The sequence below is a fragment of the Anolis sagrei genome, chromosome X (assembly GCF_037176765.1).
Source record: "Anolis sagrei isolate rAnoSag1 chromosome X, rAnoSag1.mat, whole genome shotgun sequence".
In the NCBI taxonomy this organism is placed as follows: domain Eukaryota; kingdom Metazoa; phylum Chordata; class Lepidosauria; order Squamata; family Dactyloidae; genus Anolis; species Anolis sagrei.
In genome coordinates, this window is record NC_090034.1 from 108,601,349 (window position 1) to 108,716,681 (window position 115,333).

A 115,333-nucleotide genomic window follows, 5' to 3' on the forward strand; every position below is an offset into this window, starting at 1 on the left:
CTCCCTCCCTCCCTCCCTCCCTCCCTCCCTTCCTTCCTTCCTTCTTCCTTGACCTGCCAGGAGTGTGGAGGGCGACCCGCTCTTGGCCCCGAGGAGGACCCCCATCCATCCGGCCTCCACTCCTCTCCCTTCGGGGCTCCTCTCGGGGCTTTTCCGGGGGGTGTCTGGGTGGCCCCTTCCCTCCCTTTCCCCTCCCTTCCCTTCCTTTCCTTTACTTCCCGGAAGAGAGGAGCGGGTCCCCTTGCGCCCGTCGCCGGGCGGGCCTTTGTGAGCTCAGCCCTGGCCTTGCTCTCCTTCCCAACAGGGGGCGCCTCGCCACTGCAGAAGGAAAGCAAACTATGGAACTGCCATCGCCGAATGCTACAGGAGCCTGCCTGGGATTTCTAGTTCGCCCCTTTGGATAGGGGAGACTCTATGCCATGCAAAGCTACAACTCCCACTGAGCCATGGCAGCTGAAGTAGAGTCAAGACCCCTTCATTCTGCATTGCAGCAGATTGTGGTTGTTGTTGTTGTTGTTGTTGTTGTTGCTGTTGTTGTTGTCTCCTGCACTCTGCTTATAATAATATAATATTATATGGAAAATTGCCTCTTGTATTGTATCTTAAAAGAGAAGACCTCTTTTATAATATAATATAATATAATATAATATAATATAATATAATATAATATAATATAATATATAATACAATACTATACTATACTATACTATAATACAATACAATATAATACAATACATTACAATATAATATAATATAATATAATATAATATAATATAATAATACATTACAATATAATATAATATAATACATTATAATATAATATAATACATTACAATATAATATAATACAATACAATACAATACAATACAATACAATATAATATAATATAATATAATATAATATAATTCAAGCGAGATATTGACAAGCTGGAATGTGTCCAGAGGAGGACGACTCAAATTATCAAGGGTCTGAGAACAAGCCCTATGAGGAGCGGCTGAAAGAGCTGGGCATGTTAGCCTGAAGAAGAGAAGGCTGAGAGGAGATATGATGAGGGCCATGTATAAATATGTGAGAGGAAGCCACAGGGAGGAGGGAGCAGATCAAGGGTCTGGAGAACAAGCCCTATGAGGAGCGGCTTAGGGAACTGGGCATGTTTAGCCTGAAGAAGAGAAGGCTGAGAGGAGATATGATAGCCATGTATAAATATGTGAGAGGAAGCCACAGGAGGAAGGAGGGAGCAAGCTTCCTTTCTGCTTCCCTGGAAACTAGGACGCCAAACAATTGCTTCAAACTACAAGAAAGGAGATTCCACCTGAACATGAGGAAGTAACTCCTGACTGTGAGAGCTGTTCAGCAGTGGAACTCTCTGCCCCGGAGAGAGTGTGGTGGAGGCTCCTTCTTTGGAAGCTTTGAAGCAGAGGCTGGATGGCCATCTGTCAGGGGTGCTTTCAATGCAATAGTCCTGCTTCTTGGCAGAATGGGGTTGGACTGGATGATGGCCCAGGAGGTCTCTTCCAACTCTAAGATTCTATGATTCTAGGATTCAGCAGCAGAACTCTCTGCCCCAGAGTGTGGTTGTGCTGGTACAGCTGTACCAGGAGCTCCAATTTTGTTTGCTTTGTATTAAATGTTTTTTTGCAATCCCAGGCTTGGGATTTTGCAGCAGGATGTTTTCCTGTTATAGTTTGCAATCATAGGGCAAGCCATCTGTGAATTATCGTTAGGTTCCCTGGTCCCACCCCTTTTTGAGTTTTGGAGGGAATAGGAGCCTTTTTGAGTCAATCTACACAGAACAGCTTTCGCACAGGACATAATACTGTACAAAGAGCTCCTGTAGAAAGCTTCGTCTTCTACGGCTTAGCCGGGGAGATATACAGCCTACAGCCTGACTGGAGTTATACAGCCTTACGGCTCCTTTCGCTGAGGGACTTCAGCCAGCCTTCACAGAAACCTGAACTCCTTCTTTTCCCCTGGAAGTCTCTGCTTGTAAGGGTCGCTTGCGGAAGCCAGACGCAGTTGGTACCGGGTGCAGGGGCTCCACGCAACAGAGGCAAAGACAGACTGCCCAGATTAGAAGTTAAGGATTTCCCCATTAGTTACAGTTATGAAGATAGTGCCTGTTCCCTGTGGACAAGCTTGAGAGAGAGCCAATAGACTGTTAAGAAAGCCTTAAAGTACCTGTTTGTTTTCATCAATAAAGAACTTTGTTGTATTTACTTTAAGCATTCTAAAGACTCTGTTTGGGGGAATCCAAGGGCCTTTAATCTGAGGCAGCCCTGGCGTCCCGTTGGGCTAACAGAATTTATGTCCTGTCTACAGTCATGTGCATAGGCCCAGCGTGCAACAGCACAGTGGTGGAGGCTCCTTTGGAAGCTTTGAAGCAGAGGCTGGAAGGAGAGCAAGAACAGGAGAAAACTGGGATTTTCACCTTTATTATTCTGCCAAGAGGTTTAGTGTCTTCGTACAATGAAGCACTGAGCGCTGGCTTAAATATCGCATGATTGTTTGAAATGTGGCCCCCGTCACCCTAGAAGCAACTGACTTAAGACTCTTTAATCTATTGACTGTGAGACATGTTCAGCAGTGGAACTCTCTGCCCGGAGTGTGGTGGAGGCTCCTTCTTTGGAAGCTTTGAAGCAGAGGCTGGATGGCCATCTGTCAGGGGTGCTTTGAATGCAATATCCCTGCTTCTTGGCAGAATGGGGTTGGACTGGATGATGGCCCAGGAGGTCTCTTCCAACTCTAGGAAGAACTTCCTGACTGTGAGAGCTGTTCAGCAATGGAACTCTCTGCCCCAGAGTGTAGTGGAGGCTCCTTCTTTGGAAGCTTTGAAGCAGAGGCTGGATGGCCATCTGTCAGGGGTGCTTTCAATGCAATAGTCCTGCTTCTTGGCAGAATGGGGTTGGACTGGATGATGGCCCAGGAGGTCTCTTCCAACTCTAAGATTCTATGATTCTAGGATTCAGCAGCAGAACTCTCTGCCCCAGAGTGTGGTGGAGGCTCCTTCTTTGGAAGCTTTGAAGCAGAGGCTGGATGGCCATCTGTCAGGGGTGCTTTCAATGCAATAGTCCTGCTTCTTGGCAGAATGGGGTTGGACTGGATGATGGCCCAGGAGGTCTCTTCCAACTCTAAGATTCTATGATTCTAGGATTCAGCAGCAGAACTCTCTGCCCCAGAGTGTGGTTGTGCTGGTACAGCTGTACCAGGAGCTCCAATTTTGTTTGCTTTGTATTAAATGTTTTTTTGCAATCCCAGGCTTGGGATTTTGCAGCAGGATGTTTTCCTGTTATAGTTTGCAATCATAGGGCAAGCCATCTGTGAATTATCGTTAGGTTCCCTGGTCCCACCCCTTTTTGAGTTTTGGAGGGAATAGGAGCCTTTTTGAGTCAATCTACACAGAACAGCTTTCGCACAGGACATAATACTGTACAAAGAGCTCCTGTAGAAAGCTTCGTCTTCTACGGCTTAGCCGGGGAGATATACAGCCTACAGCCTGACTGGAGTTATACAGCCTTACGGCTCCTTTCGCTGAGGGACTTCAGCCAGCCTTCACAGAAACCTGAACTCCTTCTTTTCCCCTGGAAGTCTCTGCTTGGTAAGGGTCGCTTGCGGAAGCCAGACGCAGTTGGTACCGGGTGCAGGGGCTCCACGCCAACAGAGGCAAAGACAGACTGCCCAGATTAGAAGTTAAGGATTTCCCCATTAGTTACAGTTATGAAGATAGTGCCTGTTCCCTGTGGACAAGCTTGAGAGAGAGCCAATAGACTGTTAAGAAAGCCTTAAAGTACCTGTTTGTTTTCATCAATAAAGAACTTTGTTGGATTTACTTTAAGCATTCTAAAGACTCTGTTTTGGGGAATCCAAGGGCCTTTAAACTGAGGCAGCCCTGGCGTCCCGTTGGGCTAACAGAATTTATGTCCTGTCTACAGTCATGTGCATAGGCCCAGCGTGCGACAGCACAGTGGTGGAGGCTCCTTTGGAAGCTTTGAAGCAGAGGCTGGCTGGCCATCTGTCAGGGGTGATTTGAATGTAATATTCCTGCTTCTTGGCAGAATGGGGTTGGACTGGATGATGGCCCAGGAAGTCTCTTCCAACTCTAGGAAGAACTTCCTGACTGTGAGAGCTGTTCAGCAGTGGAACTCTCTGCCCCAGAGTGTGGTGGAGGCTCCTTCTTTGGAAGCTTTGAAGCAGAGCCTGGATGTCCATTTGTCAGGGGTGATTTGAATGCAATATTCCTGCTTCTTGGCAGAATGGGGTTGGACTGGAGGATGGCCCAGGAGGTCTCTTCCAACTCTAGGATTCTAGGATTCTATGATTCAGCAGCAGAACTCTCTGCCCCGGAGTGTGGTGGAGGCTCCGTCTGTGGAGGCTTTGAAACAGAGGCTGGATGGCCATCTGTCGGGGGTGCTTTCAATGCAATAGTCCTGCTTCTTGGCAGAATGGGGTTGGACTGGATGATGGCCCAGGAGGTCTCTTCCAACTCTAAGATTCTATGATTCAGCAGCAGAACTCTCTGCCCTGGAGTGTGGTGGAGGCTCCTTCTTTGGAAGCTTTAAAGCAGAGGCTGGATGGCCATCTGTCAGGGGTGCTTTCAATGCAATCGTCCTGCTTCTTGGCAGAATGGGGTTGGACTGGATGGCCCATGGGGTCTCCTCCAACTCTAGGATTCTAGGATTTTATGAAATGCCGAATGCAATGGGGGTCCTACTTCTGGTGGCACTGCAGCCACGCTGTCCGTGGAGCCAGTACTCCTTACAACACCCCCATTTTGATACCAAGGACTAGCCAATGCAGAGAAGTTCCCTGAGACCCATCAAACCTGACCCCAGGAACCAAGACATGCAGATCAAGGAATGGAAAAACGCGGCTCCCCCCATCCCACCCCAATCTCATGGCAGCGAGAAAGGAGAGCAAGAACAGGAGAGCAAGGAAGGCTCAGGTGGTATTTTTCACCTTTATTATTCCGCCAAGAGGTTTAGTGTCTTCGTACAATGAAGCACTGAGCAATGGCTTAAATATAGCATGATTGTTTGAAATGTGGCCCCCAACACCCTAGAAGCAACTGACTTAAGACTCTTTAATCTATTGATTATCAATGCAAGCCCCTTCCCACCCCTTGGGGGAGGATGGCAGCCCTTTCCCTCCTCCCTCTGGGGGACCCTCAGGGCCAGGTCCTCCCCTCCTCAGGACAGAGTCCCCTGGAAGTGGCTCCAAAGTGAAGTGGGGGTCCCAGAGGAGGAGGAGGAGGAGGAGAGGATGGAGCAGAGGGACTCAGGCCCAGAGAGCCCAGAGGGACAGCAGCAGCACAGTCAGCAGGGAGAGGGCCCCACCACTCGAAGTCAAGGAGCCCGGTCCTCGGCTGCACACGTTGTCCTTGACCACCACGTTCCGGCTGGAGGCGAAGAGGGCCACGGCTCCCATGTCGCAAAAGTTCTTGGTGGCGCATCCCATGAAGGTGACCTGCTCATCCTCAAATTCTTCTGCAGGGAAATAGAGGGAAGGGTAGACAAGGGTTACCTGTGTGAAATGGGCCCCTTCCCCACAGGGAGGCTCCATCATGATCCCCCCCCCCATGACACAGCACCTGTGTCTCTTCCCAGGTGAAGGTGGCCTTCCCTTGACCTCACAGAAAGAAAGGAGGGAGAGAGGGAGGATTGGACTCGAATAGGGGTGCGACTATTATGCGAGGAGAAGAAAAAATATTTTGGGACACCCCCACCTTACCTTCCCTTGACCCCTGACCCTGATGCAAGAATAATAACAAGACACATTAATGCCTCCATTTTGTAGTTTTGAACTGCCTTTCCTCACAGAAAGAAAGGAGGGAGGGAGGGAGGATTGGACTCAAATAGGGGTGCGACTATTATGTGAGGAGAAGAAAAAATATTTTGGGACACCCCCACCTTACCTTCCCTTGACCCCTGACCCTGATGCAAGAATAATAACAAGACACATTAATGCCTCCATTTTGTAGTTTTAAACTGCCTTTCCTCACAGAAAGAAAGGAGGGAGGGAGGGAGGATTGGACTCAAATAGGGGTGCAACTATTATGCGAGGAGAAGAAAAAATATTTTGGGACACCCCCACCCCACCTTCCCTTGACCCCTGACCCTGATGCAAGAATAATAACAAGACACATTAATGCCTCCATATTGTAGTTTTAAACTGTCTTTCCTCACGGAAAGAAAGAAGGGAGGGAGGGAGAGAGAATCAGCCACAAATAGGGGTGCGACTATTATGCGAAGAGAAGAAAAACATTTTGGGACACCACGACCCCACTCCATATGTGGGTACAACTATAGTGTGATGCTGGTATTAAGAGGTAAGGACGGCCTTATTTTCCCAGGACTATTATGCGAAGAGAAGAAAAAAACATTTTGGGACACCCCCAACCCACCTTCCCTTGACCCCTGACCCTGATGCAAGAATAATAACAAGCACATTAATGCCTCCATTTTGTAGTTTTAAACTGCCTTTCCTCACAGAAAGAAAGGAGGGAGAGAGGGAGGATTGGACTCAAATAGAGGTGCGACTATTATGCAAGGAGAAGAAAAACATTTTGGGACACTGCCACCCCACCTTCCCTTGACCCTTGACCCTGATGAAAGAATAATAACAAGGCACATTAATGCCTCCATTTTGTAGTTTTAAACTGCCTTTCCTTTCAGAAAGAAAGGAGGGAGAGAGGGAGGATTGGAGTCAAATAGGGGTGCGACTATTATGCGAGGAGAAGAAAAAATATTTTGGTACACCCCCACCCCACCTTCCCTTGACCCCTGACCCTGATGCAAGAATAATAACAAGACACATTAATGCCTCCATTTTGTAGTTTGCCTTTCCTCACAGAAAGAAAGAAGGGAGGGAGATAGAATCAGCCACAAATAGGGGTGCGACTATTATGCGAGGAAAAGAGAAAACATTTTGGGACACCTCCACCCCACTCCATAGGTGGGTACAACTATAGTGTGATGCTGGTATTAAGAGGTAAGGACGACCTTATTTTCCCAGGACTATTATGTGAGGAGAAGAAAAAATATTTTGGGACACCCCCACCCCACCTTCCCTTGACCCATGACCCTGATGCAAGAATAATAACAAGACACATTAATGCCTCCATTTTGTAGTTTTAAACTGCCTTTCCTTACAGAAAAAAGAAGGGAGGGAGGGAGAGAGAATCAGCCACAAATAGAGGTGCGACTATTATGCGAGGAGAAGAAAAACATTTTGGGACACCCCCACCCCACCTTCCCTTGACCCCTGACCCTGATGCAAGAATAATAAGGCACATTAATGCCTCCATTTTTGTAATTTTAAACTTCCTTTCCTCACAGAAAGAAAGGAGGGAGGGAGGGAGGATTGGACTCAAATAGGGGTGCGACTATTATGCAAGGAGAAAAAAAACATTTTGGGACACCCCCACCCCACAAGACACATTAATGTCTCCATTTTGTAGTTTTAAACTGACTTTCCTCACGGAAAGAAAGAAGGGAGGGAGGGAGAGAGATTCAGCCACAAATAGAGGTGCGACTATTATGCGAGGAGAAGAAAAACATTTTGGGACACCCCCACCCCACTGTGGGTACAACTATTGTGCGATGCTGGTATTAAGAGGTAAGGATGGCCTTATTTTCCCAGGACACCCCCACCCCACCTTCCCTTGAACCCCACCCCAAATGTGGGTACAACTATCTTGCAATACTTGTTTTAATATTAAGCCCTATGAGGAACGGCTTAAGGAACTGGGCATGTTTAGCCTGAAGAAGAGAAGGCTGAGAGGGGATATGATAGCCATGTATAAATATGTGAGAGGAAGCCACAGGGAGGAGGAGGGAGCAAGCATGTTTTCTGCTTCCTTGGAGACTAGGACGCGGAACAACGGCTTCAAACTACAAGAGAGGAGATTCCATCTGAACATGAGGAAGAACTTCCTGACTGTGAGAGCCGTTCAGCAGTGGAACTCTCTGCCCCAGAGTGTGGTGGAGGCTCCTTCTTTGGAAGCTTTTAAACAGAGGCTGGATGGTCATCTGTCAGGGGTGATTTGAATGCGATGTTCCTGCTTCTTGGCAGAATGGGGTTGGACTGGATGGCCCATGAGGTCTCTTCCAACTCTTAGATTCTATGATTCTATAAGAGGTAAGGATGGCCTTATTTTCCCCGGGAGCCCCTCTGTCACCTTCCCGCCATCTCCTACCTTTCATTGCAGAGGTGGAGAAGTGGATGCAGTGCGTCAGGAGCCCGGTGCAGGCGACACGTGTCTGGTTTGAGCAGAAGTTCGTGCCCCGAGAAAAACAGGAGCTGCAGCGGACCCCGTTGGGCCTCTGGGACGCTCTTTGCACTGCAAAGAAAGAGAAAGCCAAAGAGGAGAGAATGGCTCTTGCTGCTGCTGCTGCATCTTTTGTGGCAGTGGTTGGGGCAGCCTCCAGGAGTGACCTGAAAATGTACTGCACACGACGGGGTATCTTGCAAGGTCTGGGTTCTTGGAACCAGCAGCTGGCGGGTCTGTCGGGCAGGGAATCCGCCCTGGGCCTGACCACAGATGACTTGCCCAGAGGGCTGATGTGCTCAAAGGCACCTTTAATGTTTGTACTGCAACCCAGAGTGGATGTCCCATGACAGTGTCATGGGACATGACATGAGCACAATTCAAAGTGCTGGCTTTAGCCTATAAATGGTTCCAGCCCTGCTTATCTGTCCGAACGTAGCTCTCCTTATGAACAATCTGTCAGGATTAATTTAGTTATGTATGTGTTTTAAATGTGCTTCTATGTATTTCCAAGATGGATTCCAATGTGTATTAGAAATACTGTGCAGAATGTTCATACCATGAGGCTGTGATTAAGTAACCTTGAGAAGTAAGATAAGGTTCGCTCTTGCTGAGAACAGAAGGGAGTAGCCAGTCTCAGCAAGAGAGAAGATAAGCAGATGTGAAGAGACTTTCGTTTTGACTAGTTCCTGACTTGTAGCTCGCTGTAGTAAGACGTGTCTATTGAATGTGCTTAGTAAACTTGGTTTTCTTTTGTAACTCAAAGCCTGCAGAGTCCTTATTTTGCAACACAGTGTCTGCTGATCTAGCAATCCTTCTGCTGTGCACCGCCAAACTCTGACACAATCCAGGAAATTAAGATCTTCTGGAGAGGCCCTGCTCTCTGTCCCGCCTTCTTCATAGGTTCGGTTGGTGGCGACGAGAGATAGGGCCTTTTCAGTGGTGACCCCTCAGCTATGGAACGCCCTCCCCAGAGTCATTAGATTGGCCCCTACCCTCTTAATATTTCGTAAAAAAGTCAAAAACCTGGCTTTGTGAGCAGGCTTTCTCAAATGCAATGTAGTAAATAATTACTTGACCTCGGAATGGCTGGAAATTAGATACAGAGGTTTTATGTTTTATTGATTTTATTGTTTATGGAATTTTAAGGATGTTTATATGCTTTTAACTGTTTATATTATTGTGGTATCGAATTGTGCCGGTTTTGTAAACCGCCCTGAGTCACCCTAGGGCTGAGAAGGGCAGTATAGAAATAGAGTAATTAATTAATTAATTAATTAATTAATTAATTAATTAATAAGGCACCAAGTGCTTCATTAGAAGGACAACAGCAGAGGGGCATGCGGAGAGCAACAACTCCAAGCTTTGATGTTGCATTGGAGAACGTTTTGCGGCCGGCCCACCCAGAAAACCCGCATCCTCTCAGCTAAGGCCCAAAGGTGGCAGATCCCGGGCCACATCCAGCCTCGAGCATCATGAGGCTCTGCCCAGCCTCCCGGTGAACCCCAGACACCCCTTCCCCATGAGACAATTCTAAGGCCTACCGATGACTTCCTGGGAGTTGCAGCGGTCAAAGCGGCAGCAGCTGGAGTTCCAGCGCATGTGGAAATCACCAGCCTGCAGCCCATAGAACTGGTTGCAGAGGCGGTCATCTGAATTGCACTTCTTCTCATAGGTTGGGTTTTCAAAGTCCTGGTCCCCTGGAAGGAAGGAAGGAAGGAAGGAAGGAAGGAAGGAAGGAAGGAAGGAAGGAAGGCAAGCCATTAGCTCTCCCACTCAAGGATCTCTTTCCGGTGTGGAGCCTGGCTGCAAGGGGCTTGCAGTCCAAAACACCTGGAGGGCTGAGGTTTGCCCAAGCCTGCTCAATAGGCTCCCACCCAAGAAGGCTGTGCTGTGTGGGTGCCCTTGCAAGGCCTTCCCTCCAGCTCCAAAGACAGAAGAAGAACCGCTGCTATCATTTGTGGGGAAGAACATCTCCTAGGGATGGCAGCACAGTGCTCTGCTCAGCGGGACCAGGGGCGGCTCGTCCATTACGCGAAGTAAGCGGTTGCAGAGCACCTTTTTTTTGCCAGGGGTGCAGAGGCGCCTCTGTAAATGCCCCTCAATTGCCACTTGAGGAGCTCCCCCTCAGCTCACAACAGCCTTAGCAGTCCGGGGGGAGCCTCGGCTTTCTTGCCTCGCTGCCGGGCGATCCTCTTCCCAAAGGGGCCGGGCCCTTGAGCCTCGCCTCGCCCCTCTCGTTCCTGCTCCACCCGGCCACCGGAGAGCCAGTGCTCAATCGTTCTCCTCGTTCGATGCCTTCCCCATGACCAGCTCCCTTTCCCGATCCCCTGGCGCTCCACCCGCCTCCTCTCCTCTCCCCAATCCGCGGGTGGGCCAAGGGGCAGAGCCGCCGCGCCTGGCCCGCTTCGGGTCCGGAGGCGTGTCTGAAGACCCCAGCGTGCGCACCAAAAGTCGCCTCTTCTCCTGACTTTCTCTTCAGCCATTGGGACCAAGATTGAGAGAGAGAGAGAGAGAGAGAGAGAGAGAGCCCCTCCGGCTGGAGGTATCTCCCACCTCCGCTCCCTCCTTTGTTTTTGCGCCTACCTTCAGGAAAGGTGGGCATCTCCACCTCTCTCTCTCTCTCTCTCTCTCTCTCTCTTGGTCCCAATGGCTGAGGAGAAAGTCAGGAGAAGAGGTGACCTTTGGTGCACACGCCGGAGTCTTCAGGCACGCCTCCGGACTCAAAGTGGGCCAGGCAAGGGAGCAAGTGCAGCAAGTGTAGTTGCTGGGATGTATAGTTCACCTATAATCAAAGAGCATTCTGAACTCCACCAATGATGGAATTGAACCAAATATGGCATACAGGACTTCCACGACGAACAGAAAATATATATCAATGATTGGTTGGGGGGGGGGGGTGCCAAAGTACTGTTTGCTTACCGTTGAAAATTACCTAGGGCCGCCTCTGAGCGGGACTCCGGCATTCCTTCACAGACTCCAAGTGCAGAGCAAAGGCTAGGTGGCCCTGTCCCTCTGCTGCCCTTCTAGGAAGGAAAGCGCTCGTTCTCACCTGAGTGCTCCATGCGGGCGATGGTGATGCAGCTGTTGACCGAGGAAGGGCAGGTCTGCTGGGTGGTGCTGCAGTTGTAGCCGGTGGGGCTGGTGCAGTTGTAGCACAAGATGGCCTCACCTGCGGAGGAACGGAGGGAGAGAGGAAGGAGGAGGCACACACCTGAGCAGGGCGCACCTGAGCAGCCCCCACCTTCCCTCCCTCCCTCTTTCCAGAGAGTCTGGTGCACAGGAGGGAAGGCAGGGAAAGGGTCTCGGATACATTTCACAGTGCAAATGCGCGGCCTCCCACCCTATGTCCTCAAAATGAGGGATAATGCTTTGGCTGAGCCACCAGTGGGGCTACTTGCCCTCCTTCCTAAATGGTTCCTGTGAAAGAATGCAGAGGCAGGAAGGGCCAGGGCCTCTTAATCAGGCGGTACCACAGGGCTTGAGTTGGTCCTCAGTGTGCTTGGTGGGAGGTCTTCGAAGGCTTCTAAGCAGAAGCTGGAGGGCCATTTATTATGAGTGCTTTGTTTGTCCTTTTTCTTCCAAATCTGGGATTCTTATGATAGATATATCATAGATTATAGTGTATCATATCAACAGCCATCTGTTGGGAGGGGTTAGGGTTGTGTCATAGCATATAGCCTATCTACTGCATCTATGGATGGATAGCCATCTGTTGGGTGGGATCGGATCATAGAATCATAGAATCAAAGAGTTGAAAGAGACCTCATGGGCCATCCAGTCCAACCCCATTCTGCCAAGGAGCAGGAATGTTGCATTCAAATCACCCCTGACAGATGGCCATCCAGCCTCTGCTTAAAAGCTTCCAAAGAAGGAGCCTCCACCACACTCCCTCCGGGGCAGAGAGTTCCACTGCTGAACGGCTCTCACAGTCAGGAAGTTCTTCCTTGTGTTCAGATGGAATCTCCTCTCTTGTAGTTTGAAGCCATTGTTCCATTGCGTCCTAGTCTCCAAGGAAGCAGAAAACAAGCTTGCTCCCTCCTCCCTATGGCTTCCTCTCACATATTTATGCTTGAACCTGTGAATCTCCTCTCTTGTAGTTTGAAGCCATTGTTCCCTTGCGTCCTAGTCTCCAGGGAAGCAGAAAGGAAGCTTGCTCCCTCCTCCCCCCTGTGGCTTCCTCTCACATATTTATACATGGCTATCATGTCTCCTCTCAGCCTTCTCTTCTTCAGGCTAAACATGCCCAGCTCCTTAAGCCGCTCCTCATAGGGCTTGTTCTCCAGACCCCTGATCTGCTCCCTCCTCCCTGTGGCTTCCTCTCACATATTTATACATGGCTATCATGTCTCCTCTCAGCCTTCTCTTCTTCAGGCTAAACATGCCCAGCTCCTTAAGCCGCTCCTCATAGGGCTTGTTCTCCAGACCCCTGATCTGCTCCCTCCTCCCTGTGGCTTCCTCTCACATATTTATACATGGCTATCATGTCTCCTCTCAGCCTTCTCTTCTTCAGGCTAAACATGCCCAGCTCCTTAAGCCGCTCCTCATAGGGCTTGTTCTCCAGACCCTTGATTATTTTAATCGCCCTCCTCTTGACACATTCCAGCTTGTCAATATCTCTCTTGAATTGTGGTGCCCAGAATTGGACACAATATTCCAGGATGGTGTCTTCCCGCCCGGCCAAAGGGTGTTGGACCAGATGGGCCTCTTTGGGGTCTCTTCTCTTCCAAATCTATGGTAATCATAGACTATAGTGTGTCTATTATAGCAATGGCTGGATGATCATCTGTCGGGAGGGTTAGCTTGTGCTTTTCCTGAGGGGCAGGAGGGGGTTGGACTGGATGGCCCTTGGGAGGCCCCAGAGGAGCCAGTGGCACTCTCCGCTCTCCTTCTGCTCTGAGAGCGACTTCCTTTGACTGAAGGAAGGAGAGAAGGCTGTTCTCTCAGTGGAAAAGTCCAGAGCCAGAGGCCTTCTCCTGGCCTGCACAGATAGCCATCTTATCAGCGCAGCCTTGTCCATCCATCACCATCAGAGCCTGGCCGTCCTCAGGGAGAGCTTCCGGGGGAGAGATGGGTTTGCCATCCGCACCTGTGTCCTATTTGTAGGTGAGGCGGAGGCGAGGGCCAAAGCAGACCTGGAAGGGAGCTGCACCCTGTGCTTGGACGCTTGCCTCCCTGGGAGCTCCCCTTGAGCCCAGCTGACCTCACTGTAATTTTCCCCTATAGTCCTCACACACGGTGGCTGCGGTTGCCCAGAGAGCAGCCAAACAACAGACTTCTTTTGGAGGGCCATAGACTCTCCTCCTCTGGAGGCTTTTAAGCAGAGTCTGGAAGGCCACCTGTCATAACAAAATGAAGTTCAACAGTGACAAATGCAAGATACTCCACTTTGGCAGGAAAAACGAAATGCAAAGATACAGAATGGGGGATGCCTGGCTCGAGAGCAGGACGTGTGGAAAAGATCTTGGAGTCCTCGTGGACAACAAGTTAAACATGAGCCAGGAATGTGATGTGGCAGCAAAAAAAGCCAATGGGATTTTGGCCTGCATCAAGAGGAGCCTAGTGTCTAGATCTAAGGACGTCCTGCTCCCCATGCTCTATTCCGCTTTGGTTAGACCACGCCTGGAATATTGTGTCCAATTCTGGGCACCACAATTCAAGAGAGATATTATTGACAAGCTGGAATGTGTCCAGAGGAGGGCAACTAAAATGATCAAGGGTCTGGAGAACAAGCCCTATGAGGAGCGGCTTAGGGAACTGGGCATGTTTAGCCTGAAGAAGAGAAGGCTGAGAGGAGATATGATGAGGGCCATGTATCAATATGTGAGAGGAAGCCACAGGGAGGAGGGAGCAAGCTTGTTTTCTGCTTCCCTGGAGACTAGGACGCAATGGAACAATGGCTTCAAACTACAAGAGAGGAGATTCCACCTGAACATGAGGAAGAACTCCCTGACTGTGAGAGCCGTTCAGCAGTGGAACTCTCTGCCCCGGAGGGAGTGTGGTGGAGGCTCCTTCTTTGGAAGCTTATAAACAGAGGCTGGATGGCCATTTGTCAGGGGTGATTTGAATGCAATATTCCTGCTTCTTGGCAGAATGGGGTTGGACTAGATGATGGCCCAGGAGGTCTCTTCCAACTCTAGGATTCTAGGATTCTATGAGGGTTCGGATGGTGTCTTCTTCCATGGCAGGGCTTGGGCTAGAGGGCCCTTGGGAGTCCCCGATTATTATATATCAGAGAATATGGTATGCCTGTCAATTGGGTCACCATCTGTTGAGAGGGGTGGGATGGGGCCTTCCTTCCTTCCTTCCTTTCTTACAGAAGAGGGTTGGACTGGACAGCCTTGGTGAGGGTCTCTTCCAAAATTAGGATCCGATGATAAATATATCTCCAAATATAGTGCATCTGTCATATATGCCTGGATGGCCATCTGCCAGGAGGGCTTGGATGGTGGGGCTCCTCCTTTTTCTTCTGTTTTGAAGCACAATAACCTCATAGCCGAAGGCTGATCTGGCCGGGGTGGTCCATGCCTTGGTCACCTCTAGATTGGACTACTGTAATGCGCTCTACGTGGGGCTGCCCTTGAAAACGGCTTGGAAATTTCTACTGGTCCAACGGGCAGCGGCCAGGATGTTAATTGGGGCCCACTACAGAGAGAGGTCAACCCTCCTGTTTAAGGAGCCCCACTGGATGCTGTTTATCTTCCGATCCCAATTCAAGGTGCAGGTGCTTACCTACAAAGCCCTGAACGGTTTGGGACCAGCCTACCTGCGTGACCGCATCTCCGTTTATGAACCCACACGTTCACTTCGTTCATCTGGAGAGGACCTGCTCGTGATCCCGCCTGCGTCGCAAGTGCGGTTAGTGGGGACACGAGACAGGGCCTTTTCTGTGGTGGCCCCCCAACTCTGGAACGCCCTCCCCAAAGATCTTAGACAGGCCCCTACATTGGCAGTCTTCAGAAAGAACTTGAAGACCTGGCTGTTCTGATGTGCCTTCCCAGAATAGGAAATCTCCACTACCAAGTCCCAGAATCACTTTAGTAGAACTAAGATTGCCGCACACTGCACTTACCCTATAATCATAGAATCATAGAATCCAAGAGTTGGAAGAGACCTCCTGGGCCATCCAGTCCAACCCCATTCTGCCAAGAAGCAGGAATATTGCATTCCAATCACCCCTGACAGGTGGCCATCCAGCCTCTGCTTAAAAGCTTCCAAAGAAGGAGCCTCCACCACACTCCGGGGCAGAGAGTTCCACTGCTGAACGGCTCTCACAGTCAGGAAGTTCTTCCTCATGTTCAGATGGAATCTCCTCTCTTGTAGTTTGAAGCCATTCTTCCATTGCGTCCTAGTCTCCAAGGAAGCAGAAAACAAGCTTGCTCCCTCCTCCTCCCTGTGGCTTCCTCTCACATATTGATACATGGCTATCATATCTCCTCTCAGCCTTCTCTTCTTCAGGCTAAACATGCCCAGTTCCCTAAGCCGCTCCTCATAGGGCTTGTTCTCCAGACCTTTTATCATTTTAGTCACTTTCCTCTGGACACATTCCAGCTTGTCAACATCTCTCTTGAATTGTGATGCCCAGAATTGGACACAATATTCCAGGTAAAGTGGTCTAACCAAAGCGGAAGAGAGCATGGGGAGCATGACTTCCCTAGATCTAGACACTAGGCTCCTATTGATCTATATTAAATGGGTGTCCTCTTTCCTCCAGAATTGGGGACAGCGTGTGGTGAGGGGAGGGATGGTTTCCAAGAGGTCTCCGCTAGTATCCGGGGTCCCGCAGGGAGCTATTCTCTCCCCTCTGTTATTTAACATCTATATGCGACCACTTGCCCGACTGGCGCGTAGCTTTGGGCTTGAGTGCCACCAGTACGCTGACGACACTCAGCTCATTCTGAGGATGGAGGGCTGGCCGGACTCCGTACCCGAAAATTTCCATCAGTGCCTTGAGGCCGTTACTGGACGGTTGCGTGCCAGCAGGTTGAGGGTGAACCCAGCGAAGATGGAGATCCTTTGGCTGGGCCGTCTGGGTGGGAGGAAGACCCAGCTGCCTACCCTGGATGGTGAGACACTACGTCCGTCACCTTCTGTCAAGAGTCTTGGTGTCTTATTGGATCCTCTGCTGCTCACAATGGAGGCCCAGGTCTCTGCTGTTTTTCCACCTACGTCAGGCTAGGCAACTGGTTCCCTTCCTATCTAGGAACGACCTGGCTACGGTGATCCAGGCGACGGTCATCTCGAGGCTTGACTACTGTAACGCCCTCTACATTGGCCTTCCTTTGTCAGTGATCCGGAAACTGAAGCTGGTGCAAAATGCGGGGGCTCGTCTTCTCGCCGGGGTGCCGGTGAGGTGTTGTATCACCCCAATCCTCCAACAGCTGCACTGGCTTCCGATTGAGTACCGGATTACTTTCAAGGTGCTGGTACTCACCTTTAAGGCCTTACATGGTCTGGGTCTGGCATACCTGAGTGTTGGGGTTCAGCCTGAGTTTGAACTTGAACCTGATTCTCTGTTTGTTCCTCCTGATGCTAATGAAAATATATTTACTGATGCTAATGGAAATGTACCTCTTGATGCCGATGCTCCTGAAATTAGTGAGGAAGAAACTGCTGTAGGTTTGGAAAATGCCAATGTTCCTGAAATTAGTGAGGAAGGAACTTCTGTAGATTTGGGAAATGAAAGTACCAGTGTTCCTGAGAATGTTTCAGAGGGAAGCCTTGACCTTTCCCTCCCTTCTGCACCTGTTAACTGTAATGACAACAGAAGGGGCCAAATTTGGGAAGACAGAAGTAAATCACTCAGTTTGCGTCGATCCTCCCGAATTCAAGAATTAAAAACATTGGCTTCAAAACAGAAGGGCGGTTCACGGAACCGATTCTTGAGTTTTAATTGCCTTACGCCGGGCTGACTTCTCAGTTCAGGCATCGTTTCAGAATTGATGAAGACCTTTGGCAGTTCTCCCGGTTCCCTGGCCATAGTTTGGGAAGATTTCTAGGATATCAAGTACGGTTAGTGGATTGCTAACAGGTTCCAGTATTTCCCAGTGAGGCTTTTGGTTTTGCTTTGTCCATTTAAATTCATGTTTGCGGATTTTGCTGTGGCTTTTGACTTGCATTTTTCCTTTATTTTGTAACCATTTTTCTTCAATAAAAAAGGATTGTTTTTCACAGCCAAGTGTGGTGGATAGTTATCTTAGGGCCTCGTTCCCTGCTCTGGATTGCAACACTGAGGGCCTGCTTATCCCCTTACCAACCCCAGAGATTACTCCGGTCTGAAGACCAAAAATTGCTTGCAGTCCCTAACATCCGGACCGATCATTTGTCCTCTACTAGGCAAACGGCCTTCTCGATTGTGGCCCCTTATTTATGGAATGCCTTGCCAGTTGAAACTCGAACCACCCGAGACCTACTAGCTTTTCGGAAAGCTTGTAAAACTTTTCTTTTCCAACAAGCTTTCGATGGATGTATAACTCGGGACTATGTCTGTTCTTGTTTTTATTGTATTTAAAAGTTAATTGTATTGTTTTAATCTACTGCTGTAAACCGTTCCGAGCTGTCGCTCTGGGCCAGAATGAAGAGAGGGGAGGCCAAGGGACAGTTCCATCTTGTCTCCCCTTGTATAAATATGTGAGAGGAAGCCACAGGGAGGAGGAGAGAGCAAGCTTGTTTTCTGATATTCTGGAGACTAGGACGCAAAGGAACAATGGCTTCAAACTACAAGAGAGGAGATTCCATCTGAAAACGAGGAGGAACTTCCTGACTGTGAGGACCATTCAGCAGTGGAACTCTCTGCCCCAGAGGGAGTGTGGTGAAGGCTCCTTCTTTGGAAGCTTTTAAACAGGGGCTGGATGGCCATCTGTCAGGAGTGCTTTGAATGCAATATTCCTGCTTCTTGGCAGAATGAGGTTGGACTGGATGGTCCAGGAGGTCTCTTCCAACTCTTTGATTCTAGGATTCTATGATTCCTGTGCTACTAAAATAATAAAATATAATATTTATAATATAATGTAATGCATTAGGACGCAATGGAACAATGGCTTCAAACTACAAGAGAGGAGATTCCACCTGAACATGAGGAAGAACTTCCTGACTGTGAGAGCCGGCGTTGTCCATAGACACCTGCAAGGTCATGTGGCCACTGGCATGACTGCATGGAGCGCCATTACCTTCCCACTGGAGCAGTACCTATTGATCTACTCACATTTGCATGTTTTCGAACTGCTAGGTTGGCAGAAATGAGGGCTGACAGCGGAAGCTCATGCCCGGAATTGAACCTGCGAACTTTTGGTCAACCAGCAGCTCAGCGCTTTAACACACTGCACCACTGGGATATGATCGCCATGTATAAATATGTGAGAGGAAGTCATAGGGAGGAGGGAGCAAGCTTCCTTTCTGCTTCCCTGGAGACTAGGACGCAATGGAACAATGGCTTCAAACTACAAGAAAGGAGATTCCACCTGAACATGAGGAATAACTTCCTGACTGTGAGAGCCGTTCAGCAGTGGAACTCTCTGCCCCGGAGTGTGGTGGAGGCTCCTTCTTTGGAGGCTTTGAAACAGAGGCTGGATGGCCATCTGTCAGGGGTGATTTGAATGCAATATTCCTGCTTCTTGGCAGAATGGGGTTGGACTGGATGATGGCCCAGGAGGTCTCTTCCAACTCTTTGATTCTAGGATTCTATGATTCCTGTGCTACTAAAATAATAAAATGTAATATTTATAATATAATGTAATGCATTAGGACGCAATGGAACAATGGCTTCAAACTACAAGAGAGGAGATTCCACCTGAACATGAGGAAGAACTTCCTGACTGTGAGAGCCGGCGTTGTCCATAGACACCTGCAAGGTCATGTGGCCACTGGCATGACTGCATGGAGCGCCATTACCTTCCCACTGGAGCAGTACCTATTGATCTACTCACATTTGCATGTTTTCGAACTGCTAGGTTGGCAGAAGTTAGGGCTGACAGCGGAAGCTCATGCCCGGAATTGAACCTGCGAACTTTCGGTCAACCAGCAGCTCAGCGCTTTAACACACTGCACCACCAGGATATGATCGCCATGTATAAATATGTGAGAGGAAGTCATAGGGAGGAGGGAGCAAGCTTCCTTTCTGCTTCCTTGGAGACTAGGACGCAATGGAACAAGGGCTTCAAACTACAAGAGAGGAGATTCCATCTGAACACGAGGAAGAACTTCCTGACTGTGAGAGCCGTTCAGCAGTGGAACTCTCTGCCCCAGAGTGTGGTGGAGGCTCCTTCTTTGGAAGCTTTTAAACAGAGGCTGGATGGCCATCTGTCAGGGGTGCTTTGAATGCAATATTCCTGCTTCTTGGCAGAAGGGGTTGGACTGGATGGTCCAGGAGGTCTCTTCCAACTCTTTGATTCTATGATTCTATGATTCTATGATTCTATGATTCTATGATTCTATGATTCTATGATTCTATGATTCTATGATTCTATGATTCTATGATTCTATGATTCTATAATTCTATGATTCTATGATATGTGAGAGGAAGTCATAGGGAGTAGGGAGCAAGCTTCCTTTCTGCTTCCTTGGAGACTCGGACGCAATGGAGCAATGGCTTCAAACTACAAGAGAGGAGATTCCATCTGAACATGAGGAAAACTTCCTGACTGTGAGAGCCGTTCAGCAGTGGAACTCTCTGCCCCGGAGTGTGGTGGAGGCTCCTTCTTTGGAAGCTTTTAAACAGAGGCTGGATGGCCATCTGTCAGGGGTGCTTTGAATGCAAAATTCCTGCTTTTTGGCAGAATGGGGTTGGACTGGATGGTCCATGAGGTCTCTTCCAACTCTATGATTCTATGATCTATCATATCTGCCTGGATGGCCATCTGCCAGGAGGGCTTGGATGGTGAGGCTTCCCCTTTTTCCTCTGTTTTGAAGCACAATAAAGTCATAGCAGGGCCCTGCCTCAAAGGCTCCAACCCCAGGTGGAGGAGACCTAGATCTGGCATGAACCAACTTTGGTCCTCCAGGTGTTTTGGACTTCAGCTCCAATCATTCCTAACAACCTACCAACTGTTGAGGTCCAAAACACCTGGAGGGGAAGCTGAAGTTGGCTCATGCCTGGTTGACCGGGTGCCTAGTGACTTTCCTTCAAGGGTAGCCGGACCTTACCTGGATCCAAGAGGAGAGGCACCAGTAGGGCCAAGGCGAGAGCCATCGGGGGCCTCATGGGGGTCAATGGGGAGAACCTTCTCTCTCTCTCTCTCTCTCTCTGGGCAGGTGAAGGGCAAGGCAAGAAAGGGCTTCTGTGGGGCTGGAGTCCTTCTGGGTTTTGGATATAGGGCCAACCCTGCCCGTCCCACTCCCCTCCCATTGGGGCCTGGCACTCCACAAAGGCTGGCCCTCCTCCCCTTTGAGGTGGGTCTCTACAACATTAGAGCATTCCAGGTGTGCATTGATTTCAGGGCGGAGCGGCCCAGCCACCCTTCCAGTGCCAGGGCCAGGGGAATGTGGCCGGACGGGTCTCGCCCTGGGATGAGGCGGCACTGGAGGCTACCAGAATCAAGGCACAGGGCTTGCTCTTTTGACCTCCTCCTTGGCCGCAGGGGCCACAGAGACCGCCGTGCCTTTGCCTCCTGTGCTGGCCACCTTCTTGTGGCTTGAAGAGACATGGCAGCCAGTGGCAATGGCTCACAAGGCTCACAATGTATGCATGGACATCCCAAAGAGAACTGGGAAAGGAAGGGCTTACCGCCAGAGCAAAAGGGAAAGGGAAACACTGAACCAAGACAAGCTTCATAGGATAATAGAATCAAAGAGTGGGAAGAGACCTCCAGGACCATCCAGTCCAACCCCATTCTGCCAAGAAGCAGGAATATTGCATTCAAAGCACTCCTGACAGATGGCCATCCAGTCTCTGTTTCAAAGCTTCCAAAGAAGGAGCCTCCACCACAATCCGGGGCAGAGAGTTCCACGGCTGAACGGCTCTCACAGTCAGGAAGTTCTCCTCTCTTGTAGTTTGAAGCCATGGCTCAACAGAGGTACTCCTGGTCAGTCGCAAGGCCGAACAGGGCATAGGGTTACAGCCTGTGCTGTATGGGGTCGCACTCCCCTTGAAGGCGCAGGTTTGCAGCTTGGGTGTGATCCTGGATTCATCGTTGAGCCTGGATCCCCAGGTTTCAGCGGTGACCAGGGGAGCATTTGCACAGCTCAGGCTCGTGCGCCAGCTGCGCCCGTACCTCGGGAAGTCTGACTTGGCCACTGTGGTACACGCTCTGGTCACATCCCGCCTTGACTACCTCAACGCTCTCTACGTGGGGCTGCCCTTGAAGACGGCCCGGAAGCTTCAGCTAGTCCAGCGCGCGGCAGCCATGTTACTAACTGGAGCGGGACGCAGGGAGCATACAACGCCCTTGTTGTTCCAGCTCCACTGGCTGCCGATCTGCTACCGGGCCCAATTTAAGGTGCTGGTGTTATCCTACAAAGCCCTAAACGGTTCCGGCCCAAAATACCTTTCGGACCGCATCTCGGCCTATGAGCCCACGAGGGCCTTGAGATCGTCCGGGGAGGCCCTTCTCTCGATCCCGCCTGCTTCACAGGCACGTCTGGCGGGGACGAGAGAGAGGGCCTTCTCGGTGGTGGCCCCCCGGCTGTGGAACGCCCTCCCTATTGACATCAGACAGGCGCCCTCCCTCATGTCCTTCCGTAAGAGCCTGAAGACATGGCTATTTGAGAAGGCATTTAACTGAGTGCTACATTAACTGGCAATGACAACTGGAACGGAATAATGGATTACGAAATTGGTTACGATTCTATAATAAGACGGAGCGGATTATTATTAGTGTAATTATATTATTGTGTACTAGTGATATCTTGATTTTTCGTTATTGCTTTATTGTAAATTGTCTTTTATATGTTGTACACCGCCGGGAGTCGCCCTAGGGCTGAGAGCGGCGGTCAACAAATGCAGCAAATAAATAAATAAATAAATAAATTGCATCCTAGTCTCCAAGGAAGCAGAAAACAAGCTTGCTCCCTCCTCCTCCCTGTGGCTTCCTCTCAAATATTTATACATGACTATCATGCCTAGAGAAGACAATGATGCTGGGGAAAGTGGAAGGCAAAAGGAAGAGGGGCCGACCAAGGGCAAGGTGGATGGATGGCATCCTTGAAGTGACTGGACTGACCTTGAGGGAGCTGGGGGTGGTAACGGCCGACAGGGAGCTCTGGCGTGGGCTGGTCCATGAGGTCACGAAGAGTCGGAGACGACTGAACGAATGAATAACAACAATCATATCTTGTCAGGTTTTACAATGTACTGTAATATAGCTGAGTCATGCACTGCTAATAGGCTTCTATTGGAAATGCTGAGTCATGCATTAAGTGTATATAGGATATCAATTGGGGAATGTGTTCTGGCCTGGTCCAAATGAGTGTTAATGATGTAATCCTGGGTTTCAGTTAAATCAATGAGTTGGGAACCAATCAGAGATTGCTATGTGTAAATGTACAGAATTGTATATAAGGAAGTCATGTATAGTGTATTCTCTCTCTCTCCTTGTGTTGTGATGCTGTTTGCCGAAGGCTCTGTGTATCTGATTAAAAGAACCTGTCTGCTAAGACAAGAACTGGGAAAGGAAGGGCTTATCACCAGAGCAAAAGGGAAAGGAACACACTGAACCAAGGCAAGCTTCATAGAATCCTAGAGTTGGAAGAGACCTCCTGGGCCATCATCCAGTCCAACCCCATTCAGCCAAGAAGCAGGAATATTGCATTCAAAGCACCCCTGACGGATGGCCATCCAGCCTCTGTTTCAAAGCTTCCAAGGAAGGAGCCTCCACCACACTCCAGGGCAGAGAGTTCCACTGCTGAACGGCTCTCACAGTCAGGAAGTTCTTCCTCATGTTCAGATGGAATCTCCTCTCTTGTAGTTTGAAGCCATTGTTCCAATGTGTCCTAGTCTCCAAGGAAGCAGAAAGGAAGCTTGCTCCCTCCTCCTCCCTGTGGCTTCCTCTCACATATTTATACATGGCTATCATATCTCCTCTCAGCCTTCTCTTCTTCAGGCTAAACATGCCCAGTTCCCTGAGCCGCTCCTCATAGGGCTTGTTCTCTAGATCCTTGATCATTTTAGTCGCCCTTCTCTGGACACATTCCAGCTTGTCAATCTCTCTCAGGTGGAATCTCCTCTCTTGTAGTTTGAAGCCATGGTTCCACTGCATCCTAGTCTCCAAGGAAGCAGAAAGGAAGCCTGCTCTCTCCTCCCTATGACTTCCTCTCACATATTTATACATGGCCATCATATCCTTTAAAAAGAGTCTCAAAACCTGGCTCTGCCGTGACCGCATCGCCATATACGAACTCACACGATCTCTCCGATTATCTGGAGAGGCCCTGCTCATGATCCCACCTGCGTCGCAAGCGCATTTGGTGGGGACGAGGGACAGGACCTTCTCTGTGGTGGCCCCCCGTCTCTGGAACTCTCTCCCCAAGGACATCAGGCAAGCCCCAACGTTGGCAGTCATTAGGAAGAGCTTGAAGGCGTGGCTGTTCCAGTGTGCCTTCCCAGAATAGGAAACTCCCAGCATCAGGTCCCAAACGCGCTTTATTAGAGATTTAAGATTGTCTGCACACTGCACCTATCTCCAAAAACCTATCATCTCACCTGTCATGTCCAGCATTTTAAAAAAAATTAAAAAATTTATTTATTACATTTATTTATTTATTTATTTGGTTTACTTTTACCCCGCCCTTCTCACCCCGAAGGGGACTCAAGGCACAATTCGATGCCCATAACATACAACAGTAATAAAACAAAAGCATAAATTAGCAATCAACAATAATACATTACATCTATAACCGATAAAACCAATAAACCCAATAAAAATTTCATACAAACCAATTCAAACCAATTACTCCTTATTGCCGGTCCATGTTTGCTATCTCATAGTTCAAAGTTTCCATTCCGCATTTATCAGTCCTGTCGGTCCTATTTGTCTGGTTGTCCTTACCTAGTTAGCAGATTGCCCGAAGGCCTGGTCCCACAACCACGTCTTTACCTTCCTCCTGAAGGACAGGAGGGATGTCGATGCCCTGATATCCCTCGGGAGTGAGTTCCACAGGTGAGGGGCCACCACTGAGAAGACCCTGCTCCTCATCCCCACCAGCCTCACTTGGGAAAGCGGTGGGGTCAAGAGCAGGGCCCCCTCAGATGATCTTAAATTCCGGGGTGGGACGTAGAGGGAGATACGTTTGGACGGATACACTGGACTGGAACCATACAAGGTTTTGTAGGTCAAGACCAGCACCTTGAATTGGGCTCGGAACTGAACCGGCAGCCAGTGGAGCTGACACAGCAGAGGGGTGGTGTGCTCTCTGTATGTCGCTCCAGTGAGCAGCCTGGCTGCCGCTCGCTGGACCAGTTGAAGTTTCCGAACCGTCTTCAAGGGCAACCCCACGTAGAGTGCGTTGCAGTAGGCTATTCGGGATGTAACAAGAGCGTGGACCACTGTGGCCAGATCAGACTTCCCAAGGTACGGGCGCAACTGGTGCACAAGTTTTAATTGCGCAAAAGCTCTCCCGGGGTTCCAGGCTCAGCGATGAGTCCAAGATCACTCCCAAGCTGCGAACCTGAGTGTAACCCCATCCAGCACAGGCTGTAACCCTATGCCCTGTTCGGCCTTACGACTGACCAGTAGGACCTCTGTCTTGTCTGGATTCAGTTTCAATTTGTTAGCTCTCATCCAGTCTGACACAGCAGCCAGACACCGATTCAAGGTCTGGACAGCCTCCTTGGTGACAGGTGAGAAGGAGTGACAGATCTGGACATCATCTGCGTAGAGATAACACCTCAGTCCGAAACTCCGAATGATCTCCCCAGCGGCTTCATGTAGATGTTAAACAACATCGGGGACAGAATTGAACCCTGAGGGACTCCACACGACAACGGCTGTGGGGCCGAGCAGGTGTCACCCAGTAACACCTTCTGGGACCACCCCTCAAGAAAGGACTGGAGCCACTGCAAAGCAGTACCCCCAAGTCCCATATCTATGAGGCGTCCCAGAAGGATACTGTGATCGACGGTATCGAAGGCCGCTGAGAGGTCCAGCGGAACTAACAGGGACACACTGTTAGGTCCAGCTCCTGGCGAAGATCATCTACCAAGGCGACCAAGGCTGTTTCCGTTCCATGTCCCCGTCTAAAGCCAGACTGTGCCGGATCTAGATAATCAGTGTCTACCACAAATCCCTGGAGTTGTGCTGCCACCACATGTTCCATGACTTTGCCCAAATAGGGGAGATTGGAAATTGGCCGATAGTTGTCAAATTGAGTGGGGTCCAGTGATGGTTTTTTCAACAGCGGTTTTATGATAGCTTGTTTTAAGCTCGCTGGAACCTTGCCCTCCTGCAAGGAGGCATTAACCACCACCTTCACCCACTCTGCCAACCCCCCTCTGGCTTCTTTTATCAGCCAGGATGGGCAGGGGTCTAGGATACATGTGGTAAGTCGCACCTCTCCAAGGATCCTGTCCACATCCTCAAGCTGAACCAATTGAAATGAATCCAATTAAACCGGACAAGCAGATGCTCTCCATTACATCCTCAGAGAGTGGAGTTAAAGTGGCATCAAAACCCAACTAAATCAGCGCAATTTTATCAGCGAAGAATCAAGCAAATGCTTCACAGCGAGCTCCTGAGCTGTCAGGGATCTCGCTTTTCCGCAGGTTTAACAGACTCCTGACAACTCGAAAGAGCTCAGCTGGACAGTTCTTCGCCGATGCAAAGGATGCTTTTTGTGCTGCCGCTATTGCCACACCGTAGGACCTTGAAAAGGCATTCAGGTGTGTTTGGGCTGATTTAGTGGGATTCCGGCGCCACACGCGCTCTAGCCACCTCTTCTTTCGCTTCATTGCTGCCAGCTCCTCAGTGAATCAAGGAGCATGATTAGCTCGGTTACTCGAGAGGGGGCGTTCTGGAGCGATTATATCGATAGCCCTGGCCATCTCAGAATTCCAGCGAGAGACCAAGGCGTCGACAGAATCGCCAACCAGGGAGGTGGGAAGATCCCCAAGAGCCGTCAGGAAACCATTTGGATCCATAGGTCTCCTGGAGTGGACCATTTTAATAGGTCCACCACCCCTGTGAAGGTTGGAAGGTACAGTGAGTCTAAACCTAATCAGGTAGTGGTCGGTCCACGGCAACAGAGCGATGGTCAGCTCCTCCACCCCAGCACTGTCACCCCATCCCTGACCAAATCCAGTGTGTGTCCGGCAGTATGGGTGGGACCAAATATTAATTGGGACAGGCCCATGGTTGCCATGGCAGCCATAAAGTCCTGAGCTGCACCTGAAAGGGAGGCCTCGGCATGGATGTTGAAATCCCCCAGGACTAAAAGTCGCTGGGAGCCCAGCGCCATATCCGAGACCACACCTGCTAGCTCAGGTAGGGAGACTGTGGTGCAGCGGGGTGGTCGGTACACTAACAGAATCCCTATCCTGTCCCAGTCACCTAACCTGAAGCCGGCACATTCAAATGATGATGATTGCGGGATGGGGCGCCTGATCAGGGGGATAAAATCCTTATAGACCACTGCAACTCCACCTCCCCATCCTCCGGGTCTTGGCTGGTGCTGCATAGAGTAGCCAGGTGGGCATAGTTGGGAGAGATTCACCCCTCCCTCCTCATCCAGCCAGGTCTCCGTTATACATGCCAGGTCTGCTTGTTCTTCCTGGATTAGGTCTCGAATGATGGAGGTCTTTCCATTGACCGACCTGGCATTGAACAGCACCATCCTTAACCCAGAGGGGCCACCATCCTGGCATCTCAGCTGTATCTTGTCGGGAGAGTTTGTTGGAATTGCCAATACATTCTTATTATTTTCAGGCCGAATTGTTTTTTGAGTTGTGGAATGGATAATTTTTGGAATTGCCAATGTTCTATTGTAAATTTTGGGCCGGATTTGCTTTTGTCTCGGATCCTTAATATGTTTTGAGTTTGTCAAATTATTGTTGTAAATTTTGGGCCGAAATAAGTGGTTTAATCTCCCTTTCCCATTTGGCCCAGCCTCAGTTTTAAATGTGTCATGGTGTTCTTGTCTAATTTTATTGCTATTGTTTTAATGTTTATTATTTTGCTTTATGAGTTTATTTATTGTTGTATCTGTTGTGCTGTTGTTTTATTGATGTGTTGGGCCTCGGCCTCTTGTAAGCCGCACCGAGTCCTTCGGGAGATGTTAGCGGGGTATAAATAAAGGATTATTATTATTATTATTATTATTATTATTATTATTATCTTGGTGGCGCAGTGAGTTAAAGCACTGAGATGCTGAGCTTGTTGACCGAAAGTTCGCAGGTTCAATTCCGGGGAGTGGTGTGAGCTTCCACTGTCAGCCCTAGCTTCTGCCAACCTAGTAGTTTGAAAACATGCAAATGTGAGTAGAATCAATAGGTACTGCTCCAATGGGAAGGTAACGGCGCTCCATGCAGTCATGCCAGTGGCCACATGGCCTTGGAGGTGTCTATGGACAATGCCGGCTCTTCGGCTTAGAAATAGAGATGAGCACCACACCCGAGTCAGACATGACTGGACTTAATGTCAGGGGACAACCTTTACCTTTACCTTATCCTATCTCCTCTCAGCCTTTTCTTCTTCAGGCTAAACATGCCCAGATCTTTCAGCCGCTCCTCATAGGGCTTGTTCTCCAGACCCTGGATCATTTGAGTCGCCCTCTTCTGGACCCATTCTAGCTTAGAGTCAACATCTCTCTTTACCTTTACATTATTATATCTCCTCTCAGCCTTCTCTTCTTCAGGCTAAACATGCCCAGATCTTTCAGCCGCTCCTCATAGGGCTTGTCCTCCATACCCTAGATCATTTTAGTCGCCCTCCTCTGGATACATTCTAGCTTAAGAGTCAACATCTCTCTTTACCTTTACCTTATCAAATCTCCTCTCAGCCTTCTCTTTTTCAGGCTAAACATGCCCAGCTCTTGAAGCCGCTCCTCATAGGGCTTGTTCTCCAGACGCTTGATCATTTGAGTCGCCCTCCTCTGGACACATTCTAGCTTAAGAGTCAACATCTCTCTTTACCTTTACCTTATCAAATCTCCTCTCAGCCTTCTCTTTTTCAGGCTAAACATGCCCAGATCTTTCAGCCGCTCCTCATAGGGCTTGTTCTCCAGACCCTGGATCATTTTAGTCACCCTCCTCTGGACACATTCTAGCTTAGTGTCAACATCTCCATTCAATTGTGGTGCCCAGAATTGGACACATGATGGAACAAATAACATAATACCAAGAGCAGAGGTACAACCCTTCCCAGAAGGAGGGAGGAAGAGAATAAAAGAACTTTATTGACATTGTACTATTGCACAAGGAAATGAAAGGCTTTCTCCAGCGCACATCACAAAACGACGCATCCATCCCCCGATGCCATATCAACGCGAAAGCATGGAAGAGGGGTGGAAGTAGCAGACACATGCAGAAATGTAAAGGATAGGAAAACAGGAGTCATCTGAATGTTATGAGAATACATGGGGAAATGTTATAATTAAATTACACATACACACATATATGTAGAGAGAGAAGACTGAGACCAAGAGGAAGGTCCTCCTCTGCATAGAATCATAGAATCAAAGAGTTGGAAGAGACCTCCTGGGCCATCCAGTCCAACCCCCTTCTTCCAAGAAGCAGGAATATTGCATTCAAATCACCCCTGACAGATGGCCATCCAGCCTCTGTTTCAAAGCTTCCAAAGAAGGAGCCTCCACCACACTCCCTCCGGGGCAGAGAGTTCCACTGCTGAACGGCTCTCACAGTCAGGAAGTTCTTCCTCATGTTCAGATGGAATCTCCTGTCTTTAGTTTGAAGCCATTTTTCCGCGTCCTAGTCTCCAGGGAAGCGGAAAACAAGCTTGCTCCCTCCTCCTCCCTGTGGCTTCCTCTCACATATTTATCCATGGCTCTCATCATATCCCCTCTCAGCCTTCTCTTCTTCAGGCTAAACATGCCCAGCTCCTTAAGCCGCTCCTCATAGGGCTTGTTCTCCAGACCTTTTATCATTTTAGTCGCTCTCCTCTGGACACATTCCAGCTTGTCAATATCTCTCTTGAATTGTGGTGCCCAGAACCACTTTGTCCCCTTGAGTACCCCCAGGTTCTCTCCACACTGCAGCTAGTTTGGGATTTCAGAATAGTACTGGTGAGCATCTGAGCAGCAGCAATCCAGGCAAGGCTTCCAAGTGCTGGCACTGAATGGCAAGCCCTTCCTCGGAGGAGTTTGCAAGTTTGCAAGCCCTCCAGCATGGCGAGTCCTGAGCCCTCCCTCCAGAATCTTCGCTGGAGGTGGTCTGAGGCCTTTCTGCTCCCACTTCGGAGGGAAGTTACGGAAATTTTGGCCTAAGCCTTCCTAGAGCTGATCGGCTTGAGATCACAGGTTAAGTCACGGTTTCTGTAAGATTTCCAGGCTAAAACCTTTGCACTCAGGCAGATTTTTAAAGAAGGTTTTTAAGAAGGCCAAGTCAGGGGTGCTGTGGCTTTAGCTTTGAATACGTACTTTTACAAAGGGGTTTGGCTGCTAATTTCTAATTCTATTCTAATGTTTGTATACTTTTGGATTTTAATTTGTATTGATAATGCTTTTAATGTGAGCCGGAGTCGTCATCAAGAGAAAAAGCAGGGCATAATTTATTATTATTGTTGTTATTATTATTATTGTCACTCAGACAACAGCCAGGCAATGAAGCAGATATAACCGATCATTTCTTATCAATACCCTTGATGCTGACTTCTATTTTAATGTTTGTATACTTCTGTATTTTAAATCATACTGAAAATGCTTTTATTATGAGCCACTTTGAGTCGTTGTGGAGAGAAAAAGGGCTTATTATTATTATTATTATTATTATTATTATTATTATTTCACTCAGACAACAGCCAGGCAGTGAAGCAGATATAACTGATCACTTCTTATCAATACCCTTGATGTTGACTTCTATCTGAATGTTTGTATACTTCTGTACTTTAAATCAGATTGAAAATGCTTTTCTTGTGAGCCGCTTTGAGTTCCTTTATGAAGATTGCACCGGGATTGTGGCGCATCTGGCTGAGTGTCAGCTGCATTAAGATCACTCTGACCAAAAGGTCATGAGTTCGAAGCCAGCCCGGGTCGGAGTGGGTTTCCAACCAATTGTGTGTAGCCTGTTGTCGACCTTTGCAACCCGAAAGACAGTTGCATCTGTCAAGTAGGAAAATTAGGTACCACCTTAAAGTGTGGGGAGGCTAAGTTAACTGATTTATGAGGCCATAAAGAAGACTCCAGCAAAGCACTCCAGCGGGGAAGCATGCGGGGAATGCGGAAGTGCTTCATCAGCGTCGCAGATGGACGAGGAAAGCGACAGCTCCCCTGGCGGCCAGAAATAGTTAAATAGCCTCTGTGTAAAGAATCCTAGAATCAAAGAGTTGGAAGAGACTTCGTGGGCCATCCAGTCCAACCCCATTCTGCCAAGAAGCAGGAATATTGCACTCAAATCACCCCTGACAGATGGCCATCCAGCCTCTGCTTAAAAGCTTCCAAAGAAGGAGCCTCCACCACACTCCGGGGCAGAGAGTTCCACTGCTGAACGGCTCTCACAGTCAGGAAGTTCTTCCTCATGTTCAGATGGAATCTCCTCTCTTGTAGTTTGTCTGTATATGTTTGTATGTCACAAATTGGCATTGAATGTTTGCCATATATGCGTACACTGTAATCTGCCCTGAGTCCCCTGCGGAGTGAGAAGGAATATAAAAGCTGTAAATAAGAGGAAACGTGGGGTATAAACAAACATAATTATAATAATGATATGATTTATTGCACCAAAGCAGGCCTGGGCAAACTTCGGCCCTCCAGAAGTTTCGGACTTATACTCCCACAACTATGGGAAATGTATTGTCAAAGGCTTTCATGGCTGGAATCACTAGGTTCCTGTGGGTTTTTTCGGGCTATAGAGCCATGTTCTAGAGGCATTTCTCCTGACGTTTCGCCTGCATCTATGGCAAGCATCCTCAGAGGTATCCTCACTACCTCAGAGGTATCCTCACTATCCTCACTCCCTCTGAGGATGCTTGCCATAGATGCAGGCGAAACGTCAGGAGAAATGCCTCTAGAACATGGCTCTAAAGCCCGAAAAAACCCACAAGAACCTAACTATGGGAAATTCCAAGACACCTGGAGAGCCAAAGTTTGCCCACGCCTGTCCTAAAGCCACAGACAACAGCCAAGCCACATTGTGGAGCATGTCCCCCAGGAAAGAGGCAACCCTGTGCTGCAGGAAGGATCACATTGGTGGGTGTCCCACCTCAGTCCCCGCACTGCTTCTGCCCTGCCAGGCTCTGCTGAGGAGGCGCTGGGTGTCATCGGCCATCTCCTCCAGGCAGTGGCCCAGCAGGGCGTAAGTGGCGTGGAAGGAGAGGCCGCCCGAGGCCAGGGCACCGCAGATGGGAAGGCGGTGGGCCAGGAGGTGGGCCAGGGCCAGCCCCGCGTGCCCCGGCCCTTGCCCCGCCAGCAGCCCCTCCACCGCCTCCTGGCTGACTCCACGCCCCACGGCGCTGTGCACCTCTCTCCGCAGCAGAGGCAGTGGGACTCCCGAGCGGACGGAGAGGCGGGACAGCGAGGCGGCATCCAAGCCGAGGCTCCGTCGGTACGAGGACAGCGTGCGCAGCAAGAGCGGGACGTCGCAAGCGGAGGCCAGTCCTGGCAGAGGGACGGTGGCCACCAGACTGGACAGCAGAGCCACCTTCCAGGCTTCGCGGTGCAGAGCCTGCCGCTTGCGCTCAGCCAGGGCCAGAGAGGTGCAGGGCAGCGCCAGGAGCAGGGCTTGGCCTTTGTGTCCCGGGAGCCCTCGCTCCAGCGCCTCCTCCAGTGCCGGGAGATCTGAGTGGCGGGACTGGCATCCGCTGAGCAGGAAGAGAGGCGCCTCTGCCGCGGGGATTCCCGCTTGGGTCAGGCGAGAGCGGCACTTGACCCGGAGCCCCGCCAGGAGAGCATCTTCCTCCTTCTTCTCCTCATCTTCCTTTACCTTCTTGTCTTGCAAGGCGTCCAGGTGGGTGTCCACCCCCAAGCAGATGAAGAAGCAGGGCTTTCCTCGGGCGGTCGCCACATTCGCCAAGTGGAGCAGACCCTCCCCAAAGCGCCCCGAGGACAGGAGCAAGAAGGCGTCGAAGCGGGCCACGTCCACAGCCTTCGGGTCACACAATGGGAGCTCCCAGAGGGTCACGTTAGGGTAGCCTGGAAACGGGTGCGGAGTGGGGGTCTCTGGGGGGGACTCCCCCTCCAACTCCCACAGGTCCTTCAGCAGGGTGGCCCCCTCCTTCTCTCCTTCCTCCACGACGAGGGCCAGATCCACCCGGGTGCTCCAGAGGGCCTCCAGGCTGCCCTCCACGCGGTCCGCCACCGCCGCCAGCCCCCCCAAGGCATAAGCCTCCTGGATTTCGGCCACCTCTTGGTCACTGATCACCTCGAAGCCCAGGTCAGGGGGGCCCTGGACCCTGGAAGAGAGGAGGGGAAAGGTTAGAGGTAGGCTTGGGCGATCTAGTTCGTTAATTTCGTTATTCGTTATTAATTCGAATTTAAATTAGCTTACGATCCAATATTGAGCCGTGCAGGAATAGTGTGAGGAGTAATTAAGAATCGAAACCATTTTTCCAATTTTCGTAATTATTTCGTAATTATTTCACTCTGGGCTGCACTGGGCTACCTTCCTTCCTTCCCTCTTTCCTTCTTTCCTTCCTTCCTTCTTTCCTTCCTTCCTTCTTTCCTTCCTTCCTTCTTTCCTTCCTTCCATCCTTCCTTCCTTCCTTCCTTCCTTCTTTCCTTCCTTCCTTCTTTCCTTCCTTCTTTCCTTCCTTCCATCCTTCCTTCCTTCTTTCCTTCTTTCCTTCCTTCCATCATTCCTTCCTTCCTTCCTTCCTTCCTTCCTTCCTTCCTTCCTTCCTTCCATCCTTCCTTTTTTCCTTCCTTCCTTCCTTCCTTCTTTCCTTCCTTCCATCCTTCCTTCCCTCTTTCCTTCTTTCCTTCCTTCCTTCTTTCCTTCCTTCCTTCTTTCCTTCCTTCCATCCTTCCTTCCTTCTTTCCTTCCTTCCATCATTCCTTCCTTCCTTCCTTCCTTCCTTCCATCCATCCTTCCTTTTTTCCTTCCTTCCTTCCTTCTTTACTTCCTTCCTTCCAGCTGGCAAATCCCACATTCCCCCCTTTCTCCCTCCTCTTTCTCCTGGCATCCTTCTTGCCCAAAATTTCTCATTACTTTATATTTCATACCCTCACTCTATGCCACAGGAATGCGTTGCCAGGTACAGCTAGTATAATATAATATAATATAATATAATATAATATAATATAATATAATATAATATAATATAAAATACAATTATAATATAATATATAATATAATAATAATATTATATTATTATATATTATATTATATTATTATAGTATTGTATATTATATATTATATTATATATTATATTACTATATTATTATTATATTATAATTGTATATTTTAATATAATATAATATAATATATACAATATATTATAATATATTATAATATTATATATAATATAATAATATTATAATATAAAGTAATATAATATAATATATAATATATAATAGTATAATATAATATATAATAATATAATATACAATAATATAATATAATATACAACAATATAATATAATAATATTATAATAATATAATATAATATAATATAGTTGTTGTTAGTTTTATCACACCAACAGTCAACAACAGAGGGAAAGGGAAACTTCAGAATTTCCCCCTGTCCCATCTGGAGGTTTTTTTAGCATATTGCGCAATCACGTCCGCCATTAATGAATCGATTTGTAATTTTACGAAATTTCATATATTTTGAAATTTTTAAAAGGAAAATTTTGGAATTCTAAAAAAAAACAAAACGCAAGGGCCCCCTAAAAACAAAACAAGTTTAGAACCAAATTTTTCCGTGGTTACCCAAGCCTAGTTAGAAGTGCTCACATAATAATAATAATAATAATAATAATAATAATAATAATTTGTTGTTCATTCGTTCAGTCGTCTCCGACTCTTCGTGACCTCATGGACCAGCCCACGCCAGAGCTCCCTGTCGGCCGTCACCACCCCCAGCTCCTTCAAGGTCAATCCAGTCACTTTAAGGATGCCATCCATCCATCTTGCCCTTGGTCGGCCAATAATAATAATAATTAGGGGGACTCAGGGTGGCTTACATGAGGCCACGCCCATCAGTACAACAAACACAATATTACACAAAAACATAACCTGAGTTTGGGAGTTGTAGTTCACCTACATCCAGAGATCACTGTGGACTCAAACAATGATGGATCTGGACCAAACTTGGCACAAATACACAATATGCCCAAATGTGTACACTGGTGGAGTTTGGGGAAAATAGATCTTGACATTTGGAAGTTGTAATTCTGAGATGTATAGTTCACCTATAGAATCATAGAATCAAAGAGTTGGAAGAGACCTCCAGTCCAACCCCATTCTGCCATGAAGCAGGAATATTGCATTCAAATCACCCCTGATTGGCCATCCAGCCTCTGTTTAAAAGCTTCCAAAGAAAGAGCCTCCACCACACTCTGGGGCAGAGAGTTCCACTGCTGAACGGCTCTCACAGTCAGTAAGTTTGGATTCCGTTTTTCCACCTATAATCAAAGAGCATTCTGAACCCCACCAACGACAGAATTGGGGCAAACTTCCACACAGAACCCTCATGACCAACAGAAAATACTGTGTTTTCTGGTGGTCTTTGGTGACTTTTCTGACACCCCCTTGCAACCCCCCCCCCCCCAGGTCCCAAAGCCCAGGTTGAGAAATGCTGCCTTAAGGCCATCCAGTCCAACTCCACCAACGACAGAATTGGGCTAAACTTCCCACACAAAACCCCCATGACCAACAGAAAATACAGTGTTTCCTGACGGTCTCTGGCGACCCCTTTGACACCATTTCGTGACCCCCCCCCCCCCAGAGGTCTCGACCCCCAGGTTGAGAAACACTGAGTTAGATAGATAGCAATGTCATAGTGATGATATATGGTTTGAATGGAATGGTGTGAAAGGAAGGAAGGAATGAATGAGAGCCAATAATTTTGAAGACCTCATATCTGCAAAACAACCGCCTGTTTTCTGAACTGTAATAAAAAGGAGCTGAATTGCTGACACTGATAAGAACTCTGACAAATGATTAACTGTTGGACTTTTGGGGAAAAACAACGTGTTTACATTAATCAGAGGCTCTTTTAAGTTAAGGAAATGTCTACAAGGTCCTTGTATTAAAAGGAAGTCAACATAAGCCTTGCGTTTACTAACACCAATTAAGAAGAGTCAACATCTGTCCGGGAACTGGTGTAATCATAGAATCCAAGAGTTGGAAGAGACCTCATGGGCCATCCAGTCCAACCCCATTCTGCCAAGAAGCAGGAATATTGCATTCAAAGCACCCCTGACAGATGGCCATCCAGCCTCTGTTTAAAAGCTTCCAAAGAAGGAGCCTCCACCACACTCCCCCTGGGGCAGAGAGTTCCACTGCTGAACGGCTCTCACAGTCAGGAAGTTCTTCCTCATGTTCAGATGGAATCTCCTCTCTTGTAGTTTGAAGCCATTGTCGAAGGCTTTCATGGCTGGAGTCACTAAGTTTTTGTGGGTTTTTTCTGGCTATATGGCCATGTTTTAGAGGCATTTCTCCTGACGTTTCGCCTGCATCTATGGCAAGCATCCTCAGAGGTGAGACCTCACCTCTGAGGATGCTTGCCATAGATGCAGGCGAAACGTCAGGAGAAATGCCTCTAGAACATGGCCATATAGCCCGAAAAAACCCACAAGAACTTTGAAGCCATTCCTCCATCGCGTCCTAGTCTCCAGGGAAGCAGAAAACAAGCTTGCTCCCTCCTCCCTGTGGCTTCCTCACGGATATTTATACATGGCTATCATATCTCCTCTCAGCCTTCTCTTCTTCAGGCTAAACATGCCCAGCTCCTTAAGCCACTCCTCATGGGGCTTGTTCTCCAGACCCTTGATTCTTTGAGTCGCCCTCCTCTGGACACATTCCAGCTTAGAGTCAATATCTCTCTTGAATTGTGGTGCCCAGAATTGGACACAATATTCCAGGTAACGTGGTCTAACCAAAGTGGAATGGAGCATGGGGAGCAGGACTTCCCTAGATCAGAGATTGCTATGTGTAAATGTACAGAATTGTATATGAGGAAGTCATGTACAGTGTATTCTCTCTCTCTCTCTCCTTGTGTTGTTGTGATGCTGTTTGCAGAAGGCTCTGTGTAAGTGATTAAAAGAACCTGTCTGCTAAGAGAAGATATAACCGTGTGGAAGTTAAGAAGGAAGTCAACATAAGTGTTTACCAACACCAATTAATAAGAGTCAACATCTGTGTCCCCCCCCCCCCCCCCCCCGGAGACGACTGAACGAATGAACAGCAACAGGACATCAATTGGGGAATGTGTTCTGGCCTGGTCCAAATGAGTGTTAATGATGTAATCCTGGGTTTCAGTTAAGTCAATGAGTTGGGAACCAATCAGAGATTGCGATGTGTAAATTGTACAGAATTGTACATAAGGAAGTCATGTACAGTGTATTCTCTCTCTCTCCTTGTGTTGTGATGCTGTTTGCCAAAGGCTCTGTGTAACTGATTAAAAGAACCTGTCTGCTAAGATAAGATATAACCGTGTGGAAGTTAAGGAAATGTCTACAAGGTCCTTATGTTAAGGAGGAAGTCAACATAAGCATTTACCAACACCAATTAAGAAGAGTCAACATCTGTGTCCCTGTCCCCCCACTTGTTGGAGACGACTGAACAAATGAACAACAAGACATCAATTGGGGAATGTGTTCTGGCCTGGTCCAAATGAGTGTTAGTGATGTAATCCTGGGTTTGAGTTAAGTCAATGAGTTGGGAACCAATCAGAGATTGCTGCAGAATTGTATATAAGGAAGTCATGTACAGTGTATTCTCTCTCTCCTTGTGTTGTGATGCTGTTTGCTGAAGGCTCTGTGTATCTGATTAACCTGTCTGCTAAGACAAGATACAACCATGGGGAAGTTAAGGAAATGTCTACAAGGTTCTTACGTTAAGAAGGAAGTCAACATAAGCGTTTACCAACACCAATTAAGAAGAGTCAACATCTGTGTCCCCGTCCCCCCCTTGTTGGAGACGACTGAACAAATGAACAACAACAGGACATCAATTGGGGAATGTGTTCTGGCCTGGTCCAAATGAGTATTAATGATGTAATCCTGGGTTTGAGTTAAGTCAATGAGTTGGGAACCAATCAGAGATTGCTATGTGTAAATTGTACAGAATTGTATATAAGGAAGTCATGTACAGTGTATTCTCTCTCTCCTTGTGTTGTGATGCTGTTTGCTGAAGGCTCTGTGTATCTGATTAACCTGTCTGTTAAGACAAGATACAACCATGGGGAAGTTAAGGAAATGTCTACAAGGTCAACATATGCGTTTACCAACACCAATTAAGAAACGTCAACATCTGCCTCCCCCCCCCCTCCCCCTCACCTCTCTTGGGCGCTCAGCCGGGCGTGGAGGGCGTCCCGGAGGCGGGGCAGGTCGAGGTCCCGGGGCTGCAGGGCCGACACCAGGAAGACCTCTCCGGCCTCCTCGCCCACCTCCTCCTGGGTGACCTCCCGGAGGGCGAGCAGGGCGTGATGGCGGTCGAAGGGGAGAGACTGGAGGAGGAGGAGGCGGCGGAAGGTGTGCAACTCCAAGTCGGCGCGGCTCCGGACGAAGAAGACGGTCCTCCCGGCGGCGGCCGCCTCCCGGGCCAAGCTCCGAGCCCTCGCCCCGAAGTGGCCCCGCCGCCCGGCCAGGAGCAGCACTGCCGTCGCCTCCGCCTCGGCCACCCAGCGCCCCGACGACCCCTCCTCATCCTCCTCCTCCTCGTCCTCCTCCGGGAGGGAGAGCTCCCAGAAGAGCCAGTTGGGGCGCTGGGGGTGTTGACGAAGCGAGGGGGTCTTCACGTTTGGAGCAGGCTTCTTCTTCACCTCCTCCTCCTCTTGGCCCCCCAGCAGTGCGTCCAGCAGCGCTGTCTTGCCCGCCCCCGGGGGGCCCGCCACCACCACCGAAGCCTCACCCCTCGACGCCATTCCCCGCCAAAGAAGGGGGACGCGAAGGAGACCCCCCCCACTCTCTCTCTCTCTCAGGAAAGCCGGGGCTCGCCCCCCGACGCCGTCCCCCCCCCAAAGAAGGGAGACGGGAAGAAGACCCCCCCCCCCTCTCTCTCTTTCTCAGGAAAGCCGGGGTTCGCCCCTCCGACGCCGTTCCCCGCCAAAGAAGGGGGACGCGAAGGAGACCCCCCCTCTCTCTCAGGAAAGCCGGGGCTCGCCCCCCCCCGACGCCATTCCCCCCCCCAAAGAAGGGGGACGCGAAGGAGACCCCCTTCTCTCTCTCAGGAAAGCCGGGGCTCGCCCCCCGACGCCGTTCCCAGCCAAAGAAGGGAGACGGGAAGAAGACCCCCCCTCTCTCTCAGGAAAGCCGGGGCTCGCCCCCCGACGCCGTTCCCAGCCAAAGAAGGGAGACGGGAAGGACGGGAAAGAGACCCCCCCCTCTCTCTCTCTCTCAGGAAAGCCGGGGCTCGCCCCCCGACGCCGTTCCCCGCCAAAGAAGGGGGACGCGAAGGAGACCCCCCTCTCTCTCTCAGGAAAGCCGGGGCTCGCCCCCCCCCCGACGCCGTTCCCCGCCAAAGAAGGGGGACGCGAAGAAGACCCCCCCTCTCTCTCTCTCTCTCAGGAAAGCCGGGGCTCGCCCCCCACGCCGTTCCCCGCCAAAGAAGGGGGACGCGAAGAAGACCCCCCCTCTCTCTCTCTCTCTCAGGAAAGCCGGGGCTCGCCCCCCACGCCGTTCCCCGCCAAAGAAGGGGGACGCGAAGGAGACCCCCCCTCTCTATCTCTCTCAGGAAAGCCGGGGCTCGCCCCCCGACGCCGTTCCCCCCCCCAAAAAAGGGGAACGCGAAGGAGACCCCCCTCTCTCTCTCTCAAGGAAACCGGGGCTCGTCCCCCCCCCCCCGACGCCGTTCCCCGCCAAAGAAGGGAGACGCGAAGAAGACCCCCCCCCTCTCTCTCTCTCAGGAAAGCCGGGGCTCGCCCCCCGACGCCGTTCCCCGCCAAAGAAGGGGGACGCGAAGGAGACCCCTCCCTCCCTCTCTATCTGAGGAAGGCTTTGGGGGGGGGGGGGAGAGGAAGGGCAGGAAGGGGAGGAGGCTTCTCCGCACTGCGGAAAGGGGGGAGGACAGGAAGAGGAGGCGCCTCCCTGCTTGCCTGCCTCTCCGTCGGTGGATCCGTCTCTCCCTCCCTCCCTCGGGATGGCGTGCTGCGAGGCGGAACCGGGCGCCCACTCCCCTTGGCTCCCGGAGGCTCGGGTGGGCTTCGTGGGGGTGCGACGCGGGTCCGGGACGAGCTGGCTAGTGCGGGCTTTGTCCGGGCAGCCGCTCTTCCCCTCCACCGATGCCAGGGCCTTCTTCCGCCGCAAAGACGGCCCCCCCGAGGGTCCCACGCCACACCGACACTTCCCGCAGCTAGCCCTGCACGACCTGGGCGCCCTCCCCGCGCCCCCCCAGCTGGCCTCCTTCCGCTGCCTGGTGCTGGTGACGGGGCCGGAGGACGAGTTCGAAGGGGAAGGGGAAAAGGAGGAAGGGTCCCCGCTGCGCGCCCTCCGCCGCGCCGCCCCCTGCGCCGCCCTCCTCCTGGTCCGCAGCGGCGCCGACGCCCAGAGGCACACCGAGAGGCGCAGGGCGGGGCTGTGCGGGCGGGGCCCCGAGGAGGAGGAGGAGGAGGAGGAAGAGTGGCAGCGGCGCGCAAGGGGCCACCTGGAGGAGGCCCTGCGCCGAGAAGGGCTCGACCCCCGCGACGCCTTCCTGCTCTCCGCACTCCAGCCGCGCCGCTACGACTTCGCCCGCTTTGAGCACCGCCTCGTGCTCGGGGTCCTGGGCCTGGACACCCATGGGAGGGGCGTGGACAGGTGAGCGGGGGGCGTGGACAGGTGAGCGGGGGGCGTGCACAGGTGAGCGGGGGCATGCACAGGTGAGTGGGGGGCAGGTCAACACTTCGGAGCGTCTTCTTTGCCAATGAAAGAAGCGGTCCTCCTCAGCGGTGGGGGCGCTCCCACCCAGGGCAACAGGTGAGTGGGGCATGCACAGGTGAGCAGGGGGCGTGCACAGGTGAGCAGGGGGCGTGCACAGGTGAATGGGGGCATGCACAGGTAATCAAGCAGCGTGGACAGGTGAGTGGGGAGGTGAGCGGGGGCGTGCACAGTTGAGTGGGGGGCGTGCACAGGTGAGTGGGGGGCAGTCCAATACCTCGGAGCGTCTTCTTTGCCAACGAAAGAAGCGGTCCTCCTCACTGGTGGGGGCGCTCCCACCCGGGGCCAACAGCACTAACCCCTCCTCTTTCTCTCCCCCCCCTTTCTCTCCCCCCCCCCCCAGGAGCCCCCAGGACTTGTCTGCAGCCAGCTGGAAACGGGCAGAAGAGCTTTTCCAGGCCTGCCAGCCTGGGGGTCTCCTAGCGCTGCCCGCCACCTTCCACTCAAGCCTGGAGGACCCCACAAGTGCCCGCCTGGAAGTGGCCCTGGTGGGGGAGGCCGGCCCCCTGAAGTCCTCCCTACTGCGGGCCCTGCTGGGCGAGGGGGAAGAGGAGGAGGAGGAGGAGGAGGAGGATTGGTGGCCCCCCTGGAAGGCCCGCCCCCTCCCAGGCTCTCTCCTCCCCCGAGCCTTCCTCCGGGACGTGTCCAGAGGGCCCCCCCTGGACTTGGCCCACTTTGACCTCATCCTGCTCGTGTGTCCTCAAGAGGGAGAAGCCCACCAGCACCTGATGGCAGCCGTCACCTCCGCAGGGAAGGAGGCCTTCCTCATCCGGAGCCAAGCTGAGGCCCAGGAGGAGAAGGAGGAGGGGGGGAAAGGCAGTGGGGGCCCCTCCCCCAATGCTTTCCTTCTCCCGGACGAGCTGCCCCTCCTCCTCGAGACCCTCCGGAGCGGGGGTCCCGGCTGGAAGCGGCAGGCGCTGCGCTCGTCCCTCCCGGAAGCGCTCTCGCTGCTCGTTGCGGAGAAGGCGGGGGCGCTGAGGCGGGAGGCTTGGGAGCGGGCCCGGGGCGCCACCCCCCCCTCGTGCCCCCCACAGGAAGCGGCCGCGGAGCTCCTTTCAGTCCTGGGGGGCTTCTGCCGGGAGCTGGGCTTGGAAGAGGCCTTCCTGGAGATGGAAGCCGGGCTGGGGTCCGACGAAGCGGCTGAGGTGCTGCAAGCGGAGGCCAGGAGCCCCTTCGCCCACCCCATGGCCCCCGAAGCGCTGCTGGACCTCGTCACCGGACCCCCCTCCCTGGCCAGCTGGGCCTGGAGCTTTGTCCCCTTCTTTGGGTGGGGGGCCCATGCGGAGGGCCCGGTCTCCTTCGCAGACGCCTACCGGGTGTTGCAGAGAGCGGTGACGGAGCTGGCGGAGGATGCAGAGCGGGTGCTGCGGAGGGCCCTCCTGAAAGAATAGCCCCCCCCCACTTGTGCCGGTGGTCTCTTGGGTGCAAAGGGAGATGCCACCAAAGGTGGGTGGCCTGGGGTATCGCAGGGCAAGAGCGGTGCATCCTGGTGCATCCTTCGTGCTTGCCGGACAGCCCTCGCTTGCTTGCTCGCCTTCCAATTTGCTTGCAAGAACAACATTGTGGGTAAAGGGGCTGCTCCGTCCCCCCTCTTTACCCCTGTTCTCCTGGATGAGGCCGAAGGGTCCAGCCCGACTCCACACACAACAGGCCGGCACAACGTGGGAGGAGGAAGGGGCCAGAATGAGATCGGCTAAGCCTCTCAGATAGGAAGGTGCCATTCATAGAATCATAGGCCCGGTCCTGTTCAACATCTTTATTAATGACTTAGATGAAGGGCTAGAAGGCATGATCATCAAGTTTGCAGACGACACCAAATTGGGAGGGAGAGCCAATAGTCCAGAGGACAGGAGCAGGATTCAAAACGATCTTGACAGATTAGAGAGATGAATGGCCAAAACTAACAAAATGAAGTTCAACAGTGACAAATGCAAGATACTCCACTTTGGCAGAAAAAATGAAATGCAAAGAGACAGAATGGGGGACGATGATGCCTGGCTCGAGAGCAGGACGTGTGAAAAAGATCTTGGAGTCCTCGTGGGGAGGAAGGGGAACATGAGCCAGGAATGTGATGTGGCGGCAAAAAAAGCCAATGGGATTTTGGCCTGCATCAAGAGGAGCCTAGTGTCTAGATCTAAGGAAGTCATGCTCCCCATGCTCTATTCCGCTTTGGTTAGACCACTTTACCTGGAATATTGTGTCCTATTCTGGGCACCACAATTCAAGAGAGATATTGACTCTAAGCTGGAATGTGTCCAGAGGAGGGCGACTCAAATGATCAAGGGTCTGGAGAACAAGCCCTATGAGGAGCGGCTTAAGGAGCTGGGCATATTTAGCCTGAAGAAGAGAAGGCTGAGAGGAAATATGAGGGCCATGTATCAATATGTGAGAGGAAGCCACAGGGAGGAGGAGGGAGCAAGCTTGTTTTCTGCTTCCCTGGAGACTAGGACGCAATGGAACAATGGCTTCAAACTACAAGAGAGGAGATTCCATCTGAACATGAGGAAGAACTTCCTGACTGTGAGAGCTGTTCAGCAGTGGAACTCTCTGCCCTGGAGTATGGTGGAGGCTCCTTCTTTGGAAGCTTTGAAACAGAGGCTGGATGGCCATCTGTTGGGGGTGCTTTGAATGCAATATTCCTGCTTCTTGGCAGAATGGGGTTGGACTGGATGGCCCATGAGGTCTCTTCCAACTCTTTGATTCTATGATTCTATGATTCCGATTTGCTTGCAAGAACAACATTGTGGGTAAAGGGGCTGCTCCGTCCAGGGCTCTCCCCTCCGCCCTTGACCCCCGAAGGGTCCAGCCTGACTCCACGCACAACAGGAGGCAGAAGAGGCCAGAATGAGATCAGCTCAGCCTCTCAGATAGGAAGGTGTCATTTAGGATGAATCGGAGCTGACCTTGCTGTGTGCCTTGGAGTCATTTCAGACAGTTCATAGAGCAATTGCTCTTTTGCAGCTGGCATGCCTTAGATGTTGATTGAGATTATTGTCATGGTTGGTCCTGAAAAGGTCCGTTGGTTGTTTTGCTTGCTTGCTTGCATGCTGGTCGCTTCTGTGGCGAGAGAATCAGCCGTCTACGAAGACGTTGCCCAGAGGACGCCCGGATGTCTTGCAATCCTGCGAGGAGGCTTCTCTCATGTCCCCAGCACGTCAACGACTTAAATCTAGACAGTTTTCAGTGGGTGCTAGAAACAATATTGTACGAAAGCCGACTGGCACAGCCTGGGGATCACAACCAGACACAGTGAAGACATCTGCCCTTGCGCTGTGCTACTCTGCTGCTGAGTATGCATGCCCAGTGTGGAACACATTTCACCACGCTAAAACAGTGGATGTGGCTCTCAATGAGACATGCCGTATTATCACGGTGTGTTTGCGCCCTACACCACTGGAGAAATTACACTGCTTAGCCGTCTTGCACCACCTGACATCCGCCGGGAAGGAGCAGCCAAGAGTGAAAGGACCAAGGCAGAGACATCTCCAGCTCATTCTCTGTTTGGGTCTCAGCTAGCACGCCAACGACTTAAATCTAGAAATAGCTTTCTAAGATCTACAAAGACACTCGCTGGAACACCTCAGCAAGCGAGAGTCCAAAAGTGGCAGGCTCAAACCCAGCACCTCAACCAATGGCTGACACCAAATGAGAGACTCCCCCCTGGGCACACAGAAGACGGGGTGACGTGGAAGGCGCTGAACAGACTGCGCTCTGGCACCACGAGATGCAGAGCCAACCTTCAGAAATGGAGCCACAAAGTGGAATCCTTGACATGCGAGTGTGGAGAGGAGCAAACCACAGACCACCTGCTGCAATGCCACCTGACCCCTGCCACATGCACGATGGAGGACCTTCTTGCGGCAACACCGGAGGCACTCCAAGGGGCCAGAGACTGGTCAAAGGACATTTAACCAAATACCAAACTCACAAGTTTTGTATTTTTCTGTTTGTTTGCTTTGTTCTGTTAGAAATGTAATATAATGGACTGGTTTCTCTGACATGACAAAAAAAAAATTCAGACAGGGCCGCGACCCTAAGGTCACTATTGGAGTGTTCTGGCCTGTGCCGTTACGCCCAGACGCTTTAAAATAAAACTTTGATGTGCTGCTATCTATGTCTGGGTGAACTGCTGGGGTCTTTCTTTAGAAGATTGAGTTTTCTTGACTAACTGAGTCCACTTCCAGGTTTGAAACCTCAAACAGGGTATTTATTCACAAAGTCCTGGTAGATTTGGCTCAGCTTATCAATATTACAGAACAAACAGTCAATTGGGGTTCAGTAGTTGAGGCAATCTTAGAATCCTAGAATCAAAGAGTTGGAAGAGACCTCCTGGGCCATCATCCAGTCCAACCCCATTCTGCCAAGAAGCAGGAATATCGCATTCAAATCACCCCTGACAGATGGCCATCCAGCCTCTGCTTAAAAGCTTCCAAGGAAGGAGCCTCCACCACGCTCCCGGGCAGAGAGTTCCACTGCTGAACGGCTCTCACAGTCAGGAAGTTCTTCCTCATGTTCAGATGGAATCTCCTCTCTTGTAGTTTGAAGCCATTGTTCCACTGCATCCTAGTCTCCAGGGAAGCAGAAAGGAAGCTCACTCCCTCCTCCCTGTGGCTTCCTCTCACATATTTATACATGGCCCTCATCATGTCTCCTCTCAACCTTCTCTTCTTCAGGCTAAACATGCCCAGCTCCTTAGACCACTCCTCATAGGGCTTGTTCACCAGGCCCTTGATCATTTTAGTCTCCAGGGAAGCAGAAAACAAGCTTGCTTTCTCCTCCCTGTGACTTCCTCTCACATACTTATCCATGGCCCTCATCATGTCTCCTCTCAGCCTTCTCTTCTTCAGGCTAAACATGCCCAGCTCCTTAAGCCGCTCCTCATAGGGCTTATTCACCAAACCCTTGATCATTTTAGTCTCCAGAGCAGCAGGAAACAAGCTTGCTCTCCTCCCTATGACTTCCTCTCACGTATTTATACATGGCCTTCATCATGTCTCCTCTCAGCCTTCTCTTCTTCAGGCTAAACATGCCCAGCTCCTTAGGCCGCTCCTCATAGGGCTTGTTCTCCAGACCCTTGATCATTTGAGTCGCCCACTTCCTCTGGATGCATTCCAGCTTGTCAGTATCTCTCTTCAATGGTGGTGGCTAGCTCCAATTCATTAATGCCTTTAAGTCATTTCAGACAGGGCAATGACCCTAAGGTTACTATCAGAGTGTTCTGGTCCCAATTTCGTCAAAGGGTATTTGCCTTCCTCTGAGGCTGAGAGTGTATGACCTGCCTCAAGGGTTGAGAGCCACAGCCTGAGGTTCTAACCACTGAGGCACGCTTCCTGAATTCCTTCCCTCTTTCCCTCTCTCCTTTTCTTTCTCTCATTCCTACTTTTCTTCCTTCTATTTACTTCCCACCTACCTGCCTTTCTTTCAGCCTCCCTCCTTCCTTCCCTTTATTTATTTATTCCTCCTTTTCTTCCTCTTCTCTCTCTCCCTCTCTTTTTCCTCCCTTTCTGTTCTCCCCCCTTCCTTCCTTCCTTCCTTCCTTCCTTCCTTCCTTCCTTCCTTCTTCCTTCCTCCCTTCCTCCTCCCTTCCTCCTTCCTTCCTTCCTTCCTTCCTTTCTCCTTCCTTCCTTCCTCCTTCCATCCTCCTTCCTTTCTCCTTCTTCCTTCCTTTCTTCCTCTCTCCTTCCTTCCTTCCTTCCTTCCTTCCTTCCTTCCTCCTTCCTCCTTCCTTCCTACTTCCTTACTTCCTTCTTCCTTCCTTTCTCCTTCCTTCCTTCATTACTTCCTTCCTTACTTACTTACTTCCTCTTCCTTCTTTCCCTCCTTCCTTCGTTACTTCCTTCCTCCTTCCTTCCTTCCCTCCTTCCTTACTTCCTCTTCCTTCTTTCCTTCCTTCCTTCGTTACTTCCTTCCTCCTTCCTTCCCTCCTTCCTTCCTTCCTTCCTTCCTTCCTTCCTTCCTTCCTCTCTTCCTTCCTTCCTTCCTTCCTCCATTCCCCAGGTCCTTGTATAGGAAATAAGGATGTAAAACTGGGGGGAATGCTGATGTGACATGTGGGGAGGGGGGATGTGTCTACCTGGCACTACTATGTACTTTGGATGTGGAAACAAGACAGCAATGCGACCTGCCTCGGCTATGTTCTCGTCTCAGTTTGTGTCTCTCCACAGTGGCCAAACTCATTCTGGTTCCATAGAGATTGCCAAATGGCGTGAAATGATTGATTGCCCTGTGAAGGGGGGGGGGGGTGGAGGCTGAGGCAAACCTATGGACAGGGCAGACACCATTGGATGTGCCTGGTCAGAAGTGGCTAAAGGCAACAATTCTTTTGTTTATTTATTTATTATTTATTTGCTACATTTGTATACCACCCCTCTCAGCCCGGAGGCAACTCGAGGTGGCTCGCAAGGCAACAATTCAATGCCAACAGCATCATTAAAACATTAAAAAGCATTAAGACATCAATTAAAACCATGACAATAGTAAAAACAATCATTTCGTCTCCTAGCTAAAAACATAATCCAATCTCATAGGCCAATTCTTCCATAATCCTATGTCTAATTACACTGCCTTTTCAAACGCCTGCTCAAATAGCCAGATTTTGACTTTTTTTCAGAAAATCAAAAGGGAAAGGGCTGATCTACTGTCCCTAGGAAGGGCGTTCCATAGCTGAGGGGCCACCACTGAGAAGGCCCTGTCTCTCAGACGTATTGCAGGGCTGATCTAATGTCCCTAGGAAGGGCGTTCCATAGCCGAGGGGCCACCACTGAGAAGGCCCTGTCTCTCAGACGTATTGCAGGGCTGATCTAATGTCCCTAGGAAGGGCGTTCCATAGCTGAGGGGCCACCACTGAGAAGGCCTTGTCTCTCAGACGTATTGCAGGGCTGATCTACTGTCCCTAGGAAGGGCGTTCCATAGCCGAGGGGCCACCACTGAGAAGGCCCTGTCTCTCAGACGTATTGCAGGGTTGATCTAATGCCCCTAGGAAGGGCGTTCCATAGCCGAGGGGCCACCACTGAGAAGGCCCTGTCTCTCAGACGTATTGCAGGGCTGATCTAATGTCCCTAGGAAGGGCGTTCCATAGCCGAGGGGCCACCACTGAGAAGGCCTTGTCTCTCAGACGTATTGCAGGGCTGATCTAATGTCCCTAGGAAGGGCGTTCCATAGCCGAGGGGCCACCACTGAGAAGGCCCTGTCTCTCAGACGTATTGCAGGGTTGATCTAATGCCCCTAGGAAGGGCGTTCCATAGCCGAGGGGCCACCACTGAGAAGGCCCTGTCTCTCAGACGTATTGCAGGGCTGATCTAATGTCCCTAGGAAGGGCGTTCCATAGCCGAGGGGCCACCACTGAGAAGGCCCTGTCTCTCAGACGTATTGCAGGGCTGATCTAATGTCCCTAGGAAGGGCGTTCCATAGCCAAGGGGCCACCACTGAGAAGGCCCTGTATCTTGTGCCCGCCAGACGTATTTATGACGCAGACAGAGTCAAGAGCAGGGCCTCCCCAGACGATCTTAACATAGGGGGAGATGCGTTCTGACAGGTAAGTTGGGCCAGAACCGTTTAGGGCTTTATAGCCTAAAGCCAGCACTTTGAATTGTGCCCAGTAGCAAACTGGCAGCCAGTGGAGCTGGTGCAACAGAGGAGTTGTGTGCTCCCTGAGTGTCGCTCCTGTTATTAATCTGGCTTCCATCCATTGGACCAGTTGAAGCTTCTGAACAGTCTTCAAAGGCAATCCCACGTAGAGAGTGTTACAGTAGTCTATACAGGATGTAACCTGTATATTCTGTCCTTCTCACCCCGAAAGGGACTCAGGGCAGAGCACAGCATATATATACGGCAAACATTCAATGCTGGGACAATAATTCATATAAGCATACATAAACATTAAAACCATTATCTCAATATTAACACCGTTTAAAACTTACGCAAGAAAGAATACCTGTCTGTCTTCAAGGGGGGCATGATCCCATCTTCCACAGTCTTCCATGTCTACCGAGTGACACAGAAGGGCATGTGCAGTGCTGCTCCCACTTCTCTGTCTGAAACAGCCATGCAGGTAACTCTTGAGTCACGGAGAGCGCAAGAGGAGAGCTGACTGTTGGACCGGCCGGCCTGCCTGCCTTCACAGTAAGTCAGGAACCATGGTGCTTCTGCTCATGTTACACCCGGACAGGGCTAAACGGAGCTTTATTTGGCCAAGGCAGCAGCAGCTCTTCCACGCATATTCTCAACCCTCACTATGGGCTGCATGCATTCCTCTCATGTGCATGCTGTTTTCCAGGGGGTGAGGCCAGGAGTGCATTAATGGCACACAGGACCACCCACTCTGTAGTACCCAGCAGACAGGGGCTCGTTCTTGGTCTCTGCCCTTCTCTCAGCTAGAGATGTCCTCTGGTGTGGTGGATGTAGTATCTAGATTAACTCAATTATTCATTACAAATATACATATCAACAAAACACAGAGCTGCCACAATTGGCAGGGTGTAAATAAAGTATTATTATTATTATTATTATTATTATTATTATTATTATATCCTTGGACTAGAAAGGATCACCTAAGTAAGTGTAGACATATAATATTTATAATATAATGTAATGCAATATAATACTAATAATGGAGCCCCCGGTGGTGCAGTGGGTTAAATTCCTGTGCCAGCAGGACTGAAGACCGACAGGTCTCAGGTTCGAATCCGGGGAGAGGCGGATGAGCTCCCTCTTTCAGCTCCAGCTCCTCATGCGGGGACATGAGAGAAGCCTCCCACAAGGATGATAGAAACATCAAATCATCCAGGCATCCCCTGGGCAACGTCCTTGCAGACAGTCAATGGAAGACATACCTGTTTCGACAGGCCTTTGACCTTTGATATTGCTGTTTTTAAATTGTTTTAAATTATTAAATAAATAAAATCCATCTTGCCTCCAGTTTCATCAGTTGGGAGCTCCCCCCCCCCCCCCCCCCCGCACCAACTGAGGCTCTGAGATCAGAGTGAAAAAGAGGGGTGTCTGGTGATCTGGAAAATAAAGTAATGAGGAAGTATTGGTTTCTAATATATGTAATGTCTTTATGCTTTCTTGCTGTTTCTTTGTCAGTGTTGATGTGGAGATTGTCTGTTTTGCCTTCTTTGGAACATACAACATATCATTGTCCTTCTTTAGGGGTCCCTTTCAAATCCCCATCTGTCATATACATATATGTATGTGTGTGAATGGCTGGATGGCCCTTTCTTGCCCTGGTGAAGGGAGTTGGACGGGATGGCCTTAAGGCAGCATTTTTCAACCTGGGGTTTGGGACTTGGGGGGGGGGGGTGGTTGCAAGCGGGTGTCAGAAGGGTTGCCAAAGACCACCAGAAAACACAGTATTTTCTGTTGCTCATGAGGGTTCTGTTTGGGAAGTCTGTCGTTGGTGGGGTTCGGAATGCTCCTTGATTGTAGGCGAACTATAAATCCCAGTAACTACAACTCCCAAATGTCAAGGTCTATTTCCCTCAACTCCATCTGTGTTTATATTTGGGCATACTGAGTATTTGTGCCAAGTTTGATCCAGATCCATCATTGTTTGAGTCCACAGTGCTCTCTAGACTCCCAAATGTCAAGGTCTATTTCCCCCAAATTCCATCTGTGTTTATATTTCAGCATATTGAGCATTCGTGCCAAGTTTGGTCCAGATCCATCATTGTTTTAGTCCACAGTGCTCTCTAGATGTAGGTGAACTACAAGTCCAAAATCCAAGGTCAATGCTCACCAAGCCCTTTCAGTATTTTCTATTGGTCAGGAGAGTCCTGTGTTCCAAGTTTGGTTCAATTCCATTGTTGGTGGAGTTCAGAATGCTCTTTGATTGTAGGTGAACTATACATCCCAGCAAGTACAACTCCCAAACGACAAAATCATATTTTTTGAGTGATGGTCACTCCTTGTGTTGTGAGACGTTTTCTTGCCAAATACGGTGTGATTTCGTTCATTGGTTCTTTTGTTTTTAAGGTACTCATTATGCACAGAGCATTTTTATACATATACATATTTTTTATATTTATACTGGCTGTTCCAGTGTGCCTTTCCGGAATAGGAAACTCCTGGTGAATGTTTCAACTGACCACCTTCATTAGCATTTGAAGGCCTGGCTAAGCCTGGGAAAATCTTTTGTTGAGAGGTGTTAAGCTGTTCCTGGTTGTTTCCTTTCTGCTGTTTTGCTGTTGTAATTTTAGAGTTTTTTTAATACTGGTAGCCAGATTTTTTTCATTTTCATGGTCTCTTCCTTCCTTCCTTTCCTTCTTGCCCCACCCCAGCCATTCCACAGATATAGAAACCCATTGTCCTAATTCCAAAAGACCTCACTACCTCTGAGGATGCTTGCCATAGATGCAGGCGAAACGTCAGGAGAAAATGCCTCAGTCTAGAACATGGCCCTATAGCCCAAAAAAACCTACAAGAACCTAGTGATTCCAGCCACGAAAGCCTTCAACAATACTAGGTGTGAATGTTTCAACTGACCACCTTCATTAGCATTTGAAGGCCTGGCTGAGCCTGGGGGAATCTTTTGTTGAGAGGTGTTAAGCTGTGCCTGGTTGTTTCCTCTCTGCTGTTTTGCTGTTGTAATTTTAGAGTTTTTTAATACTAGGTTCTTGTGGGGTTTTTCGGGCTATAGAGCCATGTTCTAGAGGCATTCTCTCCTGACGTTTCGCCTGCATCTATGGCAAGCATCCTCAGAGGTAGTGAGGTCTGTTGGAACTAGGAAAAAGGGTTTATATATCTGTGGAATGGCTGGGGTGGGGCAAGTAGCTCTTATCTGCTGGAGCTAGGTGTGAATGTTTCAGCTGACCACCTTCATTAGCATTTGAAGGCCTGGCTGAGCCTGGGGGAATCTTTTGTTGAGAGGTGTTAAGATGTGCCTGGTTGTTTCCTCTCTGCTGTTTTGCTGTTGTAATTTTAGAGTTTTTTAATACTGGTAGCCAGATTTTGTTCATTTTCATGGTCTCTTCCTTCCTTTCCTTCTTGCCCCACCCCAGCCATTCCACAGATATATAAACCCATTGTCCTACTTCCAACAGACTTCAGTCCCTCTGAGGATGCTTGCCATAGATGCCGGCGAAACGTCAGGAGAGAATGCTTCTGGAACATGGCCATATAGCCCGGAAAAACCTACAACAACCCACATTTCGTAGTTCACAACCTCTGAGGATGCTTGCCATAAATGCAGGCGAAACGTCAGGAGAGAATGCCTCTAGAACATGGCCATATAGCCCGGAAAAACCTACAACCCACATTTCCTAGATCACAACCTCTGAGGATGCTTGCCATAGATGCAGGCGAAACGTCAGGAGAGAATGCCTCTAGAACATGGCCCTATAGCCCTAAAAAACCCACAAGAACCTAAACATGTCTTAGGCAGCCACCAACTCCCAGGAGCCCTCGCCTGCTCCTCCAAGGACCAGGAATTCTGGGGAATGGAGTCCCAAGCACCCGGAAGAGGCCTTCCACCTTCGCTTCCGGGGTCCTCTATGCTCAAGGGAGGCCGCACAGGCACCTCCTCGGACAGCCCGATGACGTCAAGAGGTCTTCTGCGCATGCGTGCTAGAGCCAGACGTTCCCGCGACCCAAAGCTTGTCCCTCTCCCTCCCCTCCCGAAAAGAGAGTTGGGCACAACAGGAAGTGACGTCTCCAGAATCACCTTTATTATACCAGGCCCCCCTCCCTCCCCCGGAAGTCACGATTTGTGCTGATTGGGCGCCATCCCCAGAGGCCACGCCCACAGAAGCCAATCCCAAACAACACAGGCGTGGAGGGCGGGGCGAGGGGCTCCCTTGGGGGCGGGGCCTAGCTAACCCCGCCCCTTTTCACGCCCCCACCTGCTTTGAGGTGTTCTTGTGGGCAGTGAAGCCCTCAACACCTGGAGGGAGGCTCTTGAAGAGAGAGGCTGCCCCCCATTCCCGCCTTTATTCACAATAAAAATATAGAATTGACCCCCCTCCCCGAGGGAGGGTTAGGGAGGGAGGGGGCGGCCTACAACTCCCCCCGTGCGTGGAGCATGTAGTGCTGGTGCAGCTGGGAGACCAGGCCGAACTCCCCGGGGCACTCGGTGCAGTGGTACGGCCCCTCCGCCTCCGCCTCCTCCTCCTCCCCCTCGGCGCCCCCGTTGGCCTGCCCCCCCACAAGGGAGGGGGCAGGGGAGGGGGCCGGCTTGTGGCGGGGGAGGGCCCCCGGAGCCCCCCGCTGCCGCCAGCCGTGTTCGCAGCGGTGCCCCTCCAGGGAGGCCGGGGAGGCGAAGCCCAGGCCGCACTCGGCGCAGATGTAGTGGAAAGCCCTGCCGCGGGAGGGGGGACCTTCTGGGGGTGGGGGGGCCTTGGCGCCGGGGGGGCCCAGAAGGGAGGGGGACGAGGGGGGCCCGCCACCTCCGCCTCCGCCGTGGGGCCGCTTGCGCCCGATGTGGTAGCTCCGGTGCACCTTCAGGGCCCGCGACGTGCCGAAGCCGCGCCCGCACTCGGGGCACTCGTGCCACTCGGGGCTGGGGGGCTCCTGCGAGGCGCTGCTCAGGCGGTCCTCCCCCGTCACGGCACCCGCGGCGTCCGGCAGCTCCCCGGCCGGGCCCCCAGGAGCTTCTTTGGCGCCCCTCGGCCCTAGAAAGAGAGGAAGAGAGAGGGGGAGACACTGGGAAGGGCACAGAGCTCGTCCCTGCAGCTCTGCAAGGAAGCCCCGCCCTCTTTGGTCTAGAACACAGGTATCAAGGTAAACCTGAGAGGAGACAGCATCGGCATGGATCAATATGTGAAAGGGTGCCCCAAGGAAGAGGGAACGGCTTGTTTCCCGCTGCTCTGGAAACTAAGACTCAATGGAGACGTGGGTTCAAATGACAGCGAAGGAGATTCCACCTGAAGGTGAAGAAGAACTTCCTAACTGTAAAGAGAGCTGTTCAGCAGTGGAACTCTCTGCCTCAGGGTCTGGAGGAATCTCCTTCCTTGGAGGCTTTTAAACAGAGGCTGGGTGGTCATAATAATAATATAACAATAATAATTTAATAATAATATATTGTCAAAGGCTTTCATGGCTGGAGTCACTGGGTTGTTGTAGGGGTTTTTTTTTTAATGGCCATGGTCTAGAGGCATTCTCTCCTGACGTTTCGCCTGCATCTATGGCAAGCATCCTCACTACCTCACTACCTCTGAGGATGCTTGCCATAGATGCAGGCAAAACGTCAGGAGAGAATGCCTGTAGACCATGGCCACATAGCTCGAAAAAACCTACAACAATCTTAATAATAATAATAATAATAATAATAATAATAATAATTTAATAATAATAATAATTTAATAATAATAATAATTTAATAATAATAATAATAATTTAATAACAATGATAATTTAATAATAATAATTTAATAATAATAAGTATAATAATAATAATTATTATTATTATTATTATTATTATTATTATACTTTTTTGGAATACAACACGCCAGACATCTTGATTGTGGAAAAGAAAAAAGTCTGGATTATTGATGTCGCCATTCCAGGTGACAGTTGTATTGAAGAAAAACAACAGGAGAAACTCAGCCGCTATCAAGACCTCAAAATTGAACTGCGAAGGCTCTGGTGGCATAAACCAGTCCAGGTGGTCCCAGTGGTCATGGGCGCAATGGGTGCCGTGCCAAAAGATCTCAGCCGGCATTTGGAAACAATAAACATGGACAAAATCCCGATCTGTCAACTGCAAAAGGCCACCTGACTTGGATCTGCGCACATCATTCGGAAATACATCACACAGCCCTAGACGCTTGGGAAGGGTTCGACTTGTGATTTTGTGATACGAAATCTAGCAGTTGTTGTTGTTGTTGTTGACACAAAAGAAGGGGGTTGGAGTGGATGGCCCCTGCAGTCTCTTACAGGCATAAGACCCCAGGCCGAATGTGGCCCTCCTCCTCCCAATGCCCCTCCCTCCCTCCTTCCTCGTGAGACATCCTGGCTGAATTGGGCAGGAGTTGGGCCCCAGGGGCCTCTGGGAGCTGAGGGACCGTGCTAGGGGCCCTTTCGTCTCCCCCGCCACAAAGACAGAGGGCCCTCGGGTTCACATTCGAGTGCGGAGTGGGGGCCAGGGAACGGTTCCATCTTGTCTCCTGCATATCTCAAGAGTTGGGGACCCCTCCCCACAGCAGCAACTGCCGCTCTGGGCCAGAGTGAAGGGGGGGGGGGGGCAGGGATCAGTTTCACCTTGTCTCCTGTGCTATGCTAATTATATAATCTAATGTAATATAGTACATCCTCTATACTCTATATATATAATACAGTATATAGCATATATATATAATATTTATAATATTATATTGTAATATAATATTTATAATATATTGTAATACAATATAACACTAATAATGATATGATATCAATCAGCAGACTGAAAGCCAAAACCAAGGTTACAACATGTTATAGAACTCCAGTATGCTGATGACAACGTCGTCTGTGCACATTCAGAAGAAGATCTACAAGCCACTCTAAACACCTTGCAGAAGCATACGAGAAGCTCGGCTTGTCATTGAACATTGAAAAAACCAAGGTGCTGTTCCAGGAGACACCAGCCAATCCCTCTCCAATGCCAGAAATACAGCTTAATGGTGTAACATTAGAAAATGTTGATCATTTCCGCCACCTTGGCAGCCACCTCTCCACCAAAGTCAACATCGACACCGAAATACAACACCGCCTGAGCTCTGCAAGCGCAGCATTTTTCCGAATGAAGCAGAGAGTGTTTGAGGACCGGGACATCCGTAGGGAGACCAAGGTGCTATAGAGCTATTGTCCTCCCAACCCTGCTCTATGCCTGTGAGACGTGGACTGTCTACAGACGTCACATGCAACTCCTGGAACGATTCCATCAGCGCTGCCTCTGGAAAATCCTGCAAATCTCTTGGGAAGACAAGCGGACAAACGTCAGCATGCTGGAAGAAGCAAAGACCACCAGCATTGAAGCGATGGTCCTCCGCCATCAACTCCGCTGGACCGGCCACGTTGTCCGGATGCCTGACCACCGTCTCCCAAAGCAGCTGCTCTACTCCGAACTCAAGAACGGAAAACGGAACGTTGGTGGACAGGAAAAGAGATTTAAAGACGGGCTCAAAGCCAACCTTAAAAACTCTGGCATAGACACTGAGAACTGGGAAGCCCTGGCCCTTGACCGCTCCAGCTGGAGGTCAGCTGTGACCAGCAGTGCTGCAGAATTTGAGGAGGCACGAATGGAGGGCGAAAAAGAGAAACGTGCCAAGAGGAAGGCGCATCAAGCCGACCCCGACCGAGACCGCCTTCCACCTGGAAACCGATGCCCTCACTGCGGGAGAAGATGCAGAGCAAGAATAGGGCTCCACAGCCACATACGGACCCACAAGAATATTGGAAGACAATCATCCTCAGAAAGCGAGGGATCGCCTAAGTAAGTAAGTGATAGTATATTAATAATAATAATAATAATAATATAATAAAACTTTATTTATACTCTGCCACCATCTCCCCAAGGGGACTCGGAGCCCAACATCACATCAGTAAAAACAAAAACAATAAGCAATTGTTGTTATTATTATTATTATTATTATTATTATTCAGAAAGGCAGATTGGACTAAATTTTCAGAAATGTTAGATGACATGATCACATCGGTCACGCCAACCCCTGAGAAATACGAGCACTTTAGTGAAATAGTGAAAACCTGCTCATGGGCCTCGATACCGAGAGGCTGCAGAACCCACTACCTTCAGGGCATTACTCCTGATACAGCTGCCTTGTTGGAAAACTATTACAGGTTCCACACCAAAGACCCATTTAGTGAGAAGACCCTTCTTCAGGCAGCGCAGAGCACTGTGTCCTCCATCTCTGAAGCCAAGAAAGAACAGTGGATCAAGCTGATCACAGAGGTCGACATGGGCAGGAGCAGCCAAAAGGCGTGGAGGCTGCTAAGAGGGTTGAGCAACGACCCCTCACAAACTAAGACCCATGCCAACATAAAGGCAGATCAGAGAGCACACCAACTCTTGAAGAATGGGAAACTCAACCTTGCCACCAAAGTAGGAAAGAAACCAAAAGCAAGGCGCTTGCTGCTGGAGCTGATGAACAACTGCACGGCATCCTGTCAGATCCCCAAAATCTGGAGGAAAGCAAGAGTCATTGCCATCTTGAAGCCAGGCAAAGACCGTAATGACCCAAAAAGCTACAGACCAATCTCCCTGTTGTGCCACCTCTACAAAGTTCTGGAGATACTTATTATGCATAGAATTATGGAAGAAAATAGACCCCTGTCTGATCCCACAGCAAGCTGGCTTCAGAAAAGGCAAAAGCTGCACATCACAAGTGCTGAACCGGACTCAGCACATAGAAGATTGCTTTGAAAGGCAGCAGATCACCGGAGCTGTCTTCACGGACCTGTCAGCAGCCTATGATACTGTGAACCACCTCACCCGCCTCAAAGGAAACCTGCTACAAAACAGGAGCTTTTTTGTTGAGTTCCAGAACCAGAGAAGCAGATGGCGGAAACTGAAGAACGGCCTGCCTCAGGGGAGCGTGTTGCTCCATCCATGTTCAACACCTACACAAATGACCAGCCTCTGCCAGAAGGGAAAGAGAGCTTCATCTGTGCTGATGATTGTGCCATCACTGCTCAAGCAGGGAGCTTTGAGATGGTAGAACAGAAGCTCTCCGAAGCTCTAGGTGCCCTTACCATCTACTGCAGGGAAAACCAATTGATCCCCTACCCAACTAAAACACAGACATGTGCCTTTCACCTTAAGAACAGACAAGCATCCCGAGCTGTGAGGATGACCTGGGAAGGAATCCCACTGGAGCATTGCAGCGCACCCAAATCCCTGGGAGTCACTCTGGACCGTGCTCTGACCTACAAGAAGCACTGCCTGAACATCAAGCAAAAAGTGGGCGCTAGAAACAATATCATACGAAAGCTGACTGGCACAACCTGGGGATCACAACCAGACACAGTGAAGACATCCGCCCTTGCGCTATGCTACTCTGCTGCTGAGTACGCATGCCCAGTGTGGAACACATCTCACCACACTAAAACAGTATATGTGGCTCTTAATGAGACATGCCGCATTATCTTGGAGTGTCTGCGCCCTACATCACTGGAGAAATTACACTGCTTAGCCGGTATTGCACCACCGGACATCCGCCGGGAAGTAGCAGCCAATAGTGAAAGGACCAAGGCAGAGACATCTCCAGCCCATCCCCCAGCCAGCACGTCAACAACTTAAATCTAGAAATAGTTTTCTAAGATCTACAGAGACACTCACTGGAACACCTCAGCAAGCGAGAGTCCAAAAGTGGCAGGCTCAAACCCAGAACCTCAATCCATGGATGGAACACCCCAGCAAGCGAGAGTCCAAAAGTGGCAGGCTCACACCCAAAACCTCAATTCAAGGATGATACCAAATGAGACACTCCCCCCTGGGCTCACAGAAGACTTGGAAGGCGCTGAACAGACTGCGCTCTGGCACCACGAGATGCAGAGCCAACCTTCAGAAATGGGGCCACAAAGTGGAATCCTCGACATGTGAGTGCGGAGAAGAGCAAACCACTGACCACCTGCTGCAATGCAACCTGAGAACTGCCACATGATGCACAAGGGAGGACCTTCTTGTGGAAAAACCAGAAGCACTCCAAGGGGCCAGATACTGGTCAAAGGACATTTAATCCACTACCAAGCTTGCAAATTCTGTGTTTTGCCTGTTTGTTTGTTTTTCGGGCTATATGGCCATGTTCTAGAGGCATTTCCTCCTGACGTTTCGCCTGCATCTATGGCAAGCATTCTCAGAGGTAGTGAGGTCTGTTGGAATTAGGACAATGGGTTTATATATCTGTGGAATGGCTGGGGTGGGGCAAAGAGTTCTTCTCTGTTGGAGCTAGGTGTGAATGTTTCAACTGACCACTTTGATTAGCATTTGAAGGCCTGGCTGAGCCTGGGGGAATCTTTTGTTGAGAGGTGTTAAGATGTGCCTGGTTGTTTCCTCTCTGCTGTTTTGCTGTTGTAATTTTAGAATTTTTAAATAATAATAATAATTATTATTATTATTATTATTATTATTATTATTTCCTACTTAGTTCTAAAACAGTGCATTCAACTGCAGAGACTGCTGTCTTTGCGGGAGGGAGAGAGGGAGGGAGGGAAGGACAGCTCGGAAGCTCCAACTAGTCCAACGCTCGGCAGCCATGATTTTAACAGGAGCGGAGCGCAGGGAGCATACAACCCCCCTGTTGCGCCAACTCCACTGGCTACCGATCTGCTACCGGGCTGAATTCAAAGTGCTGGCGTTGGCCTTTAAAGCCCTAAACGGTTCCGGCCCAAGCTACCTACCCGACCGCATCTCTGCCTATGAATCCACCAGGACTTTGAGATCTTCCGGGGAGACCCTGCTCTCGATCCCGCCTGCTTCTCAGGCACGGCTGGCGGGGACGAGGGATAGGGCCTTCTCGGTGGTGGCTCCTCGGCTGTGGAACGCCCTTCCTACGGACATTAGACTAGCACCATCTCTAATGGTATTCCGCAGGAAAGTGAAGACCTGGCTGTTTGAGCAGGCGTTCGAATAATTAGTGCAATGATTGGTTAATGAACACTGGAATGGAACAATGGATGACGAATCTGGATCATGTTTTTGATGACGAGACGACAGTGAATGGGTCGTGTAATGTGTAATGTGTTAGGTTGTTAACTGTTTCTATACTGTCGCACTGAATTTTTGCTGTTCGTATTTGTTGTGAACTGTTGTGAGTCGCCTTCGGGCTGAGAACAGCGGTATATAAGTCAGGAAAATAAATAATAAATAAATAAGCAGGCGTTCGAATAATTAGTGCAATGATTGGTTAATGAACACTGGAATGGAATAATGGATGACGAATCTGGAACATGTTTTTGATGACGAGACGACAGTGAATGGGTATTGTAGTGACTGTTTATTAATTGTGTAATGTGTTAGGTTGTTAACTGTTTCTATACTGTAGCACTGAATTTTTGCTGTTCGTATTTGTTGTGAACCGCTGTGAGTCGCCTTCGGGTTGAGAACAGCGGTATATAAGTAAGGTACATAAATAATAAATAAATAGGTTCTTGTGGGTTTTTTCGGGCTATAGAGCCATGTTCTAGAGGCATTTCTCCTGACGTTTCGCCTGCATCTATGGCAAGTATCCTCAGAGGTAGTGAGGTGAGGATGCTTGCCATAGATGCAGGCGAAACGTCAGGAGAAATGCCTCTAGAACATGGCTCTATAGCCCGAAAAAACCCACAAGAACCTAGTGATTCCAGCCATGAAAGCCTTCGCCAATACAAAATAAATAAATAAATAAATAAGGAGGGCCGGGGGTGGGATTCCACGCGTGTCACGCAGGACAACGACCACCGCCCTCCTCCTGGCAGTACCTGGAAACCCGTTGGCGGCAGCGGTGGTGGCAGCGGGGGAGGGGGCGCGGCTGGCCCCCGAAGAGACGGAGGTGGCCTCAGAGGCGGCGGCGCCCTCGCCCTCCTCTTCCTCTTCCTCCTCTTCTTCCTCCTCGGCATCCACCACATCCTCCTGGTGGCCGTCCTCGTGGCGCAGGGCCTGCATGGTGGTGGCGCCTGAAGGAGAGCCCGCCGTGAGAGAGACGCAGGCAGCGCCTCCCCTCCCCGCCCCTGCCTGCCTGCCCAGAAGGGGAGGAGCCACGAGGCCCCGCCCACTCACCTCCCGAGGCCCCGCCCTCCGCCACTGCCTTCTTGGCCTTCTCCTCGTCTTCGGCCATCTCCGCCGCCGGGCTCTGCGAAGGGAACCACCGCCGCTGCCATCACGCTCCAACCCGCTCCCCCCTTCCCCTCCCCTCCCGTTTCCTTCCCAGATTCCTCCGGCACTCACCGGTTCCTCCGGCGTCGGGGAGGGAGGGGGCGGCCCGGTCCCCTCAGGCCCCAGGAGGCGAGCTGCGCACGCGCCGAAAGGAGGACGCTCCCTCCCCCCTCCCGTTCCCTCTTCGGGGCGCGTGCGCAGTGGGAGCCGGCCGGCCTGCGCGCCCTTCCCCCGTTGTGCGCATGCGCTCCGCCGGGAAGGCCTTTGCTTGTCCTTCTGCGCATGACGTGAAGGAGGGGGACAGGGAAGCGCCTTGAAGGAGGCTTCTGCGCCTGCGCGGGAAGGAGCCTGGCAAGCGAGTAAACAAGCACATGCAGGGCGTGTCGGCCAAAAGGTCATGAGTTCGAAGCCAGCCCGGGCCGGAGTGAGCTTCCCACCAATTGTGTAGCTTGTTGTCGACCTTTGCAACCGAAAAGACAGCTGCATCTGTCAAGTAGGAAAATAAGGTACCACCTTAAAGTGTGGGGAGGCTAAATTAACCGATTTACGAGGCCATAAAAAAGAATGCCGGGTCTGAAAGCACCACGCCAAAAGGCCATGGGTTCGAAGCCAGCCCTGGTCGGAGTGAGCTTCTGACCAATTGTGTAGCTTGTTGTCTACCTTTGCAACCCGAAAGACAGTTACACCTATCAAGTAGGAAAATTAGGTACCACCTATGTGTGGGGAGGCTAATTTAACTAATTTACGAGGCCATAAAAAAAGTCTGAAAGGACCACGCCAAAAGGCCATGAGTTTGAAGCCAGCCCGGGTCGGAGTGAGCTTCCGACCAACTGTGTAGCTTGTCGTCAACCTTTGCAACCCGAAAAGACAGTTGCACCTGTCAAGTAGGAAAATTAGGTACCACCTATGTGTGGGGAGGGTAATTTAACCAATTTACGAGGCCATAAAAAAGGCTCCAGCAAAGCATGCGGGGAACGCGGAAGTACTTCATCAGTGTCGATGAAAGCGACAGCTCCCCTGGCGGCCAGAAAAGTTAAAAACAGCCTCTGACTGTCTATCTATATGTGTTGTGTGTCTTTGGCATTGAATGTTTGCCATCTACGTGTATATTGTAATCCACCCCTGAGTCCCCAGCGGGATAGAAATACTGTAAATAAATACTGTAAATAAATAAACAAACCGAGGTCGTGATGCATTGTGATGACGTCAAGGGGACTTCTCAGCCTTTCTCAGCAGGGTCAATGAAGGGTCACTCGCCCTGCGTGGAATTGGGGAGTCCTGCAGCCTGGTCGTTTCACTCAAACCCCTTCCCATGTTTTAGAATCAGAACAAAAGAGCCGTGGAGTTGGAAGAGACCCCACACATGGACCATGCAGCCCCACCCCCTTCTTCCCTGCAGGAAAAGCACAACCAAAGCACTCCTGGCAGATGGCCACCCAGCCTCTGTTTAAAAGTGTTTCTCAACCTTCCTAATGAAATCATGGAGGAATTTAAAAGGGTCTGGCCCCGAAGGAGAAACCCTGCGGACCCACCAAAGAGGGCTCGCTACAATTTAAAAGGTTTTTCCTAAGTTCCCCAAAAAAATCTCACCAAAGTTGAAGGAAGCGCCACCGAGATGATTTTATTGCCATTCAGCTGAAAAGGATGCAAAGCAGCAATATTTCGCTAAGCTGAGCATAATATGTGTTCAAATAAAAGCCTTTTTTATACAGAAACAGAGTTGCCAGGTTTGAATCTCCCATTCCCGGCCACTCTGCTGGCTCGACAATGATTGGCTGGCGCTCTACAGCTGGGAGGAGAGAGGGAGGCGGAATGAGAGGGAAACAATGGATTCTTGAGAGGATTATGGAGGTAGGAAATGTCCATGCGGCCAGCAAGTCCTGGGGCCTGCGAGCCAGCCATTCCTATTGTCATTGAGTGGCTGCAATAAACATTGATGTTTGGCGATCCTGCCAAGATCCAGATTTTCCCAGTGCGGAGATATGGAAACAATGGGGAACTTTGGCTGAAGTCTTCAGTGAAAGAAAAATTGAATGGGTGACAGATTAGGGCGAGGTGCGGCTTTCCAAAGGCCCCCTCCATCCTATTGAGATATGATCATAATTGCCAAGTGACCGCTTCCTCTGGGGGACCAACTCCGAGGCCAGGGGTCATGGTCCTTTGTTATTGCCCATGCAAATAGTGTCTTTTCATAAGGGTCTTTTTCAACTGGAGATTTCCTCCTTTCCAGGGTCACGCAGGGGTGGCTGCCTTGTATTTTTATACATTTTTCAATAAAGGGGAACTTGGCAAAAGGGTCAGGAAAAGGTCAGATACACAGGGAGGAATATAGAAATCATATTATAGAAAACATACCCACTTATCCCTCCCACCAGAGTCCCATAGAAGTTCAAGAGAGCGCATAAGTGTAAAGGGAGGTGGTCTCTCAGTAATCAATGTACCACCTTCTGCTATATATGAAGCATAGGGCATAACACCTTGATTAAATGTACACACTATCTAACATGGGGAGGGTCCTTGTTGTTGTTAGCGTCTTGGCAAATTGACAAAGGCTTAACCCTTATTATCCAGTCTGGTGTCCTTGTCCTTAGCAAAACGATAAGTTACTATCTTTTATGGGGGGGAGGGTCATGTTCGACTTCACTAATGTTCCTCCTTGCGGCAACACCAGATGATCAAGGGTCTGGAGAACAAGCCCTATGAGAAGTGGCTTAAGGAGCTGGGCATGTTTAGCCTGAAGAAGAGAAGGATGAGAGACATGATAGCTATGCATAAATATGTGAGAGGAAGCCACAGGGAGGAGGAGGGAGCAAGCTTGTTCTGAATAAACCAAACAGAGCATTCAGCAATACATCAAGTCACAAGAGGACAGGAATAACAGATTGCCCGAGGTTGAAATGGGGATTAAAACTGTATTTGAATCCCATTCCTGAATGCCTGAAGCCGGGTCTTTGAGCGTTCCCCTTTGACATACGCCTTACTTCAACATGTGTTATGACAGTATTTCCTGCCCAGTTTACTGCATTGTAGCACTTTCCTGCGCTCCTGTAAAAAAAGTATTGCACTCATTGAAACTGTATCTCAACTATGTTTCTTTCAGCTGTATTGGTTTTATATTGCTTTCAATCGTGTTGTTATTTGTTTTTATCTGATGTTTTAATTGGTTAAAGTGTTTTACATGTGAGTTTTAATTGTAATCTTGGGCGTATAAATCCCTGACTCCCTTAGGGGAGATGGTTGGAGGGGTATAATAATAATAATAATAATTATTATTATTATTATTATTATTATTACTATTATTATTAGCCGTCCCCTGCCACACATTGCTGTGGCCCACATGGGGGTTCTGTGTGGGAGGTTTGGTCCAATTTCCTCGTTGGTGGGGTTCAGAATGCTCTTTTATTGTAGGTGAACTATAAATCCCAGTAACTACAAATCCCAAATTCTATTTCCCCCAGACTCCATCTGTGTTCATATTTGGGCATATGGAATATTTGTGCCAAGTTTGGTCCAGATCCATCATTGTTTGAGTCCACAGTGTCCTCTGGATGTAGGTGAACTACAACTCCCAAACTCAAGGTCAATGACCGCCAAACCCTTCTAGTATTTTCTGTTGCTCATGGGAGTTCTGTGTGCCAAGTTTGGTTGAATTCCATCATTGGTGTTCAGAATGCTCTTTGATTGTTGGTGAACTATAAATCCCAGTGACTACAACTCCCAAATGACAAAATCCATTTTTGAGCAAAGGACATTCATTGGCCTGAGAGATATATTGTGTCCAAATTTGGTGTCAATTCGTCCAGTGGCTTTTGAGTTCTGTTAATCCCACAAATGAACATTGCATTTTTATTTATATAGATTATTATTATCATCATCATCATCATCATCTTCATCAAGCGTTCCTCTGGGTACATCAATAATAATAATAATAATAACAATAATAATAATAATAAAACTTTATTTATACCCCGCTACCATCTCCCCAAGGGACTCGGTGTGGCTTACATGAGGCCGAGCCCATAGAACAACAATAATAAATGCAATAACAAAACATCAATACAAAACAATCAAAATAAATCTCATAAACAATAAACAGTAACAGTAACAACAAGCATTTAAAAACCTATGGCTGGGCCAAATGTAATCATTAAAAATTAAAAAAAAGTGCTGGGCATGAACAAGGTAAAATACTGGGATAGAATTTTCAGCGAGAGATGGGGTGAGCAAACAATCCTAAATCAATGATGAAAGTGCATTTAGAGGACCTGTTGCTGAGAGTATTTCCTTATTCTGGGAAGGCACACACAGGGGTGGCTCGTCCATTACTCAAAGTAAGCGGTCGCAGAACACTTTTTTTTTGCCAGAGGCGCCTCTGTAAATGCTAGGCCTGGGCGATTTCGTTCGTTAATTTTGTAATTCGTTAAATATTCGTTAATTTTAGCAATTACAAAACGATTACAAAACTTATTTTTAAACCCGGAAGTGTTTTTAAATATCGAAACGGCAGGCGCCAAAAAATTTTGTATTTCCGTCCATTTCGGAAATACGTAAGATGGCCTGGCGATGCTTGCTGGGAGCTCTCCTCTCTCTCCTCTCCTTAGCCAATCAGAGGCAGAGCCTGAAAGAGGAGGAGGAGGAGGAGGAGGAGAGGGCGGGGAAGGCGCCGGCGGGCGAGCGAGAGGGCGAGCGAGAGGGCGAGCGGCGAGCGAGAGGGCGAGCGGCGAGCGAGAGGGCGAGCGGTGAGCGAGAGGGCGAGCGAGAGGGCGAGCGGCGAACGAGAGGGCGAGCGAGAGGGCGAGCGAGAGGGCGAGCGGCGAGCGAGAGGGCGAGCGGTGAGCGAGAGGGCGAGCGAGAGGGCGAGCGGCGAGCGAGAGGGCCCGCCAGAGTGAGTGCCTGCCTTCCCTCCTTAATAATAATTTCTCCTCCCTATTCTACTAAATTAATAATTAAATTTAAAAAATATTGAAAAAATATTGAAAAAAAAGGGCGCCATCTTTACAAAATATTTTGTAAATATTAACAAAATTTCGTAAATACCGAACTTTTTTAAGGGAAAATTTTGTAATTATTTTAAATATCGAAACAAAAAAAAAACCCAAATACAAATCGATTTTAGAAACAAATTTTTGCGTTGTTACCCAGGCCTAGTAAATGCCCCTCGACCGCCACTTGAGGAGTGCCCCCTCGGCTCACAACAGCCGTAGCAGTCCGGGGGGGGGGGGGGCTCAGCAACCCATTACACAAAGTAAGCCTTTGCAGTAGAGTTGATTTTGCCCAGGGGCGCTGTTGAGGTGCTCTTGGGGGAAAACAGACCTTGACATATGTGAGTTGTAGTTACTGGGATGTATAGTTCACCTACAACCAAAGAGCATTCTGAACTCCACCAATGATGGAATTGAACCAAATATGGCACACAGATATGGAACAAATATGGAACTCCCACGACGAACACAAAATATATATCAATGATTGGTTGGGGGGTGGGGGGCGCCAAAATACTGCTTGCTTGCCTTGAAAATTACCTAGGGACGCCTCTGGGCACACAATTCTGTTCCCAGCAAGATCATGTGGGCATCTATGCCTGTGAGACGTGGACTGTCTACAGACGTCACATGCAACTCCTGGAACGCTTCCATCAGCGCTGCCTCCGGAAAATCCTGCAAATCTCTTGGGAAGACAAGCGGACAAACGTCAGCGTGCTGGAAGAAGCAAAGACCACCAGCATTGAAACGATGGTCCTCCGCTACCAACTCCGCTGGACCGGCCATGTTGTCCGGATGCCCGACCACCGTCTCCCAAAGCAGTTGCTCTACTCTGAACTCAAGAACGGAAAACGGAATGTTGGTGGCAGGAAAAGAAATTGAAAGACGGGCTCAAAGCCAACCTTAAAAACTCTGGCATAGACACTGAGAATTGGGAAGCCCTGGCTCTTGAGCGCTCCAGCTGGAGGACAGCTGTGACCAGCAGTGCTGCAGAATTCGAGGAGGCACAAGTGGAGGGTGAAAAAGAGAAACGTGCCAGGAGGAAGGCGTGTCAAGCCAACCCCGACCGAGACCGCCTTCCACCTGGAAACCAATGCCTTCACTGCAGAAGATGTAGATCAAGAATAGGGCTCCACAGCCACATACGGACCCACAAGAATATTGGATGACAATCATCCTTGGAAAGCGAGGGATCGCCTAAGTCAGTCAGTAAGCAAACACCTTGAGGGGCAGAACACTCCTCCTCCTCTTCCTCCTCCTCCTCCTCCTGCTACTGGCCCTTCCCTTCGGGGCCTGGGCTTCCGCAAGGTGGGGTGGGGTGGGGTGGGGTGGGGCGGAGGAGGAAGCCAAGTCAAGCCAAGCCGGGGCAGGAGGAAGAGGAGAAGGGCGCGCTTGAGCCGACATGTCCCCCTCTCTGATGCTGCTGATGATGCTGCTGCTGCACCTGGTCTCCACAGGTAAGCGAGCCTGGCTCCAGAGAAAAGCGGCGGCGGGGGGCGGGAGTTCCTCCTTGGGGGGCTCACTTCCTCCCCTCTTTCCTCCCCCGCAGGGCCCCCGGTTATCCTTCTGCGCGACCCTGAGGGCGGGTCCCCCATCCTGGAGGGCAGCAACGTAACCTTGGAGTGCCTCTCGGAGGAAGAGGAGGGGGCCGGGCTGTCCTTCCAGAAGTACGACCAGGTGAGAGGAGGGCACGTGCGCACCTCATTCCCCTTCCCTTTCCCCAATTTGGGCGCCCACTTCCGCCTCGGGAGGTAAACACTGGGTCACGTGGGGGGCACACCTGCCTCCCGCTTCTCCTTCCCGCAGCGGCGCCGAGCCTGGCTCCCCCTGCCCGCCCAGCCCGGCGGCGTCTCCGTCCGGCAAGAGTCCGGCCGCCTGGTCCTCTCCATCCGCGGCGCCCAGGACGGACACCGCGGCGCCTACCGATGCCTCGCCACCGGGAGCCCCGCCTCCGCCCAGTTCGACCTGCGAGTGGAATGTGAGTGCCGCACCTGCCCGCCAGGGGGCGCCCCAGGGAGGATGAGAGCGGGGGGGGGGGGCAAACACAGGTGTTGTTCTGGGCATTGTTGGTTTCTACGTCAGACAGTGGCACCTGTGCGAGATTAGTCAAGGTCAAGATTCCCCTGACATTCAGTCCAGTCCGGTCCGACTTAGGGGGGAGGGGGACGGGGGGGGGGCTCCTCTATATTTCGTAGTTGTCCGTTGACCTTCTATGTCCCACCTCGGAGCTTAATTTTCCCTGGGGAGGCTCTGCTCTCGGCCCCACCTCTGTCTCAAGCACGTTTGGTGGGGACGAGGGACAGGGCCTTCTCGGTGGTAGCCCCCCGCCTGTGGAATATGCTTCCCAGGGAAATTAGATCATCGTCATTAGAAACCTCCTCACCTTCAGAAAGAAGGTAAAATTGTGGCACCTCGTTGCTTAAGATCCCCTGCGGAGGCCCTGCTCTCGGCCCCACCTCTGTCTCAAGCACATTTGGCGAGGACGAGGGACAGGGCCTTCTCGGTGGTGGCCCTCCTCCTTTGGAATATTCTTCCTGGGGAAATTAGATCATCGCCATCCCTCCTCACCTTTAGAAAGAAGGTAAAAATGTGGCACCTGGTTGCTTAAGATCCCCTGGGGAGGCCCTGCTCTCAGCCCCACCTCTGTCTCAAGCACGTTTGGCGAGGACGAGGGACAGGGCCTTCTCGGTGGTGGCCCCCCGCCTGTGGAATATGCTTCTCGGGGAAATTAGATCATCGCCATCCCTCCTCACCTTTAGAAAGAAGGTAAAAATGTGGCACCTGGTTGCTTAAGATCCCCTGGGGAGGCCCTGCTCTCAGCCCCACCTCTGTCTCAAGCACGTTTGGCGAGGACGAGGGACAGGGCCTTCTCGGTGGTGGCCCCCACCTGTGGAATTTGCTTCCTGGGGAAATTAGATCATCGTCATCCCTCCTCGCCTTCAGAAAGAAGGTAAAATCGTGGTTGTGGGACAGGCCTTCGGGCAATCCAGTCAAATGAGAATGGATAATATTTGACTATGGTTTGGAAATGGATTTGGATAAGTGAAGCGGAGTAATCCTTAGTATATATCTAGATAAATAGCCACCAGACAGACAATAGCTCAATGGATCATAAGTATACTGTTTAATGTTTTATTTTAATGTTGATGGTTTTAATTTTTATATTTGATGGGTTGTTGTAGGGTTTTTTGGGGCTATATGGTCATGTTCTAGAAGCATTTTCTCCTGACATTTCACCTGCATCTATGGCAAGCATCCTCAGAGGTTGTGAGGTCTGTTGGAACTAGGAAAGTGGTCAACATTCACAACTTAATCAAGATGGTCAGTTGAAACATTCACCCCTAGCTCCAGCAGACAGGAGTTCTTTGTCCCAAAATCTGGCTACCAGTATTAAAAAAACTCTAAAATGACAACAGCAAAACAACAGAGAGGAAATAATCTGGGACATCTAATCACCTCTCAACAAAAGGTTACCCCAGGCACTGCCAGGCCATCAAATGCTCATCAAGGTGGTCAGTTGAAACATTCACCAGGACAAGTGTCCTCTGTCCCACCCTGGTCATTCCACAGATATATAAATGCACTTTCCTACTTCCAATAGATAATAATGTTCTAGAAGCATTCTCTCCTGACGTTTTGCCTGCATCTATGGCAAGCATCCTCACAACCTGAGGAAGCTTGCCATAGATGCAGGCGAAACGTCAGGAGAGAATGCCTCTAAAACATGGCCATATAGCCCGAAAAAAAACCTACAGCAACCCAGTGATTCCGGCCATGAAAGCCTTCGACAATATGTTATATTTGATATTTGTATTTTATGATGGGGCATTATAATAAATAATAATAAAAATTTATTTGTACCCTGCTACCATCTCCCCAAGGGACTCGGTGTGGCTTGCATGAGGCTGAGCCCACAGCAAATCAATAAACAAAAGCAATAACCAAAAAAAAAAAATCAATACAAAACAGTTAAAAGAAAACTCAAAAACAAAAAATATACAATAAGCAATAAACAATAACAATAACATTCAGCATTTTAAAAACCTGAATTGTTGCCAATTGTAATTGCATTGCATTGAATTGTTGCCAATTGTAAGCCGCCCTGAGTCCGTCCCCCCCCCATCCCAAAGGGGTTGAGAAGGGCGGGGTACAAATTTATTTTATTTGTCGTGTCAGAGCAACCAGTCCATTATATTACATTTCTAACAGAACAAAGCAAACAAACAGAAAAATACACAACTTGTGAGTTTGGTAGCTGCTTAAATGTCCTTTGACCAGTCTCTGGCCACTTGGAGTGCCTCTGGGGTTGCCTCAAGAAGGTCCTCCCTTGTGCATGTGGCAGGGCTCAGGTTGCATTGCAGCAGGTGGTCAGTGGTTGGTTCTTCTCCCCACTCGCATGTCGTGGACTCCACTTTGTGGCCCCATTTCTTGAGGTTGGCTCTGCATCTCGTGGTGCCCGAACGCAGTCTGTTCAATGCCTTCCAAGTCACCCAGTCTTCTGTGTGCCCAGGAGGGAGTCTCTCATTTGGTATCAGCCATTGGTTGAGGTTCTGGGTTTGGGCCTGCCACTTTTGGACTCTCGCATGCTGAGGTGTTCCAGCGAGTGTCTCTGTAGATCTTAGAAAACTATTTCTAGATTTAAGTCGTTGACGTGCTGGCTGATACCCAAACAGGGGATGGGCTGGAGATGTCTCTGCCGTGGTCCTTTCACTATTGGCTGCTACTTCCCGGCGGATGTCAGGTGGTGCAATACCGGCTAAACAGTGTAATGTCTCCAGTGGTGTAGGGCACAGACACCCCGTGATAATGCGGCATGTCTCATTAAGAGCCACATCCACTGTTTTAGCGTGGTGAGATGTGTTCCACACCGGGCATGCGTACTTAGCAGCAGAGTAGCACAGCACAAGGGCAGATGTCTTCAGTGTGTCTGGTTGTGATCCCCAGGTTGTGCCAGTCAGCTTTCGTATGATATTATTTCTAGCGCCCACTTTTTGCTTGATGTTCAGGCAGTGCTTCTTGTAGGTCAGAGCACGGTCCAGAGTGACTCCCAGGTATTGGGGTACAAATGTCTGAAATATATAAATATATGCCATTGGAGACCGAAACAATATATTCGGGCGTGACGACAGAATGAGCTCTTGATGGTCTGAAAAGTCAAGGGTGAAAGCCTCCCTCGGGGGGGGGGGGGGTCCCTGGCCTGCCTCTCCCCGCTGTCCAGTTGGCGGGGCCAGGACAGGGACATGGTCAAGGCCATGGGGGGGGCTCCCTCTGCTGGGCAGGCGAAAGGGTGACCCCCCCCCCCCCACTTTCCCTCCTTCTTCTCCTCGGCAGACCTGCACAGCATCTTCCTCAGCCGTAGGGGCACCAGCTGCGGGACCGTGGGCGACTCAGAGCCCTTCCGCGAGGGGGAGGACCTGAAGCTGAGCTGCCTGGCCAAAGCCTCCCAGGAGCCCCTCTACGAATGGAGCCGAGAGGCAAGACCGGGCAGGGGGTGGGGGGCGGTGTGGGGGGGGAGGAGACTTTGCTCACCTGGCCCTTGTACTCTCTCTCTCCCCCCCCCCCCCCTCTCTCTCTCTGGGAGGCAGGCATGTAACGGGGGGGGGGGCTTGAGGGGCTTCAGCCCCCCCACCTCCAGAAATTCTCAGGGTGGTCTTACTGGTATTTATTTGTCGTGTCAGAACAACCAGTGAAATTATATACATTTCTAACAGAACAAAGCAAACAAACAGAGAAAATACAAAATTTGTGAGTTTGGTAGTTGATTAAATGTCCTTTGACCAGTCTCTGGCCCCTTGGAGTGCCTCTGGTGTTGCTGCAAGAAGGTCCTCCCTTGTGCATCATGTGGCAGGGCTCAGGGTGCACTGCAGCAGGTGGTCAGTGGTTGGCTCTTCTCCCCACTCGCATGTCGTGGACTCCACTTTGTGGCCCCATTTCTGGAGGTTGGCTCTGCATCTCGTGGTGCCAGAGCACAGTCTGTTCAGCGCCTTCCAAGTCGCCCCGTCTTCTGTGTGCCCAGGAGGGAGTCTCTCATTTAATATCAGGTTCTGGGTTTTTAGCCTGCCACTTTTGGACTCTCGCTTGCTAGGGTGTTCCAGCGAGTGTCTCGGTAGATCTTAGAAAACTATTTCTAGATTTAAGTCATTGACGTGCTGGCTGCCACCCAAACAGAGGATGAGCTGGAGATGTCTCTGCCTTGGTCCTTTCACTATTGGCTGCTACTTCCCGGCGGATGTCAGGTGGTGCAATACCGGCTAAGCAGTGTGATTTCTCCAGTGGTGTGGGGCGCAGACACCCCTTGAGAATGCGGCATGTCTCATTCAGAGCCACATCCACTCTTTTAGTGTGGTGAGATGTGTTCCACACTGGGCATGCAGACTCAGCAGCAGAGTAGCACAGCGCAAGGGCAGATGTCTTCACTGTATCTTCGAATCACCAGCGAGCTCGTACTGGTCTTACTGGTACATTATTTAAACTGTTATGTTTATTCATACCATGCTCATTATATCCCGTATGCATGGGGGTATTGGAGTAACGATACCAAGGTTTGCTAGGGTAGACCCTCTCTCACTCAGACTCAGCCCCCCCCCCCCCCCCCGAATCAAAATCCTGGCTATGGGCCTGCATGGAGGGAATCCCTGCCTGAGTGGCACGGCCTTTGACCCCCCCTTCTCTTTCTCTCTCTCCTCCCCCCCCCCCCCCCCACAGGGCCAGGACTGGGTGGTAGCCTCGAGCTTGCTGGTGATTCGCAGAGCCGGCCGGGAGCACGCCGGGACCTACACCTGCCGGGCACGGCACCCCTCCCTGGCTCAGCTGCAGAAGAGCTGCTCCCTGCGCATGGTCCTCTCGAAGGGGGGTCCCGGGTGGGCAGCGGAACATGGTGAGGCCTCAGGACCCTCCCCCCCTCCCCTGCCCTGCCCATCCCTCCAGGCTTTCTCTCAGTAGACATTCTTTGGGTCCCCCCATCTCCCCCCCATGCAATCAAGGTTCTCTTGCTTCCTGCGAGGAAACGGCACCCACCAGGCATTCTCTCAGTAGACATGCTTAGGGTCCCCCCCTCTCTCATAGAATCATAGAATCATAGAATCAAAGAGTTGGAAGAGACCTCCTGGGCCATCATCCAGTCCAACCCCATTCTGCCAAGAAGCAGGAATATTGCATTCAAATCACCCCTGACAGATGGCCATCCAGCCTCTGCTTAAAAGCTTCCAAAGAAGGAGCCTCCACCACACTCCAGGGCAGAGAGTTCCACTGCTGAACGGCTCTCACAGTCAGAAAGTTCTTCCTCATGTTCAGATTAGTTCTTCCTAATGTTCCTTCCATGCAACCAATGGACCCCCATGGACAGTGCACCCAGCCCACACCTGGCTCTCCCCCCCCTCCCTCCCTCCTTCCCTCACAGCGCTGGCGTTGGCCGTGGCGGTGCCCACCGCCCTGCTGCTCCTGCTTCTCACCGCCTTTTCCCTCCTGATCGTCACCCGCCATCGGGCAGCTGTCAAGGCCAAAGCTCTCCGGTGAGTGCCTGTCTTGTGGGAGGGGAGGGGGGTCCTTGGCTGGGCTGGGGGCATCACTTTCCCAGCCCCCCTCCCAACCTTTGCCCTTTGGATGTGTTTACATCGCATTGTGCCTGAACCCCTTCCTTTCCCTTCCTCTCTGCAGAGAAGAGGGGCTTGGGCAGCGCAGCCCCATCTACAAGGGCAGCCTGGAGTCGGTGCCCTCCACCGCCGGGGACACCCAACCCCTCGTGATGTGAGCTCAGGTAGGGAGAGTCCCACAAACGGCATGGCAGACTCCACGCTTCAGGACTGCCCCAGTTCTGGGGGCTCTGCTGCAGCCCCCATTCCTCCTTGTCCTGCCTGAGGATAATGCTGGGCGCATGTGGCATGGGTGGGTGGGCTCCCTGAAGTGGCTCGAGGGTGGGGGTCCCCGACCCACAGTCCTTCTGGCTGGGCGCATGTGGCGTGGGTAGGTGGGTGGGCTCCCTCAATGGCCCGAGGGTGGGGGTCCCTGACCCACAGTCCTTCTCACTCGGCGCATGTGGCGTGGGTGGGTGGGCTCCCAGAAGTGGCCCGAGGGTGGGGGTCCCTGACCCACAGTCCTTCTCGCTCGGCGCATGTGGCGTGGGTGGGTGGGCTCCCAGAAGTGGCCCGAGGGTGGGGGTCCCTGACCCACAGTCCTTCTGGCTGGGCGCATGTGGCATGGGTGGGTGGGCTCCCAGAAGTGGCCCGAGGGTGGGGGTCCTTGACCCTCAGTCCTTCTGGCTAGGCATATGTGGCGTGGGTGGGTGGGCTTCTTGAAGTGGCTCGAGCGTGGGGGTCCCTGACCCTCAGTCCTTCTGGCTGGGTGCATGTGGCGTGGGTGGGTGGGCTTCCTGAAGTGGCCCGAGGGTGAGGGTCCCTGACCCACTGTCCTTCTGGCTGGGCACATGTGGCGTGGGTGGGTGGGCTCCCTCAAGTGGCCTGAGGGTGGGGGTCCCTGACCCACAGTCCTTCTGGCTGGGCGCATGTGGCATGGGTAGGTGGGTGGGTGGGCTCCCTCAATTGCCCGAGGGTGAGGGTCCCTGACCCACAGTCCTTCTGGCTGGGTGCATGTGGCTTGGGTGGGTGGGTTCCCTGAAGTGGCCTGAGGGTGGGGGTCCCTGACCCACAGTCCTTCTGGCTGGACGCATGTGGCATGGGTAGGTGGGTGGGTGGGCTCCCTCAATTGCCCGAGGGTGAGGGTCCCTGACCCACAGTCCTTCTTGCTGGGTGCATGTGGCGTGGGTGGGTGGGCTCCCTCAAGTGGCCCGAGGGTGGGGGTCCCTGACCCAGAGTCCTTCTGGCTGGGCGCATGTGCCGTAGGTGGGTGGGTGGGCTCCCTGAAGTGGCCCGAGGGTGGGGGTCCCTGACCCACAGTCCTTCTGGCTGGGCGCATATGGCGTGGGTGGGTGGGCTCCCTGAAGTGGCCCGAGGGTGGGGGTCCCTGACCCACAGTCCTTCTGGCTGGGCGCATGTGGCATGGGTGGGTGGACTCCCTGAAGTGGTCCGAGGGTGGGGGTCCATGACCCTCAGTCCTTCTGGCTGGGTGCATGTGGTGTGGGTGGGTGGACTCCCTGAAGTGGCCCGAGGGTGGGGGTCCCTGACCCACAGTCCTTCTGGCTGGGCGCATGTGGCGTGGGTGGGTGGGCTCCCAGAAGTGGCCCGAGGGTGGGGGTCCCTGACCCACAGTCCTTCTGGCTGGGCGCATGTGGCGTGGGTGGGTGGGCTCCCAGAAGTGGCCCGAGGGTGGGGGTCCCTGACCCACAGGCCTTCTGGCTGGGCGCATGTGGCGTGGGTGGGTGGACTCCCTGAAGTGGCCTGAGGGTGGGGGTCCCTGACCCACAGTCGTTCTGGCTGGCCGCATGTGGCGTGGGTGGGTGGACTCCCTGAAGTGGCCTGCGGGTGGGGGTCCCTGACCCACAGTCCTTCTGGCTGGGCGCATGTGGCATGGGTGGGTGGGCTCCCTCAAGTGGCCCGAAGGTGGGGGTCCCTGACCCACAGTCCTTCTGGCTGGGCGCATGTGGCGTGGGTGGGTGGGCTCCCAGAAGTGGCCCAAGGGTGGGGGTCCCTGACCCATAGTCCTTCTGGCTGGGCGCATATGGCGTGGGTGGGTGGGCTCCCTCAAATGGCCCGAGGGCGAGGGTCCCTGACCCACAGGCCTTCAGGCTGGGCGCATGTGGTGTGGGTGGATGGGCTCCCTGAAGTGGCCTGAGGGTGGGGGTCCCTGACCCTCAGTCCTTCTGGCTGGGCACATATGGCATGGGTGGGTGGGCTCCCAGAAGTGGCCCGAAGGTGGGGGTCCCTGACCCACAGTCCTTCTGGCCGAGCGCATGTGGCGTGGGTGGGTGGGCTCCCTGAAGTGGCCCGAGGGTGGGGGTCCCTGACCCACAGTCCTTCTGGCTGGGCGCATGTGGCATGGGTGGGTGGGCTCCCTGAAGTGGCCTGAGGGTGGGGGTCCCTGACCCACAGTCCTTCTGGGTGGGCGCATGTGGCATGGGTGGGTGGGCTCCCTGAAGTGGCCCGAGGGTGGGGGTCCCTGACCCACACTTCTTCTGGCAGGGCACATGTGGCGTGGGTGGGTGGGCTCCCAGAAGTGGCCCGAGGGTGGGGGTCCCTGACCCCCAGTCCTTCTGGCTAGGCATATGTGGCGTGGGTGGGTGGGCTCCTTGAAGTGGCTCAAGCGTGGGGGTCCCTGACCCACAGTCCTTCTCGCTCGGCGCATTGGCGTGGGTGGGTGGGCTCCCTGAAGTGGCCCGAGGGTGGGGGTCCATGACCCTCAGTCCTTCTGGCTGGGCGCATGTGGCATGGGTGGGTGGGCTCCCTGAAGTGGCCCAAGGGTGGGGGTCCCTGACCCAGAGTCCTTCTGGCTGGGCGCATGTGGCGTGGATGGGTGGGCTCTCTGAAGTGGCCTGAGGGTGGGGGTCCCTGACCCCCAGTCCTTCTGGCTAGGCATATGTGGCATGGGTGGGTGGGCTCCTTGAAGTGGCTCGACCGTGGGGGTCCCTGACCCACAGTCCTTCTCGCTCGGCGCATTGGCGTGGGTGGGTGGGCTCCCTGAAGTGGCCAGAGGGTGGGGGTCCTTGACCCTCAGTCCTTCTGGCTGGGCGCATGTGGCATGGGTGGGTGGGCTGCATGAAGTGGCCAGAGGGTGGGGATCCCTGGCCCACAGTCCTTCTGGCTGAGTGCATGTGGTGTGGGTGGGTGGGTGGGCTCCCTGAAGTGGCCGGAGGGTGGGGGTCCCTGACCCTCAGTCCTTCTGGCTGTGGCTGCCAGGAACCAAACGGCGTGGACACCCATCGCTTGGGGAACCATCGCCCCCTAGACCAGTGTTTCTCAACCTTCCTAATGCCGTGACCTCTTAATACAGTTCCGCACATTGTGGTGACCCACAACCATAACATTGCTTTCATTGCTACTTCATAACTGAAATTTGATACTGTTATGAATCGTAACGTAAATACCTGATTTGCAGGATGTATTCTTATTCACTGGACCAACTTTGGCACAAATCTCGATACACCCAAATTGGGGTGGAGGGGATAGATTTTGCTGGGATTTATAGTTCACCTACAATCAAAGAGCATTCTGAACCTCACCAAGGATGAAATCGGACCAAACTTGGCACACAGAACTCCCATGGCCAAGAGAAAATACGGGAAGGGTTTGGTGGGCACTGACCTTGAGTTTTGGAGTTGTAGTTCACCTACAGCCAGAGAGCACAGTGGACTCAAACATGATGGATCTGGGCCAAACATGGCATGAATACACAATACCTTGTCCTTTGGGAGTTGTAGTTGCTGGGATGTATAGTTCACCTACAATCAAAGAGCATTCTGAAGCCTACCAAGGATGGAATCGGATCAAACTTGGCACACAGAACTCCCATGACCAAGATAAAATACTGGAAGGGTTTGGTGGGCGTTGACCTTGAGTTTTGGAGTTGTAGTTCACCTACATCCAGAGAGCACCGTGGACCCAAACAATGATGGATCTGGACCAAACTTGGCATATATACTCAATATACCTCAATGTAAACACTGGTGGAGTTTAGAGAAAGAAGACCTTGACATTTATGAGTTATAGCGGCTGGGATGTATAGTTCACCTACAATCAAAGAGCATTTTGAACCCCACCAATGATAGAATTGGGTCAGACTTCCCACACAGAACCCCCATGACCAACAGAAAATATTGTGTTTCCTGGTGGTCTTTGGGGACCCCTCTGACACCCCCTTGTGACCCCCCAGGGGTCCTGACCCCCAGGTTGAGAAACACTGCTCTAGATCCAGCAAGCAGGGCCCCAGAGAGGGGCTCCCCAATGGTTCTTTTTGAAGGGGGGGGGTTATGCCTAATAGGACCTCTTGCACCCACCTGCCTTCTTCTCCTTCCCCACAGGAGGAAAGAGACCCTCCACCTGCCTTCCGGGCTTCTTTCGAGATTCAGCCTCTTCTTCTGCCTTGGGATGATGGGACCTCACCGACGCAGAGTCTCTTTGGGGTGTTAATTGCCTTTGATTTTGAGAATGGGGGGAGTTTGGCTTGCGAGAGGGAGGTCTTTCCTGTTGGCTGGCCTGACCTGAGAGGATGCAGCCCAAAGGGCAGCAAGAGGGCCAGGAGCCACCCAGCGCGGGCGGGCAGGGGCTTCGCAGGAGAGAGGGTCCGTGCGGTGGGCTCCCCTTTGCAGGGAAAGAGTTGAGCGGCACATCAAGGAAGAGCGAGCGAGCCAACTGGGATCACAACCATCTCTGCCTCTTCTCCTCCAGCACTTTTTTGGATCAAAATAAAAAATAGCGGGATGTTGCATCTTTTTCCACCATCCACATTCTCCACTCTGCTATCGGAGGGGAGGCTGAACTCAGAGGCAGAGCCCTAAAAGGCTTCCCTTGAATGTGTAGCCTCAATCCAAGGCCTTTGCCCCCTCGCCCCTAACCTTTTCCATTGAATTGTAGGTTATTTTGGGCTGTATGGTCCTGAGTCCCCCCCTCGGGGGTTGAGAAGGGTGGGGTAGAAGTGTCTCCTGATGTTTCGCCTGCATCTACGGCAAGCATCCTCAAAGATAGTGAGGTCTATTGGAACAATCTGGGACATCTAATCACCTCTCAACAAAAGATTGCCCCAGGCACTGGCAGGCCATCAAATGCTCATCAAGGTGGTCAGTTATTTATTTTATTTATTTACAGTTTTTATATTCCGCCCTTCTCACCCCGCAGGGGACTCAGGGCGGATTACAGTGTACACATATATGGCAAACATTCAATGCCAGTTTGACAAACAACATATACAGACAATACACGAGGCTATTTAACTTTTTTTCTGGACACCAGGGGAGCTGCTGCTTTCATCGTCCACCAGCAACACCGATGAAGTCCTTCCGCATTCCACATTCCCAGGAGTCTTTTCTTTATGGCCTCATAAATTAGTTAATTTAGCCTTCCCACACAAGGTGGTACCTTATTTTCCTACTTGACAGATGCAACTGTCTTTCGGGTTGCAAAGGTCGACAACAGGCTACACAATGGCTGTACACCCACTCCAACCCGGCCTGGCTTCGAACTCATGACCTTTTGGTCAGAGTGATCTTAATGCAGCTGACACTCAGCCAGCTGCGCCACAATCCCGGTACAGTTGAAGCATTCTCCCCTAGCTCCAGCAGACAAGAGTCCTTTGTCCCACCCTGGCAATTCCACAGATATATAAACCCTTTTGCCTAGTTCCAACAGACCTCACTACCTCTGAGAATGCTTGCCATAGATGCAGGAGAAATGTCAGGAGAGCTAACTTCCGATAAGTTTTCAAAGGCAGCCCCACATAGAGAGCATTGCAGTAGTCAATTCGGGATGTAACCAGAGTGTGGACCACCATGGCCAAGTCAGACTTCCCAAGGAATGGGCGTAGCTGGCGCACAAGCTTTAACTGTGCTTTTAACTGTTCTCCTGGCCACTGCCAAGACCTGGGGTTCCAGGCTCAGTGATGAGTCCAGGATCACTCCCAAACTGCGAACTTGCGCTTTCAGGGGGAGTGGAACCCTATCCCCGGTTCAGCCTTTATTATTATTATTATTATTATTATTATTATTATTATTATTATTATCTATTTGTACCCTGCTAGCATCTCCCAAAAGACTTGATGCGGCTTACAAAGGCCAAGGCCTCAATAAAACAACAGCATAACAAATACACAACTTAAAGCAAATCAAAACATTAAAGCAATAACAAAACAACAAAAAACAATACAACACAACACAATAACACTAGGGTCGGGCCAAATGTGATGGGTACATATTAAAGAGTGCTGGGTGTGACAGGTGGTATGTCAGATTTTAGGGTAAGTGCAGTGTGCAGGCAATCTTAAAACTGATAAAGTGCTTCTGGGACATATTGCTGGAGTTTTCCTATTCTGGAAAGGCACATCAGAACAGCCAGGTCTTCCTAAAGACTGCCAACGTAGGGGCTTGTCTGGTGTCTTTGGGGAGGGTGTTCCAAAGTCGGGGGGCTACCACAGAAAAGGCCCTGTCCCGCGTCCCCACCAAATGCGCTTGCGACGCAGGTGGAATCACGAGCAGGGTCTCTCCGGATGAGCGAAGTGAACGCATGGGTTCATAAACGGAGATGCAGTCACGCAGGTAGGCAGGTCCCAAACCGTTTAGGGCTTTGTAAGTAAGCACCTGCACCTTGAATTGGGTTTGGTAGGTAAACAGCAGGCAATGGAGCTCCTTGAACAGAAGGGTTGACCTCTCTCTGAAAGGAGCATCAGTTAACATCCTGGCCGCTGCCCATTGGACCAGTTGGAATTTCCAAGCCATTTTCAAGGGCAGCCCCACATAGAGTGCATTACAGTAGTCCAATCTAGAGGTGACCAAGGCATGGACCACCTCGGCCAGATAAGCCTTAGAAAGGTACGGTCGCAGTTGGCGCACAAGTCTCAATTGTGCAAAAGCCCTCCCGGACACCACCGACGCTTTTGACTCACCAGGAGTACCTCTGTCTTGTCTGGATTAAGTTTCAATCTGTTTGCCCTCATCCAGACCGACACAGCGGCCAAGCGCCAGTTCAGGACCTGCACAGCCTCCTTAGTGGCAGGTGGGGAGGAGTGATCAAGCTGAACATCATCCCCCTACAGATGACATCTGACCCCAGAACTCTGGATGATCTCCCCAGCGGCTTCATGTAAATGCTGAACAACATGGGGGACAGTATAGAACCCTGCGGGACCCCACAAGTCAATGGTTGTGGGGACGAGCATAGAATCAAAGAGTTGGAAGAGACCTCCTGGGCCATCCAGTCCAACCCCATTCTGCCAAGAAGCAGGAATGTTGCATTCAAATCACCCCTGACAGATGGCCAGCCAGCCTCTGTTTCAAAGCTTCCAAAGAAGGAGCCTCCACCACACTCTGGGGCAGAGAGTTCCACTGCTGAACAGCTCTCACAGTCAGGAAGTTCTTCCTCATGTTCAGATGGAATCTCCTCTCTTGTAGTTTGAAGCCATTGTCCCATTGCGTCCTAGTCTCCAAGGAAGCAGAAAACAAGCTTGCTCCCTCCTCCCTGTGGCTTCCTCTCACATATTTATACATGGCTATCATATCTCCTGAGCCATCCAGTCCAACCCCATTCTGCCAAGAAGCAGGAACATTGCATTCAAAGCACCCCTGACAGATGGCCACCCAGCCTCATAGAATCAGAGTTGGAAGAGACCTCCTGGGCCATCCTCCAGTCCAACCCCATTCTGCCAAGAAGCAGGAATGCTGCATTCAAATCACCCCTGACAGATGGCCATCCGGCCTCTGTTTACAAAGCTTCCAAAGAAGGAGCCTCCACCACACTCCGGGGCAGAGAGTTCCACTGCTGAACAGCTCTCACAGTCAGGAAGTGTCCCCTAGCAAATACCTTTTGGGACCGACCCTCCAGGAAGGACTGGAGCCACTGCAGAACAAGTCCCATCTCCCTGAGGTGTCCCAGAAGGATACTGTGGTCAACGGTATCGAAGGCCGCTGAGAGGTCCAGCAGAACTAACAGGGACACACTCCCCTTGTCCAGTTCCCGGCGTAGATCATCTACCAAGGCGACCAAGGTTGTTTCAGTACCATGTCCCGACTTAAACCCAGACTTCACCGCCTTTATATGCGTGTCAGGCCGCACCCTCCCCTCCCTGATGCCTTGGCTCCCCTCATTGCACCCTTGGGAGACCCCCCTTGGAAGGCACTTTGCCCCCCCCCCTTTGCTCTTATGAGGAACCCGAGTGAATGCGAGGCGTCACGTATCTTCGTGAGCCGCTTCCGCGATGTTTGTGCTTTGGCATCCGACGATGCTGCAAGAGAAGCAGCGCGGGGTTCCTGCTGCTGAAGTGGCAAACTTGGCATCCAGACAGATCCGGGCTGCAAAGTAGGGCAGGACGATGCGGGGTGGCGAGGAGGGAGGCGGTGGAGGGGATTGCTCATTTTGAGGAGGGGGGCCACCACAACACTCCTCCCTCCCTCCCCCCTCCCTCTCTGATAGAGATCTGCTGCTGCTGGAGAAGCAGAAGTCCTTCAGAGGGAAGAAGAGGAGGAGGAGGAAGCTCTTCCTGTTCTTCCTTCTGCTGGAAATCCCTCCCGCCTGCTTCCTTCTAAGTGGGGCACTGGGCAGGGGAGGGGGGCAGAGGAGGCTGGATGAAGGTGAAGGCACCCCTCCTCAGATGGTTCCAAGGCAGGCCGCCAAATGGCCATGCGTTTTCATAATAATACTATTTTGTATTGTCGAAGGCTTTCATGGCCGGAATCGCTGGGTTGTTGTAGGTTTTTTCGGGCTATATGGCCATGTTCTAGAGGCATTCTCTCCTGACGTTTCGCCTGCATCTATGGCAAGCATCCTCAGAGGTAGTGAGGTCTGTTGAAGTAGGAATATGGGTTTAGATATCTGTGGAATGACCGGGGTGGGACAAAGAACTCTTGTCTGCTGGAGCTAGGTGGGAATGTTTCAACTGACCACCTTGATTAGCATATAATGGCCTGACAGTGCCTAGAGCAAATTTTTGTTGAAAGCTAATCACATGATAGCCATGTATACATGTCCTTGTTTGTTTCCTCTCTGTTGTTGTGCTGTTGTAATTTTACAGTTTTTAAATACTGGCAGCCACCCTGGGCATTCCACAGATATCTAAACCCTTTTTCCTCGTTCCAACAGACCTCACTGCCTCTGAGGATGCTTGCCATAGATGCAGGCGAAACATCAGGAGAGAATGCCTCTAGACCATGGCCATATAGCCCGAAAAAACCTACAACAACCCAATATTATTTTGGCCTGCATCAAGAGGAGCCTAGTGTCTAGATCTAGGGAAGTCTTGCTCCCCATGCTCTATTCCGCCTTGGTTAGACCACACTTGGAATATTGTGTCCAATTCTGGACACCACAATTGAAGGGAGATATTGACAAGCTGGAATGTGTCCAGAGGAAGAGGGCGACTCAAATGATCCAGGGTCTGGAGAACAAGCCCTATGAGGAGCGGCTTAAGGAGCTGGGCATGTTTAGCCTGAAGAAGAGAAGGCTGAGAGGAGACATGATAGCCATGTATAGGTATGTGAGAGGAAGCATACAACAAAAATACCACTTGCATAACATAAACAATGATATAATTCAACAACAGTATATAAACATGCTGCACTGTTAACCTCACAGCGACAACAAACAATATGGTGCAAATTTTTAGTACAGTCGTATCTTCTTATAAGTAGCTTGTGGATCAGCCGTCCACGACCGTTTCGGCCTACCTCAGGCCTTCCACTGGTAGACTGAAATTAATGTACAATCAATGTTTTACTCCAGTAGCATACACATAGAACATCTGTATCATTAAATATCATAAGTTACAACACACTTAAGTACATACAAAGTTATACACTTGAACAAATTCTCCTCATGGGATACAGATATTTTTGAGTCAGTGGTGTCTACATCAAAGAAACGGAAATGTGGATATAAGAGTTTGAGAATTACTATGTTGAAAATAATTATATTGTAGAAATACTTTATAATCAAGTATTTACACATTAAGAAATTAGGTAAAGTCTTCACACTTGTTATTGCATCAATGTTTGTTGAACATATCCATTAAATACCATAAGTTACAACACATTTGTAAGTATTTTGAAACTCTTATATCCACATTTCGTTTCTTTGATGTAGACACCACTGACTCAAAATATCAAATTCTCCTCAGGGGATACAGATACAGACTGTACTAAAAATTTGCACCATATTGTTTGTTGTCGTTGTGAGGTTAACAGTGCAGCATGTTTATATACTGTTGTTGAATTATATAATTGTTTATGTTATACAAGTGGTATTTTTGTTGTATGCATTTCATTCAGGAACCCATCTATATTAGTATATGTGAGAGGAAGCCACAGGGAGGACGAGGGTGCAAGCTTCCTTTCTGCTTCCCTGGAGACTAGGACGCAATGGAACAATGGCTTCAAACTACAAGAAAGGAGATTCCATCTGAACATGAGGAAGAACTTCCTGACTGTGAGAGCCGTTCAGCAGTGGAACTCTCTGCCCCGAAGTGTGGTGGAGGCTCCTTCTTTGGAAGCTTTTAAACATAGGCTGGATGGCCATCTGTCAGGGGAGATTTGAATGCAATATTCCTGCTTCTTTGCAGAATGGGGTTGGACTGGATGATAGCCAATGAGATCAATTCCAACTCTAGGATTTTAGGATTCTATTATGGTTTGGCGCAGCTTGAAAATGGGTGGGGGCTGGCCGGCCGGCCCTATAGCCTCCTCCCAAGTCCCTGAAGCTGCCACGATTGCCATGCCAGGTCACTCACATTTGCCATACCTGAACCCGCCCCCCAGGCACACATGACACTGAGGAGAGGGCTCAAAGGGTGCATGCCTGAGGGAAGGGCCAGTCTATCTCCCTCGGGTAGCCACAGCAAGGCCTGAGGAGAACCAGGGGGCATTGTGGGCAAATGCCAGGGGTCTGTCCTTGCACTCTTGGCCCAGCAGAACCAAGGATGGGTCCATCAGCAGCAGGAAGAACAGGAAAGAGGCCGTGAAACCAGGATTTATGCTGACCGGCAAGCACTAAATCCCCGCTCCGAGCCTGACAACTGCCATTAACTTAAAATATTTTCTTCTGGTGGCTCCCAGTTGAGATGCTTTTCAGGAGAAGAGAGTTTTGTGCAGAATGACAGATGAGGGAGGGGGCAGAAGAAGAGGAGGAGGCCCAGCGGAGGCAGCAAGAGAGGAATTGAATGGAATGGATGGAGCCCCCCCCCTCCAAGAAGGCCTGATGACCCCTCCGCCTCCATGCCCCTTTCCTCCTGGTGACCCCAGGAAGAGCACAACCCCCCCCCCCAGAAGGCCTGATGACCCCTCCCCTCCCCGCCGCACCCCTTTCCTCCTAGTGACCCTTCTGCCACCGTGCCCCTTTCCTCCGGGTGACCCCCCCCCCCCACCGAGGTGCCTGAGGAAGAGCACAAGCAACCCAGAGAAGGCCCTGATGACACCTCCACTGCCACGCCCCTTTCCTCCTGGTGACCCCCCCCCCCACCGAGGTCCCCAAGGAAGAGCAACAAGCCCCCCCCCCCCCCCAAGGCCTGATGACACCTCTGCCGTCACACCCCTTTCCTCCTGGTGACCCCAGGAAGAGCACAAGAACCTCCCCTCCAAGAAGGCCAGGTGACCCCTCCGCCGCCACGCCCCTTTCTTCCTGGTGACCCCAAGAAGAGCACAAGACCCCCCCCCTCCAAGAAGGCCAGGTGACCCCTCCGCCACCACGCCCCTTTGCTCCTGGTGACCTCAGGAAGAGCACCAGCCCCCCCCCAAGAAGGCCTGGGGGCAGAGGACAGAGAGAGTGCCCCCCCTTCTGCAGCCCCCCCCCCACATGCTCACACACACACACACACTCCGCAGGAGCAAGGACCCCGCAACGACTGGTGTTAAAAGAATTAATCGGGGGATTTATTGAAGTATCAAGGTGGTTAAAGGCAGACATAGATATTTACATATATATTAACTTCTGGGCGAGGGGGGGGGGGAAACAGTCTTGGGCCGCGGAGGAAGGAGCCCCCGCTCTTCCCCACCCCCGGTTATATATTAATTATTATATTTCTCCATTCTTTTTTTCTTTTCTTTTTTTGTAAATCTCCCCTTTCCGAGACAAAGACGATACAAAAGAAAAACTGCGAGCGCCAGAGACGGACACAGAACCACCGAGCGGTGCCGATCCTCTTCTTTTCCCGGGCGAAAGGGCAAAGGCGGGCACTGGCCGGCACAAGGGGGGGGCTCCGGGGGTCAAGGGTTCATGGGGAGGGGGAGGGCGCCAAGGAGGGTCCAGTGGCCCCGCTGCCCCTCCCCCCCAAGAAGAGGGGGAGGGCCCCACGCAAAGGAAAGGACGACAGGACAGAGACAAACAGACACCCCACCCCCGCCCCCTCCCCGCCCCCCCAACTATCATGGCTTTGAAGGAAAACAAATCAAAACAAGGCTCTGGCCTGCCCCTTAAGGCCCCCCAGCAGGCACACTCATACTCGCACTCACAGCTCACTGGGGAGGGGACCGGACTTAGCCTCTGAAGACCTGGCCCACCAGCAAATGGGGTAAAACCCCCACCCCCACCACAACTTGGAGACTCAGTGCTAGCATGGGGGGGGCACAATGGCTCCCACAAACCCCCCTACGCAATCTGCCCCCCCCCCATAGCCCTGCCTCTACCCCACCCCCTCCAAAGGTGGGGAGGGGGGGCAGGGGCGGGGCCTCTCAGCTGGGGGTGGGGCTCCAGTCCTCCCTTTCAAAAAAAAGCCCAAAGTCCTGCGACCCCCCCTCCCCCAGGACACACCTCCGAGTGGCTGCTGCTGCTGCTGCTTTTCAGTCCTTTTTTTTTTTTGGCCCTCCCCCTCCCGTCCCCTCCCCTCCCTCCCGTGGCTCCTCTCCTGCGACCCCCCCCCCTGACATTCCACTGCAGCCCCCCACTCCCACCCCACCCCCGCGGCTCAGATGAAGAACTCCTCCTTGCGCTTGTGCCCATCGCCTCCGTTGAGGAAGGCCTCCCGAGCCTCGCCGTGTTCGTCCAGTCCGCTGGCCTCGTGCGTCAGGTAGGAGCCTGCAAAGTCCCGAACAGGAGAGGGGAGAGAGGAGGAAATGCTGAGGTGCAGGAAGAGAGAGGGGCGCACCCACACACCCCACTCTGGCCCCACAGCGCTGCAACTGACCTTTCTGCCGGATGGAGCACCAGACCATGACGATCAGGACGCAGATGACCAGGAAGACCAGCAAGGCCAGGATGCCACCCACAATGGCGTAGGGCACCGACGTCTGCGCCGCCTACAATGGCCCCGGGGTCTGCATTTGCGGGGGGGGGGGGGGAGAAAAAGAGAGTTTGGAGCTGGCCGTTGCTGCAGGAACAGGGCCACTCCCACTACCACCACTGATGTCGAGCAACCCCCCCCCCCTAAAAAATAAGGGATAGAGGGCCTTCTCGGTGGTGGCCCCCCGGCTGTGGAACACCCTCCCTGTTGACATCAGACAGGCGCCCTCCCTTATGTCTTTCCGTAAGAGCCTAAAGACTGGCTATTTGAGAAGGCATTTAACTGAGTGCTACATTGACTGGTAATGACAACTGGAACGGAATATGGATTACGAGATTGGTTATGATTTTACGATAAGACGGAGCGGATTATTTTAGTGTAATTATATTATTGTGTATTAGTGATATGTTGATTTTTCGTTATTGCTTTATTGTAAATTGTCTTTTATATGTTGTACACCGCCGTGAGTCGCCCTAGGGCTGAGAACGGCGGTCAACAAATGCAGCAAATAAATAAATAAATAAATAAATAATAGTGACTTATAGTTCTGCAAAGGGCAAGGGCACCATACTACACAACAAGGGTCAAGTCATGGTCACATTGCCAAGGCACCGACAACAACAAGTACCCCACGAGGCTTTTGGGAAATGGCTGGATCTTGGGACTTCTGCCCTTTGTGAGAGTTGTAGTTTCCAAAAGTGTGAATCAGTTGCAGCACAGCTGGGGTTTCATCTGCCAGCCTTCCCAATGACCATGGACTCTCTGCCTGCATGTCTTGGACTTCAGTACATACTATCTCCCTACTATCTCCCTCATGAACTTTCCTCAAAGACCTTTTAAAACATTGGACTTCAGGCTTCTTCATGAAATGCTGATGATTTGAATGTATGTATCTTGCTATGAAATATTGCTTTTCCCTTTTGCCCTAGAAAATGTGACCCAGGACTGTTGAAATGCTTGAGGGAGAACCACCACCTCCCTTTCTTATTTGATTATTTCACCTCTGCATGGACAATAGCAAGCTGAAACTTCCTCTTGTTTGTAGGTTCTTGTGGGTTTTTTCGGGCTACAGAGCCATGTTCTAGAGGCATTTCTCCTGACGTTTTGCCTGCATCTATGGCAAGCATCCCCAGAGGTAGTGAGGTCTGTTGGAATTAGGACAATGGGTTTATGTATCTGTGGAATGGCTGGGGTGGGGCAAGGAGCTCTTCCCTGCTGGAGCTAGGTGTGAATGTTTCAGCTGATCACCTTCATTAGCATTTGAAGGCTTGCCTGAGCCTGGGAAAATCTCTTGCTGGGAGGTGTTAATCTGTGCCTGGTTGTTTCCTCTCTGCTGTTTTGCTGTTGTAATTTTAGAGTTTTTTAAATACTGGTAGCCAGATTTTGTTCATTTTCATGGTCTCTTCCTTTCTGTTGAAATTGTCCACATGCTTGTGGATTTCAATGGTATACGGTAGACTCCTGCAGAGGTCCTCTCACCTCTGCAGGAGTCTACCGTATACCATGCAGCTGTGGACAAGTCTACATAGGGACCACCAAACGCAGCGCCCAGACACGCATAAAGGAACATGAAAGGCACTGCAGACTACTCCAACCAGAGAAATCAGCCATAGCAGAGCACCTGAGGAACCAGCCTGGACACAGCATTTTATTTGAGAACACAGAAGTGCTGGACCACTCTCACAACCACCATGTCAGGCTACACAGAGAAGCCATTGAAGTCCACAAGCATGTGGACAATTTCAACAGAAAGGAAGAGACCATGAAAATGAACAAAATCTGGCTACCAGTATTAAAAAACTCTAAAAATTATAACAGCTAAACAACAGAGAGGAAAAAACCAGGCACAGATTAACACCTCCCAGCAACAGATTTTCCCAGGCTCAAGCAGGCCTTCAAATGCTAATGAAGGTCATCAGCTAAACATTCACACCTAACTGCAGCAGGGAAGAGCTCCTTGCCCCACCCCAGCCATTCCACAGATATATAAACCCATTTTTCCTACAATACATTCCTCTTGTTTGCTTTGTCTGGCAGGCAAGGAAGTTTATCTGGACACTTTGATTGAATCACAAAGGGCAGGGTTGATCCCCCCGAGGTCCCCTGCCCCGATCCTGTTTGTTTTCCTTCACCAAAACCCATCAAGGTCAGGAAAACCTATCTTAATGAAATCAACCTTTGCTGGACAAAACAATGCCCGTCCTCTTCCGTCCTGCCTCCCTCTCCCTGATTTGCTAAGGAGCCAAAGAGGGAGGGAGTTTTGAAACTTTCAAACCTGTATTTTCTCTATAAAAATGCCAGTAAAATTCTGTATTGCTATGCTTGTAGTGGAACTATTCCTACAATGCATCCGATCTCAGCTGAATCGCTAATAAAGACACCTCGGTCCCAGCTTCTTCTGCTTTGGTGAGGATTTATTATTTTAAATATTTTTGCTGCTGAAATTGGCTTCGCTGGCCTCACCAAGGTTCAAGGACTCTCTTTGGTGCGGTCCTCAGGATCTCCTCGGCTGGGGAGATCCTCCTAAAAGCAGCTCGATATCACCACCACCCCCAAGAGTCCATGGGAGGCCCAAGCACACAGGAGCCCCATACAAGCCCCCAGCCAGCCTCCTCGTCTGGCCGGTGCTGCAGGAACAGGACCACTCCCCCCACCACCACCACCCCCAAGCATCCATGGGTGGCCCAAGCACACAGGAGCCCCATACAAGCCACTAGCCAGCCATTGCTGCAGGAACAGGACCACTCCCCCCACCACCACTCCCCCAAGAGTCCATGGGTGGCCCAAGCACACAGGGACCCCATACGAGCCCCCAACCAGCCTCCTCGTCTGGCTGGTGTTGCAGGAACATGACCACCCCCACCACCACCACCCCCAAGAGTCCATGAGAGGTCCAAGCACACAGGAGCCCCATATGAGCCCCTAGCCAGCCTCCTCGTCTGGCCGGTGCTGCAGGAACAGGACCACTCCCCACACCACCACCACCCACAAGAGTCCATGGGAGGCCCAAGCACACAGGGGCCCCAAAGGAACCCCCTGCCAGCCTCCACCCTGGGAACAGCGCTTACCGTAGACCACCAGGACATACTGGTCGGAGGAGCGGCCGTGCTTATTTGACACCTGGCAGGAGTAGGTCCCGTTGTCCAGCAGGCTGAGGCTGGGGATGGTCAGGATTTCGCCCTCGACTAGTGCCCGCTCCGGAAGGGAGTCGTTCGCCCGGCTCCACTTGATGTCTGTGGGGCTGGGGGGGGGGTGGTGATGAGGGGGGTGTCAGGTGCTGCCTCTTCCACATCTCCTTCCGGCCCCTCCCCCCCCACACACCCTCTCCCCTCCCCAGGAACTCACAGTGGGTTGCCGTTGACGGCGCATGTCAGGATGAGGGTGTCCCCTTCCCGCATCACGCCGGGCGGAGGGTGGATCCGTGCCGTGGGCGAGTCTGCGAAAGACGGGCAGGCAGGGCAGGGGCCCAATGAAGCCACGGCACAACGTATGCCGGCTCCCCTTTCCTGCCTGTAACTATCGGTGAGGTTCAGGTACATAAGGGAAGCTGTGGGAGACAACCCCCCCCCCGCCCCTTCCCTTTAGCCACCCTGGTCACTTACAGTGGACGTCCAGCACGTACTGGGTCTGCTTCCGCTGCCCGCGGAGGGCCGGGTGGGTAGCCTCGCAAGTCACGATGCTGCTGTGGTCCTTGCGCTCCACCCGGAAGCGCACCACGTTGGTGACGCTGAAGACCTTCCCGCTCTCCTGCCGGCTGCTCATCCCTGGGGGGGGGGGGAGTGCACAGTGGGGGGAACCATGAGACCCCCCATCCCCACCCGCCTCCAAGGACGTACTGACGTGGCAGGTGAGGCCAAATGGTGATCCCAGGGCAACTCCTGTGGGAAGACCCACTGCCCCCCAGCTGCCCCCCACCCTACCCCAAAGCCCAGAGGTACCTTTCAGCTCTCTCCGTTCCCGGAACCAGCGCAGGGTGGCGGCCGGCCGCGACCGGGGGACGGTGCAGGTGAGCTCCACCTCCCCGCCTTCCACTGCCTGCTCCTTCACCTCCACCAGGGGGTTCTCAGGGGGCACTGTGGGGGGGGGGGAGAGAGAAGGAAGGGGTCATGGGGAGACCCTGCCAGACCTTCAACCACAAACACACAGCCAATGCAGCTCCAGTGCCAGGATCCGGCACTTGGCCTCCCCATCCCAAGCAGGTGCATGAGTGCTGCGTGTTTCTGGGGGAGGGGGGAGTGGGCACCCACCCAGCACTGTGAGGATTGCAATCTGGTGGTGGGTGTCCTCTGTGTAGAGCTGGCAGAAGTAGCCCCCCTCGTCCTCCAGCCGGGCGTTGGAGAGCACGATCCGCACCTGGCTCTGGGTGAACTCCACCAGCTGGAAGCGCTCATCCTTCAGGGCTGCGAGGAAACACATGGATGGAAGGAAGGAAGCCCCCCCCCCACTGAGTCACAGGAGGGAGAGCCACGGGGGTCATGGGGGGAGGCCTTTCCCAGTTGGACTCCTCAGGGGGTATTGGGTCAACCAGTGGGCTGTTTGCAGGTTCAAGAGGGAACTGAGTCAGCCCTACATGTTGTGAGGAGGAGGAGGATGGCTGGCGTTACTTCATCCTCAGAAGAGCCCGGCAATTCAGGCCAGGCTGAGAGAGGAGTCACTCCCTTCCAGGGGGACTCACAGCTCAGCAGGGAATTGAGCTCTCGGGTCCAGGTGGGCAGTAGGATGACCACTCGGGCTTTTCCCAAGGGCCTCCTCGCCTGCCTGCTTGCTTACCCCGCTGCCGTTGAAGAAGAGTGTCTGCCGGGAGGGATTCTGGATCACCACGATGGAGCCGTCGTACTGGTGGAGCCTGCAGTTGATCTCGGCCTGGCCGCCCTCTGCCACCGTCACATTCTCCGCTTGGACCTCCTGGGCTCTGGCTGGAGAGAGGTGGAACAGTGGAGGGGTCACCAGGAGGAAAGCAGCAGGGCAGCAGAGGAGTTACCAGGAGGAAAGGAGCGGGGCGGCGGAGAAGTCACCAGGAGGAAAGGAGCGGGGCAACGGAGAGGTCCCCAGAAGGAAAGGAGCGGGGCGGTGGAGGGGTCACCAGGAGGAAAAGAGTGGGGCGGCGGAGGGGTCACCGGGAGGAAAGGAGCGGGGTGGCGGAGAGGTCACCGGAAGAAAAGAGCGGGGCGGCGGAGGGGTCACCGGGAGGAAAGTAGCAGGGCGGCGGAGGGGTCACCGGGAGGAAAGGAGTGGGGCAGGGGAGGGGTCACCAGGAGGAAAGGAGTGGGGCAGGGGAGGGATCACTAGGAGGAAAGGAGCGGGGCGGCGGAGGGGTCATCGGAGGAAAGGAGTGGGGTGGCAGAGAGGTCACCAGAAGGAAAGGAGTGGGGCAGTGAGGTCACTGGGAGGAAAAGAATGGGGTGAGGTGGTGGAGGGATCACCAGGAGGAAAGAAGCAGGATGGTAGAAAGGTCACCAGGAGGATAGGAGTGGGGAGGCGGAGGGGTCACCGGGAGAAAAGGAGTGGGGCAGGGGAGGGGTCACCAGGAGGAAAGGAGTGGGGGCAGGGGAGGGGATCACTAGGAGGAAAGGAGCGGGGCGGCGGAGGGGTCATCGGGAGGAAAGGAGTGGGGCACAGGAGGGGTCACCAGGAGGAAAGGAGCGGGGCGGTGGAGGGGTCACCAGGAGGAAAGGAGCGGGGTGGCAGAGAGGTCACCAGAAGGAAAGGAGTGGGGCAGTGAGGTCACCGGGAGGAAAGGAATGGGGTGAGGTGGTGGAGGGATCACCAGGAGGAAAGAAGCAGGATGGTAGAAAGGTCACCAGGAGGATAGGAGTGGGGAGGCGGAGGGGTCACGGAATCACAGCAATCCCTCGGGTGGGTCATGGATCCAGGCCAGCATGATGAAAGGGGGGGGGGGTAGAAAAGCCAAAAGCACAGACTGGGAAACCCTGCTGCTCAGTCTGCCCAGCACATGAGCCCTTCTGCCAGTCCCCGAGGTCCACTGCCCCACGGCTCTGTCAGCCTGGGGGGGGGGGGGGGGGGGGGGGAGGCCCATTCAAGCAAAATTGACCCTTTCTTTCCAGGATACAGGTCGTGCAGTGCCAGGTCGGCCAACCTCGCCCTCCCCTCTCAGGTGGGGCCAGCGCTTCGAGGGACAGGACTTCTGCGCCCCAGAGCCATCCTAAACCCAGCTTCACGCTTCCCAACCTGCGCACCATAAACCTGGACCACCTCCTCCTCCTCCTCTTCCAGGGCTATTTGCAATCCAGGCTGTGTTGCCTTGGGAGGGGTGGATTTCCACTGGAAGGAATTTTGTCCTGGGCAAAAGAGGCAATGGCGGGGCACTTCTCCAAAGAGAGCTCCCCAGTAATGTAAGCGCCCCTCAGGTGTCCTGCGTGGCTGAGTGGGAGGAGGGGGGGCAGGACAGACAGGGGTACCCGACTGCCTGAACACGGTTGCTGGCAGGCCTCCATCAAGCGCAGCCGCCAGTGACCCTGCCCGCTCCTTGCAGCCTTGGGAAAGGCACCTTTCTTCTCCAGGAAGGGCAGCCACCTCCCCCTCCCCAAAATACATCCCATGGCAGGAAAGCAGAGTGGCTCCAGTGGAAAATCAGCCCCTTGCAGAGCACTGAACAAAAGAATAGCTCAGACAGAAAAGGAATAGGGTGCCTTGATAAGGTGCTTGGGGGGCTCCTGGCCTCCAAAGGGGATAGGGGGGAAGGCACCCCCTCCAACCTTTGGGCCCATCTATCTCTGTCGGAAGGATTGCAAGCCCTAGCCTGGAAAGGAGGTCCCGGGGTAGAGAAGACGAGGTCGAGAGGGATGGGCATGGGGAGGAGACATTTGCAAAGAGAGGCAACGGAGCCACCGGGCCCATGTATCTGCCATGCAAAGGACCCTTGGTTTGGACCGAGGGGGCGCTTCTCCTGAGGAAATCTGTGCAAGCAGAAGGGGGGACGCTCCTTCTGCTTCCAGGGCCCCCTTCCCAGGGCTGCTGGGAAAGCCTCCCTTCTGAGCAGCAGTGGGGACACGCACAGAGAGGGGCACCAGGGACCCAAGAGAGGAGGGGGCCTGGCTGGGGCATTTTTAGCCTGAGGAAGAGAAGGCTGAGAGGAGACATGATGAGAGCTATGTATAAATATGTGAGAGGAAGCCACAGGGAGGAGGAGGGAGCAAACTTCTTGTCTGCTTCCCTGGAGACTAGGACGCAATGGAACAATGGCTTCAAACTGCAAGAGAGGAGATTCCACCTGAACATGAGGAAGAACTTCCTGACTGTGAGAGCCATTCAGCAGTGGAACTCTCTGCCCCGGAGTGTGGTGGAGGCTCCTTCTTTGGAAGCTTTTAAGCAGAGGCTGGATGGCCATCTGCCAGGGGTGATTTGCATGCAACTTTCCTGCTTCTTGGCAGAATGGGGTTGGGCTGGATGATAGCCCAGGAGGTCTCTTCCAACTCTAGGATTCTAGGATTCTATGACTGTGAGAGCCGTTCAGCAGTGGAACTCTCTGCCCCGGAGGGAGTGTGGTGGAGGCTCCTTCTTTGGAGGCTTTTAAACAGAGGCTGAATGGCCACCTGTCAGGGGTGATTTGAATGCAATATTCCTGCTTCTTGGCAGAAGGGGGTTGGACTGGATGATAGCCCAGGAGGTCTCTTCCAACTCTAGGATTCTATGATTCTAGGAGGCCAGCAGGGAAAGGGTCAGGGGAGGAGTGGGCCGGCCCAAGGCCCCCCAAGTAGCCCCTGGGTTTGGCTTTCAAGTTGGGGGGGGGACACTGGCAGCTGGCCCAGCATCCATTTTCCAGGACAGGACAGGACAGGACAGGACGTCCAGGGAGGACGAAGGGGGCTTTGGGTGCGATGGCCGCATGGCGCTCCCCTCCAGAGCCCAGAAGGCAGACAAAGCGTCCGAGGGAGAGAGGGAGGGAGGAAGGGAGGAAGGGGTCAAGATGCCTGGCATTTCCCCCATTGCTGCGCTCTGCCCTCCTCCTGCACTGCCCACAACGGGCCTTTCTTCTGCTTGACCCTCCAGGGACCCGCTGGCATTTCGCTCCTCAGAGGCGTAGGCACAAAAGCCTTCCGCAAAATAGCAACGCGGCACGAGGCTCTCCGGGAGAACTTTGAGGGATGGAGTCCATGGCCCTTTGCTTGCCAAGGGCTGAATGGGTGGCATGCCCCCCCCCCACTCAAGAACAGAGAAGCATCCCAAGCTCTGAAGATCACCTGGGAAGGAATCCCATGGGAACATTGCAACACACCCAAATATCTATGCTGATGATCGTGCCATCACCACTCAAGCAGGGAGCTTTGAGATGGTTGAACAGAAGCTCTCCGAAGCTCTGGGTGCCCTTACTGCCTATTACAGGGAAAACCAGCTGATCCCTAATCCATCTAAAACACAGACATGTGCTTTTCACCTTAAGAACAGACAAACATCCTGAGCTTTGAGGATTATTACCTGGGAAGGAATCCCACTGGAGCATTGCAACACACCCAAATACCTGGGAGTCACTTTGGACCGTGCTCTGACCTACAAGAAGCACTGCCTGAACATCAAGCAAAAAGTGGGTGCTAGAAACAATATCATACGAAAGCTGACTGGCACAACCTGGGGATCACAACCAGATACAGTGAAGACATCTGTCCCCTTGTGCTATGCTACTCTACTGCTGAGTATGCATGCCCAGTGTGGAACACATCTCACCACGCTAAAACAGTGGATGTCGCTCTTAATGAGACATGCCGCATTATCACGGCGTGTCTGCGCCCTACACCACTGGAGAAATTACACTGTCTAGCCGGTATCGCACCACCTGACATCTGCCGGGAAGCCAATAGTGAAAGTACCAAGGCAGAGACATCTCCAGCTCATCCCCTGTTTGGGTATCAGCCAGCACGTCAACGACTTAAATCTAGAAATAGTTTTCTAAGATCTACAGAGACACTTGCTGGAACACCTCAGCAAGCGAGAGTCCAAACGTGGCAGGCTCAAACCAATTGGAATTGGACCAATTGGAATTTGCGAGCCGTTTTCAAGGGCAGCCCCACGTAGAGCACATTACAGTAGTCCAATCTAGAGGTGACCAAGGCATGGACCACCCCAGCCAGATCAGCCTTTACGAGGTACGGTCGCAGTTGGCGCACGAGTCTCAATTGTGCAAAATTTCTCCCTACACCACTGGAGAAATTACACCATTTAGCCGGTATTGTGCCACCTGACATCCGCCGGGAAGCAGCAGCCAATAGTGAAAGGACCAAGGCAGAGACATCTCCAGCTCATCCCCTGTTTGGGTATCAGCCAGCACGTCAACGACTTAAATCCAGACATAGTTTTCTAAGATCTACAGAGACACTCGCTGGAACACCCCAGCAAGCGAGAGTCCAAAAGTGGCAGGCTCAAACCCAGAACCTCAACCAATGGCTGATACCAAATGAGAGACTCCCACCTGGGCACACAGACTTGGAAGGCGCTGAACAGACTGCGCTCTGGCACCACAAGATGCAGAGCCAACCTCAAGAAATGGGGCCACAAAGTGGAATCCTCGACATGCGAGTGCGGAGAAGAGCAAACCACTGACCACCTGCTGCAATGCAACCATACACAATGGAGGACCTCCTTGCCACAACACCAGAGGCACTCCAAGTGGCCAGATACTGGTCAAAGGACATTTCATCAACTAACAAACTCACACATTTTGTATTTTCACAAAGTGGAATCCACAACATGCGAGTGTGGAGAAGAGCAAACCACTGACCACCTGCTGCAATGCAACCTGAGCCCTGCCACATGATGCACAATGGAGGACCTTCTTGCGGCAACACCAGAGGCACTCCAAGTGGCCAGATATTGGTCAAAGGACATTTCATCAACTAACAAACTCACACATTTTGTATTTTCACAAAGTGGAATCCACAACATGCGAGTGTGGAGAAGAGCAAACCACTGACCACCTGCTGCAATGCAACCTGAGCCCTGCCACATGATGCACCATGGAGGACCTTCTTGCGGCAACACCAGAGGCACTCCAAGGGGCCAGATACTGGTCAAAGGACATTTCGGCAACTACCAAACTCACAAGTTTTGTATTTTCTCTGTTTGTTTGCTTTGTTCTGTTAGAAAAGTAATATAATTGACTGGCTGCCCTGACACGAGAAATAAATACCCCCACCCCACCCCCACTCTGTCCCAGGGGCCTCCTTTATGGGTGTGGGGAGGTGTAAGCCACACGTGTGCAGACATGCGCTGTTGTCCCCTGCCGACACGCATGCCGTATAAACAGCGCCTTCTCACAAATGACGCTCAAGAGTGGCATTTGGCTGCCTCTGAATGCCAAGCCTCGCTCACAAGGAGCCACACTGGCTGCTTAGAATGCACATTCCGTCAGCACCATTGCCTTCCTCCGCTCCACATGGCATGAGCATGAGCAGCATTCAGGGGAAAAGAAAGAATGCCTCGGAAGGCAAAGCTTCATTCCCGAAAACCGTCCCCATTAAGAGGATGAGCCCAGGCCTATTGCCCAGTGGGGGGGGGGGGTGGTAATGGGGGACTGGGGGTGGGCCCCACAGGACCTCGACCCCATCCTACCTGGCTTGACCTCATCTATATATAGAAATGCTCTGTGCAGATCTAAGGAAGTAATGCTACCCATGCTCTATTCTGCTTTGGTTAGACCACATCTGGAATACTGTGTCCAATTCTGGGCACCACAATTCAAGAGAAATATTGACAAGCTGGAATGTGTCCAGAGGAGAGTGACTAAAATGATAAAAGGTCTGGAGAACAAGCCCTATGAGGAGCGGCTTAGGGAACTGGGCATGTTTAGCCTGAAGAAGAGAAGGATGAGAGGAGATATGATAGCCATGTATAAATATGTGAGAGGAAGCCACAGGGAGGAGGAGGGAGCAAGCTTGTTTTCTGCTTCCTTGGAGACGAGGACGCAATGGAGGAATGGCTTCAAACTACAAGAGAGGAGATTCCATCAGAACATTAGGAAGAACTTCCTGACTGTGAGAGCTGTTCAGCAGTGGAACTCTCTGCCCCGGAGTGTGGTGGAGGCCCCTTCTTTGGAAGCTTTTAAGCAGAGGCTGGATGGCCATCTGTCAGGGGTGATTTGAATGCAATATTCCTGCTTCTTGGCAGAATGGGGTTGGACTGGATGGCCCAGGAGGTCTCTTCCAACTCTAGGATTCTACGATTCTATGATTCTATAATGAGTTCCTTAAAAACAAAAGAACCAATGAACAAAATCACACCAAATTGGACAACGAAACGTCTCACAACACAAGGAGCGACCATCACTCAAAAAACTATGATTTTGTCATTTGGGAGTTGTAGCTGCTGGGATTTATAGTTCACCTATAAATCAAAGAGAATTCTGAACTCCACCAATGATGGAATTGAACCAAACCTGCCACACAGGACCAACAGAAAACACTGGAAGGGTTTGGTGGGCATTGACCTTGAGTTTTGGAGTTGTAGTTCACTTACATCTAGAGCAGTGTTTCTCAATCCTCCTAATGCTGGGACCCCTTAATAGAGTTCCTCATGTTGTGTTGACCCCCAACCATAAAATTATTTTTGTTGCTACTTCATAACTGTAATTTTCCTACTGCTATGAATCGTAATGTAAATATCACATACACGGGATGTATTTTCATTCACTGGACTAAATTGGGCAACAGATACCTGAAATGCCCAAATTTGAATACTGGTGGGGGTTGATTTTGTCATTTGGGAGTTGTAGTTGCTGGGATTTATAGTTCACCTGCAATCAAAGAGCATTCTGAACTCCACCAACCATGGAATTGAAACAAACTTGACACATAGAATCCAATTACCAACAGAAAATACTGGAAGGGTATGATGGGCATTGATCTTGAGTTTGAAAGTTGTAGTTCACCTACATCCAGAGAGCACTGTGGACTCAGACAATGATGGAGCTGGACCAAACTTGGCACAGACACTAAATATGCCGAAATGTGAACACTGGCGGAGTTTAGGGAAAATAGACCTTGACATTTGGCAGTTGTAGTTGCCGGGATTTATAGTTCACCTACAATCAAAGAGCATTCTGAACCCCACCAATGATAGAATTGAACCAAACTTGGCACATAGAACTCCCATGACCAATAGAAAATACTGGCACTATCCTTGAGTTTGAGAGTTGTAGTCCACCTACATCCAGAGAGCACTGTGGACTCAGACAATGATGGATCTGTACCAAACTTTGCACAAATACTCAATATAGCCAAATGAGAACACTAGTGGTGTTTGGGGAAAATAGACATTGACATTTGAGAGTTGCAGTGTCTGGAATGTATAGTTCACCTACAATCAAAGAGCATTCTGAACCCCACCAATGATAGAATTGAACCAAACTTGGCACATAGAACTCCCATGACCAATAGAAAATACTGGCACTATCCTTGAGTTTGAGAGTTGTAGTCCACCTACATCCAGAGAGCACTGTGGACTCAGACAATGATGGATCTGTACCAAACTTTGCACAAATACTCAATATGGCCAAATGTGAACACTAGTGGTGTTTGGGGAAAATAGACCTTGACATTTGAGAGTTGCAGTGTCTGGAATGTATAGTTCACCTACAATCAAATAGCATTCTGAACTCCACCAATGATAGAATTGGACCAAACTTCCCACACAGAACCCCCATGACCAACAGAAAATACTATGTTTTCTGATGGTCTTTGGCGACCCCTCTGGCACCCCCTCGTGACCCCCACAGGGGTCCCGACCCCCAGGTTGAGAAACACTGATCTAGAGGGTACTGTGGACTCAAACAATGATGGATCTGGGTCAAACTTGGCACAAATACTCAATATGTCCAAATATAAGCAGAGATGGAGTTTGGGGGAAATAGGCCTTGACATTTGGGAGTTGTAGTTACTGGGATTCACAGTTCACCTACAGTCAAAGAGCGTTCTGAACCCCACGAATGACAGAATCGGGGAAAACATCTCACACTGAACCCCCATGGACCAACGGAAAATACTTAAGGCCATCCAATCCAACTCCCTTCATCAGGGCAAGAAAATGTAATCAAAGCCCTCCTGACAAATACCCATCCAGCCATTGATAGAGATAGATAGATAGATAGATAGATAGATAGATAGATAGATAGATGATAGATGGATGATAGATAGATAGATAAATAGATAGATATAATTCATACACACACAGATATAGTATCATAGACTTAAAAGGGACCCCTAAAGAAGGACAATGATATGTGGCATGTTCCAGGGTGGGCAAACCAGACACTCTCCACTTCAACACTGACAAAGAAACAACAAGGAATACTGTTTACCCACAAGCAGAAAGACATGACATAGATTAGGAACCAACACTTTCTCGTTACTTTATTTTCCAGATCAACAGACTGGGCCACAGCAACGCGTGGCAGGGGACAGCTAGTAATAATAATCGTCGTCGTCGTCGTCTTTGGGTTGTTGTAGGTTTTTTCAGGCTCTATGGCCATGTTCTAGAGGCATTCTCTCCTGACGTTTTGCCTGCATCTGTGGCAAGCATCCTCAGAGGTAGCGAGGTCTGTTGGAACTAGGAAAATGGGTTTATATATCTGTGGAATAAAGACCAGGGTGGGACAAAGGACTCTTGTCTGTTGGAGGTAGGTGTGAATGTTTCAACTGATCACCTTGAAACAAACAAGGACATCTAATCACATCTCAACAAAAGTTTGCTCGAGGCACTGTCAGGCTATCAAATGCTAATCAAGGTGGTCAGTTGAAACATTCACACCTAGCTCCAGCAGACAAGAGACCTCTAGAACATGGAGAAATGCCTCTAGAACATGGCCCTATAGCCCGAAAAAACCCACAAGAACCTAGTGATTCCAGCCATGAAAGCCTTCGACAATACAAGAGACCTTTGTCTCACCCTGAGGAACCAACCTGGACACAGGAGATTATTTGAGAACGCAAAAATGCTGGACCACTCTCATAACCACCATGCCAGACTACACAGAGAAGCCACTGAAATACATAAGAAGCATGTGGACAATTTCAAGAGAAAGGAGGAAACCATGAAAATAAACAAAATCTGGCTACCAGTATTTTAAAAACTCTAAAATTACAACAGCAAAACAACAGAGGGGAAACAAACAAGGACATCTAATCACCTCTCAACAAAAGTTTTCTCTAGGCACTGTCAGGCTATCAAATGCTAATCAAGGTGGTCAGTTGAAACATTCCCACCTAGCTCCAGCAGACAAGAGTCCTTTTCCCCACCCTTGTCATTCCACAGATATATAAACCTCTTTTTCCTAGTTCCAACAGACCTCACTCCCTCTGAGGATGCTTGCCATAGATGCAGGCGAAATGTCAGGAGAAAATGCCTCTAGAACATGGCCATATAGCCCGAAAAAACCTACAACAACCCAGTGATTCCGGCCATGAAAGCCTTCGACAATACAATAATAATCTTTATCTATACCCTGCCACCATTTCCCGAGTGGGGACTCGGAGCGGCTTACATGGGGCCAAGCCTGGACAACATATTACAGCAGAATAAAACCAAAAACATAAACAACATCATCAAAATTACATAGGAAAAAAAAACATTCCAATAAACACAATCACAATAACAGTGGGTGGGCCACATGTACCTAAAGGGCCATCAAAGGGCCTGTGCTCCTGGGGGTGATGATAATAATAATAATAATAATAATAATAATAATAATACTTTATTTGTCCCCCGCTACCATCTCCCCATGGGACGCAGTGCGGCTTACATGAGGCCGAGCCCAAATACAACAATACAAACAATAACAACAACAATACAAGCAAATAAAATGAAAACATAGACAATAAAATACTGTATATACTCGAGTATAAGCCTAGTTTTTCGATCCTTTTTTTAGGCTGAAAAAGTCTCCCTCGTCTTATACTCGAGTCAATGTTATTTATTATTTTACTTTGTTGTTATTATTATTATTACATTTATTATTTTATTATTGTTGTCATTATTACATGTATTATTTGACTCTATTATTGTTATTGTTACATTTATTATTTTACTGTATTGTCATTATTACATGTATTATTTGACTCTATTATTGTTATTGTTACATTTATTATTTTACTGTATTGTTATTATTACATGTATTATTTTACTCTATTATTGTTATTGTTACATTTATTATTTTACTGTATTGTTATTATTACATTTATTATTTTACTCTATAATTCCTGTTATTACATTCCATTATTTCACTCTATTATTATTATTATTTTACTCTATTATTATTATTGGAGGGCATGTAAGCATATTTACTAGGGCTGGGCGGTTTCATTTCGTTAATTCGTAATTCGTTAAAAATTCGTTATTTTTTTTTGTTAACGAAGCGATAACGAACCATTCTGGAGCAACTTAAAAACGAAACGAATTTTTCAATTCGTTTCGTAAATGCTTCGTATTTCGTTATGTATTCGTTTCGTTATTGGTTTGAGGTCGTTTCGTTATTATTTCCGTATGTCTGGGGCAAGTTTTATACTTGTTTTTTGTTTAATTAGTGAAAAAAAATTATAATATCACACCAACAGTCAACAACAGAGGGAGAGGGAAGCTTCAGAAGTTTTTTTAGCGTATTGCGCGATCGCGGCCGCCATTAACGAATCGATTCGTTATTGTTTCGTTATTGTTTTGTAATTTTTTTTACCATTTACGAAATTTCGTAAATATCGAACTTTTTTTAAGGAAAATTTCGGAATTCTTTTAAATATCGAAATGCAAAAAACCCCAAAAAATGAATCGATTTTAGAAACAAATTTTTCCGTTGTCACCCAGGCCTACTGGATGGTTATTTGTTGATTTGCTGGAAATGCCCTTGGGTCTTTAGAGAAGTGGAATAGAAATGTCCCAAATGAATGAACGAATATCAGGGAGGGGAGGGCGTTTTCTTCCCCTGCTGCCCACAAGTCAATGGGAAGAGCAGAAGGTTTAATAATAATAATAATCTATATAAATAAAAATGTAGTGTTCGTTTGTGGGATTGACAGAACTCAAAAAACCCTGGACGAATTGACACCAAATTTGGACACAAGACACCTAAGAACCCAATGTATGTCCTTCAGTCATAAAAACCCTGAAAAACACAGCAGAAGGAGCTTAAAAAGCCCCAAAAAGCTAAATGAGGAAAAGCTAAATGACAATACAGAAAAAAGGGAAGAAAGAGAGAGGGAAGGGGAGAGAAAAGAAAGAAAGAAAGAAAGAGGGAGGGAAAAAAGAAGGAAAGGGAGAAGGAAGGAAAGAGGTAGAGAAGGAAGAAAGGAGAGAAAGAGGGAGAGAAAGAAAAAGGGGGGAGGGAGGAAAGTTAGAAATGGAAGGAAGGAGAGAAGGAAAGAGAAAAAGGGAAAGAGGAAGGTAAGGAAGGGGGAAGGGGAGGATGCAGAGAAAGAGGAAGGGAAGGAAAGAAGGAAAGAGAGAAGGAAGAAAAGAGAGGCAGCAGAAGAGAAAGAAAAATGGGAAGGAAGGAAAGAGATAGAGAAGGAAGAAAGGAGAGAAAGAGGGAGGGAAAGAAAAAGGGGAAAGGAAGGAAGGAGAGAAGGAAGGACGGAGAGAAGGAAAGAAAAAAGGGGGGAAGATATAGAGAAAGAGGGAGGGAAGGAAAGAAGGAAAGAGAGAAGGAAGAAAAGAGAGGCAGCAGAAGAGAAAGAAAAATGGGAAGGAAGGAAAGAGATAGAGAAGGAAGAAAGGAGAGAAAGAGGGAGGGAAAGAAAAAGGGGAAAGGAAGGAAGGAGAGAAGGAAGGACGGAGAGAAGGAAAGAAAAAAGGGGGGAAGATATAGAGAAAGAGGGAGGGAAGGAAAGAAGGAAAGAGAGAAGGAAGAAAAGAGAGGCAGCAGAAGAGAAAGAAAAATGGGAAGGAAGGAAAGAGATAGAGAAGGAAGAAAGGAGAGAAAGAGGGAGGGAAAGAAAAAGGGGAAAGGAAGGAAGGAGAGAAGGAAGGACGGAGAGAAGGAAAGAAAAAAGGGGGGAAGATATAGAGAAAGAGGGAGGGAAGGAAAGAAGGAAAGAGAGAAGGAAGAAAAGAGAGGCAGCAGAAGAGAAAGAAAAATGGGAAGGAAGGAAAGAGATAGAGAAGGAAGAAAGGAGAGAAAGAGGGAGGGAAAGAAAAAGGGGAAAGGAAGGAAGGAGAGAAGGAAGGACGGAGAGAAGGAAAGAAAAAAGGGGGGAAGATATAGAGAAAGAGGGAGGGAAGGAAAGAAGGAAAGAGAGAAGGAAGAAAAGAGAGGCAGCAGAAGAGAAAGAAAAATGGGAAGGAAGGAAAGAGATAGAGAAGGAAGAAAGGAGAGAAAGAGGGAGGGAAAGAAAAAGGGGAAAGGAAGGAAGGAGAGAAGGAAGGACGGAGAGAAGGAAAGAAAAAAGGGGGGAAGATATAGAGAAAGAGGGAGGGAAGGAAAGAAGGAAAGAGAGAAGGAAGAAAAGAGAGGCAGCAGAAGAGAAAGAAAAATGGGAAGGAAGGAAAGAGATAGAGAAGGAAGAAAGGAGAGAAAGAGGGAGGGAAAGAAAAAGGGGAAAGGAAGGAAGGAGAGAAGGAAGGACGGAGAGAAGGAAAGAAAAAAGGGGGGAAGATATAGAGAAAGAGGGAGGGAAGGAAAGAAGGAAAGAGAGAAGGAAGAAAAGAGAGGCAGCAGAAGAGAAAGAAAAATGGGAAGGAAGGAAAGAGATAGAGAAGGAAGAAAGGAGAGAAAGAGGGAGGGAAAGAAAAAGGGGAAAGGAAGGAAGGAGAGAAGGAAGGACGGAGAGAAGGAAAGAAAAAAGGGGGGAAGATATAGAGAAAGAGGGAGGGAAGGAAAGAAGGAAAGAGAGAAGGAAGAAAAGAGAGGCAGCAGAAGAGAAAGAAAAATGGGAAGGAAGGAAAGAGATAGAGAAGGAAGAAAGGAGAGAAAGAGGGAGGGAAAGAAAAAGGGGAAAGGAAGGAAGGAGAGAAGGAAGGACGGAGAGAAGGAAAGAAAAAAGGGGGGAAGATATAGAGAAAGAGGGAGGGAAGGAAAGAAGGAAAGAGAGAAGGAAGAAAAGAGAGGCAGCAGAAGAGAAAGAAAAATGGGAAGGAAGGAAAGAGATAGAGAAGGAAGAAAGGAGAGAAAGAGGGAGGGAAAGAAAAAGGGGAAAGGAAGGAAGGAGAGAAGGAAGGACGGAGAGAAGGAAAGAAAAAAGGGGGGAAGATATAGAGAAAGAGGGAGGGAAGGAAAGAAGGAAAGAGAGAAGGAAGAAAAGAGAGGCAGCAGAAGAGAAAGAAAAATGGGAAGGAAGGAAAGAGATAGAGAAGGAAGAAAGGAGAGAAAGAGGGAGGGAAAGAAAAAGGGGAAAGGAAGGAAGGAGAGAAGGAAGGACGGAGAGAAGGAAAGAAAAAAGGGGGGAAGATATAGAGAAAGAGGGAGGGAAGGAAAGAAGGAAAGAGAGAAGGAAGAAAAGAGAGGCAGCAGAAGAGAAAGAAAAATGGGAAGGAAGGAAAGAGATAGAGAAGGAAGAAAGGAGAGAAAGAGGGAGGGAAAGAAAAAGGGGAAAGGAAGGAAGGAGAGAAGGAAGGACGGAGAGAAGGAAAGAAAAAAGGGGGGAAGATATAGAGAAAGAGGGAGGGAAGGAAAGAAGGAAAGAGAGAAGGAAGAAAAGAGAGGCAGCAGAAGAGAAAGAAAAATGGGAAGGAAGGAAAGAGATAGAGAAGGAAGAAAGGAGAGAAAGAGGGAGGGAAAGAAAAAGGGGAAAGGAAGGAAGGAGAGAAGGAAGGACGGAGAGAAGGAAAGAAAAAAGGGGGGAAGATATAGAGAAAGAGGGAGGGAAGGAAAGAAGGAAAGAGAGAAGGAAGAAAAGAGAGGCAGCAGAAGAGAAAGAAAAATGGGAAGGAAGGAAAGAGATAGAGAAGGAAGAAAGGAGAGAAAGAGGGAGGGAAAGAAAAAGGGGAAAGGAAGGAAGGAGAGAAGGAAGGACGGAGAGAAGGAAAGAAAAAAGGGGGGAAGATATAGAGAAAGAGGGAGGGAAGGAAAGAAGGAAAGAGAGAAGGAAGAAAAGAGAGGCAGCAGAAGAGAAAGAAAAATGGGAAGGAAGGAAAGAGATAGAGAAGGAAGAAAGGAGAGAAAGAGGGAGGGAAAGAAAAAGGGGAAAGGAAGGAAGGAGAGAAGGAAGGACGGAGAGAAGGAAAGAAAAAAGGGGGGAAGATATAGAGAAAGAGGGAGGGAAGGAAAGAAGGAAAGAGAGAAGGAAGAAAAGAGAGGCAGCAGAAGAGAAAGAAAAATGGGAAGGAAGGAAAGAGATAGAGAAGGAAGAAAGGAGAGAAAGAGGGAGGGAAAGAAAAAGGGGAAAGGAAGGAAGGAGAGAAGGAAGGACGGAGAGAAGGAAAGAAAAAAGGGGGGAAGATATAGAGAAAGAGGGAGGGAAGGAAAGAAGGAAAGAGAGAAGGAAGAAAAGAGAGGCAGCAGAAGAGAAAGAAAAATGGGAAGGAAGGAAAGAGATAGAGAAGGAAGAAAGGAGAGAAAGAGGGAGGGAAAGAAAAAGGGGAAAGGAAGGAAGGAGAGAAGGAAGGACGGAGAGAAGGAAAGAAAAAAGGGGGGAAGATATAGAGAAAGAGGGAGGGAAGGAAAGAAGGAAAGAGAGAAGGAAGAAAAGAGAGGCAGCAGAAGAGAAAGAAAAATGGGAAGGAAGGAAAGAGATAGAGAAGGAAGAAAGGAGAGAAAGAGGGAGGGAAAGAAAAAGGGGAAAGGAAGGAAGGAGAGAAGGAAGGACGGAGAGAAGGAAAGAAAAAAGGGGGGAAGATATAGAGAAAGAGGGAGGGAAGGAAAGAAGGAAAGAGAGAAGGAAGAAAAGAGAGGCAGCAGAAGAGAAAGAAAAATGGGAAGGAAGGAAAGAGATAGAGAAGGAAGAAAGGAGAGAAAGAGGGAGGGAAAGAAAAAGGGGAAAGGAAGGAAGGAGAGAAGGAAGGACGGAGAGAAGGAAAGAAAAAAGGGGGGAAGATATAGAGAAAGAGGGAGGGAAGGAAAGAAGGAAAGAGAGAAGGAAGAAAAGAGAGGCAGCAGAAGAGAAAGAAAAATGGGAAGGAAGGAAAGAGATAGAGAAGGAAGAAAGGAGAGAAAGAGGGAGGGAAAGAAAAAGGGGAAAGGAAGGAAGGAGAGAAGGAAAGACGGAGAGAAGGAAAGAAAAAAGGGGGGAAGATATAGAGAAAGAGGGAGGGAAGGAAAGAAGGAAAGAGAGAAGGAAGAAAAGAGAGGCAGCAGAAGAGAAAGAAAAATGGGAAGGAAGGAAAGAGATAGAGAAGGAAGAAAGGAGAGAAAGAGGGAGGGAAAGAAAAAGGGGAAAGGAAGGAAGGAGAGAAGGAAGGAAAAAGAGAAAGAAAGAAAAAGGGAAAGAGGAAGTGAAGGAAGGGGGAAAGATGTAGAGAAAGAGGAAGGGAAGGAAAGAGAAGGAAGAAAAGAGAGACAGCAGAAGAGAAAGAAAAAGGGGGAAGGAAGGAAAGAGATAGAGAAGGAAGAAAGGAGAGAAAGAGGGAGGGAAAGAAAAGGGGGAAGGAAGGAAAGTTAGAGAAGGAAGGAAAAAGAGAAGGAAAGAAAAAAGGGAAAGAGGAAGTGAAGGAAGGGGGAAAGATGTAGAGAAAGAGGAAGGGAAGGAAAGAGAAGGAAGAAAAGAGAGACAGCAGAAGAGAAAGAAAAAGGGGGAAGGAAGGAAAGAGATAGAGAAGGAAGGAAGAAGAGAAAGAGGGAGGGAAAGAAAAAGGTGGAAGGAAGAAAGGAGAGAAGGAAAGAAAAAAGGGGGAAGATGTAGAGAAAGAGGGAGGGAAGGAAAGAGAGAAGGAAGAAGGAAGAAAAGGAAGAGGAGGAAGGAAGAAGAGGAGGAAAAACGGGAAAGAAGGAAGGAAAGAGGGAGTGAAGGAAAGAGGGAAAGAAGGAGAGAAAGAGGGAAGGTTGGCCACAGCAACGCGTGGCGGGTACAGCTAGTAATAATAATAATTAATAATAATAATAATACTTTATGCCCTGCCACCATCTCAGGGCAGCTTACATGAGGCCAAGCCCAACAACACATCAGTAAACAACAAAACAGCAAGCAAATAAAACAGTACAATTAATATAACTCATATATAAACAATAACACAGAGAATTTAAAACCTTATGGCCGGGCCAGATGTAATAAATTAATTTTTTTTAATAAACTCTGGGCGTGAACAGAGGTAAGATGTATCTAAGCAGGAGGGGTTTAAAAGATAGTGTAGGGAGACCAACCCAAGGGGTAGTTAAAGTGCTTCTGAGGACAATTGCAGAGGATTAATCAGAGCAGGGCATTGTTTCCTTTATTCTGGGAAGGCACACAGGAACAGCCACGTTTCCAGGCTCCTCCTAAAGACTGCCAATGTGGGGGCTTGCCTGATATCCTTGGGGACTGAGTTCCAGAGTCGGGGGGCCACCACCGAGAAGGCCCTCTCCCTCATCCCCACCAATCGCAACTGCAATGCAGGTGGGAGCGCAAGCAGGACCTCTCCAGATTATCGAAGAGATCGCGTGGGTTCGTACACAGAAATGCGGTCACGCAGGTAGGTGGGTCCCAAACTGTTTAGGGCAGTGTTTCTCAACCTTGGGGTCGGGACCCCTGAGGGGGTCGTGAGGGGTTGTCAAAGGGGTCGCCAAAGACCATAAAAAACATAGTATTTTCTGTTGGTCTTTGGGATTCTGTGTGGGAAGTGTGACCCAGTTCTATTGTGGGTCGAGTTCAGAATGCTCTTTGATTGTAGGTGAACTATAAATCCCAATAACTACAACTCCCAAATGTCAAGGTCTATTTCCCCCAGACTCCACCAGTGTTCACATTTGGACATATTAAGTATTCATGCCAAGTTTGGTCCAGATCCATCATTGCATGAAGCCACAGCACTCCTCTGGATATAGGTGAACTACAACTCCCAATCTCAAGGTCAATGCCCACAAAACCCTCCCAGTGTTTTCTAATCATCATGGGAGTTCTGTGTGCCAAGTTTGGTTTAAATCCATCGCTGGTGGAGTTCAGAATGCTCTTTGATTATAGGTGAACTATAAATCCCAGCAACTACAACTCCCAGATGACAAAATCAATCCTCCCGCAACCCCACTAGCATTCACATTTGGGCATATTGAGTATTTGTGCACAATTTGGTCCAGTGAATGAAAATATATCCTGCATACGATTTATAAAGTAGTAAAATGACAGGTATCAAGTAGCAACAAAAACAATATTATGGTTGGGGGTCACCACAACATATGGAACTCCATTAAGGGGTCACGGCATTAGCAAGGTTGAGAACCACTGGTTTAGGGCTTTGTAGGTCAGAACCTGCACCTTGAATTGGGATCGGAAAATAAATGGCAGCCAATAGAGTTCCTAAGTCACTCCAGTTAGTAATCTGGCTGCCGATCGTTGTACCAAGTGAAATTTTTGAACTGTCTTCAAGGGCAGCCCCACATACAGTGCATTACAGTAGTCCAATCTAGAGGTAACTAAGGCGTGGACCACCCTGGCCAGATCCGACTTCACGAGGTAGGGTCACAGCTGGCACACGAGTCTTAATTGTGCAAAGGCCCTCCCAGCCACCGCCGACACCTGGGTTTCAAGCGTTAGCAATGCGTCTAGGACAGTGATGGGCAACCTTTTGAGCTTGGTGTGTCAAAATTCCCCAAAAACTTGAACTTGGGTGGGGTGTCACTTCGAGAGAGAGAAAAACACACCATAATTTTACAATATTTATAGTTTAAATAAGAAAAATATGTAATCCATGCTGAGTTATGGAGTGAACAATGCTCAGATGTGCAGATGTTAAATTTGTAGAGCCTTTTGCAAATTGAAGGATGGAATTAGATTGGCTCTTACAAGGTGTACTTCTTTGTATGCGGCTGCATGTGTCTGCGTGTCATCAAAAATAGCCATGCGTGTCCATGCTGACACGCGTGTCATAGGTTCACCATCACGGGTCTAGGAGGACATCCAAGCTGCAGACCTGTGACTTCAGTGGGAGTGCAACCCCATCCAGCACAGTTGTTGTTGTTTATTCGTTCAGTCGTCTCCGACTCTTTGTGACCTCATGGACCAGCCCACGCCAGAGCTCCCTGTCGGCCGTCCCCACCCCCAGCTCCTTCAAGGTCAGTCCAGTCCCTTCAAGGATGCCATCCATCCATCTTGCCCTTGGTCGGCCCCTCTTCCTTTTGCCTTCCACTTTCCCCAGCATCATTGTCTTCTCTAGGCTTTGCTGTCTCCTCATGATGTGGCATTCAAAGGACTTCCACTTTGTCTCTAGTCTCCTTCCCTCCAGTGAGCTTTAGTCGGGCTTTCTTTCCTGGAGGATGGACTGGTTGGATCTTCTCGCAGTCCAAGGCACTCTCAGCACTTTCCTCCAGCACCACAGCTCAAAAGCATCTCTCTCCCTTCGCTCAGCCTTCCCGAAGGTCCAGCTCTCACCTCCGTAGGTGACTCCAGGGAAGACCATGGCTTGGACTAGGCAATGGATCTTGGTTGCCAGTCTGATGTCTCTCCTCTTGACTATTTTATCAAGACTGGACATTGCTCTCCTCCCAAGAAGGAAGCGTCTCCTGATTTCCTGGCCACAGTCTGCGTCTGCACTCATCTTTGCACCTAGAAATACAAACCCTGTCACGGCCTCCACATTTTCTCCCTCTATTTCCCAGTTGTCAATCCAGCACAGGTTGCCTCCCTATACCCTGATCCGGCTTACAGTCGACCTGGAGGTTTGCCCCCATTGCTGTCCCCACCTGAGCAGCAGCATCGAAGCGGCCTGGGGAGGAAAGGGAGGGCAGCTTGAGAGGCACCTTTGGCTGGCAGAAGGGAAGGGCCACACTCTGGGCACCCAGCAGCCTTGACCCTCCCCCTGACCCCAAAGCCCCCCCCCCCCGCCTTCCACCAACGCCTTGGGACCCATCCTCGTTCTTGGGACCCATCCTCGTTCGTAGGAGGGAGTGCCCTCTCAGAGCAGCAGAGCAAAGCAATAGCCCTTCTTCACTCACACTCACACCCTTCGCTTGCTTCCTTTGCCCCCCCCCCTTTCCGTGCCAGGCGGAGACAGGGGCCCTGGCTCCTCCCCTCCCCCCCCCCCCCAGACAGAGGGAGGGTGCTCTGTGTTCCCAGGAAGGAAGCACAGGGGTTCCTTATCCCAGCCGCTGGCCCAAGGAGAATGGCCCATTGTGAGCCCCACAAAAACACCACCCAACCACATACACACACATACATGCATACGCCCTCTGCAGCCAATTCAGGGCCCCCAATTTCTAGGGATGGCCACTTAAAGGTTGATGGGGGGGGGGGGAAACCTCTACCCCCCTACCCACCCACCCATCAACACCATAGACAAATCCATCTCATCCACCATGTCCTTTCCTCCATTTTCCTGATTCTGGGGTAAAATACTTTCCCTATTTGTTTATTTACACAACATTTCCACCCCGCTCTTCTCAACCCCATAAGCCAGTGGTTCTCAACCTTCCTAATGCCACGACCCCTTAATACGCTTCCTCGTGTTATGATGACCCCCAACCATAAAATTAGTTTCGTTGCTACTTCATAACTCATTTTGCTGCTATTATGAATAGTAACAGATTAGGGGAGGGTATTGATTTTGTCCTGTGGGAGTTGTAGTTGCTGGGATTTATAGTTCACCTACAATCAAAGAGCATTCTGAACTCCACCAACAATGGAATTGAACCAAACATGACACACAGAATTCCCATGACCAACAGAAAATACTGGAAGAGGATGCTTGCCATAGATGCAGGCAAAACGTCAGGAGAAAATGCCTCTAGAACATGGCCCTATAGCCCAAAAAAACCCACAAGAACCTAATGATTCCAGCCATGAAAGCCTTCAACAATACTGGAAGAGTTTGGTGAGCACTGACCTTGAGTTTTGGGAGTTGTAGTTTACCTACAAGCAGATAGAACTGTAGACTCAAACAATGATGGATCTGGACCAAACTTGGCACAAATTCTCAGTATGCCCAAATGTAAACACTAGTAGAGTTTGGGGGAAATAGACCTTGACATTTGGGAGTTGTAGTTGCTGGGATTTATAGTTTACCTACAATCAAAGAGCATTCTGAACTCCACCAATGATGGAACTGAATCAAACTTGACACACAGAATTCCCATGACCAACAGAAAATACTGGAAGAGTTTGGTGGGCACTGACCTTGAGTTTTGGGAGTTGTAGTTTACCTACAAGCAGATAGAACTGTAGACTCAAACAATGATGGATCCGGACCAAACTTGGCACGAATTCTCAGTATGCCCAAATGTAAACACTAGTAGAGTTTGGGGGAAATAGACCTTGACATTTGGGAGTTGTAGTTGCTGGGATTTATAGTTCACCTACAATCAAAGAGCATTCTGAACTCCACCAATGATGGAACTGAATCAAACAGAATTCCCATGACCAACAGAAAATACTGGGAGAGTTTGGTGGGCAATGACCTTGAGTTTTGGGAGTTGTAGTTTACCTACAAGCAGATAGAACTGTAGACTCGAACAATGATGGATGTGGACCAAACTTGGCACGAATTCTCAGTATGCCCAAATGTAAACACTAGTAGAGTTTGGGGAAAATAGACCTTGACATTTGGGAGTTGTAGTTGCTGGGATTTATAGTTTACCTACAATCAAAGAGCATTCTGAACTCCACCAAGGATGGAACTGAATCAAACTTGGCACACAGAATTCCCATGACCAATAGAAAATACTGGAAGAGTTTGGTGGGCACTGACTTTGACATTTGGGAGTTGTAGTTGCTGGGATTTATAGTTTACCTACAATCAAAGAGCATTCAAACCCTACAAAGGATTGAATTGGGCCAAACTTCCCACACAGAACCTCCATGACCAACAGAAAATACGGTGTTTTCTGGTGGTCTTTGGTTAACCCTCTGACACCCCCTCGCGACCCCTCCAGGGGTCCCGACCCCCAGGTTGAGAAACACTGCCACAAGTAGCATTGCGTTGATTGGACCCCATCTCCTCTTTTGACATGTCAACACAAACACATCACACATCCCCACGCACACCACAAAGGCCCATAAGGACACGTTGTGAGGAATGAACCAAGAGCACAATGCCAGCCCCAGACGCCCGAGAAAGGGGTCCACAAACCCACCACTAACCCTCCCTCTCTCAGTCCCAGGAAAGCCATGTCCTGAAGGGAGCACTACAAATCCCAAGGCGCTCTCTTGCCATGCTCAGGGGCCACCCCTGCTTTTAGGGTGTCCTCATAAATCCCCGAGACTTTTCCTGCAAATTTGGTGCACAATTAATTACAGCCTTGAAGGGAAACTCACAAATCCGCACAAGTAAAAAAAAAAAACAAAGAACAGGAAGAAAAGTAATTAATTTCAACAGGAGAAGCGCTCCAGAGCAAAGAGGAAAAGCAAAGGGGGGAGGAAGTGGTGCAGACCCCACCCCAATTTGGGTACAGGGATAAGAGACTCTGGACCTCTGGGGGGGGGGGAATCCCCCCACATTGACCTTTCCTGATGAGGTCCTTTGAGGATAGAGGGTGGGTTGGGGGGAGGAAGAGTGGTCTGGCAGAGAAGGACCCCCCCCCCCCCGGGAGGTGGGGTGAGAGGGAAATATGTGAGAGGAAGTCCTAGAGAGGAGGAAGCAGGCTTGTTTACTGCTTCCCTGGAGACTAGGACGCAATGGAGCAACAGCTTCAAACTACATCTTGACAGATGAGAGAGATGATGGGCCAAAACTAACACAATGAAGTTCAACAGTGACAAATGCAAGATACTCCACTTTGGCAGGAAAAACAAAATGCAAAGAGACAGAATGGGGGACAATGCCTGGCTCGAGAGCAGGACGTGGGAAAAAGAGTCCTTGTGGACAACAAGTTAAACATGAGCCAGGAATGTGATGTGGGGGCAAAAAAAGCCAATGGGATGTTGGCCTGCATCAAGAGGAGCCTAGTGTCTAGATGTAGGGAATTCATGCTCCCCATGCTCTATTCCGCCTTGGTTAGACCACTTTACCTGGAATATTGTGTCCAATTCTGGGCACCACAATTTAAGAGATATTGACAAGCTGGAATGTGTCCAGAGGAGAGCGACTAAAATGATCAAGGGTCTGGAGAACAAGCCCTATGAGGAGCGGCTGAAGGAGCTGTGCATGTTTAGCCTGTCAGGGGTGATTTGAATGCAACATTCCTGCTTCTTGGCAGAATGAGGTTGGACTGGATGATGGCCCAGGAGGTCTCTTCCAACTCTTTGATTCTATGATTCTATGAGGGGTTTGGCAGTGAAGGAGCCCCCCTGGGAGGTGGGATGAGAGGGAAATATGTGAGAGGAAGTCCTAGGGAGGATGGAGCAAGCTTGTTTTCTGCTTCCACGGAGACTAGGACACAATGGAGCAATGGTTTCAAACTACAAGAGAGGAGATTCCACCTGAACATGAGGAAGAACTTCCTGACTGTGAGAGCCGTTCAGCAGTGGAACTCTCTGCCCTGGAGTGTGGTGGAGGCTCCTCCTTTGGAAGCTTTTAAACAGAGGCTGGATGGCCATCTGTCAGGTGTGCTTTGAATGCAATATTCCTGCTTCTTGGCAGAATGGGGTTAGACTGGATGGCCCAGGAGGTCTCTTCCAACTCTAGGATTCTATGATTCTATGATTCCATCTGAACATGAGGTAGAACTTCCTGACTGTGAGAGCCGTTCAGCAGTGGAACTCTCTGCCCCGGAGTGTGGTGGAGGCTGCTTCTTTGGAAGCTCTGAAACAGAGGCTGGATGGCCATCTGTCGGGGGTGCTTTGAATGCAATATTCCTGCTTCTTGGCTGAATGGGGCTGGACTGGATGATGAAGTCTCTTCCAACTCTAGGATTCTATGAAGACCTTCCCTGCCTTGATCCTCTCCGGTCAAGGCCTTGACCCTCCACACGGTCCTCCTGCCCCCTTACTCACAGATTATTTTGGGTGGGGGGGAGAGAGAAAGGGAAAGAAAGGAAGGGAAAGAGGGAGAGAAGAGAGGGGCCTTCGCAAAGCCTGAGCCCACCCAGCCCTTCTCCCAAGACCCATTGATGGAGCCCTTGCTCGCAGGACTGACTTGATCCATGGCTTTCCTTCCAGATTACAATCCCCCCAAGGTCTCTCTCCCCAGATTATATGGGGCAGTTTAATGACACACTCCAAAAGGGCTTCTCCTTTCCACCTGGGTCCTGCCACTGCCAAATCCTGCCATAGGTTCGCAGCTGGGGAATGAAGGCAAGGGCAAAGGGCATGAGGCAGACCCCTCCTCTTCCTTCCTTCCTTCCTTCCTTCCTTCCTTCCTTCCTTCCTTCCTTCCTTCCTTCCTTCCCTTTCCTTCCCTTCTCTTCCCTTTCCTTTCCTTTCCTTTCCTTTCCTTTCCCAAATGTAGTCCTTTCACAAAATGTAGTCCTTTCAGCAGCCTGTGAAACTGTGAACCACAGCTGCCTCCTCCGGAGAAAAATGTATAGTATCACAAAGGACGACCACCTCACCCGCCTCAGAGGAAACCTGCTACAAAACAGGAGCTTCTTTGTTGAGTTCTAGGGCCAGAGAAGCAGATGGCGGAAACAGAAGAACGGCCTGCCTCAGGGGAGCGTGCTTGCTCCATCCATGTTCAACATTGACACAAATGACCAGCCACTGCCAGAAGGGACAGAGAGCTTCGTCTATGCTGATGATCGTGCCATCACCACTCAAGGAAATCAGCTACCGAACAGGAGCTTTTTTGTTGAGTTCCAGGGCCAGAGAAGCAGATGGCGGAAACAGAAGAACGGCCTGACTCAGGGGAGCGTGCTTGCTCCATCCATGTTCAACATTGACACAAATGACCAGCCACTGCCAGAAGGGACAGAGAGCTTCATCTATGCTGATGATCGTGCGATCACCGCTCAAGGAAATCAGCTACCGAACAGGAGCTTTTTTGTTGAGTTTCAGGGCCAGAGAAGCAGATGGCGGACACAGAAGAGCGGCCTGCCTCAGGGGAGTGTGCTCACTCCATCCATGTTCAACATCTACGCAAATGACCAGCCACTGCCAGAAGGGACAGAGAGTTTCATTTATGCTGATGATCGTGCCATTACTGCTCAAGGAGGGAGCTTTGAGGTGGTTGAACAGAAGCTCTCCGAAGCTCTAGGCGCTCTTACTGCCTCTCCAAAACTTGCTCCATCAATGTTCAATATGTACAGACATTATCAGCCACTGCCAGAAGGGACAGAGAGCTTCATCTATGCTTATGATCGTGCCATCACCGCTCAAGCAGGGAGCTTTGAGATGGCTGAACAGAAGCTCTCCGAAGCTCTAGGTGCTCTCACTGCCTATTACAGGGAAAACCAGCTGATCCCGAATCCATCTAAAACACAGACATGTGCTTTCCACCTTAAGAAGTCGCTTGAGTGCTGAGAAAAGCGGTA

The 115,333-nt window shown here is 50.5% G+C and overlaps 7 protein-coding genes across 7 annotated transcripts in view; 2 read left to right on the plus strand and 5 right to left on the minus strand.

Annotated features, from left to right (window-relative positions):
• The window catches only part of LOC132780509 (uncharacterized), a 17,012-nt gene extending 16,907 nt beyond the window's left edge, over nt 1–105 (minus strand). The window contains exon 1 of the mRNA XM_067460810.1: nt 54–105. Coding sequence (XP_067316911.1) covers nt 54–105 — 52 coding nt within the window. The remainder of the gene's footprint in view (nt 1–53) is intronic.
• Nucleotides 106–4,968: 4,863 nt separating this feature from the next.
• On the minus strand, nt 4,969–27,022 carry LOC132780507 (uncharacterized). The gene is made up of 5 exons (XM_067460811.1): nt 26,578–27,022; nt 11,316–11,435; nt 9,808–9,963; nt 8,192–8,335; nt 4,969–5,480 (listed from the first exon to the last, which is right to left on the minus strand). Exons 1-5 carry the CDS (start codon nt 27,020–27,022, stop codon nt 5,272–5,274), a joined length of 1,074 nt encoding a protein of 357 aa, XP_067316912.1. The 3' UTR covers nt 4,969–5,271.
• Nucleotides 27,023–28,531: 1,509 nt separating this feature from the next.
• Nucleotides 28,532–38,493, minus strand: LOC132783170 (interferon-inducible GTPase 5-like). Its single transcript, XM_067461165.1, has 2 exons — nt 37,802–38,493; nt 28,532–32,751 (listed from the first exon to the last, which is right to left on the minus strand). Exons 1-2 carry the CDS (start codon nt 38,386–38,388, stop codon nt 31,542–31,544), a joined length of 1,797 nt encoding a protein of 598 aa, XP_067317266.1. The 5' UTR covers nt 38,389–38,493; the 3' UTR covers nt 28,532–31,541.
• A 976-nt stretch (nt 38,494–39,469) lies between these two features.
• On the plus strand, nt 39,470–41,769 carry LOC132783169 (interferon-inducible GTPase 5-like). Its single transcript, XM_067460812.1, has 2 exons — nt 39,470–40,258; nt 40,722–41,769. Exons 1-2 carry the CDS (start codon nt 39,603–39,605, stop codon nt 41,767–41,769), a joined length of 1,704 nt encoding a protein of 567 aa, XP_067316913.1. The 5' UTR covers nt 39,470–39,602.
• A 10,600-nt stretch (nt 41,770–52,369) lies between these two features.
• LOC137094884 (zinc finger protein 771-like) lies at nt 52,370–60,377 on the minus strand. Its single transcript, XM_067460813.1, has 4 exons — nt 60,233–60,377; nt 60,065–60,137; nt 59,767–59,961; nt 52,370–52,983 (listed from the first exon to the last, which is right to left on the minus strand). Exons 2-4 carry the CDS (start codon nt 60,120–60,122, stop codon nt 52,370–52,372), a joined length of 867 nt encoding a protein of 288 aa, XP_067316914.1. The 5' UTR covers nt 60,123–60,137; nt 60,233–60,377.
• Nucleotides 60,378–62,831: 2,454 nt separating this feature from the next.
• On the plus strand, nt 62,832–77,192 carry LOC132782267 (sialic acid-binding Ig-like lectin 10). The gene is made up of 8 exons (XM_067460814.1): nt 62,832–62,883; nt 66,605–66,819; nt 66,949–67,120; nt 70,474–70,616; nt 71,848–72,019; nt 72,542–72,653; nt 72,799–72,898; nt 77,051–77,192. Exons 1-7 carry the CDS (start codon nt 62,832–62,834, stop codon nt 72,890–72,892), a joined length of 960 nt encoding a protein of 319 aa, XP_067316915.1. The 3' UTR covers nt 72,893–72,898; nt 77,051–77,192.
• Nucleotides 77,193–85,589: 8,397 nt separating this feature from the next.
• LOC132783382 (cell adhesion molecule 4) lies at nt 85,590–90,361 on the minus strand. The gene is given in 8 exon segments (XM_067473550.1): nt 85,590–85,733; nt 85,843–85,954; nt 85,956–85,972; nt 89,007–89,179; nt 89,284–89,374; nt 89,541–89,702; nt 89,877–90,011; nt 90,186–90,361. Coding segments are annotated over 8 exon segments (969 nt in total). The 5' UTR covers nt 90,355–90,361; the 3' UTR covers nt 85,590–85,623.
• Nucleotides 90,362–115,333: the final 24,972 nt, after the last annotated feature.

Bases quoted from the DNA above. Each gene is read 5' to 3' on its own strand.
- LOC132783169 (XM_067460812.1), top strand. From the start codon at position 39,603: ATGGCGTGCTGCGAGGCGGAACCGGGCGCCCACTCCCCTTGGCTCCCG. The intron at 40,259-40,721 runs GTGAGCGGGGGG...CCCCCCCCCCAG, and splicing joins CATGGGAGGGGCGTGGACAG to GAGCCCCCAGGACTTGTCTG.
- LOC132783170 (XM_067461165.1), bottom strand. From the start codon at position 38,388: ATGGCGTCGAGGGGTGAGGCTTCGGTGGTGGTGGCGGGCCCCCCGGGG. The intron at 32,752-37,801 runs GTGAGGGGGAGG...CCTCTCTTCCAG, and splicing joins CGGCTGAGCGCCCAAGAGAG to GGTCCAGGGCCCCCCTGACC.
- LOC137094884 (XM_067460813.1), bottom strand. From the start codon at position 60,122: ATGGCCGAAGACGAGGAGAAGGCCAAGAAGGCAGTGGCGGAGGGCGGG. The intron at 59,962-60,064 runs GTGAGTGGGCGG...GCTCTCCTTCAG, and splicing joins GGAGGGCGGGGCCTCGGGAG to GCGCCACCACCATGCAGGCC. The intron at 52,984-59,766 runs GTACTGCCAGGA...CTCTCTTTCTAG, and splicing joins TGCCGCCAACGGGTTTCCAG to GGCCGAGGGGCGCCAAAGAA.
- LOC132780507 (XM_067460811.1), bottom strand. From the start codon at position 27,022: ATGGTGCTGTTCAATGCCAGGTCGGTCAATGGAAAGACCTCCATCATT. The intron at 11,436-26,577 runs GTGCAGCTCAGG...GTTCCTCCGCAG, and splicing joins TGCCGAGGCCTCCCTTTCAG to GTGAGGCCATCTTGTGCTAC. The intron at 9,964-11,315 runs GTGAGAACGAGC...CCTTCCTTCCAG, and splicing joins CGCCCGCATGGAGCACTCAG to GGGACCAGGACTTTGAAAAC.
- LOC132782267 (XM_067460814.1), top strand. From the start codon at position 62,832: ATGATCAAGGGTCTGGAGAACAAGCCCTATGAGAAGTGGCTTAAGGAG. The intron at 70,617-71,847 runs GCAAGACCGGGC...CCCCCCCCACAG, and splicing joins TCTACGAATGGAGCCGAGAG to GGCCAGGACTGGGTGGTAGC. The intron at 72,654-72,798 runs GTGAGTGCCTGT...TCCTCTCTGCAG, and splicing joins GTCAAGGCCAAAGCTCTCCG to AGAAGAGGGGCTTGGGCAGC.